At 40.1% G+C, this 121,896-nt stretch overlaps 1 protein-coding gene across 3 annotated transcripts; it reads right to left on the bottom strand.

Annotated features, from left to right (window-relative positions):
* Positions 1 to 6,460: 6,460 nt before the first annotated feature.
* Positions 6,461 to 71,399, bottom strand: KLHL8 (kelch like family member 8). 3 transcript variants are annotated; one of them, XM_084973647.1, is made up of 10 exons: positions 70,967 to 71,399; positions 41,745 to 42,103; positions 35,870 to 36,418; positions 34,530 to 34,716; positions 29,165 to 29,308; positions 27,847 to 27,958; positions 20,275 to 20,443; positions 19,896 to 20,055; positions 8,105 to 8,306; positions 6,461 to 7,906 (listed from the first exon to the last, which is right to left on the bottom strand). In XM_084973647.1, exons 2-10 carry the CDS (start codon positions 41,955 to 41,957, stop codon positions 7,783 to 7,785), a joined length of 1,860 nt encoding a protein of 619 aa, XP_084829773.1. In that variant the 5' UTR covers positions 41,958 to 42,103; positions 70,967 to 71,399; the 3' UTR covers positions 6,461 to 7,782. The 3 variants fall into 3 exon arrangements, with proteins under 3 accessions (XP_084829773.1, XP_020957438.1, XP_020957435.1); XM_021101779.2 differs by having other exon boundaries at positions 35,870 to 37,471; positions 71,270 to 71,399; XM_021101776.2 differs by having other exon boundaries at positions 71,270 to 71,399.
* Positions 71,400 to 121,896: the final 50,497 nt, after the last annotated feature.

The raw sequence follows: 121,896 nt of genomic DNA, 5'->3' as shown, positions 1-121,896 counted from the left end.
AGGGGTCAAAAGGTACAAACTTTCAGTTACAGAACAAGGAAGTCCTGGGGATGTAACGTAAAAGCATTGTGACTAAAGTTAGTAGAGTTGTAGTGCATATTTGAAAGGTGCTAAATTGTGAATTGCTAGGTTGTATACATGAAGCTTATTTCAACTTCACTGCAAAATAAATGGACAGTGACCAAAAAAAGAAATACTACCAGAAATACTTTTATACTGCTAAGAGGAGACTAACAAAGAAAATCTTTTTTTTTTTTTTTTTTTTTTTTGCTTTTTTAGGGCCGTACCTACGGCACATGGAGGTTCCCAGGTTAGGGGTTGAATCGGAGCTATAGCTGCTGGCCTACGGAACAGCAGTGCCAGATCTGAGCCACGTCTATGACCTACACCGCAGCTCACGGCAACACTGGATCCTTAACCCATTGAGCAAGGCCAGGGATCGAACCCGCCTTCTCATGGATACCAGTCGAGTTCCTTTCCACTGAGCCACAACAGGGACTCCTGAAAATCATCTTTCTTCAAATACACATAAACTACCTTGAGGAAAGGAGAGGCATGGCTGGTTAGGTGAAATACTGTAATTTTTCAGTCACAAAGACTACTGGTCAACCGGTGATTAATTGTGGATCTCAGACAAGTTAATGTTTTTGAATCTAGTTTTTTGAACTGTCGAAAGCAGAATTACTGTAAAAATTAAAATGTTATAAAGTGACTGGTGCAGACTATAAAACTGTAGTTATTAATACTCTCCATAATTATTATCCCAAGTAAAAAAATTTCTTATATTCTAAATATTCTGCTCAGGTAGAATTTTGCCTCAAAAAAAAAAAAGATTAAAAAAAAATGGGGAGTTCCTGTCGTGGCGCAGTGGTTAACGAATCCGACTAGGAACCATGAGGTCGCGGGTTCGGTCCCTGCCCTTGCTCAGTGGGTTAACGATCTGGCGTTGCCGTGAGCTGTGGTGTAGGTTGCAGACACGGCTCGGATCTCACGTTGCTGTGGCTCTGGCGTAGGCCGGTGGCTACAGCTCTGATTCGACCCCTAGCCTGGGAACCTCCATATGCCGCGGAAGCGGCCCAAGAGATAGCAACAACAACAACAACAACAACAACAAAAAAAAAGACAAAAAAAAAATTTTTTTTCCTCAACCAATAAGATAATGGAAGAATGACTTGTTAAAACAAAAACTACTGGAATTTTTGCATTCAAATATGGCTTCCCCTCAAAGAAACACTTTTCTCATACCCATGACATTTATTTTGCAACTAGAAATCTGTACCTCTTAAATTCCCTTACCTACGTCTCCTCCCCAGATCCTTCCTCTCTGCCAGCCACCTGTTATTCTCTGTATTTAGAACTATGTTGTTCATTTATTTATTTGATTCACAAAGTGAAATCATAAAGTATTTGACTTTCTAAAAATGATATATACTTCTTTCACTGAAGTTACTATTCCTAGGGTAATTTTAAAAATCTTCCGAGAGTTTTTATTGTGGCACAGCAGAAACAAATCCGACTAGTATCCATGAAGATGCGGGTTTGATCCCTGGCCTCAACTCACTGGGTCGGGGATCTGGCATTGCTGTGAGCTGTAGTGTAGGTTAGAGATGAGGCTCGGATCCCACATTGCTGTGGCTGTGGTGTAGGCCAGCTGCTGCAGCTCCAATCTGACCCCTAGCCTGGGAACTCCCATATGCCATGGGTACGGCCCTAAAAAGCACCCCCCCAAAAAAAAAAACTTCCATTGAAACTGTTTACTTCTGAAAAAAACTTTTTCCAGTGAAGGAAAACTTTAACTATTTGAGGGTAGATTTCACCTGTGTTAGTCATAAAATAGTTTGAATCGAGTCTGATGAGTAAAGTACACAGAGAGCCATTACCAAGATTCTGGGAGTTCTCTTGTGGCGCAGTGGGTTAAAGATCCAGTGTTGTCAATGCAGTGGCTTGGGTCACTGCTGTGGCACAAGCTCAGTCCTTGGCCTGGGAACTTTCACATGCTGTGGGTACAACAACAACAAAAAGAAGACTCTGGTCAAAATTAACATGTGACTATGATGAGACTAATTCTCTTGGAAGACCTGCAAATGGACCTTCAGGTTATTTTCAAAGAGGAGTTCTAGAAGTTTTTAGCAATGGCAAGAGAAGTAGGAAAGATTATAGCTACATAAGGTTACTAATTGGAAGGACAACATACACTTTAATGCATTAAGAATCTTATTTCTATATAGTACAAGTCTTCAATTGTTGGGAAGAGACAAATGCTCAATCAGCTGCCTTTAACCTTTCATTTTATTTTTTATTTTTATTTATTTTTTTTTTTAAATTTTTATTTTTTTTATTTTTTTTATTTTTTATTTTTTTTGTCTTTTTGCTATTTCTTTGGGCCGCTCCCGCGGCATATGGAGGTTCCCAGGCTAGGGGTCGAATCGGAGCTGTAGTCACTGGCCTACGCCAGAGCCACAGCAACACGGGATCCGAGCCGCGTCTGCAACCTACACCACAGCTCACGGCAACGCCGGATCGTCAACCCACTGAGCAAGGGAAGGGACCGAACCCGCAACCTCATGGTTCCTAGTCGGATTCGTTAACCACTGCGCCACGACGGGAACTCCTCATTTTATTTTTTAATGGCCACACTTACAGTGTTTGGAAGTTTCCAGGCCAGGAATTGAATCCCACCTCCAGCTGCGACCTAAGATGCACCTGTGGCAATGCCAGATCCTTTAACACACTGTGCCAGGCCAGGGATTGAACTCACACCACATCTCTGCAGTGAACAAGCCACCATAACTGGATTCTTAATCCACACCAGGAACTCCTTTAACCTTTAATTTTTTAAGGGGTAACAAAAATCTTCCTATTTTCAGTTTAATCACAAAAATCCTTTCTTTGAGGAGAAAAAACTACTACAGGAAATCTACTAAATCAATCTTGTATTTGAAAGATAGAGAGTAAACAATTATATAGTTTTGAGAAGATTCTAAAAAAGCAATCAAACAATGAAAAGCAAAGTAATGCAGACTTTAGGAAAAAAAATGTTTTCTTTTTTATAGATACACGTTTTGAATCAATAAAGAGCACTGCTGTGAAACCCAACTTTCTGATCTCAGTACTCAGTAGTGTATATATATATAATTTATATTATATATATATAATTTGGTAGTCTATATATATTTGGTAGTGTATATATATATATCTAATTTATATTATATATATATAATTTGGTAATCTATACCAAATATACACTACCAAATATATATATATATTTGGTAGTGTATATATATATATAATTAATTTATATTATATTTAATTTGGCAGTCTATATATATAACTATTTTGATTTGCTGGAATATTAAATTACTACCCAAAGTTACACATAGTCTTAAGAAACTATTATAGAGGAGTTCCCGTTGTGGCGCAGTGGTTAACGAATCCGACTAGGAACCATGAGGTTGCGGGTTTGGTCCCTGCCCTTGCTCAGTGGGTTAACGATCTGGCGTTGCCACGAGCTGTGGTATAGGTTGCAGACGCGGCTCGGATCCTGCATTGCTGTGGCTCTGGCGTAGGCCGGTGGCTACAGCTCCGATTCAACCCCTAGCCTGGGAACCTCCATATGCTGCGGGAGTGGCCCAAGAAATAGCAACAACAACAGCAGCAGCAGCAAAAAGACAAAAAAGACAAAAGACAAAAAAAAAAAAAAAAAAAAAAAGAAACTATTATAGAGACATTTTATTGCCACGTGTAACTCCATAAGGAGAAAAGGAGACAGAGTCAATGAAATCCCAATATAATTTCTTTAGAAGTCTAATACGAGAAAACACAGAAAATTTTTTTTTTTGGCTGTGCCTGAGGCATGTGGAAGTTCCTGGGCCAGGAATTAAACATGAGTCACAGCAGTGACAATGCTCAGTCCTTAGCCACTACGCTACCAGGGAACCCCCGGAAAACAGTTTTAACCAATAAGAAACTAACTAGATTCTATATGCATTTTCTATCATATAAGACAAGGAGAAAAAAGGAACAAAGATAACGCTCAAGTTTACTGTATGCAAGAGTAGCTTAGGCAATTTCAACAACTTATCTAGGCATTTAACTATTTAGGTTTAGAATGCATTTAGGAATTAAAGAGAATGAGTAATACTCCTTAGAGGGAGTACAAAATTTATTCAAACATTTAAAAAATAATCAATTACAGAGAATATAGTGAAATTAGTCAAAAACAATATCAAGTAGTTTGTTTTTAAAGTGGCAGTACAATACAGTAAAAGCAGTAGCTTTAATATCTATATGGGAGAATCACAAAAAAGCACCTAGAAACAGTTCTCGAAGAAATACGCAAATTTTTACTTTTTCTTTTTTCACTTACAATTTCAGAATTTTAGTTCATCTTTTTGATAGATGATATTAACATGTGAGGTTAAGTAGCCATCCTCTTTGAATATTTCATCCTTTTACTCCAATGCATATAATCACCTTCAACTGCATAATTCCTTCAAACTAATTCACATTTCATGCCTCAAAGAATATGTTTTTAATAAAAAGACTGTGCACATTGATTCCATTATCAGTCTTTTCACACCACTGCCAGGTATTCCAAGGCTTCTGACTGCACACACATAACGGAAGAGCCAGTCACGTGCTCTGTTTACTTCACTTTCCTTGTCAGTAGTTCAGATTTTGTGGGTAGCTAGGATACCAACTCAGTACGTCAGATGACTCCCGTAGAGAGAAAACCAGTAACCTAAGTAACATCACCATGCTCCTAAATTCTATACCCATGACAAAGCAGAAATATGTTCAAGAAAAAAACATTTTAAACAATCTCAAAAACAGTAAGATCAAGATCCCCCCCCACAAAAATAAATAGAACATACTAGTAACTGCAGAAGACAAGAATTATAAGACAAGAACTCCATTAGACATGAGAAATAGTTAAAGCCAGGTTTTGACCCTTATTTTCCACATCCATCCAGTTGTAGCGAATCCAGTGAGTGCTACAGAATTAAATGCCTTTGGGATGGACTGAAATATGCTAACAATTGCACAAGGGAACACTGGTTTAGATCCAGCCATGACTTATGGACTTGCCCGCAAGCTGATAACAAAAAATGGCATAATCTGTGAATATTTTTTCTTTTCTGGTCGTGCCCACAGCACGCGGAAGTTCCTGGGCCAGGGATCAAACCTGAGCCACAGCAGTAACCCGAGCCACAGCAGTGACAATGCCAAATCCTTAACTACTAGGTCACCAGGGAATTCTGTATCTGGAACATTTAAATCTGCTTCATGAAACACCTTTATTTTTTATTTTTTTATTTTTTGGTATATACAGTTTAATGAGTTTGGACATACGAACATACCTGTGATGTCATCAAAACACATAAGAGAAAATAGATACATATACATCAACCAGAGGTGTTTTTGTTTTTTGAAGCTGGTTTGGTTTGGTTTTGTTGTGAAACACCTATGATGACATCTACCCTCTCCACAAAGTTTTAAGTGTCCAATATCACACTGTCAGCCGTAGGTACTGTGCTGGACAGCACATCTCTAGAACGTATTCCTCTATCCTAACTGAAATGACACACCTTGAAGAACTCCCCATTTCCTCTCGCTTCCAAGCCCTGGAAACCACAGTGGTATTCTCTGTTTCTAGAGTTTGGCTATTTTCGATTTCTCATGTAAGTGGAATCACGTAACAGCGGTCTTTCTTGTATCCGGCTTACTTCATATAGCATAATGCCCTCCAGGTCCATCCACGTTGTACGTGACAGAACTTTCTTCCCTCATAAGGTTGAATAATATTCCATTGTATGTCTGTATCATTTTATCAGTTAATCTGTGGATAGATCACTTAGGTTGTTTGCATATCTTGACTATTGTGAATAATAAATAATGTTGCAATAAGCATGGAAGAATGAAAGACCTTTACCTAAGCCGTCTTACAATTTTTTTTTTCTTTTCTCCTTTTGATCTAATGTACCCAAGGCACTGGCTCTCACACCGTGGCTTTTTGCCTGGCTGCATGGACAAGCCCAGTTTGCTATTCACTAGTGACCATCCTCACAGCTAATAGGCAATGAATCCAGAGCTAATGGGCAGGGCCGCGTTCTTCACTGTCCCCGCTTCCTTGTCAACCAGATGACTGACCAGCAGTAAACGACACGAAACTCCAAGGCATGACTCAAGGAAAATTTAGGACGGCCTGGACAAGAGGTACCAAACTGCACTACAAATACAAAATAGCATATTTTAATATCTTCATAAATATTTATAAAAATATATACATAAAATGAATAGGCCACTATAATGCTGGTAAAACCATGATGAGCTGTTAGATCAGGAGATGTGTCAATATCCTGGCTTTGAATTAATGTAAAGAAATATTTCCTATTTATTCAATAAAGAAACTGGAGAAAATTAAGTACCACAGGAAAAAACAGTAGTTTCAATCTTTCTCTGTTTTTACAGTATCTTTTATTGGTAATGATGGACTTGAACTATCCAGGAGACTACAGTCCACAAAGGGTCTTCGTAAAAACGCATTCGTTTTCTGATAATAAATAACTCCAGATTCTGTACAGTTAGAAAAACTATGATGGTGGCAAATAGAAAAACAGAAAGATAATAAATCTTGGGTTCAAAATGAAATGATTAAATCAAAGAAGCGTTAAACATATTTTTGGAGTCCCCTCATTAGGGAGTCATGTAATGGACAGCAATCCCTTTCAAGGTGTCTTAACTGGGCATTAGAATAATGTCGACTCTAACGCCTTCTCCCCTTAATATCTTCTCTGGTTCACTTTTTGCCTTTTATGAAAAAAAATTTTTTTTCTGTTTTTTTCCAGGGCCGCACCTGCGGCATATGGAGGTTCCCAGGCTAGGGGTCTAATTGGAGCTGTAGCCTCCAGCCTACGCCACAGTCACAGCAACACCAGATCCTTAACCCACTGAGCAAGGTCAGGGATCAAATTTGCAACCTCATGGTTCCTAGTTGGATTCATTAAACACTGAGCCACGACGGGAACTCCATTTTTTTTTTTTTAAACAAATCTTTTTTGCATGAAATGAAGAAAATAAAAGTGTAGATTCATTCAGATGGAATTAGTTCAGTTAGGTCTTTTGATGTCCTAACAATTCAAAATGAAATTAGGGGTTTCTTATAAGCATTCCTATAAGCTTCTGAAAATGCAGCCAAAGGGCACTCAGAAAGATGAAACATTTTTTCTACTTCTGTAACTACCCAAGAAATTGAAAAATCACCTAGAAAAAAGCAAGGCATAAATTCATCAGCACCAAGTAAAAATGATCTTCAAATGAAGCAGGTCTGTTATGTGTCTTGACATCCTTGTGTTGATGAATAGCTTGGAATCTCCTTTCTAGGAAAAGTCCACTGCCTAGGATTAACTCCCTTAGGTGAAAGGTAAAGCTCAGCAAATGACTTCATTTTACATTTTGTTTCGTCCACATTTTTTAAAAAAAGGAATCTCAAGGTTTTGGCACTATTTAAACTTTTTTTTGGAGGAGGAGGTATGGTTTTGGGTTAGACTATCTCCCTTCCCTACTTCATTATTTGCTGAAGTGGGAAGTACCAGCTTTAACTTTATTCCTAGTCATTCTGCAGCTACCATTCCAAAAGTTGCACTTAGTCGCAATACAGCAGCCCGGATTTAAGTAAGACTCTAGTAGGAGTTAAAACTGTTCAGAGGTGGCCATTACAAAATCCTGGTTGTCTCTCTTGCCCACCGGATAGGACTAAATTGTTGGCAGCTGGAACTCGAGTCACATACAGTCAACCACATTACTGGATCCGTGACCTACATCTCGAATTTGGCTCGTTAAACAGGCACACACAGCTACACCTGCTCCAGCTCTGCAGTGAGACACAGATCCAACAAGCTCCCACCTGAAAAGACAGAGGAGGAAGAATGTTACCTTAAAACAAATCATGATTTACTTTACTCAAGGCATGGATGGACTGGTTTTGAAAGACAGCAAGACAGCCCAGAAGTTTTCAATGAACGCTATCTAGCAGCATTTGAGCGCTCGGAGTAATCTGTTATGGCAGGATTTCATCAAGGCATAAAGGAAACATAGAAAGTACCTGTTCAGCACTGGATCAAACGCTTCTACTGTATTTAAGTATGCATTGCCATTATGGCCACCAACTGCAAAGATTTTGCCCATCACTGTTGCGATCCCCACTCCGCCCCTGGGAGTGGTAAGGGCTGCTACATAATCCCACTTGTTGCTTCGAGGGTCATATCGCTCAACTGAACTCAGAGGGGAATTATCATCAAAACCACCTATATAAAGAAAGATTTTAAAAACACCGTTAGAGTTCACAGAAATTAACCATTAAACCTCAATTCAATAGCTTTCACAAACCAATCTTTTCAAAACATTTTAAAAAACCCTACTATCTATCACTACTACCAACTCCTATTATACATTTTCTACAATTCGAGATAATTTAAACTGCATTTTCTTCAATACTAGGATTAAAATCTTAAAGTAAGAAAAACTGGAATCCCTATACTCAAGCAGATAATTTAGAAAAAAAAAAAAAAAAACCCTAAAGATATTCATGTAATTTTTCCTTAGTCTCCCAAAGGAAAACAAGATAGTACTGAGATTCCTTCTCTTTGCGTGTACATATACATATTAGATTTTTAGACAGTAGAGGGCTTGAGAAGAGAATTAATCATTTGACTGATTTAGATATAAATTAAAGTTTTTCAACTATTTCCCTTAGTATTGTAATTGCGATCATAATTAGAGATGGTGGACAATGACTGAATTCCTAGCATTTTGCCAAAACTACATCATCCTTTTTTTTTTTTTTTTGGCTACACCCCGTGGCATGCAGAAGTTCCCAAGCCAGGGATCAAGCTCGAGCCACAGCAATGACAAGTCTGAATCCTTAACTACTAAGGTACCAGGGGACTCCCCAAACTCTACCTTCATGCTACATACTCTAGAGGCTGACTGTCCCGCCGTACGATGTCCTAACAATGTTCCTTACTATGTTCCTGGGGGTTAAACACAGAGACTGTTATTTTTTTTTTTTTTTGTCTTTTTTTTTTTTTTTTTTTGTCTTTGTTGTTGTTGTTGCTATTTCTTGGGCCGCTCCCGCGGCATATGGAGGTTCCCAGGCTAGGGGTCGAATCGGAGCTGTAGCCACCGGCCTACACCACAGCCACAGCAACGCGGGATCCGAGCCGCGTCTGCAACCTACACCACAGCTCACAGCAACGCCGGATCGTTAACCCACTGAGCAAGGGCAGGGACCGAACCCGCAACCTCATGGTTCCTAGTCGGATTCGTTAACCACTGCGCCACGACGGGAACTCCGAGACTGTTATTTTAATAGTGCTCTTTCCTTTAAAAGTCAATGTATCTCTCTGACATAATCCACAGCAACATGTTCTCAGATCCACCTCCTAGAGCGATGACAGTAAAAGCAAAAATAAACAAATGGGACTTTAACTTAAGAGTATCTGCACAGCAAAGAAAACCCTAAACAAAAAGATAACCCAAAGAATGGGAGAAAATATTTGCAAATGAATCGACTCACAAGAGATTACTCTCCAAAATTTATAAACACCCTCTGCAGCTCCATACCAAAAAAACAAACATCCCCATCAAAAAACAGGCAGAAGATCTAAACAGACAGTTCTCCAAAGAAGACACACGGACGGCCAAAAAACACATGAAAAGATGTTCAACATCACTCATCATTAGAGAAATGCAAATCCAAACCACTCTGAGGTACCACCTTACACCAGCCAGAATGGCCATCATCCAAAAGTCTACAAACAATAAGTGCTGGAGAGGGGGTGGAGAAAAAGGAACCCTAGTACACTCTTGGTGGGATTGTAAATGGGTGCAACCACTGTGGAGAACAGTATGGAGATGCCTCAGAAAACTAAAAATAGAACTACTGTTTGATCCAGCAATCCCACTCCTGGGCATCTATTCAGAGAAAACCATGACTCGAAAAGACACATGCACTCCAATGTTCATTGCAGCAGCACTATTTTCAATAGCCAAGACATGGAAACAACCTAAATGTCCACTGACAGGAGTGGATCCAGAAGATGTGGTACATATACACAATGGAATATTACTCAGCCATTAAAAGGAACAAAATACCAGCATTTTTAGCAACATGGATGGACCTAGAAATTATCATGCTAAGTGAAGTCAGCCATACAATGAGACACCAACATCCAATGCTTTCACTGACATGTGGAATCTGAAAAAAGGACAGACGGAACTTCTTTGCAGAACAGATGCTGACTCACAGACATTGAAAAATTTATGGTCTCTGGAGGAGACAGTTTGGGGGGTGATGGGATATGCTTGGATTGTGGGATAAAAATCCTATAAAGTTGGATAGTGATGATCATTATACAACTACAGATGTAAAATTCATTGAGTAATTAAAATTAAAAAAAGGTGAATGTGTCCCTTTTTAGGTTCCATCTCAGTATACATGAGTAAGAGCTCTCTCCCATGTGACTAAGCCAGTTTTACAGAGGACAAGAAGTGTTGATATGATGATTGGTCTATTTAGAAACATAGTTAAAAAAAAATCAACAAAATCAACTTCTCTAATGGGTTTAATTTTATTAAATCAACAGGTAAAGTTCACTGATCTTAGTGCATAACTCAATGACTTTTAACGAATGTATACAGTAGCATCATTACCACCATACTACGATATAAAGTGTTTTTTCATAACAAAGGCTTTAATGTTAAAAAAATTTATCATAGTTGATTTACAATGTTTTGTTAATTTCTGCTGTACAGCAAAGCAACCCAGTCACACATATACATACATTCTTTTTCTTATTATCCTCCATTGTGTTCCAACACAAGTGATTAGATATAGTTCCCTGTGCTAGACACAAAAGCTTTAGTTTTAATTATTGCCAATGCTAATGTAGATTAGTTTTTAATACAGGCCCTCTTTTTCACTGACTCCTTATCATTTTCGTAGGTAATGCATAAAAATCTTGAATAAAAAACTCAAAGCAGAGGAAAACGCAGGATGCAACAGTTTCCTGTACATACAATTACCTTCAAAGTTTTCTTATTCAAATCAGTTGTACCTGCTTTAAGTAGGAGTTGAATAACCGAAAGTGTTTTCTTTCCCCCACGGTTCAGCCTGAATCAGTCTTATTTTTACCATGTCTGTTCTATCTATAAGGGCCCAGAAGTTTTAAGAGTAACAGAAACAACGATACCTCTATTTGACATACAACACAGGTCAATGCCAACACTAGATAGGGAGCTGTGAGAGGAAGCAATGGTGTACAGTAAGAACTCCGGGTTCTCATAGATCCTCCTTCAAGTTTCAGCTTTGCCAACTTGATTAGGCATGTGGTTATGAGTAAACTATTCCTCTCTCAGTCTCTGGCTACCTCAAAGATCTACTGTGATGATCAGGTAAAACTGAAAAGGTGAATTATGTTATTTCTCTTTAATATACATAAGCACTGAAATAGTCAATATCATTTCTATCACTTGCAAATGTTTAAACGCTAACAGTATTCTACTCTCTTATCAAGAAATCTAAGTTTTGGAGTCCCTGCCATGGGCCCACTGGGTTAAGAATCCAAATGCAGATGGGATTAAGAGGGCAGAGTACAAGGACTGGAGCTCATCTTCTCTCATAAAAGCAACAAAATTACAACCAACTGCTGAACAACCTTCAACCAAATGACTTCCAACTATCAAAAAAGACAGCCTATCCCAGAAGACAAAGAGAAGGCCCCATCAGGATGGTAGGAGGGGCAATTATGTGATATAAGCAACCCCTACCTGCCGGTAGGCAGTCCACAGACTGGAAAGTAATTGTATCACAGAGGTCCACCCATGGGAGTGAGAGTTCTGAGCCCCATGTCAGATTCCCATGCTTGAGGATCTGGCACTGGTGGGAGGAGGAGGACCCCCCCCAGAGCATTTGGTACTGAGGGCCAGTGAGGCTTGTGCGCAGGAGCTCCACGTGACTGGGGGAAACAGACTCCATTCTTGAAAGGAGCACACGGGCTTTCATGTGCACTGGGTCCTAGGGCAAAGCAGATATTCCACAGGAATCTGGGTCAGACCTTTTGCAGTTCTTGGAGGATCTCCTGGGAAAACAGGGGGTGACTGTGCCTTGCTGTAGGGGAAGGACATCAGAGGCAAAGGTCTCTGGAAAAATCATCAGCGTGTGCTCCTCTAGATGTGGCCATTTTGGAAAAATCTGGTCCCATCCTCAGGGCTGAGAAGCTCCGGCCCAAAAACAATCCAGGCGGGAACACAGCCCTACCCATCAGCAAGCAGGCTGCCTAAAGACCCCCCAGGCACACAGCCACCTCTAATGCCACCCAGAGACAAAGCCCCACCCAACAGAGGATTAAGAATCAGCTCTACCTACCAGTGGGCAGGCACCAGTCCTTCCCATCAGAAAGCCTGCAGCAAGTCCCTGTACCAACTTCAGCCACAAGGAGGGCAGACATCAGAAGCAAAAGAATCTATAACCACATCCAAAAATCTATACGAAATGAAAAGGCAGAGAATTGTGACTCAAATAAAGCCTGAAAGAAAAAAGGCCCAGAAAAGGAGCTAAGTGATTTGGAGATTACCAACTTCCATGAAAAAGACTTTAGACTGATAATAGTAAAGATGATTCAAGATCTTGGAAATAAATTGGAGGTAAAGATAAACTATAAGAAACAATGAGCAAAGAAATAGAAGATTTAAGGATTAAGCAGAGATGAAAAATACAGTAACTGAAATAAAAAATTCACTAGAAGCAACCAACAGCAGAAGATAAGAGGCAGAAGAATGAATAAGAAAGATGGAGGACAAACTAGTGGAAATCACTGATGAAGAACAGAAAAAAGACTGAAAAGAAATGAAAACAGTCTAAGAGAACTCTGGGACAACGTTAAATGCACCAACATCCATATCATAGGGGTGCCAGAAGGAGAAGAGAGAGAGAGAAAGGGCCAGAGAAAATATTTGAAGAAATAATAGCCAAAAACTTCCCTAGCATGGAAAAGGAATCACTCCCTCAATTCCAGGAAGCACAGCGAGTACCATATAAAATAAACCCAAGGAGGAACACCCACACATATTAATCAAACTGACCAAAATTAAAGACAAAGAGAAAATTCTGAAAGCAGCTAGGGAAAAGAACCAAGTAACATACAAGGGAACCCCAATAAGGTTATCAGATTTTTCAGCAGAAACTCTGCAGGCCAGAAGGGTGTGGCACAATATATTTAAAGTAATGAAAAAACCTCCAACCAAGAATACTCTACCCAGCAAGGCTCTCATTCAGATTTGAAGGAGAAATCAAAAGCTTTATAGACAAGCAAAAGCTAAGAGAATTCAGCAACACTAAACCAGCTCTACAACAAATACTAAAGGAACTTTTCTAGGTGGAAATGAAAAGGCCACAACTAGAAACAAAAATGTTACAAATGACAAGGCTCACCTGTAAAGACATACATGTAGTAAAGGTAGGAAATCATTCACATACATATATGCTACCAAATCCAGAAATCATGGAAAGAGGAAGGGTACAAATGCAGGACACTGGAGATGCACTTGCAATTAAGAGACCAACAATTTTAACCTTGTATACACATATATAGACTCCTATATCAAACTTCATGGTAACTGTAAACCAAAAATCTATAATAGATACACACACAAATAAGAAAATGCAATCCAAACACAACACTAAAGATAGTCATCAAACCACAAGAGAACAAAAGAAAGGAAGAAAAAAGACCAACAAAACCAAATCCCAAACAGTTAATAAAATGGCAGTAAGAACATACATTTCAACAATTACCTTAAATGTAAATGGACTAAATGCCCCAACCAAAAGACAGAGATTGGCTCAATGGATACAAAAACAAAACCTATATACATGCTGTCTTCAAGAAACCCACTTCAGTTCTAGGGACACATACATACTCAAACTGAGAGGATGGAAGAAAATATTCCATGCAAACAGAAATCAAAAGAAAGCTGAAGTAGCAATACTTGTATCAGACAAAATCGACCTTAAAATAAAGGCTATTATCAGAGACAAAGAAGGACAGTACATAATAATCAAAGGATCAATTCAAGAAGATATAAAAATTGTAAATATATATGCACCCATCACAGGATCACCTCAAAATATAAGGCAACTGCTAACAACTTTAAAAGGACAAATCAATAGTAACAATAATAGTGGGGGACTTTAATACTCTCACTTATAGCAATGGACAGGAAATCAAAAAGGAAACACGGGCCTTAAATGATCTATTAGACCAGATGGACTTAATAGATATTTATAGAACATTCTGTCCAAAGCAGCAGGAATACACATTCTTCTCAAGGGCGCACAGAACATTCTCTAGGACAGATCACATTCTGGGCCACACATCAAGCCTTGGTAAATTTAAGAAAACTGAAGTCTATCAAGCATCTTCTCCAACCACATTGCTATATAACTGGAAATCAACAACAAGAAGAAAACAGAAAAAAACAAAAAACAAAAAACAAACCCACACACCTGGAGACTAAACAACATGCTACTAAACAACCAAAGAAATCAAAGAGGAAAGTAAAAAATACCTAAAAGCAAATGACAACAAAGACACAACAATCCAAAACCTATATGGGATACAGCAAAAGCAGTTCTAAAGAGGAAAGTATATAGCAATACAAACCTAACTCAGCAAACAAGAAAAACCTCAAATAAACAACCATCTTTACACCTAAAGCAACTAGAGAGAGAAGAACAGGTAAAACCCAAAGTTAGCAGAAGGAAAGAAATCATAAAGCTCAGAGATGGAATAAATGAAACAGAAATGAAGAAAACACAGAAAAGATCAATGAAACTAAAAGTTGGTTCTTTGAAAAGATAAAAAAAATTGATAAACACTTAGCCAGACTCATCAAGGAAAAAAGAGAGGACTCAATAAATCAAATCAATAAACTTTGAAATGAAAAAGAAGTTACAATGGACATCACAGAAATACAAAGGATCATAAGAGACCAGTACAAGCAACTATATGCCAATAAAATGGACAACCTGGAAGAAACGGACAAATTCTTAGAAAAGTACAATCTTCCGGAGTTCCTGCCGTGGCTCAGTGGTTAACGAATCCGACTAGGAACAATGAAGTTGCGGGTTTGATCCCTGGCCTTTCTCAGTGGGTTAGGGATCCGGCATTGCCGTGAGCTGTGGTGTAGGTTGCAGACGCGACTCGGATCCCTGCGTTGCTGTGACTGTGGCGTAGGCTGGCAGCTACAGCTCTGATTGGACCCTAGCCTGGGAACCTCCATATGCTGCAGGAGCGGCCCAAGACATGGCAAAAAAAAAAAAAAAAAAAAAAAAAAAAAAAGACAAGTACAATCTTCCAAGACTAAACCAAGACAAAACAGAAAAGAAGAATGGACCAGTCACAAGTACTGAAATTGAAACTGTGATTTAAAAGGCCTGCAATAAAAGAAAAAATTTTTAAAAAATTAAATAAATAAAATAAAAACTTCTAACAAAGTCCAGGACCAGATGGCTCCACAGGTGAATTCTACCAAACATTTAGAGAGGAGCTAACACCTATCTATCCTTCTGAAACTATTCCAAAAAAATTTTCAGAGGAAGGAACACTCCCAAACTCATTCTATGAGGCCACCATCACCCTGATACCAAAACCAGACAAAGACACCACAAAAAAAGCAAATTATAGGCCAATTATCACTGATGAATATAGACGCAAAAATTCTCAACAAAATACTAGCAAACTGAATCCAGCAATATATTAAAAGGACTGTACACCATGATCAAGTGGGATTCATCCCAGGGATGCAAGGATTCTTCAATATCCACAAATCAATCAGTCATGCACTACATTAACAAACTGAAGAATAAAAACTATTGGTCCTCTCAATTGATGCAGAAAAAGCTTTTGACAAAATCTGACACCCATTTCCGATAAAAACTCTCCAGAAAGTGGTCAAAGGGAACACAATAAAGGATATATATGACAAACCCACAGCTAACATCACTTTCAATGGTGAAAAGCTAAAGAATTCCTGCTGAGATCAGGAATAAGACAAGGATGTCCACTCTTACCACTACTATTCGACATAGTTTGGAAGTCTTAGCCACAGCAACCAGAGAAGGAAAAGAAATAAAAGGAATCCAAATCAGAAAGAAAAAAGTAAAACTATCATTGTTTGAAGATGACATGATACTATACCTAGAGAATCCTAAAGACTCTACCAGAAAACCGTTAGAGCTCATCCACGAATTTGGTAAAGTTGCAGGATATAAAATTAATACACAGAAATCAACTGCATTTCTATGTACTAACAATGAGAGATCAGAAAAAGAAGTCAGAGAAACAATCCTATTTACCATTGCACCACAAAGAACGGAATACCTAGGAATAAACCTACCTGAAGAGACATATGCTCTGAAAACTACAAGATACTGATGAAAGAATCAAATTGATACAAACAGATGGAAAGATATACCATGCTCTTGGATTGGAAGGATCAAATTTGTCAAAATGATTATACTACCCAAGGCAATCTACAGACTCAACACAATCCCTACCAAACTACCAAGGACATTTTTCGCAGAACTAGAGCAAAATATTTTCAAGTTTGTTTGGAAGCACAAAATATTTTCAAGTTTGTTTGGAAGCACAAAGCCAAAGCCATCCTGAGAAAGAAAAATGGAGCTTGAGGAATCTGGCTCCCTGACTTCAGGCTGTATTACAAAGCTACAGTCATCAAAACAGTATGATACTGGCACAAAAACAGAAATATAGAACAGTGGAACAGGATAGAAAGCCCAGAATTAAACCCACACACACCTACAGTCAACTAATCTATGACAAAGGAGGCAAGAATATACAACGGAGAAAAGACAGCCGCTTCAATAAGTGGTGCTGGGAAATCTGGACAGCCACATGTCAAAGAATGAAATTAGAACACTCCCTAACACCATACACAAAAATAAACTCAAAATAGATTAAAGACCTAGATTTAAGACTAGATACTATAAAACGCTTAGAGGAAAACACATGCCAAACACTCTTGACATAAACCACAGCAACACCTTCTCAGATCCACCTCCTAGAGTGATGACAGTAAAAACAAAAATAAACAAATGGGACTTAAACTTAAGAGTATCTGCACAGCAAAGAAAACCCTAAACAAAAAGATAACCCAAAGAATGGGAGAAAATATTTGCAAATGAATCAACTGACAAGAGATTACTCTCCAAAATTTATAAACACCCTCTGCAGCTCAATACCAAAAAAACAAACATCCCCGTCAAAAAATGGGCAGAAGATCTAAACAGACAGTTCTCCAAAGAAGACATACAGGTGGCCAAAAAACACATAAAAAGATGTTCAACATCACTCATCATTACAGAAATGCAAATCAAAACCACTCTGAGGTACCACCTTACACCAGCCAGAATGGCCATCATCAAAAAGTCTACAAACAATAAATACTAGAGAGGGATGGAGAAAAGGGAACCCTCCTACACTGTTCTTGGAAACGTAAATGGGTGCAACCACTGTGGAAACCAGTATGGAGATTCCTCAAAAAACTAAAAATAGTATTACCACTTGATCCTGCAAAACCACTCCTTGGGCATCTATCCAGGGAAAACCATGACTCAAAAAGATATGTGTATTCAATGCAGCCCATGTACAACAGCCAAGACATGGAAGCAACCTAAATGTCCACTGACAGAGAAGTGGATAAAGATGTGGTACATATATACATGATGGAATATTACTCAGCCACAAAAAGGAATGAAATAATGGCATTTGCAGAAACATGGGTGGACCTAGAAATTATCAGGCTAAGTGAAATTAGACAGTGAGGCACCAACGTCACATGCCATCATGTGTATGTGGAATCTAAATAAAAAGCACACAGTGAACTTCTTTGTAGAACAGAAACTGACTCACAGACTTTGAAAAACTCAAGGTTAACAAAGGAAACAGGTTGTCAGGTGGAGGGATGGGCTGGGGGTATGGGATGGAAATGCTGTAATGTCTGGGTTATGATAATTGCTGTACAACTATAAATATAATAAAATTTACTGAGTTAAAAAAAAATCCAACTGCAGCAGCTTGGGTCTCTGCAAATGTGCAGGTTCGATCCCCGGCCCAGAGCAGTGGGTTAAACAATTTGGTGTTGCCACAGCTATGGCTCACGTCACTGCTGAAGCTCAGATTCAATCCCTGGCCCAAGAATTTCCATATGCTGTGAGTGTGGCCATAAAGGTAAAAAGAATACTAAGTTTCATAACACCAATTTACATCAACATGAGAAAATGTGACACGCTAGTGACAACCTCTCTGAACTCATTTTCTCCTCTAGTAAAGGAAGGGATTGCTGGTTAAAATATAGCTACACATTCACTAGTAACAAAGTACAAAACTCAGTTTGAGATGCTTAACATACATTACCTTGGATTCTTTTTTATTTTTTATTTTTTTGTCTTTTTGCCATTTCTTTGGGCCGCTCCCGCGGCATATGGAGGTTCCCAGGCTAGGGGTTGAATCGGAGCTGTAGCCCCTGGCCTACGCCAGAGCCACAGCAACGCAGGATCCGAGCCGCAACTGCAAACTACACCACAGCTCACAGCCACGCCAGATCATTAACCCACTGAGCAAGGGCAGGGACCGAACCCGCAACCTCATGGTTCCTAGTCGGATTCGTTAACCACTGCACCACGACGGGAACTCCACCTTGGATTCTTAAAATAATTTTTTTTAATGGCCACACCCAAGGCATTTGGAAGTTCCTAGGCTAGGGGTTGGATGTGAGCTGCAGCTGCATCCTATGCAGCAGCTGCAGCAACGTCAGATCCTTTAACCCACTACGCTGGGCTGGGGATCCACCCCATGCCTCTGCACTGACCCAAGCTGCTGCAGTCGGATCCTTAACCCACTCCTGTATTCTTAAAATAATTCTTAAAAATAGGAATTATTATTTTTATTTCATTGCCCTTTAAAAGTCTTGCTATTGGAAACATGCTGAGTAGACCAGAAATGGCACTGATTATCACTTGGGAACTGTTAGAAATACAGAATCTGGGCCTCTCCTTTGCAATTTAACATATCTCCTTATTATTCACATGCATATTAAACTCTGAGAAAGCACTACCCTCCAATTCTACCATACGTAAATCAAAAAGCAATATAGGAGTTTCCATCGTGGCGCAGTGGAAACGAATCCAACTAGGAACCATGAGGTTTCGGGTTCGATCCCTGGCCTCGCTCAGTGGGTTAAGGATCTGGCATTGCCATGAGCTGTGGTGTAGGTTGCAGACACGGCTCGGATCTGGAGTTGCTGTGGCTGTGGCATAGGCCAGCAGCTGTAGCTCCGACTGGACCCCTAGCCTGGGAACCTCCATGTGCCATGAGTGCGACCCTAAAAAGTAAAAAAAAAAAAAAAAAAAAAAAGCAATATAGAGATACTAATAGCCATTATGCATATACATTACCTACTGGTTTAAGTAGTCAACACAATTTCCTTGAAATGAAAATGAGATAAACATGTCTTACATCTTTAAAGATTTTTAACAAAGCACATTCAATGTTTCCTTACATTAAAAAAACATGTATCTTAAATGTAATCCTCTACTTTAGACATACTTGCTACTCCTTGTAAAAATATGCAGGTAGAGTTTTAAACATGGAAGATGAAAAATGTAAACAAAGAAGCATGAATATGAGCCTTAAGAATTCAAAAGCAGATCTTAGGACTTACTCCACTTGAGCTTAAATGCAACGGAATTTGTGTTACTATGTTGTTTTATGACACTATCATAAAATTGAACTAGAGAAATACCATCCACTCACCAACAACATATAAGCAACCATGGAGCTCACTAACTCCATTGCCTGCTCTTCGCTGACCCATTTCTTTAACTTCTATCCACTTATCCAGGTGTGGATCATATCTCTCCACACTAGAGAGAGAAGCTACTCCATCATTGCCACCTACTGCATAAACGTGGTTCTAAATAAAAAAAACCAAAAAACATGACATTAGATTTTGAACTGATTTATATGGTGTCCTAATGGTAGACCAGAGTGTGCAAGAGAAGAGTACTGCATGAAGTAATCTGGTGTGTAATCAGTATCTGCATATTGGAGATCTGAACACACCAGATCTTTCCTTATTTGGTTAGGAATGCGATGCAATGCAATCCAATGAGCAAGGCGCCACCTCACTTACCACAAGAGCCACAGAGCCAACTCCTCCTCGGGGAGTATTCATTGGTGCTACTGTACTCCACTGATCGGATTCTATGTCGTACCTCTCCACATCGTTGAAGCAAGTGTTGTCATCTAACCCTCCAATTGCATAAATTGGGCCTCCTAAGGAGGCCAAGGCAATTCCTCGCCTGCCAAAACAAGAAAACACACTTCAGCATTCTCATTTGTTTCCAGAAGAAAGTTAGCAAAAAATATTGCTCATGCACCCATTAATCAAAGTCAATGTGGCTTTTCCCCATTATTTTTAGATTTATCAAAGCTTCTGAATAGATGGCTACAGAGTTGCCAAATTGTGCAAGTCTATGTGAACAGTGCCTTCTGGAATTTTATAATGCACAGGTTTCTTTAAACTTAAATGAAATAAAGGAAAGCAAACAAAACTAAACAAAACAAAAAACTATAAATAGAGTCTAAAACAATTAGTAAAACATAGGGTTGTTTGGGAGGTTGATGAATTAAGAGATGGTTTGCCACAGAAGCCAGAAGTCAATCTCACTACTAAGTTCATGTGACTGTAGGTCACATTTTGTTGCAGTGTTTCATTATATCACACAAAAAATAATTTCTATATTACAAGCTTTATATCACATTGCTTTACTTCTAAATGGCGTTTATCTTCCTGGAAAGAAGAGACTTAGTTCATGTTAAAAGCTAATTCAATGTAATGGTGACCAGAAAGCAATTTATTCGATTTCTTAAAAAACACACTGCAGCCATCGAAAGTTGAACTATTCTAAAACTTATCTGTCACTGACTTGGTATGTACTTTGGATAAAGTGGACTGTTAAAACTTCTTCTACCTTGCTTCCTCATCTGTCACCCATTTGAGAAAGGAGTAGACACAGCTGGATAGTAATGAGTCAATACAGGTTATGCCCTAAGAACAGTGACTGGCCCATATTTAGTGCTACACATTATACTGTTATTATTACTGGAGGGAGCTGCTGCCCTACTGAGATTCTGACTCTCAGTTTACCGGAAGAGTGTCCTAGGAAAGAATTCTTAAGGATAATGTTGTCACATTCATTTTGTCTCTAATCTCTTTTCCCTTGAGTATAAAGCAGTGACTTATAAAATACTGTGGTTATAAACATTTTCGGGTGTGGGTGAACACAGGCATGTGCACTCTAGAACATATATCACAGCAGAGGTAAGTGTGCCATATAATTCTCCACACCCCACAACCAAGACTGGAGGACATTATTTCCTCCTCGTCAAAATCGTCTTCTTTTGACTTTTGTGCTATCATACATTTGCGTTTCCATCTACATTACACCTCTGGCTGGCACTTTTTCAGTGCCTTTATTCTGTCACTAAATCATGAGGTTCTCTAAGGCTTCTTATCACCCTATACTCTCTCTGTAGGCGAATTCTTCTTTCCATGAATTTACAATTAATATACATATTTCCGGACATATATCCAACTTCTACTTCAAATCTGTCTGTCTGGATATTCAACCTCAACTTTAATCTGAAATAGAAATTTACTGTCTACCTCCCTGTGGGAGACAGATTTTAAGATATCTTCCTTCACAATATTCACCTTCTGGTTTTACTCCTCTGGTTATGCTACATTATACGGCAAAAGGAGATTACTTGAGTGGGACTAAGCTAATCACACAAGCCCTAGAAAAGCCGGGCTTTTCTCCAGTTGGTAGCAGAAGACAGGAGAAACTCAAAAAAACAAGGTGGAGTCTGCAAGTCGCTGCTTGTTCAAAGATAAAAGGGAACACTTGGAAAGGATCTCAGAGTGACTTCTAGGAGCTGAGAGTGACTCCTGCCTACAGCCAGTTAAAACAAGAAACTCTATCCTGTAATCACAAAGAACTAAATTCTATCAATAACCTAAATGACCTCAGTAGTAGTTTATTCCCCAGAGCCTCCATGAGAAACTACAGTCTCTATCTTGATTTTGGTCCGGTGAGACCCTAAGTGGAAAACTCAACTAAAGCTGATGGACTTCTTAAACCATACAAATGTTTTCTTAGGTCAGTCTCCCAAAGCAATAGAAATAAAAACAAAAATAAACCAATGGGATCTAATCAAATTGACAAAAGCTTCTGCACAGCAAAGGAAACCATTAAAAAACAAACAAAAAACCCCCCCAAAAAGACAACCTACAGAATGGGAGAAAATCTTTGCAAATGATCCAACTGACAAGGGCCTAATCTGCAAAACATACAAACAACTCACACAATTCAACAACAATAAAAAAACAAACAACCCCATCAAAAAATAGGCAGAAGACCTAAAAAGACATTTCTCCAAAAAAGATACATGGATGGCCAGTAGGTACATGGAAAAATGCTCAACATCACTAATTATTGGAGAAATGCAAATCAAAACTACAATGATGTACCACCTCACACTGGTCAGAATGGCCATCCTTAGTAAGTCTACAAATAACAAATGCTAGAGAGGGTGTGGAGGAAAGGGAACCCTCCTACACTGTTGGTGCGAATGTAAATTGGTCATCTTGGCCTCTACCACAGAAAACAGCAAAGTACCTCAGAAAACTAAATACAGAACTACCATATATGATCTAGCAATCCCGCTCCTGGGTATCTATCCGGACAAAACTTTATTCAGGAAGACACACTCATCCATATGTTTACAGCAGCACTATTCACATAGCACAGAAACAACCTAAATGTCCACTGACAGATGAACAGATTACGATGTAGTACATATACACAATGGAATACTACTCAGCCATTAAAAAGAATGAAATAATGCTATTTGCAGGAAATAGAGATTCTCATACTAGGTAAAGTAAGTCACAAAGACAAACAGCGTAAGATATTACTCATGTGGAATCTAAAATACGGCACAAATTAACCTATCTACAAAACAGAAATAGATACACAGAGAACAGACTTGTGGTTGGGGAGAGGGGAGGGGATGGGATGGGGTTAGAAGTTAGTTTGGGGTTAGCAGATGCAAACTATTACATTGAGAATGGTTAAGTAATGAGGGCATACTGTATAGCACAGGGAATTACATCCAATCTCTTGGGATAGACCATGATGGAAGAAAAGGAATGTATAGGGAGTTCCCGTGGTGGCGCAGTGGTTAACGAATCCGACTAGGAACCATGAGGTTTCGGGTTCGATCCCTGCCCTTGTTCAGTGGGTTAATGATCCGGCGTTGCCGTGAGCTGTGGTGTAGGTTGCAGACGCGGCTCGGATCCCGCGTTGCTGTGGCTCTGGTGTAGGCCGGTGGCTACAGCTCCGATTCAACCCCTAGCCTGGGAACCTCCATATGCCGCGGGAGCGGCCCAAGAAATAGCAACAATAACAACAACAACAACAACAAAAAAAAGACAAAAGACAAAAAAAAAAAAAAAAAAAAAAAGAAAAGAAAAGGAATGTATATATGTTTGACTGGGTCACTTTGCTGTAGAGCAGAAACTGGTACACATTATACAGCAACTATACCTTAATTAAAAAAGGAATGCAAAACGGATGGACTTCTGACCTTTGGAACTGTGAGCTAATAAACAGATGTTGTTCTAAGCTGCTAAGTTTGCCATTATTAGTTTCACTGCAACAGAGAACACTCCCCATTACAAGACAAAAAAACTTTTATCCCGTTCACTGTCTTTGTTTTTTCTTAGTGCAGAAAATCACACCACTATCCATACCCCACTGTTTAAGCCAGAAACTAAAGGGTCATCTTGGCCTCTACCTTACTATTCTACCTTCCACATCTAATTATCCTAAAATCTTACTGATTATACTCTTCTGAACTATTTCTCAGGTGTGTCCTCCTTACCTCAACTTCCACCACTTTAGTCCAAGCCACCACTATTTCCTGCTTGAGATATTACAGTAACTCTTTTGGTCTCCCAGACTGTCTTCACTCTGGTCCTCCTCAAATACCATCTCCACGTCATAAGCAAAGGATCTTTGAAAAGAGAAATCTGGCACTGCCAATCCCCTACTATCAAAAACAACACGTGTATGCACGTTTTTCAAAGCCCACCAGATTAAAACATCTTGGCAAACTGCAAGGCCCTTATTTCTTGCCTACTATGTCAACCTTACATCTGGACACCACTCCCTTGATCTCTCAGCCACACTGGACTTCTTTCATGCTCTGCTCTCATTCATCTCCAGATTTTCAAAGACTCTTCATCTCTTTCCATCAACCACCAGTTAACCAGTCTACATTCTTCTATTCCTTCATAGCTTAGGTAATAAAACGGGACTTCATGATGAAGATCTCTACTTTCAAGCATCCTTTACTTACCTTGGTGCTAACACTACTGCCCTGTACTTCCGTCTTTATTTGTATCTTGCCCTTCAGAATGTAAGCTCTATGGAGGTAGGGACCTTGGCTGTCTCATTTGTTGCTATATCCTCAGCACTTGGTATATCTTGCAATGAGCACTTAACCAGTATTAGCTGAATAAGTAAATCAACCGTAGAGATGCTGTGAGGATGATGGGTTTCAATAAAACCATAGCCTGAATGAACAGCAGTATCCACGTTAGTGAAAAGGTGGGGGGAAAAAAGGGGAAAAAATAAAACCAGATATTTAACATGTGACTATTATCTTCGAATGCACCAAAAGAATGATTGGGGGGGATACAAAAATAACATGAGAAAACGACTGCAGTTCTATTTTTTTTTTTTTTAATACAGTTGGAAAGCTACTGTAGTGCTCAGGGCACCGTTTAAAAGATTAATGAAATTCAACCCTATTTTGCTAGAGAAGTTTCACTCAATTCTTGGGTAAAAATTGCTTAGCGTGGAAGTTCCCATCGTGGCTCAGTGGAAACGAATCCGACTAGCATCCAGGAAGACACAGGTTCAAACCCTGGCCTTGCTCAGTGGGTTAAGGATCCAGCTTTGCCATGAGCTATGGTGTAGATCTCAGACACAGTTCAGATCTGGCATTGCTGTGGCTGTGGTATAGGCTGGCAGCTACAGCTCCAATTTGACTCGTAGCCTGGGAACCTCCATATGCCGCGAGTGCAGCCCTTAAAAAAAAAAAAAAAAAAAAAATTGCTTAGCATGATAAGAAGACAAAGATATAAAGATTTAAAATGTGCTTTGGGATTTCTCTTCCATTTTAATGCATGTGTTAGAATTAAAACTATTTGTGTTACCATGTAGCAAATCAATCCCTATTAAAGTATTAAAATGGTAGGTAAAATAGTAAAATTAAAATAGTAAAATAGTAGGTAAGTAGGATATTTTAAGACCATTTTTCTCGCTAAGATTCTTTCCCCTCATGAGAAAAAAGCTAAAAATCTCTTCTCAGAACTCCACATTTCCATCTAATCTTTCATACTTTTCTCACACAAGAAAACCCAGTTAAATACATTATGCCTAACTAATCAAGACAGAAAATTAGATGACAATATATCCCCACAGGCAGTTCAATTTAAAATTGCTGTATCAAGCCATAGTGTATTTTGTAATTCATTTTAGCAGCTTGAATCAGAATGGTAAACAATAAAAGTTTTCAAATGGAAAAAATAAAAATAAAATCGCTCACTTTGGTAACAAGTAGTTTTTAACTCTTATGGAATGTTGCTACAGTTTGCAAACTATACAAGCCACAATATTTAAAATTATTTTTGTTAGTTTGGGTTTGTTAGTTTTTAATAAAACTGTAATAAAGGTTTTTGACTTTTGTTCTTTATACAAAGTTACTCTTAAGCAGTATTTTCAATATCTATTCAGATAGACTTTTTTCTTTCCTCTATTATATTTTCACTCTGAAACAAAGCAGAATTATTCTAATATCTAGGTTTATATAAATTAGGCTCAGTCTCACCCTAAATGCTGAATTTCCTTCCTTCTAAAGCACCACAAATTTCTTAAAATATCTAGATACTCCCTCACATCCTGTCTCTATACCAAATCCCTTCAACAGTCTTATATACATGGTTTTCAGATCTCTTACTAATCTATTAGCCCTTATCTAACACGCATCCCACTATTTACTCTCACATGTATAACCATTTTTGTGTCCCTTCACATGCCACAATTATTTTCAAATTATAAATATATAGCACCCTGTCAACATTTTATGTTCACTATAAAAAATCCACTCAGTATTTTATTCCCATCCTCCATCTAATGTCACACATCCTAGTTTGAGACCCAGCTGCAGTTACGGACAGATGAGCACAAAATACAGTACAAACTCCATCTCCCTTGTTCTCAAGGCTTCACTTCTCTTAATGCAGCAACTATGTTATTTTCACTTCTTTTTCCTGTTATTTTTAAGAGCTGTGCTTCATATTGGTTCAGGTGCTTTTTTCCATATGAAACATAAACACACACACTAATCTGACTTCCCACCATGCTGCAGTGGTGTCATTCATTTTTAAAATAAGTAAGGCAGGTTTTAACCTGTTTAACTGAAATATTTTTCCGTTTTGCCTACAGATCTAGAGTATGTTTGGTCTACAGTGCTTTTGAATAATGATTTGGTCATAAGATATTAGCTATCCTTCTATCTTAAGATATCTCGAAGTTTGGTATTCAAGGCTTGTCAGCATTTTCTAAATCGTGTTACTAAAAATCTCTCCTCCTCTAAAGAGACTGACTCATTTATCAACATATATTTCAATTTATTATAGATGAAAAACAGGAATATTAATGCTTAAAATGGTAAAAATGAATTGAAATTGAGGAACATTTTCTTGAGATGTTAGAATACACGTGCCCTGACCCTAAGGCCAGTGTCTTATCTAATCGGGAAACACTAGAGACATTTCCACTAAGATCAGGAATAAGACAAAAACACCTACTATCTCAGTTTCCGTTATATTAGATTACTAGCCAATATAATCAGAGCAGAAAGATCAATCAAAAGCATAAGAATGTGTAGAAAAATTGGCAAAAGTCGAATAAGGTCTATAGGTTAATTAAGAGCATTGTACTGATACTAATTTCCTAGTTTCAGCAATTGTAGTAAGCTGGCGTAGGATGGCAACATTACGGGAGCTGGGTGGAATATACAGCAGGACTTCCCTATTTTGGCACGACTGATATCTGGAGCCAGGTAATTCTTTGCTGTGGGGCTGTGGGAGAGCAGGGTTCTTGTACATTACATGATCTTTAGCAGCATCCCTGGCCTCTCCAACTAGATATCAGCAGCACCTCCTCCAACCTTCTTGCCCCTAAGCTATGACAACAAAATGTCTCCAGACATTGCCAAGTGTTCCACAGAGGGAACCAAACCATCTTCATTTGAAAACCACTAATAAACAGGGACTCAACTATTTTTGAAACTTTTCTGAAAATCTCAAACTTTAAAGTAAAAATAATACATGCTAAGATCTAAGTCAAAACCATCACCATCATTATTATACTCAAAGACTAGATGCCACTCTTAATGCTCTGGAAAATTTAAGAAGTTATAACAAAGCAACGCAGTGGATGCTTTAAAAAATATGCTTAAGAAGGTATTTAAAATTTCTAAATATGTAAAAAGTGAAAAGCAGCCTTCTCAATTACAGGAAGCTTTATTTTCCACCACCAAATCAAAACAGACGTCCATGCCGATCTACCTCTTCGTGTTCATTGATGCCTTCATCATCCATTTGTTAGTGAGAGGATCGAACATCTCCATGCTACCTAAATGTTCATTTCCGTCATGTCCACCCACCGCATACACTTTACCTGCCAAGGAGAGAAGCACTTTCATTTGATTCCGCATCAAGAAATGTTCATGTAATCAATGCATAGTTAAAACAGCATGATTCCCATACAATGAGTATATAACTAAAACAGCATGGTAAATTAATTTCCAGCAACTTTTCTTCTACTGCACATTATGATCAAGGTCACTTCGGTGGTCCAATGAAAATAAATGTAAGCTTCTACTTAATAAAATCACTGATACATGCTGTTTTACAAAAGGTTACTCAAGTGCTCAAAAAATATCCCACCATTAAGTTTCCCAACTTTTTATTACTTAGTAGATGAAATCACTAATCACCCTTTCAAAGAATGTTTAATAAAATGAAAAAAGCTCTTATATAATGAAAGTATAAAGCTCTTAGTGCAATATATCAAACTTTTTCTAAATGAAATAAAAATTGGAACTATCACATATTAAAATGTTAATAACTATTTTGAAGTGTTTCGGTTACAGATGATTTTTATTTTCTATAAAAATGTTTTCATATTTACTCCTGAAAACATTTATACTTTTATTATAATCAGAAGAAAAGTGACTTTTTAAAGTCTACTAACAATTTATCATGGTACTGCAATTAATTCATTTTGAGTAACCAGTAAAAAAAAGCCAAACAAACCCTCATTTCAATAATAATAATTAGATAGGTATAGAAAAAAGCTGATATATATGTTATTTGGGCTCAATAAACATTTTTCTTTAGTTTGGGCCTTTTGTAAATATGACTCAGAACAGTAGTTCGCTGGGTACTTTTTCTTTTTTGGCCACCCCTTGGCATATGGAGTTCCCAGGCCAAGGATCAGATCTGAGCCACACCTGCTACCCATGCCACAGCCGGGGCAATGCAGGATCCTTTAACCCACCCACTGTGCCAGGCTGGGGACTGAACCAGCACCCTGGTATGGCAGAGACCCTGCCAATTCCGTTGCATCATAGGAGGAACTCCAGAACAGTTTTAACTCCTCTTTCCCTAATACTCCTGTTAAGTTATTTACATGCAAGAAGTTGTACATTGAGCATCTATGGACATAAAGCAAGTAAATATTCACCATCCAAGTAACTTACTGATATACTGAAACGTGTTTTAGGATATAGGAATTTTCTTATAGGAAGGAATTCTCAAAGTTAAAATATCTAAAAAGAGCACTGTTATCATGTGATGTGATTTAACACGAGAGCAGACCCACCTTCCACTGAGATTACACCCACGTGTCGCCTTCGACTATTCATTTCTGGTCCAAAGAACCAACTGTTTTTGTTGATAGAATAGCATTCAATACTGCGAAAGGGGTCACCTGATCCACCTCGACCACCTACACAAAATAGCACACCTAAAGGTAAAGCCACAAAATAGAGGTTAAAATCACAGCCCCCGATTAAAAAAAAAAAAAAAAAAAAAGTGGAAAAAACTTCAATAAAAGTCAAACTTTTGATGAACAGCAAAAAAAAAAAAAAAAAAAAAAAAAAAAACCCAAGTTATTTGGATAGCAATTAACATTGTACTACTAAAAATTTAATTTTCTCCCCTTCATCGGAACTTCTCAAAGAACTGGACACATCAGTTTGTCTCTGCTTGCTAATATCCCACTACAATGGATGAGATCCTCATGCACTCCGTAAAACTGCCCTTGCCACAGTCATGATAAAAAACCTAATGAACTCATAATGTTAATCTGATTCAACACAATCACAACATTTGTATGGATGATTATCACAGTCATTTTTTTTTAAGGGCTGCACCTGCAGCATATGGAGGTTCCCAGACTAGGGGTCAAAGGGGAGCTGCAGCAACGCCCAGATCCGAGCCGCATCTGCAACCTACACAGCAGCTTGGGGCAATGCCAGATCCTTGACCCACTGAATGAGGCCAGGGATGGAAACTGCATCCTCGTGGATGGACTGGTGTCAGGTTTGTACCCTGCAGAGCCACAATAGAAACTCTTTAAAAAAAAAAAAAAAAAGAAAGAAATTGCTGCACTCTCTTGATTTCCATAATATCAAAGCCTCTTTTTATCTCCATTTCTCTCTTTCCTGTGTTTTTTAAGCTTTATTCTTAGCCTATTTCTCACATACTTCATGCTCATACAAGAAAAGTTCAATCCTTTACTTAAAATTCCATCTGTAACATAATGCCCCACAATCTACATTTCTAAGCCACATTTCCACTTGATGTCCCATAGGCCCCTCAAACCCAAGAGGTTCAAAGGGATCTCCCTTCCTCACCTACCTGAACAAGCGGCCTCCCCACCTAAGTTGTCCCTTTCTCTTGTTGGTCCCGCTGCCACTGCATTAGTGCAGACCCTCATCAGCTACTACTGCAAACTCCTGTTCTCTCTTACCACTTAATACTCTCTTTGCTTTCAGGTGGTCAACAGAATCATCTAAAAGGCTCTTCAACAGCTTTTCATTATCTTTATCAGTAGTTCTTAAAATTTTTACTGAATGCCACTAAATTGTATATTTAAAAACAGTTAAAATCTGGAGTTCCCGTCGTGGCGCAGCTGAAACAAATCTGCCTAGGAACCATGAGGTTAGGTTGTGGGTTCAATTCTTGGCCTCACTCAGTGGGTCAAGGATCTGGCATTCCCATGAGCTATGGTGTAGGTCACAGACGTGGCTTGGATCTGGCGTTGCTGTGGCGTAGGCCAGCAGCAACAGCTTCAATTCAACCCCTAGCCTACAAATAACCATAGGCTGTGGGTGCGCGGCCCTAAAAGGACAAAAGACAAAAATAAATAAATAAATAATAAAAACGGTTAAAACGGCAAATTTTTTTTGGTCTTCTTTATTTTTAGGGCCACACCCGCGGCATATGGAGGTTCCCAAGCTAAGGGTAGAATGAGAGCTGCAGCTGCCGGCCTACACCACAGTCACAGCAACTGCGGGATCCGACCCGCATCTGTGACCTACACCAGAGCTCACAGCAACACCAGATCCTTAATCGACTGAGCAAGGCCAGGGATGGAACCTGTGTCCTCATGGATGCTAGCCAGATTTGTTTCCGCTGAGCCACGATGGGAACTCCAGCAATTTTTATATTATATATTTCACCACAATTTTTTAAAAAAATCAAAATTTTAATCTGATTCAGAAACTAAACCACAGATTGCTGGGCCTGGCCATCTCCCCACCTCCCACCCCAACCCTGAGAGTTTCTGATTCAGCAGGTTTGAGGAAGGTCCAAAAGTCTGCACTTCTGAGAAGTTCCAAGCGAATGCTGCTGGTGAAGAGGCCACCGCTTGCTTCACACTGGAAGCACCACTGCTCTACAAGATAAAGCCTCAGTACAACAAGACCTTGCAGCCAAGGCCCTGTCTTCCTCTTTCTCTTTAACGTTCAAGCTCCTGCAACACGCATATCGTGGTCATCTTCAATGTTCTTACAGCAACTTCTGGTAATTATCATTCACTTAATACACAATATTGCAATAATCTATTATGTTATCATAGAGTCTAAGATATCATAGAGTCATAGAGTCTTAGTCATAGAGTCTGAGATTAAGACAGTGTGTTAAGCGTTTATGAATAAAGACTAGCCCAGTGCCTGGCATGTACTAAGCTGTCAATAAATGTAAAATGTAACTAGCAACCAGAAAAGCACCTATTTATTATTCAAAATTAAGACTGGGTGTTACTTTTCCTATAAAACCTTTCCTGTCCCTTCCAAAGTAAAAATAACCACTTCGTTCCTTTTTTTTTTTTTTTTGAGCGTTTATAAACGTTTCATTAACATTTAAAGATAATAGCTTTCGAATCTTGCATAAGCTTTTTGAGAATACAAAAAAATGCAGAAGTCTTCTGTTTTATATAACTTTGATACTGCAACCAAACACAGATGATAGGTGAGCAGACATTGACAAGTTATCTCACTTAGAATCACTCTTGTTTTTGCTTCCTACTAAATCTTGTGATTGCATTAAAACACCTGTAACACTTCATTGAATCTATTCTTGGAGTTCCCGTTGTGGCTCAGCAGAAACGAACCTGACTAGTATCCATGAGGATGCAGCTCAATCCCTGGCCTCGTTAAATAGGTCAGGGATCCGGCGTTGCCGTGAGCTGTGGTGTATGTCACAGATGCAGCTCAAATCCCCTGCTGCTGTGGTTGCGTAGGCCAGCACCTGTAGCTGATTTGAACCCTAGCCTGGGGACTTCCATATGCCACAAGTTCGAACATTAAAAATAAAAAAAGGAAGAATTTACTTATTCTTGTGTCTATTTCCTTAGACCAGACCCAAAGCTCTCTCAAAACAGGTCTAGCTACACTCTATTTATGTTTGCATTTCTAATGCCTAAGCCATAACATGGCACATAGCAGGCACTTAATAGATGCTTGTTGGAGTTCCCTTGTGGCGCAGCAGGTAACATATCCTGTGTTATCACTGCAGTGGCCTGGATTCGACCCCTGGCATGAGAACTTGCACATACCACAAGTGTGGCAAAAAATAAAAAAAGTTTCTTGAATGATTGCATGAATGAGTGACTAGAACTGGTTGTGCTATCTTTTCCAACTACTTCAATATTTTAAGCCAAAGAAATTTAAAGTTGGAAGAGACATTAAAGATCATTCAGGAGTTCCCATCGTGGCTCAGTGGAAACAAATCTAACATCCATGAGGACACAGGTCCAATGCCTGGCCTTGCTCAGTGGGTTAAGAATACGGCATTGCCATAAGCTGTGGGGTAGGTCGCAGATGGGGCTCCGTTCTGGTGTTGCTGTAGGCTGGCGGCTACAGCTCCAATTTGACCCCTAGCCTGGGAACTTTCATATGACCTGGGTGTGGCCGTAAAAAGACAACAACAACAACAAAAAAAATCATTCAATCAAAATTATTAATAAATAAACTGAGGCTTTCAGAGACTAAATCTGAAATGTTTAATGGCACAGCTGGAATTAAAAATCCAAGAATTATTGATCAGGTTTTATTTAAGTGGACACTAACTAGTATTTCAGCTATATAGGTCACCTAAGAATATGACATGGAAGAAAAAAAAATTTAAATGAATTTAAAAGATCAGGATGCAAATCCTTTCTCTACAGTCCTGTTGTAGCCCTGGGCATTCTTTTACCCTGATTCTTAATTTCCTCATCCATAAAATGGATTAACACCCTCTTTCTCATAATGAGGATCAAATCCTTCACTAAAACCTGCTTTAAAAAAGTTCTTACTATCATGTAAGAGATCAGGTATTTATGGGTCTAGCATATGTTGGGCACATAACCAGGACTCCCAAGACATGTGAATTCAAATCTGAAACTGAAGAATTAAATGACTTCCTGTAACAGGATTCATAACTTTAAAAAATCTACACTTCAAAAACAATTTACTTGATATCAACCTATAAAAAAAGGAAAATAAGCAGTTCTTTTCATGTAAACTAATTATTTAGAACTATTTCTTCATAGGCAGATCTATGACATTTATTTATTTATTTATTTTTGCCTTTTTGCTATTTCTTTGGGCCGCTCCCGCGGCATATGGAGGTTCCCAGGCTAGGGGTCGAATCAGAGCTGTAGCCACTGGCCTACGCCAGAGCCACAGCAACGCGGGATCCAAGCCACGTCTGCAACCTACACCACAGCTCACGGCAACGCCGGATCGTTAACCCACTGAGCAAGGGCAGGGACCAAACCTGCAACCTCATGGTTCCTAGTCGGATTCGTTAACCACTGCACCACGACGGGAACTCCAGATCTATGACATTTAAACTTCATATTATCTAGATAAAATCTCACCGTCATAATCAAGTATTGCCTTCTGTTTGTTTTTAGGCTATTTCATGCATCTCTTTATTTCATAACTATATCAAGTAGCAGAAAATGTACAGAAAATCTCTGTTCAGAGGACCGATTCGTGAATTCATAGACCTCATTTACTTTACCTTATTGCACAAATATATTCTTTATATTTATAAAAAGTAATATAAGTGAGCATAAACTATTTTCTCAGGAAAATATAAAGTCTGAATATTGTAGCAAATAAAGGCAAAACTGCATGGCTTCATCAAACGCGAGAGCTTTATTCTCAGAGTCTAACATGGTCTGTTATACTAATGTTAGATGTATTTAGTACCTTTCTTTTGACCTGATAAAAGGCAAAAACAAATATTTAAATACACAATATGTGCCAAACTCAATGCCTGGCACTAGGGATATAAACCTATTAAGATACTTACCTGTCTTTGAAGGGCTCAAAGTATGTCAAATCAATTGCAATCCAACACAGTAAAATAAGTGCAAAGCAAATGCTCTAAAAACACAAGTGACAGAAATTCTGCCTAGAAGAATAAAAAAGATCCCCAAAGAAGAAATATTTCAGAAGGCTCTTCAGAGTGTATAGGTTTTATTGTGGCTTTTAAAAAAAACTGGCTTATTGGTAAAACTATCTGAAATCTGTACAGTAAGAATTCATATAGAACCTTATTTACCCATTAGTCACTTTAAGACAATCAGATACTAATCATCTTACAATTAGGTTTGGGGATACAGAACCAGCCCTTAAATCCAACAAAACTCTTTCCAGCAGAGTTGATAAAATGAGTAATTTAATTACCGGCAGTCTGCTTCCTTGGGGTAGTGCGAATGGAGTATTCAAAGTCAGGTACTGCTCTGCTACTCAAGTGAAGGTGGTAATTTCTTGCTTCATCCAGTAAATCTCTACACTTTAGATTCTGCTTGACAATCTGTTCTTTTGCTACAACACCCATAAGAAAATCAACTGGCAACAGCGGCAAACGAACCTAAAATCATGAGTAGTTGCAAATATGAAATTTAAGTTGCAATTGGATAGCTCATTCTCTACTTTCACTGCAGCATGTTCTCTTTTTAAAACGCATTTAACTTTCTAATATGTGAATGAAGTTCAGTGTATGAAGTTCCAAAGCAATTTCCAGGATTGGTCTACACTAAAGAAATGAGATTATATGTTAAATATAGATTTTTAAGTAGACTGGATAAAATAATTCCATTGTCTTCATTCAAGTTACTCACTTCCAAAAATGGTACCATTACAATCACAAGGCCTTCCGTTGTTAAAGAAAAGGCACAATCGAAACACAATCACAGCACTGTGTCTTTTGCCTTTTAAAGCTAAAATCAAACATATGGAAATGTGACATATTTCTTACACACACACACACACACACACACACGTTTATTCAGGGATGCAGAATAATATTCAGTAGAGGCACTCACCATTCTTCTCTTAAAGATGTATTGATTTTCTAGTGAATTAAAGGGATGATCAAACCACATACTGTGATTTTGAGTTAAAAGCATACACACACAAGGAAGATACAGATCCAAGATAATAAAACTTTCTGGTTTTGTTGACAAACTTATTTTTCAAAATAATTCTAAGGCCTATTTGTTATCTCCCTGACCAAAAAACCCCTGTTAACTGTAAGAACAAACAAGTGATTTTAAAGGAGACATACTACATTAGTTCTGAGGTTACAGAAGTAAAACCAAGGTGAGGGAAAAAAACACCGAAGCGATGCCTTACAGCGCCTTCCAGAACAAACCTATATGCATTAGGAATAAAGCTTCTTTCATGAGCAAAGTAATCTAGTAAGTGTAGAAACTATTGTGAAACAACAGCTATAAATTAATTTAGAGCTGTTTCCTCAGAACATCTTAGCATAAATAAAATATTCATTACTACCGTCACAAAGGGATTTTTGAAACATTCACGTTAAAAAGCAGGTAATGGTATTTCTAATTCAAATATCACACATTCAGACTTATCCTTAAATGGTATAGTAAGTAGGAAAGAAAGCCATTTTCACATTGTATTACATCCATGGATAATCTACACCTCTCATAATAAATGGGTCAGGCTGATTTGCTGCCATAGCATTTTGTTTCTGTACACGATCTTATTTCAGCCCCTACCTGTGCAAGTGTTTCATCCAGCCATTTGGAATGATGCTGAGGATTGGCAAGAAGCCACTTGATGGCTGCACTATAGACCTGCTTTTCATCCTCAATATTGAGATCACTGGAGGACAAGAGCTTATGGAGATGCTGGGGTGACACACTTACGAAGTCTTCACACTCCACCACTTCAGTAAAATGCTCACAGGCATACTGATCCGCCATGTCCATCAAGTCTATTCGGTTGTGACTTTCTGCAAAGGCTCTTACTGCTAGACAATTGGAGGGATGAAAATGTAACTTCATGTATTCGCAACAAGCTCTAGCTACCAGCTCAACCTGTAGAATGCAGGCTGCATATAAGAGAGGCTGGACGTTGTCAACAGTCAAAGTGAGCCGTGAAGAATAGACAAACTTTACCAAGTCTTCTATGGCATCACCATCAAAATCTCTGATCTCAATCAGTGTTTGCTTGGCTTCAGCCATTTCAGAGAGAAACATGGCTCTGAAGTAGGGAATAACACAAGCCAATGCCAGTTTGTGACAAGAGATTAGCTTTGAGCCAACCTGTTCAAAACAAAACAAGACTCAGTTGAATGTGAAAATCAGTGGGACAAACACTCCAGACAAGCTTAGTGCATTTTTTAAATAATGTAATCCTTTGATCACTTACTTTCAGTCTAGGCCAATTTCTTAAAGTCAGGCAATATTCTTCCAAATTAGAATCAAATCTTTTAGATACATATCTATAAGGTATATACCATAAACTATGATTTTTCTATATAATCTCCCATTTCAAAAGCATTTTGTGAATTAAAGAGAATAACAGCAAACATCACCTAAAATACTATGGATCAGGCACTATACTTTTTTTGGTCTATGAGTCTCTTCTTTTTAAAAATGTTTTTCCAGTTTTATTGACATAGAATGTTGTATAAGTTTAAGACATACAACATAATGATTTGATATATATATATATATATATAGTGAAATGATTACCACAGTAAGTTTTAGTAAAGTATTCATTACCTTATATAATTATAAATGTTCTGCTCTTTTTGATGAGAACTTCTAAGATCTATTCTTTTAGGAACTTTTTTTCTCTTTTTTGCTTTTTAGGGCCGCACCTGTGGCATATGGAAATTGCCAGGCTAGGGGTCGAAACAGAGCTACAGCTGCCAGCCTACACCATAGCCATACCAGATTCAAGCCATGTCAGCAACATACACCCCAGCTCAGAGCAATGCCGGATCCTTGACCCACTGAGCAAGGCCAGGGATCGAACCCACATCCTCATGGATACTAGTCAGGTGTGTTACTGCGGAGCCACAACCGGAACTCCACAACTTTCAAATATATAATATGCAATATCATTAACTACAGTCATCCTGTCAGGCTCTAATCTAAGTGTTTCATATATTAAATCTTTTAATTGTCCCAATTTCCCTACAAGTAGGTAGTTACTACTACTATCCACCATTTATCAGTGAGAAAAGTGAAGCAGAGTAAACAAATGAATAGTTAGTAGAATTGAAGGATGAGGATCCAGTCTTGTCACTGCTGTGGCTTGGGTCACTGCCATGGTTCAGGTTCAATCCTTAGCTCAGGAATTTCTGCATGCTGCAAGCACAGCCAAAATAAATTTAGTATTTACTATGAGCTTAACTCAAGTGTCCTATTTAGATTATTTCAAATGGGGAGTTCCCATGTGGCTCAGTGGTAACGAACCCGACTAGTATCATGAGGATGTGGGTTCCATCCCTGGCCTTGTTCCCATATTGCTGTGAGCTGTGGTGTAGGTTGAAGACACCGCTTAGATTCTGTGTGGTTGTGACTCTGGCAGAGGCTGGAAGCTGCAGCTCCAATTAAAACCCTAACCTAGGAACTTCCATATACCGCATGTGCAGCCCTAAAAAAAGCAAAATAAATAAATACATTTGAAATTATATTTTATAGAAAAGTAATAAAGAAACACTGAAATCTCACTGTAATTGATGAAAATGTAATGGAGTATTTGTAAATTGTTATTATTTTCACCTCGTCAGTTGAAAGCTTGACAGCAAATAATTACACAACTTAAAGAGTCTTGGGCATGCTTATTACAATCCTATAAATACTCGTGTTAAAAAAAAGCATGCACTTTCAAAAAAAGATAACTATGATTGAAACATATTCAGCGGTGGTTTCAAGAGATGATGCAAGAGACTGTCCTCCTCTAATATCTCCATCAACGTCTTCAGGTAAAACTAACGGTGGTCTTTACCAAGGACAATGACACTGCACAAAACGTAAATAAAAGCACCTTTGTAGATGCTACTTTTGTTGGTCTATGACATATAATCTGAGCATTACGAGTGCTATGCAATACTCCTTGCGAGACAATTTCCCTCTGCCCTTTCCCCTACCAAACTGCTGCCCTTAAGCATCTTCCCTCATTTGTAATTTCAGAGCTGCCACTAGGTATACTGCTGAAGAACATTTTCACAAATAAATGTAATACTATATAAGCAAGTTTTACCTCTCCCTAGAATGATCTCAATATATAATCTCCAATGTGAAGCCTTCCCAGTCACTCTCAGACATAATTAATAGAACCTCTGCTATGTTTCCACAAAAATATCATAAAATGACAGTCACTACATTGTATTATAGTTAGCTGTATATGTGTCCATCTCTGGCTAAATTTCAAATTCCCTCAAGGCAAGTACAGCATACTATTCAGATTTATTTACACTCTTCATGTACTAGGGTAAGACCTTAGTAAATATCTGTCATTAAATCAACTTGTTGTTTCCAATATAGGTGCTCACTGTGGAATTTAAAAACCTATTAATGGGAGTTCCCGTCAAGGCTCAGCGGTTAACGAATCCTTCCGACTAGGAACCATGAGGTTGCGGGTTCGGTCCCTGCCCTTGCTCAGTGGGTTAAAGATCCAGCGTTGCCGTGAGCTGTGGTGTAGGTCGCAGACGTGGCTCGGATTCCACTGTGGCTCTGGTGTAGGCCAGCAGCGACAGCTCCAATTAGACCCTTACCCTGGGAACCTCCATATGCCGCAGGAGCGGCCCTAGAAAAGGCAAAAAGACAAAAAAAAAAAACCCAAAAAACCTATTAATGGCCTTACATATGAACAATAAAAGTAATTTTGATAATTATCTTTCTAAAATATTGGTCCTAAAAGGAACAATGATCAAAGGAAACATACTGACAGAAAAAAGGAGATGAATATTCAAAGTACAGTCCTCAAGATTATATGAGAGTAAAAACTGAGGTTTATGTTGGACGCTCTTATAAACTACCCCAAATCCTAACTGGTTTAGTTGTTCTATGATAGTTATAAATTCTGAAAGTTTAAGAAATGTTGAATTTGGGAGTTCCCGTCATGGCTCAGGGGTTAATGAACCCAAATGGTGTCCATGAGGACACGGGTTCAATCCCTGGCCTTGCTCAATGGGTTAAGGATCCGGCGTTGCCGTTAGACATGGCTCAGGTCCCGCACTGTTGTTTCTCTGGCACAGGCTGGTGTCCTGGGTGTCCTGACCCCTGTCCTGGGAACCTCCATGTACCACAGGTATGGTCCTAAAAAAAGACACATGAAAAAAGAAAAGAAATGTTGAATTAGAATTAAAAAACAAATCCATGAATTCCTATTGTTCAGCAGGTTAAGAACGCGACGAATATCCAAAAGGATACAGGTTCGATCCCTGGCCTCTCTCAGTGGGTTGAGTTAAGGTGGGTTAAGGCCTCACTCAGTGGGTTGAGTCAGTGTTGTTATAAGCTCCAGCTTGGATGTGATGTGGCTGTGGCTATGGCATAGACCGGCAGCTATGTCTCCAATTCAACCCCTAGCCTGAGACCCTCCATATGCTGCAAGGCAGCCCTAAAAATGGACAGAAAAACAAATCCAGTTACAGACGTGCTAAAAGATTAAGTTATAATTCTTTCTAAGGATCGGAACAAGAATATACCTTGGCAGGTATTTTGGTACCTGTGGAACAACAGTAGTAGTACACATAATGATTCTAACAGCTGATTATTTACTATTATGTATTAGGCACCGTTATAAGGACTTCGTATGTTATTAATTCATTTATTCCTCACAAATCCTAAGTGTCATCATAATTTTACAGTTTGAAAAATAAAAATGATAGTCCCTTTAAATGAGTGAAGTTTCTTAATTCTAAATGACCTATGTTACTGCTTTAAACATAGCATTTTGGGGCTTTCATCATCGAGTTTTCTGAAGTTTTCATTTCAACCTACTGCTGAAGTTAACCAATAAAAAAAGAAAAGTTAGGAGATTAGTTATTATCACTTGCCTTAAATGGCTGTATCCTTATTTTTCACTTAAGTTTATATGCAGTAGCTAGTAAAAATTATTCTAAAATCCAATTACAAAGTTTATGCAATCAAAAAAACTCTATTTCCCAACATTTACTGATATGCTGAACTGATAACTAATGAAATTCAAATGACTTATTTTACATTTTTATTTTTACCAACGCCAGTATGGGTCGCTGAATTTCACACTAGGCTTGAAAATTAGAATAATGACATAATTAAACATACTATATGGATGAAAGAGTTTAGGTGTTCCTTCATTAAAATATATAACTGGCTAAATTTCACATAAAGCTAGAATCACTTAATGGTTTTTGCTCTCAGTATCTTTTACCTAGAAATATGTAAGGACACTAAGAGTTTAAGTGAAGAGAATCTATATCATGTATTTACAAGTGTAACAGTATACTCCTGGGCGTTCTCGGCCTGAAACTCAGAATTTATGCAGTTGATAGAGTTTGCTCAGTGTCCCCCGATTTCCTTCTCCACAATGTCCTCAATCCCTACATTCTGAGTTCTAAGAACCTGACTGATCACGAGAAGAAAGCAAAATCTAAGAGATTTCGAAGTAGCAATTCTCATGTGGAAAATGCTGCATGGATGCACATAAATCTCCAACTCCCAAGAAGAGTGGTACTTTTAAATGAGCACTGAGAAATAATTAGAACACAGGCTCTTCCATGCTGCTTTATCCATTTTCCAACTTCATCAAACCTTCTTTTGTGGCAGAGCAACATGATCCTACAGACCTTAGACGAAGTCTACTGTAGACTCTCTTCATCCAAGTCTTACTAGTCTCGGCTGCACTATCAGATACAGACAAATCATCTCACTTAAAAGGCACTAGTATTGAAACAGAGATTACATTACAGGCATATCTTGTAGACATTGGGGGTTTGATCCCAAGCCAGTGTGATAAAGTAAATATCACAATAAAGTAAGTCATACAAATTTTTTGGTTTCCCAGTGCATATGAAAGTTATGTTTAGACTAAAAAATGCTAACCATCCCTGATTGCTTAGGGTTGCCACAAACCTCAATTTGTTAAAAAAACAAAAAACAAAATGCATTACCTGCAAAACACAATAAGGCAAAGTGCAAAAAAGAAAAACGATGTATGCTTGTATCAGAATAGGAATGTACAGTAAAACACTAGTGCATCTACATAAATAACCAAGAATACTGACCTCTAACCTATATCAAGAGGAAGTGAATACAACAGGATTTTTTAATTCACAAGTTAAACCCTATGGAGTCAACAGCAATTTACTTATTTCAGTAATAATAACTATTTGCTGTCTGAGGGCTCCAGAACTTTCAGAAGTTTAACTAAGAAACAGTGAATATCAACATTTAATTAGCTCAATACTAAGTTCCTTTTACTTACCCTCCCTGATATCCCTTCCCTTTCAGTAAAATAAAGGATTGATACCAAAATCATTCTGACCATAATAAAGTACAGCACCAAAATTCTGCCTTTGGTGGTTAAAGAAACCATGATTTTTCCTAACACACTGAAGAGGTTGAGAAAAGAAAGAAAAAAAGACTGTCTCACCTTCAGTGTGACGTCACAGAGTTCTCCGTTTTCATAAAACTGAAGAAGAGAACCATGGAATTCTTTCCACGCTTCATTTGCTTCAAAGATAAAAAAATCTTCCCCATCTCCATCACTAATTGAAGATCTGTTCTTTATTTGCTGGTGCGGTTGCCTTTTCCCCTTTGTGAAGCGATTCCTAGCTTGTTTCGCATTTGTAGATTCTGAAGCCATTTGCAGCACTCTTCTTTTAATACAGCTCTCTTCTCAAACATCCCATTAACGCTTTTGTAAAGGATGGGGAGAAGCAAGAAGGTAGATGCAGTCCACTAAACTTCAGATATTTCCCAAAATGTACTCAACTGCCATTGTCCAGTTCTCTGCGATTGAAAAAAAAATAAAAACAATCCCTCAAAATGAAAGATAATTAGTAATTACAGTTTACAAATACTATATATGTAAAATGACCATATATATCATTATTGAAAAAAGAAAAAAAAACTATTTTTACACTAAATGTCACATAAGCTACCTCAGCTAATTGTTTTATATCAGTGAAGAAAGTCCTTTAACTCCAATTGGAAAACTGGGGAAAGATGGTGAGGAGAAGCATGAGAAATCTGTCTCATCTATACAACAACTGTACTGGCAGAATCTGTCTCATGTTAACTATTGTGGAACTCTGGAGCCTACTGAAGGGTTACAATTTCCAGAAGAACACTTAGATAAGTAAATTACAGTTAATGCTGGTCAATTTCAGCTCTTTGTACAGTAGCAGCTCCCATCTCACACCTTCAGCCATGTGGCAAGCAGCTGGGCATGTGTTCCTGGAATAGCTTGCAGAGTTTGCAGGAGCCACAATAGGCAAGAAGGATTCTGTCCTCCAAATATAAGGGATCTCTCCTCTGATTGCTGACTGCTCTTTCTGATCACAGAGGTCCAGACAAAGAAATGGGCAGCCACTATTACTACACTTACTCTCACTGTTGCAGCCCTTTCCCTCTCACCGGAAGGGACTTCCAGGAGATTTTAAAGGCTGGTGCCCTTTACCACTTCATTTTTCACTTTTTTTTTTTTTTTTTTTTTGTCTTTTTGCTATTTCTTTGGGCCACTCCTGTGGCATATGGAGGTTCCCAGGCTAGGGGTCGAATCAGAGCTGTAGCCACAGGCCTACGCATTTTTCACTTTTTAAAAAAATTTAGGGCCACATCCGCAGCATATGGAAGTTCCCAGACTAGGGTTCAAATCAGAGCTACAGCTGTGAGCCTACATCACAGCCACAGCAATGCCATATCCAAGCCACGTTTGCAACCTCCACTGCAGCTCGAGGCAAGGACAGATCATTAACCTACTGAGCAAGGCCTGGGATTGAATCCACATCCTCATGGATACTAGTCAGGTTCACTTCCACTGAGCCATGAGAGGGAACTCTTCATTTTTCACTTTTTCCCCCTTTGGGAGCAAGACACTGAAGACTAAGGCATCAAAAAACAATTACGCACACAAGGAAAATTAGAAAGTGGCCACACATGCCCGGGAAAAGTCTAAGAAAAGACTTAAGAAGACCTTAAGTTCACACCTCAGGCGGATTATCATTACAGGGATAACCTACACCAATCAAAGAAAAGCAAAACAATAACAAAAAACATCAAACCTTAAAGAATGGGGAGAACATGATCTCTAGAGTTACTACATTATTAGATTCAAATGTCTAGTATTCAACAACCACCACCACAAAAATCACAAGGAGAAACAGGAAAACATGGCCTATTCAAGGGGAAAGATGAACTAACAGAAACTCTCTCTGAAACAGAACTAAAGCCATTTATACTAGACAAAGACTGCAAAACAATTGTCTTAAAGATCCTCAAAGAACTAAAGGAAGAGAAAGTGTAAAAAGTCATTGTGTGAATAAAAAGGAACTATCGAGAAAAAACAGAAAACCTAAAAAAGGAACCATAGAGATATTCTGGAATTAAAAAGTACAATAGCTAAAAGTAAAAATTCATTAGAGGGATTTGAAGGCAGATCTGAGTAGGCAGAAAAAAAGAATAAGCAACCTTGAAGTTAAGGCAATGAAGATTATTAAGTCTGAGTAACAAAACCATTGAAAAAAACAGAGGACTTACCGTCATGACTCAGTGATTAAAAACCCAACTAGCATCCATGAGGTTGCAGGTTCGATCCCTGGCCTCGCTCAGTGGGTTAAGGATCCGGCGTTGCCTTGAGCTGTGGTGTAGGTTGCAGATGCAGCTTGGATCCTGCACTGCTGTGGCTGTGGTGCAGGCCAGCTGCTACAGCTCTTGACTGGACCCCTAGCCTGGGAACCTCCCTATGCTTCAGGCAAGGCTCTAGAAAGACAAAAAAACAACCACAAAAAAAAAAAAAACCCAAAAAGCATAAACAGATCCTAAGGGACTTGTGGGACACAATCAAACAGACCAACATATACATCATGGGAGTCCTAGAAGGATAAGAGAGAAAGAAAGGGACAGAGAGCATATTTGAAGAAATAATGGCTGAAAACTTCCCAAATGTGATGAAAGACATGAACAAAAACATATAAAGCTCCAAAGAAGGAAAACTCACAGAGACGCACACTAAGACACATTATAATCAAACTTTCAAAAGCCAAAGAGAGATCTTGAAGACAAGAACCTACGTGAATCATCACATACCAGTGATCTTCGGTAAGATTATTAGCAGATTTCTTATCAAACGTTGGAGGCTGAAACACAATGGGGAGATACATTCAAAGTACTAAAAAACTAACGTCTGTCAACTAAAGAGCTACATCCAGCAAGACAGTCCTTCAAAAGTGAGGGCGAATCAGAGAGACAAGACGGCAGGTATAGGACTTGAGCTCACCTCCTCTCACAAAACGCCAAAATCACAATTAACTGCTGAATGACCATCAGCAAAATACACTGGAAGCTACCAGAACAGAGATCCTACACCAAAAGACAAAGAAGCCACAAGGAGACAGTAGGAGTATTTTCACAATCTAAGTAATCCCCTATCTGCCAGGTGGGTGACCTAGAGACTGGAAAATAACTATATCACAGAGGGGCTCCCACAGGAGCGAGAGACCTGACCCCACCTCAGGTTCCCCAGCCTGGGGGTCTGCCACTGGGAGCAGGAGCCTCCAGAGCATTTTGCATTGAAGAAGTGCAGCTTGAGTGTACGAGCTCCACAGGACTGCAGAAACAGAGACTGCACTCAGAGGGCACACACAGGGTTTCATGTGCAGTGGGTCCCAGGGCAAGGCAGGGACTCCATAAGAATCTGGGTCAGACGTAGCTGTGGGTGCTGCAGGGTCTCCTTGGAAAGCAGGGGTCGACTGTAGCTCACTGTGGGGGAGGACCACTGAAGGTGGAGGTCCTAAGGAATAATCAGTGTGAGCTCCCCAGAGGCCGTCAGTTTGGAAAAATTGGCCCCACCCATCAGGGATGAGAAGACCCAGCCAAACAACAAACAAGGTGGGAACAGAGCCCTACCAATGAGCAGACAAAGAATCGCAGCTACAGGCATCAAAACAGTATGGTACTGGCACAAAAAAAAAAAAAAAACAAATGCAGATCAACGCAACAGGATAGCAAGCACAGAAATAAACCCAAGCACCTGTGGTCAACTAGTCCATGACAAAGGAGGCAAAAACATACAACGGAGAAAAAGTCTCTTCAATAAGCGGTGCTGGGGAAACTGGACACCTACATGTAAAAGAATAAAATTAGAAAACTCTCTAATACCATACACAAGAGTAAACTCAAAATGCATTAAAGACATAAGACCAGATACTCTAAAACTCTTAGAGGGGAGTCCCCATGTGACTGAGCGGGTTAAGAACCCAACCAGTATCTGTAAGGATGCAGGTTTGATCCCTGGCCTTGCTCAGTAGGTTAAGGATCCAGTGTTGCCACAAACTGTGGTGTAGGTCTCAGATGCAGCTCAGATCCCACATTATTGTAGCTGTAGCATAGGCTGGCAACTGCAGCTCTGCTTCGACCCCTAGCCTGGGGAACTTCTGGATGCTGCAGGTACAGCCCTAAAAAGAAGAAAATCAACAAAAACAAAACAAGCAAAAAAACTCTTAGAGGAAAACAGGCAGAACACTCTGACATAAACTGCAGCAATCTTTTCAGATCCACTTCCTGGAGTAATGAAAATAAAAACAAAAATAAACAAATGGAACATAATTAAACTTAAAAGTTTCTGTACAGCAAAGGAAACCATAAGCTAAATGAAAAGACAATGCCTAGAATGTGAGAAAATCTTTGCAAATGAAGTGATTGACAAGCAACTCTTGCAGCTCAATATCAAAACAACAAAACAACAACCCAATAAAAAAATGGGCAGAACTAAATAGACATTTCTCCAAAGAAGACACAGATGGCCAAAAGGCACATGATAAGATGCTCGATATTGCTATTAGAGAAATGAATATCAAAATGAGGTACTTACCTTACACCAGCCAGAACGGCCCTCATCAGCATGTCTACAAACAATGCTGTAGTTTGTACGCCGGAGAGCGTACGGAGAAAAAGGAACCCTTTTACACTGTTGGGGAGGATGTAAACTGGAACCACCACTATGGAAAGCAGTGCAGAGGTTCCTCAAAAAACTAAAAGTAGAGTTGCCAGCAATATATTAAAAAAAACTTATTAATGTAAAAGCTTGTATTACTGTAATTTTGGTTTCCAACACCAAATTGTGTTTCCCACATAATTTAGGAGAATAACTTAAAGGTAATTAAGTAAAAACTGAGAACTTAAAAAAATTAAACAATTTAAATATAATAATTTGAAAGGATTTTCAATTGTTTTGGGGCACACCATGTATAAAGATGTAATTTGGTGACACAAACACTGAAAGGGGTGGAGATGAAGCTGTACAGGAGCCAACTTTTTGTCTGTTATTGAAGTCAGGCTTATATAAATTAATAGCTTTATGATATTAAATCCTCATAACCACAAAGAAAATACCTAGAGAATATACGCATAAGGAAATAACAAAGGAACTTAAACATTTCACTACAAAAAAGTCAACCAAATACAAAAGACAACAGTAATGCAGGGTCAAAAAAGCATTAAGGCATAGAGAAAACAGCACAATGACAGAAATAAGTCCTTCCTAATTAGTAATTACTTTAAACATTTGTGTCCAATCCAAAGACAAAAACAGGTTGAAATGGAAAGGACTGAAAAAATATTCCATGCAAATAGTAAGCAGGGAGTTCCCGCTGTGGTGCAGCAGAAATGAATCCAACTAATATCCATGAGGATGCAGGTTCGATCCCTGCCCTTGCTCAGTGGGTCAGGGATCTGGCATTGCTGTGAGCTGTGGTGTAGGTCATAGATGTGGCTTGGATCCCCAAGTTGCTGTGGCTGTGGTGTAAGCCGGCAGATGCAGCTTGGATTCGACCCCTTACCTGGGAATTTCCATAGGCTGCAGGTGTGGCCCTAAAAAGCAAAAGCAAAAAACCCAAAAAACAGTAAGCAAAAGAAAGCAAAAATGGTTATAGTAGCAAGAAACAAAAATAAGACTTTATTTTTGCTGTTTAGGGCCGGCACCTACAGCATAAGGAGGTTCACAGGCTAGGGGTCAAATTGGAGCCACAACTGCTGGACTATGCCACAACCACAGCAATGCTAGATCTGAGCCACGTCGGCAACCTATACCACAGCTTACGGCAACGCTAGATCCTCAACCCTCTGAGCAAGGCCACAGATCGAACCTGCATCTTCATTCATGGATACTAGTCATTCATTTCCACTGGACCTCATGGTTCCTAGTCAGATTTGTTTCCGCTGTGCCACAACAGGAACTCCAAAAATAAGACTTTAAATTAAAAAGTTACAAGAAATAAAAAGGGATAGAATAGGAGTTCCTGTCGTGGCTCAGCAGAAATGAATCTGACTAGCATCCATGAGGAGGCAAATTCAATCTCTGGCCTCGATTAGGTTAAGGATCTGGCACTGCTGTGAGCTGTAGTGTATGTAGGTCCCAGATGAGGCTCAGATCCGGTGTTGCTGTGACATAAGCCAGCAGCTACAGCTCTGATGCATCCCCTAGCCTGGAATCTCCATTTGCCATGAGTGTGGCCCTAAAAAGACAAGAAAGAAACAAGGGGGGGGGGGGGACAGAAAATTAAAAAACTTGCAAAATTATGGATATTAACTTTTTTTTTTTTTTTTTTTTTTTTTTGCTTTTTAGGGTTGCACCCACAGCATGTGGAGGTTCCCAGCCTAGGTCAAGTCAGAGCTACAGCCGCTGGCCTACGCCACAGCAATGTGGGATCTGAGCTGTGTCTGCGACCTATACCACAGCACAGGGCAATGCCTGATCTTTAATGCACTGAGCAGGGGCCAGGGATCAAACCTGCATCTCATGGATCCTGAGCCCGACGGGAACTCCCTTAATGCAATTTTAAACCACCACTGGGTCAAGGAGAAATCCCAAGGACATTAGAAAATACTCAGAGATAAATGAAAGCAAAGACATGACATACTAAAACTTATGAGAATCAGAGAAAGCAGTGCTAAGGGGAAAATTTATACTTTTAAACACCTACTTTTTTTAAAAAAAGAGACATCTCAAATCAACAACCTATCTTTACTACTTCAGGAACTAGAAAAAGAGAAATTAAAGCCAAACCAGGCAGAAGGAAGCAAATAATAATGGTGAGAGCAAAGAGAAGTGAAACAGAGAAGAAAAAAACAATAGAGAAAAATCAAACCAAAAGTTGCAAAGATCAACAAAATTGACAAAACTTTAGCTACATGGACTAAGAAAGAGACAAGGCTCAAATGACTATATTCAGAAATGAAAATGAGGACATTATTATTGCTGGTTCTAAAGAAATAAAAAGTATTGTAAAAGAAAATAATAAACTGTACACCAACAAACTGGATAACCAATCACCTAGATGAAAAGGACAAGTTCTTAGAAACACAAAACCTAGCAAGACGAAATCACAAAGAAATAGGAAATGTGAACAGACCTGTAATGAGTAAGGAGACTGAATTAGTAATCAAAAATCTCCCAACAAATAAAAGTCTTACGATTTCACTGGTAAATTTCACCAAACATTTAAAAAAGAATGAATACCATTCCTTCTCAAACTTTTCCAAAAAAATAAAGAGCAAGGAACATTTTCTCACTCTTTCTATGAGGCCAGCAGTACCCTGATACCAAACCCAACATGTTTTAGCAAAGCATGAGGAGGAACTAGAACCCCTGTGTACTCTTGGTGGGAATGGAAAATGGTACAGCCGCTGTGGAAAACAGTACAGGAGCTCCTCGAAAAACTCAGAGGGAGTTCCCTGGTAGCCTAGCTACCAACGATCCAGTGTTGTCACTGCTGTGGCCTGGGTTCAGTCCCTGGCCTGGGAACTTTCTTTTGTCAGGTACAGCCACCCCACCCCAAAACAAAACAAATCCCAAAACTTACATCAGAACTGCCATATCATGCAGCAATTCCACTGCTGGGTATATATGCAAAAGAATTAAAAGCAAGGTCTTGAAGAGATATTTTTACATATATGTTCATAGCAACACTATTCAACAGCTGAAATGTGGAAGCAACCCAAGTGTCCACATGCAAGTAAATGGATAAGCCAAATGTGGCATATGCATACAATGAAACATTATTCAGCCTTAAAAAGTAAATTATGCAATATGGTACAATATGGATGAACATTAGAGATGATTATGCTAAATGCAATAAGCCAGTCAAAAAAAGATATACTGGCACATGTAGACAAAATCATAAAGACAGTATAATGATGGCTGTCAAAGGCTGGACAGAGAGGAGAAGGGAGGCGTACTTAACAGAGTTTCGGTTTTACAAGTGTGAAAGAGTGATGTGGATGGCGGTAATGATGATCTAACAATGTGAGTGCACTTAATGTCTCTGAAACAAGCACTTTATAAAATTAAGATAGTCAATTTTATGCTATGTATTTTACCACAATAAAAAACATCTAATTTGAGAACAATTCATTACTATATGACTTTTAAGATGTGGAAGGTACTATCTCCAAAAAGAGAGATAATGGAGTTCCCTTTGTGGCTCAGGGGTAATGAACCCAACTAATATCCATGAGGACATGGCTTTGATCCCCGCCCTCACTCAGTGGGTTAAGGACCCAGCATTGCTGTAAGTTGCAGCGTAGGGCACAGATGTGGCTTAGATCCTAGGTTGCTGTGGCATGGGCCAGCAGCAGCTCTGATTCCACCCCTACCCTGGGAACTTCCATATGGCATGGGTGTGGCCCTAAAAAGCATAAAGGGGGGGGGGCATGAGCTAGAAATTTTAAATTTAAAGACGTTGTCCAATGATGCAAAGCAAAAATAGAGGTTATCTGACTGAATGAGGGTCATCTTAGATTCTGAAGTCAAATCATAACTGTATCAGTTACCAACTGTATATAACCTTAGGCAAATGACAACACGCATCAAACCTCAGTTATCTTCTCTGTGAAATAGAGCAACCACTTACTTTACAAATATATTTTGGGGGTTAGAGATATGGTGTTGCTAGACACAGGCACTGTCACATTATAAAAAAAATCTCATTTGCATTCTCACAAATGAATTTCCTAGTATTACATAAAGTCAAATTTACTCTTTATCAAAGCATATATGATGACTATCCCACACCAATAGTCTTATTCTATAATTCTACTTTAGTGGCAGTAACAACAAATTTTTAAGTTAAATTACATTATACTACTCACTGGCTATGTGTCTTTTTTTTGGCCACACCTGTGGCATGTGGAAGTTCCCTGGCCAGGGATCAAACCTATGCCAGAGCAGCCAACCCAAACCACTGCAGTAACAACACTGGATCCTTAACCCATTGTGTCACAAAAGAACTCCTGTGACTTTTTTTTTTAAGGCTTTGCTAACCTTGATTTCTTCATCTATAAACAGGTATACCTGTCTACTTCATAAGACTAGTCTAAGAATTATATCAAATGCGGAGTTCCCGTCGTGGCGCAGTGGTTAACGAATCCGACTAGGAACCATGAGGTTGCGGGTTCGATCCCTGCCCTTGCTCAGTGGGTTAAGGATCCGGCGTTGCTGTGAGCTGTGGTGTAGGTTGCAGACACGGCTTGGATCCTGCATTGCTGTGGCTCTGGCGTAGGCTGGCAGCTACAGCTCCAATTAGACCCCTAGCCTGGGAACCTCCATATGCCGTGGGAGTGGCCCAAGAAATGGCAAAAAGAAAAAAAAAATTATATCAAATGCAATAACAGAATTACAAGTGCTTATGAAATTATAAACCATGTTGCAAATACTGGTACTATTAGCTTGGAAACTTCACTTGCTACGCAGTTTCTGAAAATGATAAATATCTTAACTCTTCCTATACTAGCCTCCTCATTTTTAATTTCATCAACTGTTTTCAGATTTTGAAAGGAACCAAAATGGTCAATGTAAGATTTTCGATTATGGTTATTAATATTGTCTTAAAGTCACTCTCATGGACACATGATGGTGACCCTCAGTGAGTCATGCCTTCATATAATCCCCCTGAGTATCAGGAGAACCTGTGACTTGTTTCTAACCAACAGAATACAGAAAGGAAATGAAGTGTCACTCTGATTATGCTACATCATCTAAGATTCTGTAAACACACTGGACTGAGGTGCTCGTGTGCAAGTCTTCAAGAAGCCAAGTGCCACGGAGAGACCCATGTAGCAGGGAACTAGAGCCGATCCCCAGGACCTGAGGACGGCCTCCACCTGAGTGTCAATAAAAAGCTAAAAGAGGAGTTCCCGTCGTGGCGCAGGGGTTAACGAATCCAACTAGGAAGCATGAGGTTGCAGGTTCGGTCCCTGGCCTTGCTCAGTGGGTTAACGATCTGGCGTTGCCGTGAGCTGTGGTGTAGGTTGCAGACGCGGCTCGGGTCCCGCATTGCTGTGGCTCTGGCGTAGGCTGGTGGCTACAGCTCCGATTGGACCCCTAGCCTGGGAACCTCCATATGCCGCGGGAGCAGCCCAAGAAATAGCAAAAAAAGACAAAAAAAAAAAAAAGTTAAAGAGTTTTCAGTCATACAGTTGCAGAGAAACTCTCCTGACAACCTAAATGTTTGGAAATAGATTTTTCCAATAGTTAAGGCTCCACAGGATAACAGACCAGCCAACACCTTGACTGCAGCCTCTGTGAGATCCTGAGCAGAGGACTCAGCTAAGCTGTGCCCAGACTCCTTACCCACAGAAACTGTGAGATAAATGTATGTTGCTTTAAGCCACTAAGTTTATGATGGTCCATTACACAGAACAGAGAATACAGACACCTTCCATCGGGAACAAAATTTACTCAGGAAAGCATGTGCAGATGTTCTAATAGGCAGCAATCACTCTAACCTCTTTTAAGCTCACGTTTCTGATGCAGAATTAACACAGAACAGATGGGACAAACAGAAAACAAATACCCCAATGAGCAGTCAAAAACCTTTCCAGTAGAGAGTCAGATAGTAAATAGTTCAGGCTTTGCAGGCCATAAAATCTCTATCACAACTACTAAACTTTGCCATTGTAGCACAAAAGCAACCACAGACTACGGGAAATAAGTGAGCATAGCTGTGTTCCAATAAAACCTCAATTTATAGGAGGTCCCTGGTGGCCTGCACCTTAAGGATCTGGTGTTCTCATTGCTGTGGTCATGAAATAATCTCTCCCTGGCCTGGAAACTTCTCTATGCCACAGTTGCAGCCAAAAAAAAAAAAAAAAAAAAAAAAAAAAAGCCTTAATTTACAAAAACAGTTGGTGAGTGTGATTTGGCCCCTGGGTCATAGTTTGCCAAAACCTGAGAAGGATGGTTGATTCAAACACAATTACATCAGTAATCATGTTAAATATAAATGCTCTAAGCACTCCCAAATAAAAGGCAGAGATTCAGAAATAGTACTCAGCTATAAAGAAAACGCCATTGAAACATAAAACATTACATGAAAAATCAAACCAATCTCAAAAGGTTACATACTGTATAATTTCATTCATGTAACATCCTCAAAATAACAAAATTATAAAGATGAAGAAAAGATTAGTGGTGGTGGCCAGGGAAAGAGGAGGGGAAAGGAGTGGCTGGGGCTGTAAATGGGCACCACAAAAGATATTTGTGATCGAACTACACTGCATCTTGACTATGACAGTGGTCATATAAATTTAAACGTGAGAACATATACAATCATAAATGAGTGCATGTAAAATAGTAGCAATCAGAAGAAAGCACACTGCATTAATATCAATTCCTCGGTTGTAATATTGTACTAAAGTTATTCACGATATTACCATTGAGGGAAACTGGATGAAGGGTATACAAGATTTATTACTTTTTACAACTGCATGTGAATCTATAATTATCTCAGAAAAGGCTTAAAAGAAAAAAAAGAAAGACTGTTAGACTGGATAAGCAAAAGTGAGACCCAACTATAAGTTGCCTACAAGCAAAGAGCCATTTCAAGTATAAAGATACAAATAGGTTAAAACAAAGGATAGAAACAGATATACCATGCTAACAGTGACAAAACAACAACAAAACAAAACCTGAAATGGCTGTATTATCAAACAACACAGACTTCAGAGCAAAGAAAATTACCAGTAATTAAAAAGACACTATAGAAAATATGCATAACCACATACAAAAGAATAAATCTGGACCCTTACCTTACACCATACACAAAAATTAACCTAAAGTATATTAAAGATCCAAATGTAAGACCTGAAACTATAATAAAACTCCTGGAAGAAAACTCGGGGAAAACACTTTTGTGGTGTTGGATCTGGCAATGATGTCTTGCTACCACCAAAGCACAAGCAACAACGACAAGACAAATGGGACTATGGGACTATATCAAACTTTAGTACTTCCCCACAGCAAAGGAAATCATCAACCAGGTGAGAGAGGCAACTCAGGAGTTTCCACTGTGGTGCAATAGGACTGTCAGCGTCTCTGCAGCACCAGGACTCAGGTTCAATCCCCGGTGCAGCTCAGTGCACTGCCACAGCTGCAGAATAGGTTTGCAACTGTGGCTCAGATCTGGTCCCTGGCCTGGGAGCGCCATATGCTGTGGGCAGCAAAAAAAAAAAAAAAAAAAAAGGTACCCACAGAATGGCAGAAAATATCTGCACACTCTATACCTGATGAGGGGTTAATATCCAGAGGAAAAAACTCCTACCACTGAACAATAAAAAACTGATCATCTAATTTAAAAAATGGGCAAAGAGCTTGAATGAACATTTCTCCAAAGAAATACAAATGACTGATAAACATATGAAGAGATGCTCAACATCAATGTCAGAGAATTACAAATCAAAATTACAAGGAGATATCACCTCATACCAGTCAGGATGGCCACTTTCAAAAAATAGAAAACAGCAAATGTTGGCCAGGATGTGGAGAAATTGGAATCTTTACACACTGTTGCTGGAAATATTAAAATAGTGCAGATACTATGGAAACAGTATGGCAGTTCCTCAACTTAAAATAGAATTATCATAAGTTCCCATCGTTGCTCAGCATCCATGAGGACGTGGGTTCGATCCCTGGCCTCGCTCAGTGGGTTAAGGATCCGGCGTTGCCTTGAGCTGTGGTCTAGGCTGGTGGCTACGGCTCTGACTGGACCCCAGCCTGGGAACCTCCATATGCTGTGGGTGCGGCCCCTAAAAGACAAAAAAAGAAAAAAAAAATAGAATTATCACAACACACAGCAATCCTACTTCTGGGAGTGTGTGTACAAATATTTGAATTTGGAATTAGTAGATGCAAACTATTTCATTTGGGGTAGATAAGCAATGAGATCCTGCTGTATAGCACAGGGAACTGTATCTAGTTACCTGTGGTAGAACAGGATGGCAGATAATGTGAGAAAAAGAATATATAAATATGTATGACTGGGTCACTTTGCTATACAGCAGAAATTGACAGAACACTGTAAATCAACTATGAGAGAAAAAATCAAAATCTTAATAAAATGATACTATGGGACGACTGAGGAAATTTAAACACTAACTGAATATTAGATTATACTAGGAAATTTTGTAAACGTTTTTAGATGTGAATAATTTGGGGTTTATATTTTTTAAAAGGTGGGAAAGTCCTTATATGATCTCTCAAGTCTTTAAAGACAAAATGGTATAATGTCTAGGATTTGCATTAAAATGATGAAACAGACATGAAGATTTCCAAAGTTAAAAAAAAAATGGCATAATACAGTTGGCCCTCCATTCCTACAGATGCAGATCCCCCAGATACAGAAAGACAACTGTACTCTCTCACTTAAGCATCATAACGATGCTACAGATGGCCTAAACATCCCTGACTTGTCCTGTTACACAGGTAGGAAAACGGTGGGAGCGAGGGTTTTAATTCCATTCTGATCAAGCCCCTTCTTCTTCTACTGTATCTCACATTTCACTCCTGCGTTTCCCTCAAGTACATGCACAAGTCCTCAGGCTGTTCCTCAGAGGGGATGATACCAAGGCCTAGCTCATCAGTAATGCTTCTTTCACGGAGCCTTCCCTAATTTTTCCAACGGGATGTGATCTACCTTCTAGGAACACATTCTGATCCATTCTCTTTCCTCCCCTTGTGTTTTGGACTTAGTTGCTTAATACAGTGTGAACTCTTTGAGAAGATTATGTCTCAGAAACATCTACGTATTCTTGCCCACATGAGCCTGGGTCATCAGTGATTGAATCAACCTGATTCTTACGGGCTGGGTGCTTTTTCCCCCAACATTAAAAAAAAAAAAAAAAAAAAGTGTGTCAACTCATCATTACTGGTTACTCTAATGAGTCTTCTTCCATCTCAAACTTCATACCGTATTTCATGTCCTTGGTGTCTGGTTTTATGACTGTAGGTATCATTAATACCTTACTTTTAAGCTTTACTAGATTTAAATACATACAGTTCAAAACTATTACACATTTTCCCCTTATATAAAACTACTCTAGCTTTTGTCTAGTAAAAGGCTTTGTTGTCATAAAAGTACTGCCTTTGTTACAGGACTGTGCTTTATGAAAACGGCATTAATAAACACTTATTTTTATAAAATTATTTTTATATTTAACATCAGATTTGGGCAAAATACAACAGCTCTAAAACATTCTATAGCAAATTCTTTTAAAATGGTCTAGGGAGTTCCAGTAGTGCGCAGTGGTTAATGAATCCGACTGGGAACCATGGTGTTGCAGGTTCAATCCCTGGCCTTGCTCAGTGGCTTGAGGATCTGGCGTTGCTGTGAGCTGTGGTGTAGGTCGCAGACGTGGCTTGGATCCCGCATTGCTGTGGCTCTGGCGTAGGCTGGTGGCTATAGCTCCGATTAGACCCCCTAGCCTGGGAACTTCCATATGCCACGGGAGTGGCTCAATAAAATGCAAAAGACAAAATAAATAAGTAAATAAATAAATAATACAAGAAAATGGTCTATTATAGGAGTGCTCCGGTGACTCAGTGTGTTAAGAATCCAGCCTTGTCACCATAGCAGCTCGGATAGCTACTGTGGCATAGGTTCAATCCCTGGCCCAGGAATGTCCACACACTGCAAGTGCACCCCAAGGTGAAGATAAAAATTAAATGTCTATTATATAATAGAACAGGAAGACAGAAGCAGGAAAAAATATTTACTCCAAGACATTTCACTCTACCCAACTTGGTTGAGTATGGGACTTAGACTGTATATTAAACAATGAAAGTATAATTCCACCTAAACTCTAAGCCAGAATTTTTTTAATGTATCTAAAACTGATTCTTAGGGAGAAAAGAATATGATACTCCTCCTTCTCCAAATATGTTAAGAGATTATAAACATCAGGAAAAAAGAAAGATGGTCCATGGAAGTCTGTTTCTATCACACCTGGCACATTACGGTACTGAAGCAGACAGAAGTTGAGACCTTCTTTTCCTCTGCTCCTCTAAGTGCCAGTAACTCTTACCAAACAACAAAGCAAACAGTTCTGAAGAAAAAAGTACTTCCAAACAGAAAAAGACAGGTATTACTGGTTCAATGACGAGTATAACAAAACTAATGCATTTATTTTTAATGTGAACACAACCTACAATGAATCACAGAAAAGAGGTCTTAAAGCTTAAAAGGTACTACTATGTTAAGGCAGCCCACTTTACTCTTTTTTCAAATGTCTTTACATGTTTTTTTGTTTGCTGTTTTTTGTCTTTTCAGGGCTGAACCTGCAGCCTATCGAAGTTCCCAGGCTAGGGGTTGAATTGGAGCCATAGCCGCCAGCCTAAGCCACAGCAATGCCAGATCTGAGCCGCACCTGCTACCTACACTGCAGCTTGCAGCAATGCTGGATAGTTAACCCACTGAGCAAGGCCAGGTACGGAACCAGTGTCCTCATGGATACTAGTTGGGTTCTTATTAACCTGCTGAGCCACAATGGGAACCTTCTTCGCATTTATAATCTCACATTTTAACAGGTACTATTAATATAAAAAACTATTATGCAGAATACTGTACTTACACTATATTATATATTATTCTCATAAAGGTCTTTACATGCAAAGAGTGATTTTTGTATTACATATTAATTAGAACAGTATTATACAGAAAGAACTCCAAATGGCATTCAGATTGATTGAAAGCACCTCTAAAAAACCCCAATGCTATATAGTTCCCGCTTCAATACTTACTATAGGTGCTATTTGACTCCTTCTTCTTTAAAATACTTAATTTGTACTCTTTACAATTTTTTTTTTTTTCCGTCTTTTCTAGGGCTGCATCTGCAGCATGTGGAGGTTCCCAGGCTAGGGGTCCAATCAGAGCTGTAGCCGCCGGCCTACGCCAGAGCCACAGCTACACCAGATCCGAGCGGCGTCTGCGACCTACACCACAGCTCAAGGCAACGCCAGATCCTTAACCCACTGAGCGAGGCCAGGGATCGAACCTGCAACCTCATGGTTCCTAGTTGGATTCATTAACCACTGCGCCACGACAGAACTCCTACTCTTTATAATTCAGACGAAAAATTTAAATGACACAAATTAAATTTTCAGTAGTATCTAATTAATTTTAGAGCTATATTTGAAAGCTGACAGAGAACATGTATTTCCCAAGTTAATTTGTGTGTATTTGTGAAATAAAATGGTAAATCCCCCCTCATGTTGGCGAGAGGAAAACCTGATTGCAGGAATTCTCCACACATTCCATGCTATGTCACACTTCTCCATGTCGCTCTCTGCCTCTGTTCAGGGTGTCCTCTCATTTTGAAATGCCCTTTACCAACACTCATTCTTATCAGCTGACGCTTCCTCACCTTTTTCTTTTTTCTTTAGGGCCAAACCGGTGGCATATAGAAGTTCCCAGGCGAGGGGTCGAATCCAAGCTGCAGCTGCCAGCCGACACCACAGCCACAGCAACACTGGATTTAAGCCACATCTGTGACCTATGACCTATGCTATAGTTTATGGCAACACTGAGTGAGACCAAGGATGAAACCACAAGCTCATGGATACTAGTTGGGTTCTTAACCTACTGAGCCACAATGGGAACCCATCTTCCTCATCTTTTAAGACTCAGCTCAGGTTCGTTTGCTCAAAAAGGTCATCCCTGGAGTTCCTGCTATGGCTCAGCAGGTTAAGAACCAGACACAGTATCCATGAGGATGCGGGTTCGATCCCTGGCCTCACTCAATGGGTTAAGGATCCAGTGCTGCCTTAAGCAAGAGCAAAGGGTGCAGATGAGCCTCGCATCTGGCATTACCATGGCTATGGGATAGGCCTGCACCTGCAACTCTGATGTGACCTCTAGCCCAGGAACTTCCACATGCCTCAGATGCAGCTAGGAAAAAAAAAAAAAAAAAGAAAGAAAGAAAAAAAAGGAAAAAAACGGTCATCCCTGAAAATCTCCCTTATTCTTAGCCTGGACTGAGTGTACTTCCTCTGTGCTCCTATAACAATTTGATCACAGCTTTCTCATTGCACTGAAAAGTAGATTATTCAATATTCAACTTATACATATATATATTCAATGATAAACTTAATCAAATTTACAATATCTGTAATAACTGCCTATTCACTATGTCTTTCCTGTAAGACTACACATACGTCTCCGAAACACAGGCTCTTTCTTACTTACTCCCATAGTTTCCATGTTGAGCATAACACACACACAGTAGACAGAGGTACTAACAACATTTTGGAAAGAATGAACAGACTATGAACCCCTGAAACCCTTTATTATTCAAATCAACATATTATTAAATTATTTGAAGTAAAATAACACTGTATTATTGATATATTATTTTAATCATCATCACAAAGAATGTCACTTAAGGACATTTTTTAATTATTTCATTTCACAGGCAAACGTTTAAATTTTTTTTTACTTTTAAGTCAGGAAAAAATTAAGCTATACTCATTAGTTCCTTTTTATTTACAAAAGCAAAGAGTAGAGATTTTAAATTTTGAATCGAATGGTCCAGAAGAAAATGCATTGTGCCAATAATTAAAGGAGAATCTGCTCTTCTGACAAACTGGATTATTTCAGTAGTTCCTACTCGAGTAGTAAAGGTACATGTAACCTTCAACAGTTTACTACTGTAACTTACAAAAAAAAAATCTTTTTCTTCACTAAATTCTTACAATATTAAAGTCTATCAGACGCCTGATGACATGATGATGTTGACACACACAAAGAAATGTTTTTCTTAGCATTAGCATGAATTAGATAATATTGTTATTTGTTACCAAAATCTGCTTGTTAAATACTATTAGTCAATTCCAGGGTCTATAAACAATATTTTCACTGCACCAAATACTCTGTAAGTTGTTTCTTTTCTTTTTTTTTTTTTTTAACTATTTTATTTTTTTTTTAATTTTTTTATTTTTTGTCTTTTGTCTTTTTGTTGTTGTTGTTGTTGCTATTTCTTGGGCCGCTCCCGCGGCATATGGAGGTTCCCAGGCTAGGGGTTGAATCGGAGCTGTAGCCACTGGCCTACGCCAGAGCCACAGCAACGCGGGATCCAAGCCACGTCTGCAACCTACACCACAGCTCACGGCAACGCCGGATCGTTAACCCACTGAGCAAGGGCAGGGACCGAACCCGCAACCTCATGGTTCCTAGTCGGATTCGTTAACCACTGCACCACGACGGGAACTCCTGTAAGTTGTTTCTATTTTAGGGTTTGTTTTATTAAGAAGGCATTCTATTGGTGCTTCACTACCCATAATCACTTCCTTGTTTGAAATGGATCACTTAATTTATTATAGTCATAAAAGTTTGAATGTCTAGTATAAAGCAGTTAAAAAAAAAGGACTTGAACTTTACCTAAATATGTGAACTGCATTTGTGAACGCCTAGGAGAAGCTTCTATTATTATCTTTACTTGAGAAGGTGGAAAAAGTCACAGGGTTGTACTTAGACAATAAATAATTATCAGATTAAAAATATAAAGCCTACTAAAAAAAAATAATAATTTGTTCCCAGGTGTTGAAAGATATATCCCATTCAATATCTGAAACAAAATTAAAAAACACAAAGCTGAATAATACTTACTACTTACTTCAGGGAGAACCATGCTGGTGGCACAGTTCCTCTGAGCAGATCACACTGCTAATCTCAGAGTTGGGAGGAAGTGTGGAGTGAGCGGCTGGTGGACTTTCAGAGGCTTGCAAAATCCTGTTCACCAAGGGAAGCTGTTGATGGGTTACACTAACTTACAACCAATTCTTTTTTTTTTTTTTTTTGTCTTTTTGCTATTTCTTGGGCCGTTCCCACGGCATATGGAGGTTCCCAGGCTAGGGGTCGAATCAGAGCTGTAGCCACCAGCCTACGCCAGAGCACAGCAATGCGAGATCCAAGCCGCGTCTGCGACCCACACCACAGCTCACGGCAATGCCACATCCTTAACCCACTGAGCAAGCACAGGGACCAAATCCGCAACCTCATGGTTCCTAGTCGGATTCGTTAACCACTGCGCCACAACGGGAACTCCACAACCAATTCTAAAGTACAGTTGTTCACAGAATAAACAGATTTGAAACTGGTTCTGGTGACTAGTTATTACCATAGCTATACATGGCTAACTCTCTTGGAGGTTTGGGAACTTCCTTTTACTTTTACAAGGTAAGCACATAAACCAATATACACGTATATATATTAGGGTTATATACTAGTCTGGTGATTTTATAACATTTCAAGACATTTCAATAAAAAACCAGAAATACGGACAGTGTTAAGGATAAGCACCACTTTGTCTAATAATTCAGTCAGGCACTACATGCTACATTGTAGGTTCTGTATATTCAAAGATGACTACGAAAAGCAACAACCAAGTGCTTCATTACAATGCTATTCAAAGTGGGTCTTGACAGACACTGTAAACCAACTATAATGGAAAAAATATAAATCATCACAAAAAACACACGAAATGGGTCTGATCCACAAATTTTTTTTCTTTAACAGGTCTTCAATGAGCTTGGTACAAATACGGAGTGTTTAGAAACTTTTAGAGCAAAGTTACATTTCGCAGTAATTTTATGTCTGTTGAATTTCATTAAAGAATTGAAGATTGTATTTTGCATGTCCTTTTTTCATTGTTCTACTAATTAATTCATTTTTGTGGTCTTTTACCAAACTATTGGTTCATAAACTAGTTTTTTACTACAGAGTTTGGGAAGCACTACTTCATGGGACTCAAAAGCAGCTATCCACAGCAAGTGAGGCTGTGTTACATTCTGTTATTAAGATACATATAATACATACCAATAAAGTAGCTGCATCAAAATATGAAGAATGGTGTTGGTGGCCTAAAAGAAAAATCTCTCAAAAGATGATACAGCACACTTAAGAATGGCTGCATAATCAATCTCGACTAGAAGATTATAATGTATGGATAAAGAAATGACTGATTAAGCTGGCACAGCCACTATGGAGAACAGTATGAAGGTACCTTAGAAATCTATACATAGAACTACCATATGATCCAGCAATCCCACTCCTGGGCATACATCCGGACAAAACTTTCCTTAAAAAAGACACATACACCCGCATGTTCATCGCAACTCTATGAACAATAGCCAAAACATGAAAACAACCCAAATGTCCATCAACAGATGATTGGATCAGGAAGATGTGGTATATATACACAATGGAAAACTACTTGGCCATCAAAAAGAACGACATAATGCCATTTGCAGCAATATGGATGGAACAAGAGACTCTCATACTGAGTGAAATAAGTCAGAAAGAGGAAGACAAATACCATATGATATCACTTATATCTGGTATCTAATATACAGCACAAATGAACCTTTCCACAGAAAAGAAAATCATGGACTTGGAGAATAGAATTGCGGTTCCCCAGGGGGAGGGGGAGCGAGTGGGATGGATTGGGAGCTTGGGGTTAATGGATGCAAACTACTGCTCTTGGAATGGATTTACAATGAGATCCTGCTGTGTAGCACTGAGAACTATGTCTAGATACTTACACTGCAGCACAACAATGGGAAAAAAAATTATGTATACATGTATGCGTAACTGGGTCCCTATGCTGTACAGTGGGAAAAAAAAACAGTATAAAAAAAGAAATGACTGATTAAAATTGCTTCAAGAGTAAGACTGTAAGTGTGAAAAAACTTAGGAGTATCTTAAGCCATCTATCTCTTGTACTGTCTTTTTTTTTTTTTTTTTTAATGTATGCCAAAGAATAGGTATTAACTCTTCTCTGAATGTTTGATAGACTTCACCTGTGTAGCCATCTGGTCCTGTACTTTTGTTCTTTGGAAGGTTTTCAATTACAAACTCAATTTCAGTACTTGTGATCAGTCTGTTCATATTTTCAATTTCTTCCTGGTTCAGTACTGGTAGGTTGTACATTTGTAAGAATCTATCCATTTTTTTTAGGCTGTCCATTTTATTGACATATAGTTGCTTAGAGTATTCTCTTACAATCCTTTGTATTTCTGTGGAGTTGTCATTTCTCCTTTTTCATTTCTAATTTTATTGATTTGAGCCCTCTCTTTTTTCTGGCTAAAGATTTATCAATTTTACTGATCTTTTCAAAGAACCAACTTTTGGTTTCATTGACCTTCTCTATTGTTTTGTCTCTATTTCATTTATAACTGCTCTGATCTTTATGATTTCTTTCCTTCTGCTAATTTTGGGTTTTGTCTGTTTCTCCTTCTCTAATTGTTTTAGGTGCAAGGTTAGGTTTTAACTAACCTTGCACCTAAAAGAAAGAAGAAAGAAGAGCTTTTCTTCTTTCTTGAGGTAAGAGTGTATTGCTATAAACTTTCCTCTGAGAACTGCTTTTGCTTTGTCCCCTAGGTTTTGGGTTGTTGCATCTTTGTTGTCATTTCTAAGTATCTTTTGATTTCCTCTTTGATTTCTTCAATGATCCACTGGTTGTTCAACAGAATATTGTTTAGCTTCCAGGAGTTTGTGGTTTTTGCCGTTTTTTTTGTTTGTTTGTTTGTGTTCTAGTTGATTTCTAGTCTCATAGCATTGTGGTCAGAGAAAATGCATGGGATGATTTCAACTTTTTAAAATTCACCAAGGCTTGATCTGTGGCCCAAAATGTGATCTATCCTGGAGAATGTTCCGTGTGCACTTGAGAAGAATGTATATTCTGTTGCTTTGGGATGGAATGTTCTATAAAGATCAGTTAAATCTATCTGGTCTTGAGTATCATTTAAGGCCTGTGCTTCCTTAATGATTCTGTCCGGATGTTCTGTCTCTTGACGTAAATGGGTGTTAAAATAGCAGAGGAAGGAACACACCCAAGCTCATTCTATGAGGCCACCATCACCCTGATACCAAAACCAAAGACACCACCAAAAAAAAAAAAAAAAAAAAAAAAGAAAAGAAAAGAAAATTACAGACCAATATCACTAATGAACATAGATGCAAAAATCCTCAACAAAATACTAGCTAAGCAAATCCAAGTATAAGAATCATATACCATGATTGAGTAGGATTTATCATAGGGATGCAAGGATTCTTCAATATCCACAAATCAGTGAGATACACCACATCAACAAACTGAATAAAAACTATATGATCATCTCAACAGATGCAGAAAAAGGTTCTGACAAAATTCAACACTCATTTCTAATAAAAACTCATCAGAGAGTGGGGAAAGAGGGAACCTACCTCAACATAATAAAAAACATATATGAAAAACTCACAGCTCACATCATTCTCAATGGTGAAAAATTGAAAACATTCCCTCTAAGATCAGGAACAAGACAAGGATTCCACTTTCACCATTATTATTCAACATAGTTTTGGAAGCTATAGCCACAGCAATCAGAGAAGAAAAAGAGGAGTTCCCATCGTGGCTCAGTGGTTGATAAACCCAACTAGTATCCATGAGGACACAGGTTTGATCCCTGGCCTCACTCAGTGGGTTAAGGATCTATCATTGCCGTGAGCTACAGTGTGTGTTGCAGATGCAGCCTGGATCCTGCATTGCTATGGCTGTGGCACAGGCCGGCAGCTACAGCTCTAATTTGACCCCTAGCCTGGGAACCTCCATATGCCTCAGGTGCAGCCCTAAAAAGACCAAAAAAAGAGAGAGAAGAAAAAGGAATCCAAATTGGAAAAGAAGTAAAACTATCACTGTTTGGAGATGACATGATACTATACTTAGAAAACCTAAAAACAGCACCAGAAAACTGTTAGAACTCACCAATGAATTTGGCAAAGTTGCAGGCTACAAAATTAATACTGAGAAATCAGTTGCATTTCTTTATATTAATAATGAAAGATCAGAAAGAAATCAGAGAAAATATCCCATTTACAATTGCATCAAAAAGAATAAAATACCTAGGAATACCTAAAGAGACAAAAGACCTATACTCTGAAAACAATAAAACGTTGATGAAAGAAATCAAAGACAACCCAAATGGAAAGCTATACCATTATCTTGAATTGGAAGAATCAATATTGTCAAAATGACTATAATACTCAAAGCAATCTACAGATTCAATGCAATCCCTATCAAATTACCAAAGACATTCTTCACAGAAATAGAACAGAGTATTTTAAAATTTGTATGGAAACACGAGACCCTGAATAGCCAAAGCAATATTGAAAAAGAAAAACGAAAATGGAGGAATCAAGCTTCCTGGCTTTAGACAATACTACAAAGCTATAGACATCAAAACAACATGGTACTGGTATTAAAAACAGAAATACAGACCAATGGAACAGGATATAAAGCCTAGATATAAACCCAAGTACTTATGGGCAACTAATCTGTGACAAAGGAGGACAGAACATACAGTGGAAGAAAGACAGCCTCTTCAATAAATGGTACTGGGGAAACTGGAAAATTACATGTAAAAGAATGAAAGTAGGATGCTAACACCATAACACAAAAATAAGCTCAAAATGGATTAAAGACCTAAATATAAGTCCAGACATTATAAAACTCCCAGAGGAAAACAGAGACAGAATGCTTTTTGACATAAATCACAGCAACATCTTGCTGGATCCACTTCCTAGAATAATGACAATAAAGACACAAATAAACCAATGGAACCTAACCAAACTCAAAAGCTTTTGCACAGCACAGGAAACCACTAAAAAAATGAAAAGACAACCTAACCCACAGAATGGGAGAAAATCTTTGCCAACAATGCAACAGACAAGGGCCTAATCTCCAAAATATACAAACAACGCATGCAACTCAACAACAAAAAAACAAACAACCCAACTGAAAAATGGGCAGAAGACCTAAATAGACATTTCGCCAAAGACAACACACAGATAGCCAACAGGCATATGAAAAAAAATGCTCAATATCACTAATTATTAGAGAAATGCAGATCAAAACTACAATGAGGTACCACCTCACACCAGTCAGAATGGCCATCACTAACAAGCCAACAAATAACAAATGCTGGAGAGGGTGTAGAGAAAAAGGTAAACCCCGCCCCCCCCCACTGTTGGTGGGAATATATATTTGTACAATCACTATGGAAAACGGTATGGAGGTATCTCAGGAAACTAAGTACAGAGCTACCGTATGATCCAGCAATTCCACTCCCAGGCATATATCTGGACAAAACTTTCACTGAAAAAGATACATGCACCCCTATGTTCATAGCAGCACTATTCACAATAGCCAATACAAGGAAACAATCTAAATGTCCATCGACAGATGAATGGATTAAGAACATGTGGTACATATATACAATGGAATATTACTCAACCATGAAAAAGACAAATGAATGCCATTTGCAGCAACATGGATGGATCTAAAGACTCTCATACTAAGCCAAGTAAGCCAGAAAGAAAAAGACAAATACCATATGATATCACTTATTTGTGGAATCTTAAGTATGGAACAGATGATCCTATCCAAAAACAACAAACAAAAAACAGAAACAGATCATGGCCAAGAAGAGCAGACTTGGGGTTCCCGTGCAGGGAGGCGGGGAGCGGGATGGATGTGCATTCTGGGGGTTTAAGGATGCAAACTGTTACATTTGGAATGGATGGGCAATGGGATACTACTGTACAGCACAAGGAATGTGTGTGATTTTGTTGTACACTTTGTTGTACAACTTTGGGTCACTTTGTTGTACAACAGAACTTGATGAAAAGTATAAATCAACTATACTTCAATAATAAGAAAATGTATGCATGAGAGTAATCTATTTTTTTAAGGGATCTAAAATAAGTTACCCCAAAAAGATGAATAAGGCATGACACAATTCCTACCATTAAGGAACTTTTTTTTGTTGTTGTTATTTTAATGATACACTTTATTTTTTGAGCAGTTTGAAGTTTACAGAAGAATTAAGCAGGAAGTACAGAGAGAATATTCTTTTTTTTTTTTTTTTTTTTTTTTGTCATTTCTTTGGGCCGCTCCCGCGGCATATGGAGGTTCCCAGGCTAGGGGTCGAATCGGAGCCGTTGCCACCAGCCTACGCCAGAGCCACAGCAACGGGGGATCCGAGCAGCGTCTGCGACCTACACCACAGCTCACGGCAACGCCGGATCGTTAACCCACTGAGCAAGGGCAGGGACTGAACCCGCAACCTCATGGTTCCTAGTCGGATTCGTTAACCACTGCGCCACGGCGGGAACTCCCCCATTAAGGAACTTGAATCATCTACATGGGAAATAACAGTAATAATAATAATGTGGTAAAAGCAACAGTAGAGAGCTATACTGAATATGGGAGAATTTAAACTAGGCTTTGTGATCAAAAGGGCTCCCCACTGAATGGAATAGCTCACATGTACTCAAATTTCCCATTTCACTATATCCAACTATAACCAAGTTTCATACACTGCACTCCTTAAATTTCTCTCATATTGTTGGCCTTGCTTCTTTACCACACCAGTTTAGTCATAGGTCCCACTGTCGCAAAGCTATTATTACAGCCTTCCTACAACCTCTTCTCTCACGAATATATCCTTCATACCACTACCAGCTATCATTCCCAAATTCAAATCTAATCACATCACCACAATGTTTAAAAACTTCCATGAAAAATGTAATGGTAAGTAGAAAAAAACTAGGTACAGTGATCTGTATTTTATAAATGTTTATGTTATAGGTTTCTAACTCGAATTGCTGTTTTGAAATCAATTAATGAAATAATTCCAAAAGCCTTTTTAAAAAAAAAAATTCTTTTTGCGGCAGAAAACAAGGAAATGCAAGCTTAAAGTTGGTCACAGAACTTTAAGGCATGGGCCATACAAAGTATATTCTCAAATTCTAAGAAAAAGAAATAACTAAGTGTTTAGTGTTACTATAGGTAGCACGTCTGTTTTAACTAGGTTAAATATTCATCTCTAATTGATCTCTGAGATCTATATATGCCTCTGACTATTTTTTATTAAAGTATAGTTGATTTACAATGTTGTGCCACTTTCTGCTGTACAGCAAAGTGACCCAGTCATACATACATATACATTCCCTTTCTTTTTAATTTTTTTTTATCTTTCTGTCTTTTCTATGGCCACACCCACAGCATGTGGAAGTTTCCAGGCTAGGGGTCTAATCGGAGCTGGAGCCACCGGCCTACGCCAGAGCAGAGCCACGTCTGCAACCTACACCACAGCTCACGGCAACGCCAGATCCTTAAGCCACTGAGGGAGGCCAGGGATCGAACCTGCAACCTCATGGTTCCTAGTTGGATTCGTTAACCACTGAGCCATGACGGGAACTCCTACAGTCCTTTTCTTATATTATCTTTCATCATGATCTATCCCAAGACACTGGATATAGTTCCCTGTGCTATTCAGACTATTTTTATAAAGTGCAAATCTAGAGAGCCAAACACAGTTCTGTTACTTTAGTTTATAAATCCCCAAGTATTTATTTAGATCCTCGAACCTTGAAAAGCATTCAGATATCAAATAGAAACACCAATATCAAAGGGGAAAAGAAAAAATTCAAAAAGACATTACTCCATTGGACAAATTTCCTAAATTTGTATAGCATCACTTGATTCATCTCATTAACTTCAGATCTTGTGACTGCTACTGGTAACTGACCCAGAAACGAAAGTTGGCTTCACACTGTAAAGCCTTATAGTCCAGCAATCTAGTACTAATAAAGAAAATAGGATAGTTTGATATAGCTTACTTCCAAACTATTACAAGAATGCACTCAAACGTAGAACTCAAACCTACTTCTGAAACTTCTCAAACGCAAATAAGATTAGTTTTAAATATCCCAAATTAAAATCACAATCTAATCTACATAAGCTGACTGTAAATTTCTTTTTTTCCTTTTTTTTTTTTTTTTTTTTTTTTGGCTCTTTTTAGGGCTGCACTGGCAGCATATGGAGGTTCCCAGGCTAGCGGTCGAATAGGAGCTGTAGATGCTGGCCTATGCCACAGCCACACCAGATCTGAGCCATGTCTGTGACCTACACCACAGTTCACCACAACGCCGGATCCTTTAACCCACTGAGGGAAGCTAGGGATCGAGCCTTCATCCTGACCGATGCTAGTCAGATTCGTTTCCTCTGAGCCAAGACAGGAACTCCTGATTGTAAATTTCATATTCTTTCCAAAACTAGCAATACTGATGTTAAAATGATCAACTAGGATATAATAGCACTTCATATTCTGTGCTATTTAAGAAGAAATATTACACCTCAAGTATACTAGGTAAGCATCATCATCTAGTTTAGAAGATAATTTTCTTGAGCATTCGGCGTTTTACTGTGAGAAGGAAAAACAAGTCCAAATTTTAGAATAATCAAACCAAATTATCTTTTAGCATTTTAACATCATTCTAACATGCTGGATTGTACTAGGGTGCCATTCTTTGCCATGTATGCTACTGCTCATCAAGGCGGGAGCAGTGTGGGGGACAGTATCTGCCTAACAATAATGGATCAATCAGTGGTGTTTGCTCCAGGTATAAGCAGCAGCACTTTCACTGGTATGAATGGAATATATAAAAAATATCAACCTGTGGCTGTGGAAGAAAAACTGGCACTCACAATGCTTCAAAAAATAACTGTATACATACACACACACAAAAATCCTACTCACTTTCTCTTCTCAAAAACACTAATTTTAGGAGTTTCCATTGTGGCTCAGGGGGTTAAGAATCCATCTAGTATCCATGAGGATGTGCGTTCGATCCCTAGCCTTGCTCATTGGTTAGAGGATCTGGCATTGCTGTGAGCTGAGGTGTAGGTCACAGATGCGCCTCGGATGTGGCTTTGCTGTGGCAACCGTGGGCAGCTGCAGCTCCAATTCAACCCCTAGCCCTGGAATCTCCATGTGCCACAGGTGCAGCCCTCAAATGAAAACAAACACTAATTTTAAAAATAATCTACAAGGAGTTCCCGCCGTGGCACAGTGGGTTAAGAATCCGACTGCAGCGAAAAAAAAATTTTTTTTAAATAAAATTTTTTAAAGAATCCGACTGCAGTGGCTCAGGTGGCTGTGGAGTCATGGCTTTAATCCTTGGCTGGCACAGTGGGTAAAAGGATCCCAGCTGAGCAGCTACATCTGCTCAGATTCAATCCCTGGTCTGGGAACTTCCACATGCCATGGGTGCAGCCATAATTTTTTTTTTTTAAATCTGCACAATATCTAGTAAAGAAACCTCCCAAAAGTGGGTCATGGGTTGACTAACTAAAGCGGGTGCCGGCTGGAAGGAGGAGGAAAAGCAGTAGCCAATGAGAAAAAAAAAAAAAAAAGCCATTGCCAAGTAGAGGTTCTCTTCTCATCGAAGTCTAGCCTCTGGCAGGATCAAGACTCCAGGGAGAGAGTGTAAAAGGATTTCCTCGAAGAACGAGAATGAAAGAACACCAAGAGTCCAACAATTATCAACTTATACAGGAAAACAAAACAAAACCAAAAAAAAAAAAAATTCAAAGAAAGAAGGAAAAAGTGCTACCAGCAGATAAAATACCTGTGTCAACCCAGCTTCTTTGAAGAACCCTGTCCTGAGAATCTCCCCAAAGTGGAGCCACCAGCACAAGGTAAAGGGCCACACATAGCTATTAATACAATTAAAAGGAATAACTGCTGCGGGAGGTTCGTTCCCAGCCCCCCTAGCGGGTTAAAGGATCCCTTCCTGCCGCAGGTGCGGCTCATTTTCCATCCCTGGCCCGCGAGTGCATCCATAAAGTAAAAACTCAAAGAAACCAGTAGAGAGGAAAGGAATACTGAGAAGAGTTCGATTTTCTACGAAAAGTCACCTGATCGCTGCCAGGTGGGAAAACACATGAAAAGCTTTTCAAACTCAGGCGCCCGAGCGCTGGGACGGTGCAAACCCAGCAAAGGGCCAGCCCCGGGCTAGAAAACTCGAACCGTGTGGACAAGCTAACCAACAAGCTAACTAAGCCCAGAACTGAGTGGAAGGAGGCAAGAGCTGGCACCAGCGGCTGTAAAACAACTCCATCGAGCCGCTGCGTGCTGGAAAAGAGGCTGCAGTTTCTGGTGTCACATCGATCCGGGCTCCACCCCCGCGGATGGTCCACCTGGCGCGGGCTGCTAAGCCCCCAGCACCCGCCAGGCCGACCCGCAGCGGGCCCCGCGGACCCGCCAGTGCCCCTCAGGTGGGCCAAGCCGGGACGGGCGGCTCACCCCCGGACGCGCTGCCAAAGCCCCCGGGGCGGGCAGTCCCGGGGCGCCGCTCCCCCCGCCGCGACCCCGCGCGCGGAGCCGCGAGGCAGCCCGCCTGCCCCGCCCCCACAGGCCGCGGGTCCCGCGGGCCGCCCTCCCCGACCCCGACCCCGCGCCCGCCGCTCGGCGCGGAGGGTGCCCGGACCCCGCCAAGCACCTGCCTGCTCCTCTCTTTCCTTCCCCCGGGGGCACCGGAGCGAGTCCGGGGGTCGCGGGGAGGCTGACAGAGGCTGCGGTTCCCCTCGCGAAAGGCGACCCCCTTTCTCCCGCCAAAGGGGGCGACAGAAACCGTGCAGCGGTTTCATGGGCCCAAACCCCGTCCGCTGTGGAGTTTGGGTTACGGCTCGCAGGGCTGGAGTTTCCCCGCGCCCCCGATGTGGGGCTCGGGGGAGGGAGGACCTGGCGTCAGCGCACCGCACCGCACAAAAGAAGAGGCGACTGAGGGGGCACGGGCGTCGGGTTACCTCGGTCCTCGGCTCGCCCCCCGGCTCCGTCCCTCCCGGCCTGGCCAACGCTGCAGCCGGCCGAGCAGCTTCCCGCAGCCGCCAGCTGCGCCGCACCAGCCCCGCGTGAGCAGCCGACGGACGCGCGCTCTCTGGCGCGGCCCCGTCGAGCCCAGCCGGCGCCCGGCGTCCTCTCGCCCCCGCCCCCGGTGCTGTGGCCTCAGGGGCGGGGCGAGGAGCGCGCGCCTGCGCACAGCACTCTGGGAAGTGTGGTTTTCAATGACCTCCCGGGGGACCGCTCCCGCCCCCGCCCCCACGCGCTCTCCCAGGTCGCTCACCGTGGGTGGTGGGGTTTTTTACCCCACGGCGAAGGTTATCCTGCCCGAGGCTGGCAGATCAGGGCCTAGGGGACGTCCTGAAAACACATTTTTGGGTAGGCCACCGCGTAATGCCCCCGGAGTTTTCCGTTTCTTTACTTCTTTGGCAGTTCAGTAAGTGCCCTCCTGCTGGAGGTCGAGAGTCAGGGTTTATGGCTTTGAAAGGAAAAAGGTGCTTCTCCTTTCATTCCCATCACTTTCTCCACCTGCTCTACAGAGGCTATACAAAACAGCTGGTGTATATAAATACATACCCACAGTTGATAAGCCTAAGGAAGCAGTTGATTGATCTAAGCACTCACTGCTAAAAACAATTGCAAGCAAAAATGATGTTGAAATAAACTAATTTTTCAGTAAAATGTAAGCAGGGAAAGAGTAAGCAAGAGCAAAGAAAAAAAAATTGAAGAAGGATATTCTCCTAAATGTGGCTTTTGTTAGAGCCACCTCAAATTTTCACACCAGGAATCTATTTCAGAATAAATTCCAACTTAAAGTTTATAAATATTAATATATAGGTTTGTATTGATTTTGCTAGAGTTATTTTCCCCCCAACATAAGCATCTTATGTAAAAACCCCGAAATGACTATTTCGAATTTGAAATTTTAGTTCCAGAGGGAAGAAAATAATCCCCTTTCTTTTAAATAGAAATAAATCTTTTTTTTTTTTTTTTTCTTTCGCTTTTTAGGGCTAAACCTGCAGCATATAGAGGCTCCCAGGCTAGGAGTTCCTGTCATGGCTCAGTGGTAAACCAACCTGACTAGTATCCATGAGGACAGGGTTCCATCCTTTGCCTTACTCAGTGGGTTAAGGATCTGGCATTGCCGTGAGCTGTGGTGTAGGTCACAGAGGTGACTCAGATCTGGCGTTGCTGTGGCTGTGGCTTAGGCCAGCAGCTACAGCTCTGATTTGACCCCTGGCCTGGGAACTTCCATATGCCAGGGGTGCAGCCCTAAAAGAACAACAACAACAAAATGCTTGTAGAATAGAACTGCTCTTTTTCCTCTGCTAATTGCCATAAACAAAATAACAGACTACTTGTAGTTACTAACCACGTCAAAGAAATATACGCCATAGTTCAATATGATTACCATTTATCTTTTCAAGTATATTTAGTGAGCATCGACTCTGCCAGACGCAGAGCTAGGAATTGGGATGAACTGAATAGTACCTGCCCTTGGGGAGATTTAAGATCTAGTGGAGATGGATAACTAAACAGATAATCAGTAAAAGCGTATGCAAGCGTGCCAAGAGGAGTGGGGAGCATATAAGGTATACCAGTCTAGAGCATTTTGTTTGGAGAGGGGAGTCAGGCAAAAATTCTGAAAATTAAATGTAATTCTCAAACCAAACAATAAACTGAGGGAAAAGTTCTTCCCTAAGATGTGATATATCCATAACAATGTTCTCAATTATTTTAAAAAATAGATGTCTTACAAAACAAGATACACCTCGATGGGCTTCAGGACCCGCTACACCGAAATATGGCATCTTGGCATATGAGTATCTTCAACTGAAGGAATTTGAGAAAATATCAGAAGCAGGAAGTCACTCTGCTCCCCCCCCCCCCCAACACTGCTCTTCCAAAAACAGATCAACGAAACTCCCATATAAAAGTTACCCTCCGTATACCAGAAGGAAGACATTCTTATTGCCAGAGATGGAATTTAGGGCCAAGAAGGCTGGATAAATACACTTTTTAAAACTAACCCTTGTCTTCCTAGCTACTTCTTTGTCATTTACCAACCCTAGCCCAAAGCCGATTGTCTTATCAATTCTTCACAAATGTATTGTTGCTTTGTCAAAAAGATGTGAAAGCTTCCTGCTCTGGTCACTTCTTTGGGTCTTCATTCTCTGATGAAGTCTCCCATGTACATGTAAAAATTCAGTAACAATTAGATGCTTTTATGCTGTTACTCCGCCTTTGTCCGTTTCATTTTCACACGTAGGCAGAGACCCCAGAGAGTCAAGGAAAAGATCTTTTGCTACAACCTCAACTGAAAGAACACACGCTTCCTAAATACAGCAGATACCTTCTTAGCTTTTATTCATTCCTCCCTAGCTCCGTTTGAGAATTAAGGACTAGCCTTAATAAGTAAGGACCTTTCGTCAGACTCCATCCCTTCCCTACAGATCCCTGAATTAAAACCAAAGAGGATCTGCGATCTGTTGGCTCAGTGGCTATTGTGCTTTGTTCCAAATGAACTGCAATGTTTTAACTTCCGTTAAAACATTTGCATTTTAAGTCTTTAACTCTAATCCTGGAATAAAAGGCTTTATAGTCTCCAAAAGAATTTCAAATGTGGCCTGCTGAGGGATTTGGAAAGATTAATGAAGAGGATCGGTTTATTTTTATTTACAGTGGAGGCAAAGCTTTCAGTCGGGGGGGGGGGGGGGGGGGGGGCCCGTTCCCTGGACGGGTGCCTGATGATGAAAGCTTCCTTACGGGGCCTGAACACCCCAGAGAGACCAGCCCCTCCTGTCCAGGCCAGAGTCACTGGTTGATGGTCACCTTCTTTCCCACTCCTTCTGCTCAGCCAGCCTTTACAGCGGTGCTTCGGCTCCCCTAACAATCCCTTCCAGCCTGTTCTGGCCTCAGCCTAGTGGCCTGACTTAAGCTCGTTGGTTTCTAAGAGCTGTTCCATCCGTCACCCTGGCCATTCATCTGACCCAGGCATCGCTAAAGCTCTGCTGGCCTTTTTTCACTCTCATCTCTGAAATATTTGAATTCCCCCAATTTCTCTCCAGGCCTTTGTAATTGCTGTGCCACCTCCCTCTTGGTCTGACTGACTCCTGCTCACCATCTAATGTCCACCCAGATACTGTTTTTGTTAGGAAGTCTTTCCTGGTTACAGTCCGCTTCCTCTCTATTCAGGGTATTCAGGGTTAGTGCTTCCTGTAATATGCTCGTGTTACAACCTATTTTTGCCCCTCAGGTAGCACTTATCCCTGAGCATTTTTTTTTTTTTTTTTTTTTTTTGGCTTTGCCTGCAACATGAAATTCCCAGGGCACAGAGCCAACCTGTGCCACAGCAGTGACAATGCCACTTAACAGCTAGACCACTAGGGAACCCCCCCCTTCTTTTTTTTGGCCTATCAGTGAACATTTTAATGTTCTATTTAAATGATTTAAAAGAAAAGATATCTATTCTTTTGCTTTTCTGAAAGCTTTTTAAATAGAAAGTAGGAGCACAACACTTGATACAAGGTAGCTGTTCGACAAATACTGGGGAAATAAATGAATGCCTATCAACCTAGTGCAGTAAATAAGGACTCACCAGATATTTTCTATTAAAAATGTTAGGCTTGTGGACCTTGAGATTTCAGTCCAACTCTGCTTTTTTTTTTTTTTTTTTTTTTTTTTTATTATTTTGTTGTTGTTGTCTTTTTTGCTATTTCTTGGGCCGCTCCCATGGCACATGGAGGTTCCCAGGCTAGGGGTCTAATCGGAGCTGTAGTCTCCGGCCTACGCCAGAGCCACAGCAACGCAGGATCCGAGTCGCGTCTGCAACCTACACCACAGCTCACGGCAACGCCGGATCGTCAACCCACTGAACAAGCGCAGGGACCGAACCCGCAACCTCATGGTTCCTAGTCGGATTCGTTAACCACTGCGCCACGACGGGAACTCCCCAACTCTGCTTCTTAAAGCATGATGGCTAAATCTCACTGGGTGGCTCCTGACTATCTATATAACTGAGAATTTGAGTAAAATATTTGAATGGAAGGAGCTGGGGTACCGCTTTGGCTAGAGGATGTTACTTGAGGATATGTTTACGTCGCAGGTATATTGTTCTTGTTTGGAGTGATTGTTTATGTGGGGTAGTTTAGGGTTAATAGATGGAGCAGAAATAGAAGACATCTTTGGTATTGCCACTGCCGGTTCAGTTTGTGCACTAAATTATTTCTCTTGAAAAATTACTTGTGTTGGTGAGTTTTTAAAATGTACAATTGCAGTTTGCTTCCCCTGCCCCCACTTTTAACAGTTCACTTTTCCTATTGCGTCCTGCCCAAGCCAGATCACTTACCACTCGCCATGAATTGCCTGGACATGGCAGAGCTTTCAGGCTGCCTGTGTGGGGCACCAGGGGCTCCTCCCTAGAGCAGTACGTGATAGGACAGTGTGAGAGCAATTGGCATCCATCCCTTCCACACACCAGAAGTCTCCTTTATTGTAGTTATCAGCAAAACACATTTCGTGAAACTTTGTTTTCCAATATCTATGTTAGAAATATGTGTGATACACTTCTGAGCAAAGTTGTATCCACAGGTATGGGGGAAAGTGTCACATGATACAAATGTTATTGTGGTTCCATTCCAATACTATTCCAAAGGTATCATCCCTATGGAAACGACTTCTTTCATTAAGATAGAGATTATATTACATTAGCTTTCTAATATGGTCCCATTCTCATAATGAAATCTACCTCTGCCAGGTTTACTTTATTAATTTTTTTTTTTAATTACAAGGCAGCATGGCAGATACTGCTAGTTACTTAAACAGTATCTTCTTGCCTTCTTCATTCATAAAAGACCCCAGGGTTTTGGGGGTTTTTTTTGTTTTTTTGTTTTGTTTTGTTTTTGGTTTTTTGGGGTTTTTTTTGGTCTGGTTTGGGGGGGTTGTTTGTTTGTTGGGTTTTTTTTAGGGATGACTCGATACCCAGCTAACAGATTATTTGTCAGGCTTCCTGACAGACTAAGTTCTACTCATAAGTACTAAGTGTTGCCTGGGACTTTGGGGATGGCTGTTAAAAGAAAACTGATTTAGCAGCTACCTCTCTTAGCCTTCTTCTTTCTTCCGGAATGCAACAGCTTGAGTATAAGCAGCCACCTTGGACTATAAAGTTATTTGAGCATGGAATCTTGTGTAGGATGGTAAAAGAATGACAGAGCACCTAGGTCCCCTGATGACCAATGAACAACCAAAACAGTCCCACGATAGGCCTTTCAGGGTCGAAAGTTCCAGTTCAGAAAGAATGTATTTGTATGTGATAAAGAAAATGTGGCTGCTTCTAAATTTTAGCACTGGCACAGTGGCCTGCCCAGACTTGCAGGCTTTCTTTCCTTATTAATTAGGAATTTAGAACAGTTCTTCCCCTGGGTCAGTGAGGAAGAAGGTACAACAGTTGGGAACCATGAAGAGATCAGCAGACGAAAACATCAACTGAAAGAGAGAAACCAGAATTGAGTAATCAGACAGCGTAGGTGCCTTTGCTTCACTAACCCTTGACTATTTTGCACAGAAACCTTAAGACAATACTTTGAGGTTATCATGTTGCAACCTTGTGGTGATGATGTCATTCTTTCCCCTAAATGGTTGCTTGCTGTCCTGTAGCCACAAACTCGTGCACCCGTAATCCTTGCGCAGATGGGGCAGAAGGAAGCTCAAATTTTCAGATCCTCTTTGCAAGTGATTCCCTTTGGGAGTTTATAAGCCAATGTTGAAAAAGAGAAATTGTAATTGCGTTTCTTTTTCAAGGAAGCAGAACCAAAGGAAAAACTTTCAGCCAATTTCCTCAGAAGCAAAACTGGATTATGAGAATAGAAGAGCCTGTTGTTCAGCCTATCTGGGACGTTTCAGTTGCTAGTTTTACCATCAGCTGAGACTTGAGTCACAGCAGCCCGGAGGGTAATTGGATATGTGCCTACCTGGTTGGAGGTACCACAAAAGGAAACTTGCTTTATGCTCACAACTGTTGATTAGAAAACAGATGAGGCAAGCAGAGCTCAATCTAGAAGATACGTGGTCACCTTTGCTGCATGATGCTTTAGCAAGCAGTCATTTACAGGTCAGCCAAAAATTTTTAACTTCGGAGTTCCCGTTGTGGCGCAGTGAATCCGAGGAGTAACCACAAGGTTGCTGGTTCGATCCCTGGCCTCGCTCGGTGGGTTAAGGATCTGGCATTGCTGTGAGCTGTGGTGTAGGCCACAGACATGGCTCTGATCCTGTGTTGCTGTGGCTGCGGTGTAGGTCGGCAGCTGCAGCTCCATTCGACCCCTAGCTTGGGAACCTCCATATGCTGCAGATGCGGCTCTAAAAAAACACACACACAGGAATTTTTTAACTTCACTCAGAATGTTGTCCTTACATCTGGACTCTCATTCTCCTTAGATAAGATGTAAACGAAATGTCCATCTTACGTGCCTCCACTTCTCAGTGCGAACCCCTTCCTCAAGCTCTGCCAAAAGCTTGGCTCCTCTCTCCTCCCAAGAAGCCCACCCCAGCCTCCTAGGCGGGCTGCTGGCAGAAAACTCATGGTACTATTCAATGAGCAGTTTGAGGCAAATTAAATGAAGGTATGGATAGGTTCTAGGAAAAGCTTCAAGGAGCAATACAGTTCTCCTGAGCTAGTAAGAGAGCAGTGACCAGAACCTGGAGAGGAGAGAAAGCTGTGCGCAGAGGCCCATGGACCATAATAAGACTTGATGACGCCCTGCAGGAAGGGACTTGGGGAGAAATACCACAATCTCCCTCTCCTCTTTGACTCCAAGTGATACCACCTGCCAAGACAGCGTCTAGAAGGCGGAGGACAAGGAAGCCCGTTAATTTTATCCTTCAGGGCCAGTTTTTCTGGCACAAAGCCGGATAGAGAAGGGTGAAGAGATTCTGGAGAGACAACTGGAAGATCCTCAGCCCAGCCACCTGCTCTGACATTTTTCTCATGCTGGGCTTATCACCCAGAACGCACTCTTTTTCAGCTGTCGCATAATCCTCTGGTCTGGTCTGGGGTTCAAGGGTATGGCCTACTTTTAAATACAGAAATGCCTCTCCCCTCAGCATTTTTCGCTGGATCACTCACACTGACACGTCACTGTAGGCATTCTTCATTGCCACTTGGACATGTCCTGGGTATTTAAGTATCCCATTACGTCATAAACTCTGTGGATCAGAATTCATGAGTTACTCTTCTAGCTCCATAGCGCCTACCGGCGTTCAGCAAGACCAGTTGAAACACACTGTAATCTTCTTAATTCCCACCCTCCTTGTATCCCTACCCCCACCTGCCCGGAAGATGCTTATACCTTTCACATGATTGTGTGGGCATGCAAAGGAAAAAGAATCATTTAAAATCAGCATTAGAAAGCACGAGAACATCTTAGGTGTGTCTACAGGGGTGTTCCTGAAGTTAGATAGTGGAGCCTGAAGGGAAAAACTAGACTTCTGTCAGCAAATACTCTGCAACTTTTTGCCTGATGGATTTTTCTTTTTTTTTAGTGATTTTTATTTTTTCCATTATAGTTGGTTTACAGTGGTCTGTCAATTTTCCACTGTACAGCAAAGTGACCAGTCACACATATATTCTTTTTCTCATGTTATTCTCCACCATAAGGATGGATTTTTCTATCTGCTTCACTAGCTCCAGGGCAGAGGAAGCTAGCAGTACTGGCAAGTTTGGTGTTTCCGACTCCATCCAGCAGCCCTCAAACATCGACTGAAGGGAGTAAAGGATTTGGTGGCTATAAATCAAGCATCCTCACCTACCTTATGGGGGGCGCAACTCTAAAGTACCTTCTACATGGCTTCCCAGAATTCCCTTGGGGCTGTGGCCCAGTTGCCTACGGGGTGACCTACACGATAATTCACCCTTCATTAGCTTCCTTCCCTTTTCTTACTCTCTCCTGCTGCCAGTGCTTCTTGGAATGACCTGACTTAAATTCTTATCTTCAAGTTTACTTCTAGGGTAGAATGAGGAGATGTCAACAATGATTTTTCAACCCACTTGTGGCAGGAATGTGCTGCAAGAATGTGCTTCCCTTGATGCAACGTCGCTTGATATCTTTTTCTTTGCTTTTATGATATCAAAACATTTTTGATCCACCTGAGAAAAATTACACAGAATTTTTTTAAAACTAAAAATAAATGTTAGTTTTGGGTAGTGGTGTTGTGTCATTATAAAAGCAACATATGCTTATTGTTGAAAAATTAGAAAATAAAAATAATGCCATTATTCTGAGATCGCAACTGTGTATCGTTTTGGAGCATTTTCTTTACATGAATTTATGTGAATAAATTGCTGTGTATCCTTTTGGAACTTTTTTTTTACATGAATTTGTTTTTTTAATCACTTTTTTTCTCATTGAAGAATATATGCTGAATAACTTGACAAATAAAACAAAAATTTTCATTTAACAACATTTAAAAATGATCGCAGGAGTTCCCACTGTGGCTCAGCGGTAACGACTCTGACTAGAATCCATGAAGATGCGGGTTCAACCCCTGGCTTCCCTCAGTGGGTTCAGGATCCAGTGTTGCCTTGTTTCACTGTATGGACTTATGGACTTACAACTACTTACCCTTTAACCAAGCTTTCTTTTTCCCTCTTTCTCTCTCTCTTTTTTTTAGGGCATATGGAAGTCTGGGCTAGGGGTCAAATCAGCGCCACAGCTGCCAGCCTATGCCGCAGCCATGGCAACACCAGATCTGAGCCACATCTGCAACCTATGCCGCAGGTCGCATACGCTGGATCCTTAATCCACTGAGCGAGGCCAGGGATGGAACTCGCATCCTCACAGACATTAATCTGCCGAGCCACAACGGGAACGGCACAAGCTTTCATTTTTAGATATTTTGAGTATTTCAGTTTTCACAAAAAAATTTACTAAGTTGTAGAACTTGTAACAAAATCATCAAGATATTTCCCCCAAAGTGGGACTGCTATATCAGAGAACACATATATTCAAAAAATTTCTGGCATCTTGCCTAAGTGGCTCCTTCCATCAAGGTATGAGATGTTTTTCCTGACAACTCTATCAACTCTGTTTCCCTTTTCTAAGCCTTTGCCAATAATTAATTTTATTCCTCCGATTAATAACAAGGATGAACTTTTTAATGCCTTCATTGGTTATCATCTTCCTTTTTTTTATGATCTGCCTTGTTTTCTGCTTGTAAGGACAATTGTAGGAAGACAAAGCTGCTGTAATTCCAACTGGAGGTTATGATCTCATTGCTTCTTTTTACTCAGTTGCTTATTCTTCCTCCAAGAATGGGCCTAAGAAAGGTCTCTGATCTCTCCTGGCTTCAGGTGTCTATGTATATGTATATATATATATATATATATATATATATATATATATAAATTCTTACTTAAGTTTAACCTTGACCCCGTACCAAAGACCTTTCACGTCCGTCTTTCCAGGAACCTACTGAATCTCTTCATTGACCTTCCTGTCCACATCCAGTTTTAGCATATTACTCCTGGCTTCCAATCTGTTAACACTCCCAACTTTCTCAGTTCCTTCTGAACTCGCTTGGCCTCCAAACTTTGAAATAGCAGAACTTTTTTTTTAACCTTTGTTTTTTTTTCTTTTTTATACCCAAATCCAATCAGACATGACTACGTGGTTTCTTGCTTCAGAATACCACACAGGTTTTTTTCCTAAAGCTTTATCCCTGCCATCCTGACTCGAATTTCGACCCATCCCCTTCTATCAGGAGGACTTCTACCTTCAGAGCTAGTAGAGCTTTGCACAAATAATTTTCAATATTTTAAAACATTACAATTATCCTGCACTTAACAGACTATGTGTCTACATAAAGTATAAAAAAATACTTAACTAAAATCTTATCTGAGGGTTTCTTTCCAAATGCATCCTCTCTCTCTCTCTGGCAGAGATAAACACTATCTATCCGGAATGTAATTTTATCATTCCCAGATACTGCTTTGTGATTTTATCTACTTGCATTTAGTTTGCATGTTTTGGGACGTTAAATAAATAGTATCATATTGTATGTACGTTTTTGCAGCTTGCTTTTCTTGCTCAACTTTGTATTGTGAAATTTGTCCTCGTTGATGTATTTGGCTGTGGTTTATTCATTTTTTACTACTGTGTGGTACTGCGTTGGATGCCTGTGCCATAAATTACAGATCTCTCCTGTTGATAAGTATTGAGTTATTTCTAGCTTTTTTTTTTTCTATTACAGACCATGCTGCTCTGAATGCTTGTGACATGTACAAGCTTACATAGCAAATGCAAGGGTTTTTCAAGAACTCACTGCTGATTTCACAGTGTTCATGACTTTGCTGTCACTAGATGATGCCAAATTGTCTTCCAAAATGGTTATATCAATTTACGCTTTAAGAAAAGCTTGGAGATTTCAATTGTTTCACATTCTAGCCAAGACTTAGTTTTGCCAGATTTCTTAATTTTTGCCAATCTGGTAAACATAAAATAGTATCTCCTGGTTTGAATTTTCATTTATTTAATTATGAATAAGATTTTAATGTTTCATATGTGTATTGCCAGTCCAGATTGTCTTTTCTGCAAAATTCTTATTCAATTTTTCCCTTACTTTTCCACTGGATTTTTGCTATTTTTACTTATTAGTGTTTATGAGTAATTTTTAATATTCTAAATAGTAATCTTCTGTTCATTATCAGAACATTAAACATCTCCTTCCAGTTTGTGAATTGTCTTCTTACTTTTAAATGATATCTTTTGATAATCTGTTCTTAGAAAGTAATAAAGTTTGTCAACTTTATCTAATGGGTTGAGCTTTTTATGTATTCCTTAAGAAATACTTTCTTATTCCTGAGACATAAAAAATTTTCTTTTAAAACTTTCGAGTTTTAGGAGTTCCTGTCGTGGCTCAGTGGTTAATGAATCCGACTAGGAACCATGAGGTTGCGGGTTCGGTCCCTGCCCTTGCTTGGTGGGTTAAGGATCTCGCGTTGCTGTGAACTGTGGTGTAGGCTGCAGACAAAGCTTGGATCCCGTGTTGCTGTGGCTCTGGCATAGGCCGGTGGCTCCAGCTCTGATTCGACCCCTAGCCTGGGAACTTCCACATGCCGTGGGAGCGGCCCAAGAAATGGCAAAAAGACAAAAATAAATAAATAAATAAATAAAACTTTCGAGTTTTACACTTTGCATCTAAATCCTTAGTCTACTTAATTGATTTTTATAAACGAAAATTGTATCATGCTGCTTTTTATGCCTACACCATAGGCAGCTTTATAGAAGATACTCAGTATTTTTCCACCTCTTTTTTCTTTGATTTATTATTTTAAACAAATTAAAAAAAATACTTGGAGTTCCCGTCGTGGCGCAGTGGTTAACGAATCCGACCTGGAACCATGAGGTTGCGGGTTCGGTCCCTGCCCTTGCTCAGTGGGTAAACGATCCGGCGTTGCCGTGAGCTGTGGTGTAGGTTGCAGACGCGGCTCGGATCCTGCGTTGCTGTGGCTCTGGCGTAGGCCGGTGGCTACAGCTCCGATTCAACCCCTAGCCTGGGAACCTCCATATGCCGCGGGAGCGGCCCAAGAAATAGCAACAACAACAACAACAACAACAACAGCAAAAAGAAACTTATTTCAAGTTAAATGAATCTTTTGAAAGCACTCTACAATGCATTCTTTGTTATTGTTTAGATGTTGCATAAACTACTAAAAACACAGGGGAATCAACAATTTACCTCACTTCTTAGATGTACCATTAGATTTAGAGCAGCATGAGTTCTGGGTCCATATTGCGTGTGTGTGTGTGTGTGTGTGTGTGTGTGTGTGTGTGTGTGTAGTCGATTAGAGATAGTTCTCAGTATTTGATCTGTTAAGTGAAGAAAATATAAATGTATCCTGTGTCACCTTTAGAGATGAGTAAGCTGTACCTTTTTTTGGGAAGAAACATGGTTGTTATTTAATCATCTTTATTATGACCTCCAACTATAGCAAATCAAACATTAAAAATTATGCTCAAGATTATATATTAAAATATGACCTCCTTAATAGAATACGGAGATGTATGATAAAACTGCAGAGTCTCCCTCTTCAGGTTTCCAAAACCCTACCACCAGCTCATGTTTCCCTAGGGGAACGCCAGGCCCACTCAATGACTTGGCACCAGAATGAGGCCAAAACTTGTCTTTGGGACAGGCGCAGTGGGAAGACGTGAAGGCACCATAGTTATCCTTGTCAAACACTTGGAGCTCCCCCTGCTGGAACATGTTGGTTAAGGAACAGCAGTGAAGGAAGCGGTCCCCCTCCGAGGCAGGAAAAATGGACGTGAGAGGGAACAACCTAGAAGTTAGCCTTGACACTAGGTGAGAGGGAAATCAGGGACTTGGAGAAGAGACTTGTGGCTGCCTGATGGGAGGGGGAGGGGTGGGAGGGATCGGGAGCTTGGGCTTATCAGACACAACCTAGAATAGATTTACAAGGAGATCCTGCTGAATAGCATTGAGAACTACCTCTAGATACTCATGTTGCAACAGAAGAAAGGGTGGGGGAAAAACTGTAATTGTAATGTATACATGTAAAGATAACCTGACCCCCTTGCTGTACAGTGGGAAAAAAAAAAAAAAAAAAAGAACACTAGGTTTTCTTCTAGGGTTTTATGTACAATGTGTCACTTTTCCTTCTACCTTGGGAATATTTGCCTCATGGTACAAAAAGCATGAACGTGATTCCTTAACTGACACCTTATGGGAGCAGCCTCAGGGAAGAGCTTAACGTCATTATATTCAGAATGTTGATGGCTGAAGATAAATGTATACACTAGAGTTTTATGCATTATGTAACTTTTGGATAGTCATTGAACTTCTCTGACCTGTGTTTCTCTAATTTTAAAATGAAGATGACAATAATAGTCCTAAAGGCTCTGACAATGGAGGGTAAATGAGAAGGCAACAGATGTGAAACAAGTTGTCACATATCCCGTGGCTAAAATCCCAGCACGTGGTAGCCATGTTCCCGGATGGACAGCCTGGAGTCCCTGGCACCGTGTCAGACCCTGGTAACACAGTGATGAATAAAGCAAGCCCCTCACCCTCCCAGAACTCAGTGTACCAGCCGACTGGGGAAGACAGCATAATATAGACAATAACAATAAAACAGCACTTTAGGAATTCCCTGATGGTGCAGCAGGTGAAGGATCCGGTGTTTTCATGGCTGTGACTTGGGGTTAATCCTTAGTGTGGGATTGGGCATGGCTAAAAACAAACAAACAAACAACATGGCAGATTTTATAAAAGACGAATGTGCTGGAAGGGTGTAAAGACACTTAATTTTTTAGATGATCAGAAAAGGCCTCAAAAAATTGTGTTTCATTTGGGACTTAAATGGTGAGGTACTTTCCAGTACATGTTTCTTTCTTAAAACTTTTGTTTATTTAGCTGTTTCAGTAGGAATGCTTCCAAAAATGTTTTTTAAAAACACAGTAATTAGGAGAACAGAAAGTTAGCCTAGTTCTAGTTTATTTCATCGGAAGTCTTAATAAACAACATACTGATGCAATCATTGGTTAAATAAATAAATCACTAGATGAGATAAATATATCAACATGGGAACAAGGAAAATATTGGCTGATGTACAAGGAGAAATTAATGGAGTTATAAGTTATATATTTTATAAGTTATATATTTATCATTATATATATAAGTTATATATTATATAACATTATAAGTTATATATTTATCATTTATACCCTATTTCTGAAAATAATATTAGGCTTGATAGCTTTTAATTGCTATTTTAAAGATAACAAACAAATTTAACATTAGCAATGACAATAAGTTCTCTTTTTGCTCTCCCTTCCCCGCCCTCAAAAAAAAAATCTGTCCTGTTAATACATTTAGGTCCTTTGACATTAAGCATTATATCTTATATTTCATATATTTAACATGTAATGACTTTTCAACAAAAATATCCTTAGAACAGGGGAAAAAAACCTTATAGCCTAATTTGCTGCCATTAGAAAAGAAGAAATGTCTTAAATCAATAACCTAGTTGTAGACCCAACGGAATTGGAAAACAAAGAGAAAATTAAACTGAGAGCATGCAGAGGGAAGGAAATAATAATTGGAATTATATGAAATAGAGGATGTAAAAACAAAAGAGAAAAATTAAAGAAATCTAGAGTTTTTCTTTTTTTTCTTTTTAGGGCCTCATGTGTGGCATATGGAAGTTCCCAGGCCAGGGGCTGAATTGGAGCTACAGCTGAGGCCTACACCACAGCTATGGCAACACCAGATCTGAGCCTATGCCACAGCTTATTGCAACGCTGTATCCTTAACCCCCTGAGTCAGGCCAGGGATTGAACCCAAATCCTCACAGAGACAATGTTGAGTCCTTAACCCATTGAGCCACAACAGGAACTCCTTTTGTTTGTTTGTTTGTTTAGATCAGCAAAATGACAAAGTTTAGCAAGACCAACCAAAAACAAAAGCAGGAAGACTCAGGAGTTCTTTGCAGCACAGCGGGTTTGTCACTGTAGTGGCCCAGGTAGCATCTGTGGAATGGGTTTGATCCCTGGCCCAGGAACTTTGATGAGCTACAGGTAGAGCAAAAAAAAAAAAAAAAAAAATCAGAAAACCCAAACCAAAACAATGACAGCAAAAAAAAAGGAAGACTCAAATTACTAAAATCACAAATGAAACATAGAGCATGGACATTAATACAAACCTTACAGAAATTTTAAAAAAGATTATACAGGAATACAATGAACATTACATGCCAGTTATAGGTTTTGATAACCTATGCAAAATGGACAGATTCCTAGATTTGTCCCCAATTCTCAACTCACTCTATTACTCTGACACCGATAAAGACATCATAAGAAAAGAAAACTGTGGACCAATAGCCTTTACGGATATAGACATAAAAATCTTCAACAAAATACTAGCAAACTGAAACCAATATTATATTTAAAAGATTGTATACCATGATCAAGTGGAATTTTTTTTTTTTTTTTTTGTCTTTTTGCCTTTTCTAGGGCTGTTCCCGAGGCATATGGAGGTTCCCGGGCTAGGGGTCTAATCGGAGCTGTAGCCGCCAACCTACGCCAGAGCCACAGCAACACGGGATCTGAGCCGCGTCTGTGACCTACACCACAGCTCACGGCAACGCCGGATCCTTAACCCACTGAGGAAGGCCAGGGATCGAACCCACAACCTCATGTTTCCTAGTCAGATTCGTCAACCACTGGGCCACGACGGGAACTCTGACCAAGTGGGATTTTATCTCAGGAATGCAAGGATAGTTCAACATGTAAAAATAATCAATTTAATATACCATATGAAAGAAGGAAGGAGGAGGAAAAACTACAGGATCATCTCAACAGATGCAGAAAAAGTACCGGACAAAATCCAATACCAGTTTGTGATAAAAACACACACCCAGCTAGAAAGAGAAGAGAACTTCCTCATCCTGACAAAGGGTATCCATGAAAAACGACAGTTCGGAGTTCCCGTCGTGGCGCAGTGGTTAACGAATCCGACTAGGAACCATGAGGTTGTGGGTTCGGTCCCTGCCCTTGCTCCGTGGGTTAACGATCCGGCGTTGCCGTGAGCTGTGGTGTAGGTTGCAGACGCGGCTCGGATCCTGCGTTGCTGTGGCTCTGGCGTAGGCCGGCTGCTACAGCTCCGATTGGACCCCTAGCCTGGGAACCTCCATATGCCGCGGGAGCGGCCCAAAGAAGTAGCAAAAAGACAAAAAAAAAAAAAAGAAGAAAAGTAAAACAACAGTTAACATCATAGTTAATGGTGAAAGACTAAAAGATTTCCTCTAATACAAGGATCAAGGAAGTCTCTTATTTCCACTTCTATTCAACATTGTACTGGAGGTTTACCCAGGGCAATCAGCCAAGAAAGAAAAATAAAAGACATCTAAATTGGAAAGAAAGAAGTAAACATTTTTTTCTATTCACAAATGCCATGATTTCGTATAGAGAAAAACCTAAGGCGTATACACACATACACATCACACATCCTACTAGAGCTAATAAATGAGTTCAGCAAGTTCATAGGATACAAGATTAATACGCAAAAACCAGTTGTATTTCTATACACTAGAATGAACAATACACAAATGAAATTAAGAAAACAATTCCACTTACAATAGCATCAAAAAATTATAAAACTCGTGCACTGAAAACTGTAAAACATTGTAGAAAGAAATGGAACAAGACAAATAAATGGAAACAAGATAAATAAATGGAAAGACATCTCATGTTCATTCATTGGAAGATTTAACAGCATTAAGATGATAATACTTTCCAAATTCATCTGGAGATTCAATATAATCCCAGCTACCCTTTTTGCTTTTTTGCAGAAACTGACAAGCTGATTCTAAAATTCACACGGAGACAGAAGGCACATAGCATGGCTAAACAACCTTTAAGATAAGAAAAAGCTGGAGGAGTCAGTTTCCAATTTTAAAAGTTACTACAAAGCGCAGTAGCGAAGAGAGTATTGTACTGGTAGAAGGACAGACAATACTGTATGTTCACATACAGAATGATGAATGTGGATGCCTATCTTGTGCCATATACAAAAATGAACTCAAAATGGATCAAAGGTCTAAAGTAAAAACTAAAACTATAAGACCCTTTGACGAAAACCTAGGCATAAATCTTTGTCACTTTAGGTTAGGCAATGCTTTTTAGATACAATACCAAAAGCACAGGTAATAAAAGACAAATTTTAAAAACTGGACTTCCCCAACAATAAGAGCTTTTGTGCTTCAAAGGACACCATCAAGAAAGTGAAAAGAGGAGTTTCCATTGTGGCTGGTGGTAACGAACCCAATTAGTATCCATGAAGGTGTGGGCTCAATCCGTGGCCCCGCTCAGTGGGTTAAGGGATCTGGGATTGCCATGAGCTGTGGTGTAGGTTGCAGACTTGGCTTGGACCTGGCATTGCTGTGCCTGTGGTGTAGGCAAGTGACTACAGCTCTGATTCAACCCCTAGCCTGCGAACTGCCATGTGCCACTGGTACAGCCCTAAAGAAAAGCAAAAAAAAAAAGAGGTGAGACGACAACTCACAGAATGGGAGAAGATATTTGCAAATAATATATTTGATTAGGAATTTGCATCCAGAATATATAAAGAATATTTGCATCCCTGCAATAAAAATACAATTCAATTTTAAAATGGGCAAAAGACTTGAATAAATATTTCTCCCAAAAAAGATATACAAATGGCCAATAATCACATAAAAATGCTTACCACCATTAGTCATTAGAAAAATTGCAAATCGAAACCACAATGAGATACCACTCGCACCCACTAGGTTGGCTATAATGAAAGAAATAAGCAAACAATCACAAGTGCTGACAAGAATGTAGAGAAATCGAATCCTTCATACATTGCTAGTGGTAATATAAAATGGTGCAACCACCTCAGAAAACAGTTTGGCAGTTCCTCAAAATGATAAAGGTAGTTATTACATGACACAGAAATGCCACTCCAGGGATTTAACCGAGAGAACTGAAAACTTATGTTCATACAAAAATTTGCATATGAACATTCATAGACGCATTTTTTGGTAAAAGCCCCAAATTGGAAATAACCCAAATGTCCAGTAGCTGATGAATGAATAAACCTGGTGTGGTGTGTCCATAGAAGGAATAGAGTTCAGCCATAAAAAGAAATGATGTACAGACATAGGCGACAACATGGAAAAATCTTGAAAACACACCAAGTGAAATAAATCAGACAAAAAAGCCACATATCCACATGTCCTATTTAAATGTAGTGGCCAGAACAGGCAGATTTATAGAGGCCAAAAGTAGATTAGTGGTTGTCAGGGGTGGCGAATGACTGGTAATTAGATAGTGGTGATGGTTGCAGAAATATGTGAAAACACCAAAACCCACCATATTGTGCACTTAAAAAAATTTTTTTAAATTCATAGCCTCAGCAACATTTTAAAACTTTGGAGGTAGCTATAATATCTAACACTTTATAACATTAATCATTGTTCATGTTCAAAACCCATTGCAGGAGTTCCTGTTGTGGCTCAGTGGTAGCAAACCCAACTGGTATCCAGAGGACATGGGTTCGATCCCGGGCCTCGCTCAGTGGGTTAAGGATCTGGCGTTGCCACAAGCTGTGGCATAGATTGCAGACACAGCTTGGATCCCGCATTGCTTGTGGCTGTGGTGTAGACTGGCAGCTGCAGCTCTGATTCCACCCTTGGCCTGGGAACCTCCATATGCCGAAGGTGGGTTCTTAAAAAAAAGGCCTCCCCCCCCAAAAAAAACCATTCCAGATTGTCCTCATCACAAGCCCATTACAGTATATACCTTGTCCTATTACTCTCCCCGCTTTTTAGAGGAGGAAACCTGAACCCAGGAGGTTCATTAACTTGCCTAAGGCTATACAATTAAATAAGGGACACAGCCAGGATTCAAACCCAAGCAATCTGACATGGAAATCCATTCAACCAGGACATTACTTGGCTTGTCATTGTGACTATGCAACACATTTCCAAAGGAACTGGTAAACAGGAAATAATTTTATTAAAAAAATCATGGTGACAAAAACTATTTTGCCTTTTTAGAGGATATTGGAAAATTCAATTTTTTACATAGAAGAGTGAAACAATCTTTCATTATCAATTACCCTGGGTTAGGAAAGGCCCTTTCCTGGAACTCCCATTTCAGATATGATCAGCAGCATGCAAACCCAAAAGCTTCCATATTAATTCTCTTTGAAATGAGTATTTTTATTAAATATTTGAGTTCTATTTATAGCATTCAATAGACTTAGAAATATTCACTTTATTTGGAAGTGGCAGCTGGAAAAAACAGGACGGGGCATTTGGCTCTGATAGTTAACAAGGGCTGTGTTTTTTTTTCATGCTGCCAACTCAAGCAGACTCAGTGAGGCTTGTGCTACAAACTGCTGTTAACAGTGGGATTCAGTTCATTCTGGTGGCCTGGCCACAGTCCACTTTGTCTCTGCACAGAGGGGAGCACTTCAGAGCAAGCGAGGGCTTATTCTCTGGCATGCCAAGATTAAGCTGCTGTAAGTTCAATCATGTTCTTACCAAGAATCTCAAAAAGATGGTTTTCTTTTGTCCCAAAAAAGAGCCGTTTGGTAGAAAATGTTCACATAGCGTAGTCACCGGTTATCTTGAAAACAGGAAAATCTTCACATGAAGTCATAACGGAGGAGCACAAGATTAAGGGCGATGACTAAGTGCTGGAGGTGGCAATGACTTTGTTTCCACTCTTGCCCACTATAATCCACTGTCTACACTGCAGCCAGGATGAGAATGAGGTTGCAAAAAGTTGACATCAATATTTTACTTTCCTAATGGTTTTCCATTGTATTTAAAACCTGAAGTTTTCACCATGGCCTATAAAACCCTAAAAATCTATCCCAGGCTACTCCTAATTTCTTCAACAAGTTGCAAAGAAAGAAAGAGTGGAAGGGAGAATTACATTTAAAGAAACTTAGACCTATAAAGCATATGCAATGAATGAGTTCTTGTTAGATTTTGAATTGAACAAAACAACTATTAAAAAATTAGGTTAGCAGAGTTCTGTTTGTGGCTCAGTTAACTGACTAGGATCCAGAAGGGTGCAGGTTCAGTCCCTGGCCTCGCTCGTGGGTTGAAGATCCAGCGTTGCTGTGAATTGTGGTATAAGTTGCAGATGCTGCTTGGATCCTCTGTTGTGGCTGTGGTGTAGGCCAGCAGCTACAGCTCTGATCTGACCCCTAACTTGGGAACTTCCATATGCTGCAGGTGTGGCCCTAAAAACTGGAAAAAAAAAAATTGAGGAAGCAATTGAAGTAACTTGAACGTGGCTTGGATATTTGAGTTAAGAACTGCTAGCTTTTTTCCTTTCTTTTCTTTTCTTTTCTTTTCTTTTTTTGTCTCTTTTTGTCTTTCTAGGGCTGCACGCATGGCACATGGAGGTTCCTAGGCTAGGGGTCGAATCAGAGCTGTAGCTGCCAGCCTATGTCAAGGCCACAGCAACGCCAGATCCGAGCCACGTCTGCGACCTACACCACAGCTCACGGCAACGCCGGATCCTTAACCCACTGAGCGAGGCCAGGGATCAAACCAGCAACCTCATTGTTCCTAGTCAGATTCCTTTCTGCTGTGCCATGACGGGAACTCCTTGAACTGCTAGCTTTTCAGATGTAATAATAGTATTGTGTTTATGGTTTTTTAATTAATTTATTGGCCATGCTCATGGCATGCAGAGTTCCTAGGCTGGGGATGGAACCTGTGCCATAGCAGTGACCCGAGCCACAGCAGTGAAAATGCCAGATCCTTAACCTTTAGGCCACCAGGGAACTCCATGATTATGGTTTTTTAAAAAGAGCTCTTACTTTTCGAGACAAATACTAAAATCCAAGTGAAACAGTATGACACCTGGAATTTTCTTCAGAACAACCTAATGAGTTGAGGAGGGTGCGAAAGGAAAAGTCAATCAGGATTGACTATGATGAGATAATTACTGAAGGTGGACGATGATTTTTATACTATCTTCTCTCTACTTTTCCTAGGGCTCTTGACTTTTCTGCCCATTTGCCATTTCTATTAATTCTCTCTAAACTCAGACACTATTGTTCTCTTTAATGATCTTGAAACCGTAAAAACGCCCTGTTGATGGGGATTACTGTCGATTTCTACCTGATCACTTTGGTGAACTTTTAAATTATTCCCACGTTTAACTGTGTGGTTGACTATTTACTCACATTCTAGGCCCTCAGATCCTGTGACTCCTCTGCTCCAACAGACAATACGGTCTTGTACTTCACCCTTGAAGGCCTAGATCAACCAGCATGAAATCTCTTGCTATTGCTTTGCCTTCTAAAAACCTCTATTTCTGGGTGTTCCCCTCATGGCTCAAGGTAACAAACCTGACTAGCATTCATGAGGATGCGGGTTCAATCCCTGGCCCCACACAGTGGGTTAAGGATCTGGTGTTGTGTGAGCTATGGTGTAAGTCACTGACACAGCTTGGATCCTGCATTGCTGTGGCTGTGGTGTAAGCTGGCAGCTGCTGCTCCAATGCTATCCCTTGCCTGAGAACTTCCATATGCTGTGGATGTGGTCCTCAAAAGACAGAATAAAGCAGTTCCTGTCATGGCTCAGTGGTTAATGAACCCGACTAGCAACTATAAGGTTGCAGGTTTGATCCCTGGCCTTGCTCAGTGGGTTAACGATCCGGTGTTGCCGTGAGCTGTGGTGTAGGTTACAGATGCAGCTCAGATCTGGCATTGCTGTGGCTGTGGTGTAGGCTGGTGGCTACAGTTCCAATTAGACCCCTAGCCTGGGAACCTCCATATGCCATGGGTGAGGCCCTAGAAAAGACAAAAACAAACAAACAAACAAACAAACAAAAACCTCTATTTACCATATATTCTTTTTTTTTTCACTGCATATTTTTGAAATTTACTATGTTTAATACTTGGATAAATTTTACTCTGGATTTTTTAAACTTGATTGACCTTCTACTATATATAATACTTGCCCATTTCAAACCTAATTCAGATAAAGTCAAAATCCAGAATTTAAGGAGAAGTAGTGTATATCATCACAAAAATCTTTTTATATATTTAAAAATGCAAACATTTTGACAGTGTTTGGAAGGCAGCAGACTGAGAAGATGGTGGAGTCATGTCCCCAAAAACCACCTTGCCTGGATTAGTACTGAGGCTTATTTTTACTAAAGGGAAGGGAGTAAAGTCAAGCAGTTCCTGGTTTAGGTCAGCCTCTGGAGGGGATGTGTTAATTTCCTCCTTCCTACAGTCATTCACAGGTGGGCCTGGTCAGGATGTTTTGTGTTGCACGAAACAAAAGTTTTAGCTTAATGCTTATTACTTGGGAAGGAGGGTTCCTAGAAATGGGCCATTATGTGTAATTTAAGCTCGTAGGCAACATCCCTTTAATGATTAACTTGTGACAGAACACAAAGGTTCTTCCCTATTGCAATCTCCCACTGTCAGTGACAACAACAAAGAGGAGGTGCTGCTCACTATTCAGTGCAGGCTGTGGGCACCACACCAGTTACACTTCCTACCAAAGAGATAATGGCCAACATACATTGAGAAAAGAGGTGGAGGCATCCATGCTAAAAACAGCTCTCACACCAAAAAATATTAAACCCATGCAGGCTACACAAGGATGCTCCCACATAAAATTAGCCTTCGAAGACCACAGTAGATAACTGACTTGGAAGATAGAGTAATGGAAATTACCCAATCATGATAGCAGACAAAAAACCAAATTAAAAAAAAAGAAAATATAAGAGATCTATGGGATAGTATAAAGCAGGCCAATATACACAAAATAGGGATTCCAGAAGGAGAAGAAAAAGAAGAGGGGATTGAAAATATATGTAAGAAATTACGGCTGAAAACTCTCCAAATCTAAAGGAAACAGATATCAAGATATGGAAAACACAGGGCGCCCCAAACAAGGTAAACCCAAACAAATCTACACCAAGATATATTATAATAAAAATGGTGAAAATTAAAGACAGAGAGGATCCTAAAGGCAGTAAGAGAAAAACAAAGAGTTAACTGCAACCCCATAGGGCTATCAGTTGATTTCTCTACAGAAACATTCCAGGCCAGAAAGAAATGGCAAGATATATTCAAAGTACTAAAAGGGAAAAATCTTCAACTAGGATAATCTACTTATCAAGATTATCATTTAAAATAGAAGGAGAGAGAAATAATTCGTTAGATGAACAAATATTAAAAGAATACAACACTACTAAACCTATCCTAAGGGAAATATTGGAAGATCTTTAAATAGAAAAAAATAAGAACTATAGAAAAGAGAAAATCAGAATTGGAAAGTCACTTAAGCCAATATGCAGATTTAGAAAAAATATAAAAACTTCTTTGAAAGTGATATGATAACCACAATGAACAGCAAAAGGATGAACAATGAATGTGAAGATGCAAGAAGATGCAAAAGAAGACATCAAAATCATAAAATGTGGAAGGGGAGTGAGAAAATGTAGAGTTTTTTCCCTAGAGTTTGTTTGAGCCTATGTGACTACCAGTCTAAATAAGTACATATGGGAAGGGGTTAACATACATGAAAAACAGGGAAACCACAAGTCAAAAATATACAGTAGGTTCACAGAAACCAAAAAGAATAGAACATAAGCATAATGCAAAGGAAAATCATCAAACCACAAAAGGCAAAACAAAAAGAAAAATGGACAAAGAAGAAATATAAAATCAATGGGAAAACAAGGTTTATAATGGCAATAAATACCTATCTATAAATAATGATCTTAAATGTCAATGGACTAAATTCTTCAATAAAAAGACACTGAGTAGCAGATTGGATAAAAAAACAAGAGCCCACAATATGTTGCCAATGAGAGACCCACTTTAGGGCAAAGGACACACATAGATTGAAAGTAAGAGGATGGAAAAAGATATTTGATGCAAATGGAAATGACAAGAGAGAAGAGGTTGTAATACTATCAGAGAAAATAGACTATAAAACAAACCAATGAAAAAAGATAAAGAAGGATACTCTATAATGACAATAGGATCAATACAAGGAGAAGTTTTTTTTGTTTTGTTTTGTTTTGTTTTTTGTCTTTTTGCCTTTTCTAGGGCTGCTCCCATGGCATATGGAGGTTCCCAGACTAGGAGGCTAACTGGAGCTGTAGCTGCTGGCCTATGCCAGAGCCACAGCCCAACTCGGGATCTGAGCTGCATCTGTGACCTACACCACAGCTCACAGCAACACTGGATCCTTAACCCACTGAGCAAGGGCAGGGATTGAACCTGCAACCTCATGGTTCCTAGTTGGATTCGTTAACCACTGCGCCACAACGGGAACCCCAAGGAGAGGATATTATACCCATCAACATATATGCATCCAATATAGAAGCACTAAAATACATAAAACAAATACTAATGGACATAAAGGGAGAAACTGATGGGAATACAGTAATAGTAGGAGATTTTAACACCCCCATTCATGTCAATGGACAGACGGGTCTTCTAGAGAGAAAATCAATAAGGGAACAGAGGTCCTAAATGATGCAATAGAACAGTTAGACTTAATTGATATCTTCAGGACATTACATCCAAAAAAAAAAAAAAAAACACAGAATACACATTCTTTTCAAGTGCACATTCTCTAGGATTGACCACATATTAGGACATAAAACAAGCATCAACAAATTTAAGAGGATAGAAATTATTTGAAGCATCTTTTCTGACCACAACAGCATGAAACTAGAAATCAGCCATGAAAAAAGAAGTGAGAAAAAAACAATTACATGGAGACAAAACAATATGCTACTAAAAAAAACCCCAATGGGTCAATGATGAAATTAAAGAAGAAATTTAAAAATACCCTGAGGCAAATTAAAATGAAAACACAGCCCTATAAAATCTAGGGCATGTAGCAAAAGGAGTTCTTAGGGGGAAGTTCAGAGCAATACAGGCCTTCTTTAAGAAACAAGAAAAAATCTCAAATAAACAACATAACCCACTATCTAAAAAAATTAGGAAAATAAGAACAAATCCTGAGTCAGCACAAGGAAGTAATAAAGATCAAAGAGAAAATAAATAGGGATTTAAAAAAAATAGAAAAAAATCAATAAAACCAAGAGCTAGTTCTTTGAAAGGTAAACAAAATTGAGAAACCTCTGGCCAGGCTCACCAAGAAGAAAAGAGAGAAAACACAAATAAATAAGAATGAAAGAGGAGCAATCATAACTGTTGCTGCAGAAATTTGAAAAAAAAAAACTTTAAGAGAATGCTATGAACAATTAAATGTCAACAAATTGAACAACCTTGAAGAAATAGACAGGTTTCTAGAAATATACATCCCACCGAAACTGAATCAAGAAGAAATAGGTAACTTGAACAGACCAATTATTAGAAGTGAATAGAATCCGTAAAAAAAAAAACGAAAAAAAAAAAACAACCAACAAACCAACCAACCAAACAAAAACACCCTGCAAACGAAAGTTCAGGACCAGATGGCTTCACTGGGGAAGACTCCCAACATGCAAAGAAAAACTGATACCAATCCTTCTCAAACTCTTCTAAAAGACTGAAGAGGAAGGATCACTCTCAAAGACATTCTATGAAGCCACCATCACCCTGATCTCAAAACTAGACAAAGACATGACCAAAAAAGAAAATTAAAGGCCAATATATTTGATGACTATTGATGCAAAAATTCTCAAAAAATATAAGCAACCTGAATTCAACAACACATGAGAAAGATCATACACCACAACCAAGTTGGATTCATTCCAGGATCACAAGGATGGTTCAACATACACAAAACAAAGTGATACCTTCACATCAACAAAAGAAAAGGAAAAAAGACCCCACATGATCATCTCAATAGATGCAGAAAAAGCATTTGATAAAACTCACCATCCAGGGGTTCTCTGGTGGCCTAGCAGTTAAGAATCTGATATTGTCACTGCCGTGGCATGGGTCACTGAGGTGGTGTGGGTTCAGTACCTGGCTTGGGAACTTCCGCATGCCACAGATGTGGCCAAAAATTATTCAATATCCATTCATGATAAAAGTTCTTACCAAAGTGGGTATAGAGGGAACATGTCTCAACACAATAAAAGCCGTTTATTAGGGTTCCCATTGTGGCTCAATAGAAATGAACCCAACGGTGAGGATGTGGGTTTGATCCCTGGCCCCACTCAGTGGGTTAAGGATCTGCTATTGCCATGACCTGTGATGTAAGTCACAGACATGGCTTGGATCTGGCATTGCTTTGGCTGTGGCATAGGCCAGCAGCTATAGCTCTGATTTGACCCCTAGCCTGGGAACTTCCATATACCATGGGTGTGGCCCTAAAAAGAAAAAAAAAAGCTATTTATGACAAACCCACAGCCAACATAAAACTCAATGGTGAAAAAGTTGAAAGCCTTACTGCTAAAATCTGGAAAAAGACAAGGATGCCCACTCTCACCACTTCTCTTCTACATATTATTGGAAGTTCTAGCCACACAATCAAACAAGACATAGAAATAAAAGGCATTCAAATAGTAGGGAAGAGGTAAGACTGTCATAATAGGCAGATGGCATGATATATACAGCATATACAATACACACTGATATATAATATAATATAGAAAACCCTAAAGGCTCCACATAAAAACTGCTGGAACTCATAAACAAATTCAACAAGGTAGCAGGATAAAATATTAACATACAGAAATTGGTTGCATTCCTTTACACTAACCACAAAATATCAGGTAGGGAATATAAACAAATAATCTCTTAAAATCACATCAAATCAAATAAAATACTTAGGGATAAACCCCGCCAAGGAGGTGAAAGACTTACATGTTGAGAACTACAAAACATTAATAAAGGAAACTGAAGATGATTCAAAGAAATGGGAAGCTACCCCATGCTCTTGTATTAGAAGAATTAATATTGTAAAAATGGCCATACCACCCAAAGCAATCTACAGATTTAAAGCAAGCATGTCAATTTACTCATGACATTTTTCACAGACCTAGAACAAATAATCCAAAAATTTATATGGCTCCAGAAAGACCAGAATTGCCAAAGCAATCCTGAGAACAAAGAACAAAACAGAAGGCATAACCCTCCCAGACTTCAGACAATATTACAAAGCTACAGTAATCAAAAGAGCAAGGTATTGGCACAAAAACAGGTGTATGGAACAGAATAAGAGAGCCCAGAAATAAACTCACACAACTATGGACAATTAATCTTTAACAAAGGAGGCAGGAATACACGATTGGGAAAAGACAGCCTCTTCAGTAAGCAGTGCTGAGAAAGCTGGACACAGACATGTAAAACAATGAAGTTAGAACACACCCTCAACCCTACACAAAAATAAACTCCAAATAGCTTAAAGACTTAAGTGTAAGATATTATATCATAAAACTCCTAGAAGAGAACATAGGCAAAATAGTCTCTGACACAAGTGACAGCAATGTTTTCTTAGTGGTCTCCCAAGGCAATGGAAATAAAAGCAAAAATAAACAAATGATCATTAAGTTTTGCACAGCAAAAGAAACAATAAACAAAACAAAAAGACAACCTATTCACTGGGAAAAAATACTTGCATGATGCAACTGATAAGGGCTTATTTCCAAAATATAAAAACAGCCCATACAATTCAATAACAAAAAAACAAATGACTCAATTAAAAAATGGGCAGAAGACCTAGATAGACATTTCTCCAAATAAGGCACACAGATGGCCAATAGGCACATGAAAAAATGCTTATCACTAATAATTATTGGAGAAATGCAAATCAAAACTACAACCACTTCACACCAGTCAGAATGATTATCATTAAAAAGCCTACAAACTGGAGTTTCCTGGTGGCCTAGTGGTTAAAGATTCAGTATTATCACTGCTGTGGCTAAAGTTCAGTCCCTGGCCTGGTAATTTTTTCATGATGCAGGCAAAGCCAAAAAATAAAAAATAAAAAATGTCTACAAATAATAAATGCTGGAAAGGCTGTGGAGAAAAGGAAACCCTCTTACACTGTTGGTGGGAATGTAAATCAGTGTAGCCGCTATGGAAAACAGTATGGAGGTTCATTAAAAAACTAAAAATAGAGTTGCCATAGGATCCAGTAATTTCACTCCTGGCCATATAGTGAGACAAAACTCTAATTGGAAAAGATACATTCACCTGAATGTTCTCAGCAGCACTATTTACAATAGCCAAGATATAGGCACAGCTAAAGGTCCATTGACAGATAAATGGATAAAGATGTGGTACATATATACAATGGAATATTACTTAGTCATTAAAAAGAATGAAATAATGCCATTTGCAGTAACATGAGATTATCATACTAAGAGGAGTAAGTCAGAAATAGAAAGACAAATATATGGTATCACTTCTATGTGGAATCTAAAACACGACATAAAGCAATAGATCTATGAAACAAAAACAGACTTAGAACAAATAGGCTTGTGGTTGCTAAGGAGGAAGGGAGAAATGGGAGTTTGGGATTAACAGTGGCGAACTAATATATATAGGATGGATAAACAACAAGATCTGACTGTACAGCACAGGGAACTACATATTCAATATCCTGTCATAAACCATAATGAAAAAGAATATATATGTATAACTGAGTCACTTTGCTGTATATCAGAAATTAACACATTGTAAATCAACTTCAAATTAAACAAAGAAACAAAAAAGAGAACTGCAAATATTTTCAAGAGCGTTTTGTTTAAAAATTAATTATAGGCAAAGATTTAAATGAAATGGTAATGTCTAGTGTTCATGAAGTTACAGGAGAAAAGACACTTTTTTTCATTCTTTTAAAATGGAGTATAGTTTATTTACAACACTGTGTTGGTTTCAGGTATACAGCCAAGTAATTGTGTAGAGGAAAATTTAGTTAAATTCTAAATGTCTTTATTTGCTATAAATGTCCATTGATTCGTATCTTTCTGTTTTATTTGAGCGTGACGTCTTGGAAATTACGTAACCTTTGACATAAGACATCTGGAATCCTCAACTCCCTCTTTTACTAAGGGTATCACCTTGGGTAATCTCTCTCAGTATCTGCTTTCTTTTCTGTAAACCTAGGGACTGTAAAACCACATCAGAAGCAAAGTTGTGAGAATTAAATGAAATCGTGTATAAACCATGCATTGCAGTGTCTAGCACATAGCAGATGCTCAATAAATGGCATCTCTTACACTTCATCAGAAACAGCCATGGAAGCAGAGCAGTTTGCTCTTGCTGTGAGCTACTCAGTTCTTCTTCCTCTGTAGTGTTGCCTTTTCCCACCTGTGCACGTTTTCTCCTGAGACTAGAATGTAAGCTGCTCAAGGAAGCTTTAGTTTTTAAATGTTGTTTATTGTGCCTAAAACAGCGATGGGCGTAATAAATGATCATTGATTGAATAAAGCAAAACAAGATGTATGGCCTCTGAGTTTGGGCATCAAGAGCTAATACTGAGGAGCTCCCGTTGTGGCTCAGAGGTTAACGAATCTGACCAGGAACCATGAGGTTGTAGGTTCGATCCCTGACCTCGCTCAGTGGGTTAAGGATCCGGCGTTGCCATGAGCTGTGCTGTAGGTCATAGATGTGGCTTGGATCTGGTGCTGCTGTGGCTGTGGCGTAGGCTGGCAGCAACAGCTCCAATTTGACCCCTAGCCTGGGAACCTCCATGTGCTGTGGGTGCAGCACATGGAGAAGACGAAAAGACAAAAACAAACAAACAAACAAACAAACTAATACTGATAAACAGCAAGGTCCTACTGTAGCACAGGGTACTGTATTTAATACTCTGTGGGAAACCATAATGGAAAAGAATATGAGAAAGAATGTATATATGTGTATAACGGAATCACTTGCTGTACAGCAGAAACTGAGGCAACATTGTAAATGAACTAGACTTCAATAAAAGACATTTTTAAAAAAGAATATGGAATTGCTAACCTTATCTGGGGACATCAGCAAGTATAGAGTTTTTTAACAAGAATACTTATGAAATGCATATTTATTGAATTTGCAATATGTGCTAAGCCTTGTGGGTACAACAGAGGAGTGAAGGTTGGAAAGAAGAAAAATTTCAAGTATTGGTTAACCCTATTGATAAATTATATCCGTATTTTTCCCATTATTTTCGTTAATGTAAACAGTAGCACTTTCATCCATTTGCTGCCATTCTGTCATGTTTGGTGTTAAGGCCAATTTACTTGACAGTGTATGTGCTTGGCATTAAAAACAGGATAAGAATTCTATTTTCAAAAGGGGCACAGTCAACTGTTGGACTCTCTGCCAAAGTCATTTTCCCTCCCTTCCTTCAACCTCCCAAGGAGACAATTGGTTACATTCTAAGCAGATGCTTGCTCAGAGAGTGGGCAGCCAGCCCTGTGTGGGCAGCCTGCTCCCTTAATTTTAAGCAAGATCTTTGTGCTTTTTATTATATTAATTAGTGTACTGGCAAGGTCGAATGGGATTTTTCAACCAGCAGGGGTTTTGCTGATCCCTTAATTTGCAGTTTGTGATGGCTCTCTTGTTTTCCTTTTTGTTTAATGCGTCCACTCATTAAACAGTTCAAGCTCACGTTAGCTGTAACTCCCAGTAATGCTAGAGCTTGAGGGAGTGGTGTAGAAAGATGGATGTTGGCTGTGCCCTGGGGGCAAAGTGCACTTTCTCTTTGGTACTGGTTTCAAAGCAGTTATTGTAGGCAGCTGAGCATTTCACTACAGGAACGAGGTCTCAGAGAGAGGATGCCACATCATTTCAGCGATGTGTAGAAAGATTCTTCAACTTTAATTCAAGCTTTAGGTTATGCAAGTAAAAACTGCTCGACTTAGACCTGCTGGACTGGTGAAGAGGAGCCTGGGGGAGATGCCTCAGGAAAGAATGATGGGTTTGTGGATTCGTGGATTGTGGATTTGAATATGTGTGGATTTGTGTAACTGAATGCTGAGGGAGAGTTTTCTGTTGCCCTTGAATCACCTGCTTATCTTCTCACCACTGTTGAAGGGCAAAGATGCTCCATAGGTTACTTCATCCAGCCCTCATCAGACCCATCTCACTTTGATGCTTCACTCTCAAATTCTATATAAATCTCGTTTCGCAGGGCAGCTTGATCCATGGCTTTGAGAGGAAGACAGCACGGTCAGTTCCTGCATCCCTCTGCCCAACACCTATCAAATGAGGAAACTGTTTACCACTTAAAAATATTTGTTCTTAAAAATTCAAACTTTTGAAAAGTATGGGGCCTCAGTGTGGGGCAGACATGCCAAGGAGTTCTTGTGAAGGAAAATTTGAGAATTAAGAAATGATGAAAAAAGTCATAAATCAACTATAATAAAAATTTTTTTAATGAAAAAAGAATGAATGAAGTCATGCGTAGACACTTTATGGTTAATTTGGCAGTGTAAAAAATATCCTTTTGGGAGTTCCCGTTGTGGTCAGTGGTTAACGAATCTGACTAGGAACCATGAGGTGGCGGGTTCGATCCCTGGCCTCGCTCAGTGGGTTAAGGATCCGTCGTTGCCATGAGCTGTGGTGCAGGCTGCAGATGTGGCTCGGATCCCGCGTTGTTGTGGCTCTGGCGTAGGCCGGTGGCTACAGCTCTGATTAGACCCCTAGCCTGGGAACCTCCCATGTGCTGCGGGAGCAGCCCAAGAAATGGCAAACACACACACAAAAGAAATATCCTTTTAAAAAACAGGTTTCTTTTATGTTTTCTTAAATATAGTTTGTTAAATTCCCAGTGGAAGAGGTAAACTTCATGTAAAAAGATCAAAACCAAACAAGTTCTTCCAAAAGGAATGAAGTTTTTACTTTTCAAAAGTTACTATTTTGGCGGGGGGATCCATTTGCAACTGTTGAGGAGGCAGTAAAATGAAAGAGCAATGCTGTCCTCTTCCCCCACCATGAGACCAGGCCAGTGGCTTGAGAACCACTGGGATCCTAAAATAAATAAATACATAAACAAGTACAAGAGTAAACAAATAACTTCTTTAGAAAAAGAAAGATTTGGAGAGTCATTATTTAAATCACTTATTGTAAAATAGCCAAGTTATAAATAAGCACATAGAATAGCCTCTATGTTAGAAGTTAATTTGTTTTGACAAAACATCAGGCACTTTCTAATTATTTATTGATTTATTTATTTTCAACAGAAAGATTTATTCTTTTTTTTTTTCCTTTGTAGGGCCACACCCGAGGCATATGGAAGTTCCCAGGCTAGGAGTTAAATCAGAGCTGCAGCTGCCAGCCTACGCCACAGCCACAGCAATGCCAGATCTGAGCCATATCTGCGACCTACACCACAGCTCACGGCAACACCGGATCCTTAACCCACTGAGTTAGGCCAGGGATCAAACCCGCATCCTCATGAACCCATGTTCAGGAAGGGAACTCCCCAGTTTCCAATTTCATACACACACCCTTTCTTCTTGCTTTCTCTTTTTCTTTCTTTTTCGAAGGAAATGACGTTTGAAAGGATACATGGCATATACATATTTTTTGGCTGCACTCACAGCCGGCGGAAGTTCCCAGGCCAAGGATCTAACCCATATGCTGCAGTTGCAGCAAGGCCGGATCCTTCACCACAAAGGAACCGCTTAACCACTACAACCACTGTGCCACAAGGGAACTTTCTACACGGCATATTCTTTTGAAGTGTTCTCTTCATTCACTGATAAAGAGAAATGTATGGTATTGAAAACTCTGGCTGGGACTCCTGAATATTTGAGGGCCATCTAAAAGTCATCAGTGTTGAGTGTTTTGCAGAAGACTGTGTAAGGTGTTTGTAAATTGAATTTTTTTCCTTTCTTTCTTTCTTTTTTTTTTGACGTTTTGTCTTTTTGTCTTTTTAGGGCTGTACCCGCGGCATATGGAGGTTCCCAGGCTAGGGGTCTAATCGGAGCTGTAGCCACCAGCCTACGCCAGAGCCACAGCAATGCGGGATCTGAGCCATGTCTGCGACCTACACCACAGCTCACGGCAACACTGGATCCTTCACCCACTGAGCAAGGCCAGGAATTGAACCCACAACCTCATGGTTCCTAGTGGGATTTGTTTCTGCTGCACCATGATGGGAACTCCTGAATATGTTTTTTTCTGGAGACGTGGTCTAGAGTAGGTAAGAAATATTAATGACAGTTTATCTTAGGAGAGATATTTGCTTTATAATCTAATTTAACTTCCCTTTAAATTTTATTATATAGTATTTATTCTGTTTGGGTATACATCAATGACTTGTTGATTATAAAAGGTTAGCCAGTGTATATCTGTATGGCTTATCATCTTACAGAGGAGGAGTTGTTTTTTTTTTTAGAGGTGCCCAGAGTATGCAGAAGTTCCAGGGCCAGGGATTGAACCTGCACCAGTGCAGTGACCTGAGCCACAGCAGTGACAACACCGAATCCTTAAACCACCAGCACTCCCAGAGGAAGAATTTTGTATATAAAGCAATGGTGGTTTCTATAAAGCAACAGTGCCCCAAACTCCTCTGAACATCTTTGTTAGGAAATCAAGTGACATGGCATGGCATAAAAACATGGACAAATAAGGACCTTCAGAGTCACATAAACCTAAGCCTTGCGTCTAGGCTCCACAGCCTACTGGCTGGGTCACTTTGAACAAGTTACCTAATCTCCTCTCAAAGGTAAGTTTCTAACCTACAAAATGGGTATCAGGATAATACCTGCATCTCTGAGCTGTTGTATGGAGCCTAGGAGAAACGACACGGAAAAGCCTGGCACAAGGGAATAAATACTAGACGTCGGCACCCATGATTCTATCTTCAAAGATGGTCACTTTATAAAAATAGGCGTCTTTCAGAGAAACAAAGACACAGCTCTTCCTGGTAGACACGATGATCTCACTGAGCCTTCATAGGCCATTCGTAGAGTGAACAGCCTAAGTCAGGACCCACCGGGCACGTGTAGAGTGAAAATCCTGTTTGGACCAATAGGCCATTCATAGAATGAAAATCATAAGTTAGAACCAGATCCGAGGTCCTATAAATAGGTCAAGAAGTCCATGCGTTCCCAGTTTCAGCAAAGAGAGATGAGTGGGAGGGGCCCGCAAAGAGACGGAAACACAGCAGACAAACTGTCGGATGGAAACAACTGACATCAGGTTACAGCACAGGGAAAAAGAGCACAGCCTCTGTCACTAGTCCACTTGGGTTCAAACCCCAGCTTTACGACACTGGTGATAGATAGAGGGCAAGTTCCTTCCCTTCGCTGTGCCTCAGTTTCTTCTAAATTGAGCTAAATAAAAATGCCGGAGTCATTGAGACGATTCCCAGAGCAAGTATTCATAAAGTGCTTTGGCACAGTGCCTGGCATATAGGAAAAGCTATAAATATTTGTTCAATAAATAAATATACCCATGCCCTAAAAAGATATATAAATAAATATGACCATTTGCTTATTACCTTCAAACAACTCCATATTTAGATTGTCAGAGTAACTTAGGATGAAGAGAGTCTCAGAAGAAATACCTGTAATGTACACAAGGCCCACTTTTGCATTTTCCCTATTTCTCCTATTTTCTTCTTTTTCAAAAAAAAGTATTAATTTCTCCCCCCCCTTGGTCTTTTTAGGGCTGCACCAGCAGCACATGGAGGTTCCCAGGCTAGGGGTCAAATTGAAACCAGAGCTCCAGCTGCCCACCTATGCCACAGCCACAGCAATGTGGGGTCCGAGCCACATCGGTGACCTACACCACAGCTCATGGCAATGCCGGATCCTTAACTCACTGAGCAAGGCCGGGGATCGAACCTGCAACCTCATGGTTTCTAGTTGGATTCATTTCCCCTGCACCATGATGGGAACTTCAAAAAAAGTGTATTAATTTCAATACCTTTAATTGTGGGAGAGGAGAGCTATGACTGTGATTTATCTTTTTAAAGCTTCTTTGGGTATGTGAACTTGTTTCGATGGACACATAATCTGATGTTCATCCTTAATGCTTTCAGCAGCATTTTGGGACTGAATCACAAGGCCATAGAAGAGTTACTAGAGAATTGGCCTTTGGGGTGCTTTTGCTTATGCCTCTAGCGCAGATGACCAGAGGCCCCAATACAGAGTACGCTTGTTTCAAGATTGGCAGTGAGCCCCCCTGCCAGAAGCACTGGCGTGCTTTTAAAATTGGAAGCTTTTCATTTTGGATGAGACTGTAACTGATTTCTATTTTGTGGCAGGAAGCTTTGATTTTTTTGTTGTGGTTGTTGTTGTCTTTTTGCCATTTCTTGGGTCACTCCCGTGGCATATGGAGGTTCCCAGGCTAGGGGTCTAATCGGAGCTGTAGCCACGGGCTTACACCAGAGCTGCAACGCGGGATCTGAGCTGCATCTGTGACCTACACCACAGCTCATGGCGACGCCAGATCCTTAACCCACTGAGCAAGGCCAGGGATCGAATCCGCAACCTCATGGTTCCTAGTCGGATTCGTTAACCACTGTGCCACGACGGGAACTCCAGAAAGCTTTGATTCTTGATAAAGTTCTGCTTGTTGCTCTGAAGTAACATTTGGGGAAAAGCATATCCCCAGATTTCCTTCTGGGAGAATTTTACTAAATCCTTAAGCAGTTTAACATTTTCTTGGAGGGGGGCATTTATTTATTTGATGGTGATATGAGCAAATAAAAAAAGGAACAGTAATAGCCAGAAATAATTTTAAACATCTATAAAAATCTAAAGTTCATACAATCTATTGCCAATATAGCTCCTAAAAGACTTTCTGATTTCTAGTATAGTTCAAATTCACCTGTCACTACTCTAGTGTTTTTTGCTGTAACAAAACTCCTTACTACATAAAACATTTCTTTGTATTTTCACACATTCTTTCTTCTTTCCCCTCCTGATTTAGTACAGTACGTGGCCTTTTTATTTTCCAAGGCCCACCCTTCTTATCTTTATTTCTGAGTTTAATGTTTTTATTTTTATTCTTTATTTTTAGGGCTGCACTTGCAGCATAAGGAGGTCCCCAGGCTAGGGATCGAATTAGAGCTGCAGCTTCTGGTCTACGCCACAGCCATAGCAACGCCAGATCCAAGCCACATCTGTGACCTACACCACAGCTCACAGCAATGTGAGATCCTTAACCCACTGAGCAAAGCCAGGGATCAAACCTGCTTTCTCATGGATGCTAGTCAGATTCATTTCCACTGAGCCATGACGGGAACTCCCTTAATCTTTTTTTTTTTTTTTTTTTAAGCTATGTGATAAATTCTAACTAAAAATACTTCATTAAAACTCAGTTTGGGAGTTCCCGTCATGGTGCAGTGGTTAACGAATCTGACTAGGAACCATGAGGTTGCAGGTTCGGTCCCTGCTCTTGCTCAGCAGGTTAATGACCCGGCGTTGCCGTGAGCTGTGGTGTAGGTTGCAGATGCAGCTCGGATCCCGCGTTGTTGTGGCTCTGGCGTAGGCCGGTGGCTCCAGCTCCGATTCCACCCCTAGCCTGGGAACCTCCATATGCCGTGGGAGCGGCCCAAGAAACAGCAAAAAGACAAAAAAAACAAAAAAACAAAAAAAAAAAAAAACAAAAAAAACCTCAATTTGTTTCCCAACATCAAATTTTTTCTCTGTTTATTAATTGCAGAGTTACTACACTCAAAACAATTCCAAATCTAGCAACTATAAAAAGCAGTCTTGTGGACAGAGAAGGAAGTTTCTTGAATGGACAGTTCTTTCCGCATAAGACTGTGAGACCATAAAAATGACCAGGCCAGCGATTTTCAGCATCAATGGGAAGAATTATAATTGTTCTGTGACCTTCTGTCAATTAGAAACACCTTAAAACAACTAATTTAAGGTGGAAATTTCCTTAAAACGACTCCATATTTAGATTGTTAGAGTAACTTAGGATGAAGAGAGTCTCAGAAGAAATACCTGTAACATACACCAGGTTCTACTATTGGGTATGAATGTAGAAGGAAATGAGAAGAATAGTAAAACTAATTTCGTACATTGTAATTTATTTGTTTTCTTATTATGGCCACATCTGTGGCATATGGAGTTTCCCAGGCTAGGGGTCAAACTGCAACTGCAGCGGGGGCCTACACCACAGCTATAGCGACTCATGATCTGAGCCACATCTGCGACCTACACTGTAGCTTATGGCAACGCCAGATCCTTAACCCACTTGATGAGGCCACATCCTCACAATATCAGGTCCTTACCCTGCTGAGCCACAATGGGAACTCCTACATTGTAATTTAACATCTCCTTTGAAAACTTAAATGTTTATTTGTAAAAAATTTATCACAAGTAGTTTGAACAGTGCTTGCCTTTCTTCTTATTGCATAACATGGTATGCAGCAAGCATCTTTTCTACGCCTTGGCGAATTCTCATATTCCTTTCTAAGTTTGGAACAGCTTCCAATATTTTATCCTTTGTGCTTTGTAAAACATCTCTGAGATGCTTTAGTGTAAAGATTTTCGCTGTTGTCTGTTCCCCAGGACATCTTTATCCTTGTTGTTATAACTGCTGTCCTTGTTTAAGTCAATAAGTTTCGCCTTCACTAAGTTTCTCTGGCTGCATGTGTAATGCAACCATTGCCGTGGTCCCTGCTCTTTCTTTATAACTTCCTTTATGTTCAACTTGAATTTATATCTAGTGGTACCACTTTTTGTTTCTTTGCTGTACTTCCATCTTTCTTAGTTCTCTCTTTCAATGATCCATTTTTGTAAAATATCACATGGGTTTATCAGTGGGAGACAAGAGGGGACCCCAACTGCGTTTGTGCTGTCTGCGTGTGAACTGAATTCCAGACATGCGGTGACCGATCGCTGACAGATTTCAAAAGGAGTGACATGACTGGTCACAGATCACATGTGTATCCGTTATTCACATATGATTTGTGGACTAAAGAGCAAGCTATAAAGTTGATACTTTATACAATTACTTAGTTACTGTACTGGGGTAACAGAGATTGGAACCAAGCTGTTGGGGGATGGTGTTATTTAACCACACTGTGGGAACTGAATTTTGTGACTATCAGAACCACGAGAAGTGAAGACTGACTGTACACAACTTGTGTGTTTACTCTAGCACAACTTGAGGAAGGTTAAGACAATGGCTTTCTGCATATTTCCCAGGTGATCATTCTAGAACACCTCCTTGATTACATCATTCCTCTGCTAAAGGTCCTTGAGTGACTTTTCGGGTAAGATTGTGAAAATGACCGTAATCCTTCATCTTCCCTGGAGCCAGGCCCTTTTCAATATGACTTTCCAGCTCCTCCCATCAAGAGATGAAGAGTATCTCCCCTCTCCTTGAATCACGGTTGATCTTATGACCTGTCTTGGCCAACAGGCAATGATGGTGTGTCATGCTTTGTTCATTTCCTCTCACTCTCTTGAGATCCTCCTCTCTGCCATGTAAACACATGGGTGAACCTAGCCTGGATTAGGAGAAGTGTCCAGCTAAAGTCACACCAAAGGGCCCACCCACAGATCATGAGCTAAGTAAATACCTTTGCTTTAAGCCATTGAACTTTGGAGTGGTTTGTTGTGTACCCACAGGTAACTAAGTATCCCAATGCTTATAGGACCAATTCTGACCCAGGCTTCCCAATCAGGGCTTGGGTGCCTCCAGCAACCAACCGAAGACTTCCTACCTTTAACAGTAACTTTCTCTACTTTTGTGTAATAGGAGATGAAAAACAAAACAAAACCCCAAAAGTGTGGCACTGATCATTATAATTATCAAATCTTTGAATAGCACTGAGTATTTCTGCAAGTTATTTCTTTAAAATAACTGGAAGTGCTTACCCAGCAGTTTCTATTCATTGGACCCAATTTTGCTTCTTAGGGCTACATAAAACCAGCTACATCCTCTTCCACGAGGATGCTCTTCAAGTACTTAAAGACAGCAGTGGTGTACCTCCTGACTCCTTGTCTCTTCACACGCAATATTTCTCATACTAACATGTGACTTTCTTCCAAGACTCTTGTCGTTTCCATTTCACCAGCAAATTCCTCTCCATTGGTTGGAGTTTGTCATAGAGTAGCTATTCCCCAGCTCCCCTCATTTACATGATAAAACTGTCCAACATGTCAGGAGATTTTCAGATCACTGTTTTTCAGCTGATTCAAATACAGCCCTTCTGTTACCTGCACTATGAAAGTGGCTTCCTTCTTTTTTTCCTGCATCTGGGCTGCCTTAGCTATGACTCCTTAGAAAGGATCCTGAAACTGTTTCAAGGACAGACGAAAATTAGAAGAGGCTAGGATTCAAGTAATTTACACTTGCTAGACGGAAGTTGGGACTATTCTAGGATCTTTTGAACCCACTGTTCTTGTTTGAGGTGAATATGTATCTTTGCAGAAAGAACTGTTACACCCTGCACGCTGCTTGTGATTATCCAATGTTGCTGTCTGGACCTCTAAAGCCATAAACATTGATTTTCATCTGGATGCTCTCTCTTTGCATTTTAAATCCAGCCCCAAGGACTCACCTAAGATGACAGGAGCTGCTTCTGCCAGAGAGCTGTGCAAAGGAAGCAATGCTGTGTGCTAGGACAGAATGCCAGAGGAGAGACCAGAAGAAGGGGCTGAAGCTTGCTGAATATGTAGAGAGCACCAAGAAGCAAATTTGGGACGATGTGGGCTTCTTAGGTGAATGACTTGTGTATCGAAATACCATTTATTGGTTAGAGAGGGTATAATGCATGTATGTGATCAGCCGCTAGGGTCCAGGGTGAACAAGGAGGAGCGAGTTATTTTTGCACGGCTCCCAAATCTAAAGTGGTATACCTTGGAGTTCCCGTTGTGGTTCAGGGGTTAATGAATCCGACTAGGAACCATGAGGTTGTGGGTTCGATCCCTGGCCTTGCTCAGTGGGTTGAGGATCCGGCATTGCCATGAGCTGTGGTGTAGGTTGCAGACGTGGCTTGGATCCCGCATTGCTGTGGCTCTGGTATAGGCCGGTGGCTACCGCTCGGGATTGGACCCCTAGCCTGGGAATCTCCATATGCCGTGGGAGCGGCCCTAGAAAAGGCAAAAAGACAGAAAAATAAAATAAATGAATAAATAAATGAAGTGGGTGGGAGGAGGAGAGGAAGTCTTTAAACTTGACTTCTTACAACAATTTTTTGCTTAAAATGCTATTAGAGCAATGTTTCCCAACTGGTCCTCTTTTCCAAATTGTGTTTTCCTTTTTTTTTTTTAATGGCCATACTCACAGCATATGGAAGTTCCTGGGCCAGGGATCAAATCTGAGCCACAGCTGCACCCTCTGCCACAGCTGTGATAATGCTGGATCCTTAACCCACTGCACTAGGCCGGGGATTGAACCAGTGCCAACACATAGGCAATGCGGGATCCTTAACCTGCGGTGCCACAGCACATATTCCCCAAATTGTGTTTTCTCTTGTCACATCTCTCATGGCAAAAGTCCTTGAAGTACTAAAAATACACATATGGAGGTCTTTTCAAATACCCATTCATGCCTAGCCCCCAAATTGACATACGAGTTTTTGCAATTTTCTATTGCACTTTGGTCAGCATTTTTTCACCGATATAAATGCACTGGTGCCTGTGAGTCCACAGCAGTTCTCAATGCTGGAGCCTGCACATTATATTAATTTGCCATCCTTTCTCTATGTCTGTGGTATATTCTATTTATAACTTCAAATTCTCTTCTCTCCAATCTGCTCTCTTCCAAATGTTTCCAGTGAGTGGTGATATCACAGTTTTTCATTGCTGCCTGATCATCAGCCTCACAGAAACCATTCAGTCTTTAAAAGATCTTTTTTAGGTTATAGCTAAAGTAGGATAAGGGCTAGGGTGAATACCAATTTCCAGCCACTGAGGTTATCAGGAGTTTCTTAGACTTTTGCTTTCTGAGAAGGTCATAGAGCACTGGGTATGTCTGGGTGTCTATCTGAAAGAGTCTCTCCTAAATCTCACTTCCCTTAACCCTCATCGCCCCCCACCCCCCGCCACTCAAGTCTGTAGTCACTATTTCAGTCGTTTCCCAATTTCCCTGTGACTTTGACTGTTGAACTCGAAAGGCCGTCAGAGGTCACGCTCTGGGGTCTCTTCCCCTTCCATGGCCAGGAGTCTGGTTGTGACAATGAGGGGAGTTATCTGGTTCTAAATGAGGATTTCACCTGAGATCAAACTGAGTTTTCCACCTTTAGTTCACACGAGAGTGGATATGTTTCAAAACAAAATCACAAAACAAGGCAAACAAACTTTTTACCGGCCTGCATTGAAGTCCAGCAAGATAATGATCCTTACTAGCAAGGATGGGAATTTGGGGGAAAGATGACACTCCAAAGTAGGAGACCCCCATTATACGGAAACCTGAGATGGTTCAACATGTTTTAATGTGTCTCACCACCCTTCCGCGGATTCGAATAAGCATAGAGACAGTCCTAGTTTGACCCCATAGGGTCAAATACTCTCTTACCTGATACCAGGGAGGAGCTAGTGATGTAAGCCTGACATCTACTCCCAGAAGGAGGACGTCTTTTTCCCGTCCCCACTTTTCTGGGATTATAAAAACTGTTGGCCACCTAATCCTCGGGGCAGAGCCGCCTTGCCTGCCCACGTGCATCTCTCACAAGCATCCTGAATTAACAGATCTATTTCTTGCCCATCCCGTTGCCTCTTGCTGAATTCCTTCTGCACTGAGGCACAAAAAACCTGAGCCTCAGTGAGTCCAGACACCAGGTGAGTGATTCTCATTAAAAACACACGGGTTCAAGTCCAAAGCTGGGTTTTGCCTGGGTTCGACTCAGAGGTGTTTCGGTTTCACTTCCATCACCCCACTCCCTTCTTTTCTTCCTTTCCCGCTTCTTCTTACGAAACGACCACAAAATCCATCCTCTTGTCGTACATACGGCAGTCTCCTTACACAGCTTTGAGCAGGCATTTCTTTTGCACAAATACATTATTCTCCCTGAAGGGATTTCTGAGGAATCCAATTTTTCCATTTCATGACACTAGAAAAATAGATTTTTAAAGGCTCTGCTATAGCAGGAACTATTCACCATGCTATATTTGGGGAGGAGGTAGTATTTCATCTTCTCTTTTGTGGTCTGTTTTTTAAGTTGATTGTGCCCATAGCTTTGAACAGCACAAGCTAGAATAATTTTGACAGGCTCCTGAGACTGAGAAGCCCTTCACCCCTGACCCACGCATTGTCGATTTGGAAGCTCGTTCCACTTGCATCTCCTTTTCTTAAGACTCTACGTTAAAGACTCTCAGCTTGTGTAAGTAGCCCATGGTTCTTTATGACAGCACAAAGCAAAGCCGGGAAACTCTTTTTGCCCTCAGCCCCCACCGTGCTTCTTATTCCTGCTGATCTGCTTGTCTCATTTAAGCAGACTGTTTGAAAAGAAAGAGGAGGAAGGAGAAGGAACAGAAGGAAGAAAAGGAGAGAAGGAAGGAGACGGGTTCCTTAGTCACCGTTGCCATTTCCCCCTTCTTGCTGCAAACACCTTCTGAAGTCCTGGAGCTCCCCGGCTGCAGAGGAAGGCATTATGTCAGCTCTCAAAGAAAATTCCCATTTGATGTGCAATAGGAAGCATGATTTAGTAAGTGAAAGGGAGGACAAACGATCAGTGGGATACATGGCTAAAAATAGGTTATTAAGGAAAGGTTTATTTTTTCTTCTTTATTTGTACCACTAATCGTTGAGGGGAGGAAAGGAAGTTTTGTCTTTTTGTTTATTCTATTTTTTTTTTCTTGGAGCATCTCTGCGTTTTAATTATTTTGTCAAAATTTAAATGAAGGAATTTAAAGAGTAGTAATCTTTTACTTCAAATACTCAGAGAATTTACGGAGTTATTTTTCTCGTCCCAGGAGTAAATTTACTCCAGATGGGGCTTCAAAGAGTTGTTTGCCCAACAGAACATAGCAAAAATTGCCAAGTCGGAAAATTCTCATTAATGCACGTGTTTTCTCTTGATCCATGTCTTTCTCTTCCTGCTCCCCATCTCTCTCTGTTTTTTCTGTCTTTTGGTTTTTTAGGGCCGCACCTGCGGCACATGGAGGTTCCCAGGCTAGGGGTCTAATCGGAGCTGTCGCCACCAGCCTACACCACAGCCACAGCCACGCCAGATCCAAGCTGCATCTGGGACCTACACCACACTTCACTGGCCACGCCAGATCCTTAACCCACTGAGCAAGGCCAGGGATCGAACCTGCAACCTCATGGTTCCTAATCAGATTTGTTTCCACTGAGCCATGACGGCAACTATGCATCTCTCTCTGTTTTTAATACTTTACAAATATTTAGCACTGTTTCCATTCTCTCCCTTTTTTTTTTTTTTTTTTTTTTTTTGACACCACCAATTTTACAGCACTTCCCCTTTAGGAAGGAAAGAAAATATGAGCACTAATCCTGCTGCAAAATGACTCAGTTCCCTTACAAACCAGGATTCTGGGACAGTTAGAAATGGTGCACACGGCATTTTACCCCTATGTAATTATTTACTGTAGACCCACTGGCCAAACAGCCATAGGCCCTTCCCGAGGGCCCCTCGCGTCGCAGTCATGAGCCATGAGCCGGTACTAACTGCCATGAGTGACAGCTTCGGAAGATGGGTCCCTAACTAGCCATGGAGGTACATTTTTTTGCTGTTAAATAAATAGATTTATCGAGCACTTATTTTTATATCTTACTGTGTATTTTTTGACAACTGCTCTAAGTAGCGTTGATTTTAACCATTTACTTTTTTGTAATTTTTACATATACATATATATGTTTTTTCTTTGCTGGCACTTTATTTTTTAATTTTTATCTTTTGTCTCATGTCTTTTTAGGGCTGCTCCTGTGGCATATGGAGGTTCCCAGGCTAGGGGTCTAATCAGAGCTATAGCTGCTGGCCTACACCACAGCCACAGCAACGCAGGATCTGAGCCGCATCTGCGACCTACACCACAGCACACGGCAACGCCAGATTGTTAACCCACTGAGCAAGGGCAGGGATCGAACCCACAAGCTTGTGGTTCTTAGTCGGATTCGTTAACCACTGCGCCACGACGGGAACTCCAACAGGCTTCATTTCTGAGTGGGTTCTGTGAGATCAGGAATTTTACTGCTTTACTCTTTACTGCTGAATTCACATCAGCTACAGTAGGGTCTGGCATAGGGAAGGTGCTCACTGAAAAGTGAGTAGATGAATTCATGACTAAAGGAATGGGGGGATTTTTTGGGCAATCTTTTGTTGTCCATTGCTCCTCTCTTTCTTTTATCCTCTGCAACTCGTCCGGTTCTCCTGCTTTCTAATCTTTCTCTCCTTTTATATTAAACCTTTTTGTCTCTTTGTTTTAATTCCTGTAAAATTTTCTTGGCCTCATCTTCTAGATTTTTTTATTGCATGTCTAATATCTGTAATATTATGATTAACTTCCAAAACTCCTCCTTTTACTTTCTAAAGTTGCTTTTATAAAAGCACATTTTTCTTGTTCTAAGGCTATCTACACAGTGTCTTAAATCTTTGAGGATATCACTGCTTTTATTTGCTTGTTTTACTTTAATTTCCTCAAAAGTTAGGGGCAAAGGTCAGTTTGCTTCTTTAGGGTTTTGCCTTCTGGGGGTTAGGTTTTAGATTTCTCTGTTCTGCTCTTACTTACCACTCATCCATCTGCTTTGTACATTCTCTGCGGCAGCCTTTTCTTTTTTTATCTTGTGACTATACCTTTTAAAGTTTCCTTCATTGCCATTGTAGAGGAGTTATAAGAGAGGATGATAGTATAATGTTTTAATCGACTAGTTTAACTGGAATTTCCCACTACATTTTTCAGGGAAAAATTGAAAGGGTTTAGGGTTCGGTAGCTTTTTCATAAAGACTTGAGCACAGCAAGGGAAAATTCTTTAACCTTCATGAAGAGGGTGTATGATATTGTTTTCGGATCATAAAATAGAAATGTTTCAATGTGTGACAGTATCATTTTTTAACATGTGAAAAAGTGTCCTCCTAGATTTTGTTTAAAAGTTCTAGTGAATAAAATAAAAAATAAAAACAAACATAAATAAAAGTTCTAGTGAATTTTTGGAGGATTTATACAACTTTTGATGGCACCTGCACAAATCCCCAAGGCAAAGTCATACTAATGGCTTCTCTACCTAAAGTGGAGAGAGAAGGAAAAAAAAAAAAGCCTCTGGAAATTATCCTTCCATTTGTATTAAATGTAGAAACAACTCAAGGACACTGTCAACAGCACTTTTATCCCAGAGTGGGTGTTTAGATGGCAGATTATTTTGCTCCCTCTGGGAGGAGCTGTTTGCGAGGAGTTTGTTGAATCAGCCCGTGGCTACTGGATGCAAAAAGAAAATGAAAGGAATCACGGCTAGAAGAACAGATGATAATGTTTAGATAAAATGTTGTTTCCCCTAAGCCATCTAAAGCAACCGATATCTGGACTAGCAGTCTTTTGTTTTTTAAAATAATTTATTTAATACATACGCATATATTTAAAAGTCAAGTATATCACTTGATTGAAAAAATGTGTGCTCCTTCACCACATCTCTTAGCTATTGCTTCTGATTTTTAGATGTATATTTCAAGGAAGAGAGATAGTGTTTAGATGCATCAATTTTAGATATTAATTGATGTGTGTGTTAGTCTAGGTCTTCCAAGAGGAAGACACGGAAATGAGAAATTGGGGGAAATGCCTATGAGAAAAACTGAGGGACCTGGGAGGGGGAAAGGCTGGGAAACGCCGTCCGACTGCCTGCAGGTCTCACTAAGTCAAGGGACAAGGAAGGAAGACGGGTGGAGTCACCTTAGGCTGCAGAGCAGCTGGTGAGGGCCAGCAAGGTCCCTGGGGAGTCCTTGCGTCCCAGCGGCCCATTGAGGGAATCCCCTCCCTCCCAGGGCCCTAGCATCTCTTCCTCGGTCACTGGCTGGGAGCAGCCCGTGAGAAGGAGGACCTCCGTACCAACGTGGTGATGGATTGCAAGCGCAGCAGCAGGGGCTGTTGGGTGGATATGTTCGCTGTGTCTAGTGATCCAGGAGGAGACATTTCTGATGTGACAGGTGAAGACTTTTAACGCCCTTGCACAGCCACTCTTTCCTTTTTTCTCTCCTCCAATATGATTACAGTCCGGTTTTGATTGGACTCGTTTTCAGTGCTTTCCTTATAATGATTATGTAAAGTGTTGCCCCTAGCTGAGCCAGATTAATACATTGTAAGTATAGTACCTACATTCAGCTTTTCCTAGAGATAATAATTGCTTCCTTTTTCCTTCCCATTTGCTTAGTTTTCTTTGAATTTATGGCTCAAGTTTCTCACAATTCCCAATAGGTTTGTAAAATACCTCTTAATTTAAATTTCCAGATAGCATTTGCTACTCTTTTGGCTAAGTTCAGGGGCAAACTGCAAATGTTTAACAACTAGCTTTCCTGGAGCAGGAGGGTTCCAAACCCTGGTTTTTAGCTTGTTCCTTTCTCCTGTGTAAATACTCCCGCCCTGGCAGATTTCAAGCTACCAAAACGATAGCACTGAATGCAGAGTTGGAAAGAAAATCACACGGCCATTAAAGACACCCCCAGAAAAGTATGACCTGAGGTTTACTGGAAATAAAAATGTTTTAACTTGTAGTTTCCATAAGTATTTTTTTCAAATTAATGTTATAATTTTATTTTCCTTTAAATTCATTTGAATTGCTATAAATGAATGTATTCTACGTAAACTACCTTTAGGTTTTCATGTTTGGACATTTTGCTGTCAATGAGAATATGGGGAAAAGAACAGCAATTGTAATGCTTCTAATACTGACTTGATTCATCCATCAGCAACTTAAGCTTCAAAACAAATTTTGAATGGAAGTGGCCATGTAACTGAGTTCCAGCCAAAACGGGGCAAGAGGAAGTGATATATGTCATTTGTGAGCCTCACCTACGAAACCTCATTTCTCTTTTTTACTTTCGGTTGACAGAATGCAGAGGACATCAAAGCCCTCAAAGGAGAGCAGGGCCGCACCAAAGTAGCTTGGTCCCCTGAATGGACTTCACATTGTAACCGCAGGACCAGCCCAAACTGGTCCTGCCTTGTCAATAATAAGTACTGAGTTGTTTTTCAGAGACAACAGAACCAAACCGGATGTCATGCAGCTGAAGCACATGCAGAGAATTCTGACCTCAAATAACACTCAGAACCAAAGGACAGGAAAGTAAGCAGAACATGAAGACAGGGACACTTTCAGAAGGGAAGGTTCTGTGGTCCAGGAAGATCCACGGCTGAACTGCTTTACTGCGTTTTACCGTAAGAGGCCAAGTTCCAAAGCGCTCTGCCAGAAACTGGCCCCCCAGCATTTCCACATACCATGCTGTCCCCAACCTCCAAATGCGGGAGACACATCTGAGCCCTGCCTTCTGTCTCCCTGCCAGCTGGCCTCACAATAAAGCTTGCTTTGCTCAAAAGTCCGTGCCACAGTATTGATAGAGTCCAAGCTAGTACTGCTCATCCCACAACAAGGCAGTAAGTGGAGAGACGAGTTACTGGGGCAAGGAGAAGCCAGCAGACCAAGAATAGGGTGGACTCGTGTCCCCAAAAACCATCTTGCCTGAGTTAGAACTCAGACTTCTTTTATGCTGAAGGGGAGGGAGTAAAGTCAAACAGTTTGTGGTTCCGGTCACCTCCAGAGGGGAGGTGCTCGTTTCTTCCTGCCTGCAGCCATTCCCAGGTGGCCCTAGTCAGGGTGTTTTGTGTGAGCTAAACAGAGGGTTAGCTCAATTCTCATTAGCTAGGAGGCAGGGTCCCAGGGATGGGCCAATATGTATAATTTAAGCGTATAGGCAACATCCTTTAGTGATTAATTTGCGGTAGACCACAAAGGTTCTTCCCTATTGCAGTTCCTCACTGTCAATGCCCATTCCACAATCTCGTGGGCAAGAACAAAGACTGCTCCAGCCACCTCCTGCTGAGGGTGGGCAATGAATATTCCTTAGAACCTTTAGTCAGCAATAAAATCCCCTCCTTATCTACAATTATTTGAACCTGATGAAACCCCTTAGCACTTTGCTGTCTCGTTTGTAGCTGAAGTTGAGGTTTGTATTCCCAATTCCCAATACACCTACGAAATTCCTGTGCTATTATTTATGCGGACAATTTTTTTTTTAATGCGGACAAATTTAAACAAATAGGTTGATCCTTTTCCAGCGACAGTGAAATTACCATCTACTTGGATAGGCAGGTGGGGTGGAGGCAAACTCATGAACAGAGGTTAGTACAGTGCCCAAAGTGTTAACATAGTTGGCAACTGCTAATTCTTTTACTGGCAGACACTTGGAATGACTTGTCACACAGTATTTCAGAGGGACTTAATTTAAGCCTACTTCTGGGAGCCACTCATCTGTACCTGGGCAGTGAGCAAGGCCGTATCCCAAGTTAAATTAGTCTTTTGACCTATTTTAGAGATGTTCCTGTTTGATGTCTGCTTCATCTTCTTGGTTCTTCCTGTTGATGTGGTCTCTAGGGCGAATGTGATTTCAGTGCCTTGATCCAAGTCAAGGGCCAATTTCTTTAAGGAGGGCTTTAATCACTTCAGAAACTTTCTGTCCACTTAGCATATGTTTCCGCCCATCCTGAAAAAGTACCCACAGACACTAGCAGGTTATCTGAAATTTCTTGCAGCTGAGATGTTTGAGTAAAGTCTATTTTCCAGTCCTCGGTGGGGTGGGTTTCCCTGTGTTGAGTCACTATCTGGGGAGGTCTGACAGCAGCCCTGGGTCATTTTTAGCACAAATCATGCAATTCTAAGTGACTTGCTGGATGGTCTTTTGTAGATTAGGCCCCATCACATATATTTTTGAATCCATTTTAAGGTGGCGGCTCGCTCGTAATGGGTTCTAGCGTGAATGTGTTACAGCATAGTGTCCAAGAGTGTTTCAGGAATCAAAACAAAATTGTGCACTATGTTCCCAGCCAGGCGAGGTGTGCTCCAAGTGACACCTGACGCTTTGGGCCTCTTTGCCCCTTTCGGAATACACTGGCTGGTATTTTGACAAGTCAGTCTGGGGGAGAAGAAATCCTCTTGCCTCAGAGATACTGTTTTAGATGCGGTGTATGAGCGTCCTTTTTTTCTTTTTCTATCTTTTTTTTTTTTTCTTTTTAGGGCCGCACCCGTGGCATATCGAGGTTCCCTGGTTAGGGGTCACATTGGAGCCACAGCCACAGCAATACTAGATCCAAGGAACATAGCTCACGGCAACACCAGATCCTTAACCCACTGAGCAAGGCCAGGGATCGAACCTGCGTCCTCATGGAGGCTGGTCAGATTCGTTTCCACTGAGCCTCGATGGGAACTCCTGAGCATCCCTTTTTAATAGAATTGGTATTGGCCAATGTGTTTTGGCGTTTCCTAGGGTGCCGTTAACACACCCTTCTGACCTTACCTTTTCGCAGACCCTGGGTTGGGGGAGACAGGGAGGGCTCTGTCTCCTTTCGTGGGGTTTTCATGAGCATCATCTGTAGGCTTCAAGTGTGTCCTGGTGGGACTCTGGGGAAAAACGTTAGGGTGGGGTCTATCAGAAAGTTAGCTCATTCGCCGTTGCCAATGTTATCTGGGGCTCCTGTAGGAAATGAGGCACCTCTAGTCCACGGGAGCCCCTGGGCCTCTTCATTCAGGGTGTTCCTCTCTTCTCAGTGCACGAGAGGCTCTTGTCTTTCATTGTTTTTCTTCGTATGTGTTAGCCCCGGGCCCTTGTTTTTCAGCGGTCTTGCCCCTTTTGGGAAGCACACAGTTCCGTCCCCGATGGCGCTTCTCTCTCACCGGGTTCCTTGTCTTCCGGGAATCCAGTGCTGCCAAAAAAGTGGCATTTTGTTTTGCATCTTTTATCTTCTATTATTGTTCCCTGTTGGACACTTTAAAAGCAGCATTTGCTGACTTTGAAGAGTTCTTGCCAAAAGCACCAATTTTTGCAACTTTTTCTTGACATCTGAGGCACTTTGCTCTCCTGCAATGTAAATTTGCCATTCTAATATCTTCAAGGGTCTTGGATCTGTATTAGCATGATATCTGCAGGTCTTATAAATCTTTTCCAAAAATTCAGAGAGTTTTTTTTAGGGGGGGGCTGAATTTTTTATTTATTTTTTAAATATTTATTTATTTATTTTTGTCTTTTTGCCATTTCTTGGGCCGCTTCTGCGGCATATGGAGGTTCCCAGGCTAGGGGTTGAATCAGAGCTGCAGCCACTGGCCTACGCCAGAGCCACAGCAACACGGGAATCTGAGCCGAGTCTGCAACCTACACCACAGCTCATGGCAACGCCAGATCCTTAACCCACTGAGCAAGGGCAGGGACTGAACCCGCAACCTCATGGTTCCTAGTCGGATTCATTAATCACTGAGCCACGACGGGAACTCCTGAATTTTTAAAATTTTGTTCAGGCTCCTCTGCTTTGGTCCCCGTTTTTGAAGCTCTGCCAAGATGCACTAATAAGTACCACTCTCATAACGGCATTTCTTCATTTGGGGGGCGCGGTGGGGTTGGGAGATCTTAACAGCTACCACAGCTACACATGGATTCAATAAAATATCTTCCTTTATCATCTTCCTTTCACTCATAGGTTCATGGCTGTAATCAGAGCACTTATCCAAAATGCACGTCAGAGAACTTTCTTTAGGGAGAGTCGAAACATTCCCCCTTTCCAAAGATAGAAATTCAAGACAAACAAAACACAGACAGCACACACACATGCCAGCATCCAAAGAAACAAAGGAACCAGTGCATGAATCAGGTAAATGCCCAGCAGGAGTCCTCTCTCCAACAGGGTGCTTCGCTCAAACACAAAACAAACTGGCTTATTCTGGAGAAAAAGTTCCAAATGGAAAGGAAAGAACGTTTCTACTGACGACACCAGAAGACTTACTGTTCGGAGCCCACTGACTTCCCAATGGGAGGGTTGGTGCCGCTTCCCGGATCTTTGACGGGCATATCCTCAAGACGAGGGGTCGCAGCAGCTGTGAGGTCTTTACTCCCAAATCCCTGAATCCAACCAGCTGGCCACCAGCAGCCAGGCTCCTGGCTGGGGTGTTAAAATTTGTTACTCAGTCCAAGCTTTGTAGTGCTTGCTGCAAGACAGGCCAATAAATCAAGAGATAAGTCATTGTGGCAAGGAATAGCGAC

The sequence above is a fragment of the Sus scrofa genome, chromosome 8, assembly GCF_054392235.1.
Source record: "Sus scrofa isolate SSC_HxYL_T2T_F1_AM1 chromosome 8, Sscrofa_HxYL_maternal_Yorkshire_Landrace_v2.0, whole genome shotgun sequence".
Classification (NCBI taxonomy): domain Eukaryota; kingdom Metazoa; phylum Chordata; class Mammalia; order Artiodactyla; family Suidae; genus Sus; species Sus scrofa.
This window is presented reverse-complemented; position numbering and strand designations above follow the sequence as displayed.

Excerpts from the sequence above, each read along its gene's own strand:
- KLHL8 (XM_084973647.1), bottom strand. The coding sequence starts at position 41,957 with ATGGCTTCAGAATCTACAAATGCGAAACAAGCTAGGAATCGCTTCACA. Across the intron at positions 34,717-35,869 it reads TGGATGAAACACTTGCACAG|GTTCGTTTGCCGCTGTTGCC; the intron begins GTAGGGGCTGAA and ends TCATGATTTTAG. Across the intron at positions 20,056-20,274 it reads TTGGCTCTGTGGCTCTTGTG|AACCACGTTTATGCAGTAGG; the intron begins GTAAGTGAGGTG and ends TTTTTTATTTAG.